Consider the following 138,750-nt stretch of genomic DNA (forward strand, 5'->3'; position numbering starts at 1 on the left):
TCTGTGTCTACCACCTGACTAGAGCTACAGTAGCCTATTCTGTGTCTACCACCTGACTAGAGCTACAGTAGCCTATTCTGTGTCTACCACCTGACTAGAGCTACAGTAGCCTATTCTGTGTCTACCACCTGACTAGAGCTACAGTAGCCTATTCTGTGTCTACCACCTGACTAGAGCTACAGTAGCCTATTCTGTGTCTACCACCTGACTAGCTACTGTAGCCTATTCTGTGTCTACCACCTGACTAGAGCTACAGTAGCCTATTCTGTGTCTACCACCTGACTAGAGCTACAGTAGCCTATTCTGAGTCTACCATCTGACTAGAGCTGCAGTAGCCTATTCTGTGTCTACCACCTGACTAGAGCTGCAGTAGCCTATTCTGTGTCTACCACCTGACTAGAGCTGCAGTAGCCTATTCTGTGTCTACCACCTGACTAGAGCTGCAGTAGCCTATTCTGTGTCTACCACCTGACTAGAGCTACAGTAGCCTATTCTGTGTCTACCACCTGACTAGAGCTACAGTAGCCTATTCTGTGTCTACCACCTGACTAGAGCTACAGTAGCCTATTCTGTGTCTACCACCTGACTAGAGCTACAGTAGCCTATTCTGTGTCTACCACCTGACTAGAGCTACAGTAGCCTATTCTGTGTCTACCACCTGACTAGAGCTACAGTAGCCTATTCTGTGTCTACCACCTGACTAGAGCTACAGTAGCCTATTCTGTGTCTACCACCTGACTAGCTACTGTAGCCTATTCTGTGTCTACCACCTGACTAGAGCTACAGTAGCCTATTCTGTGTCTACCACCTGACTAGAGCTACAGTAGCCTATTCTGAGTCTACCATCTGACTAGAGCTGCAGTAGCCTATTCTGTGTCTACCACCTGACTAGAGCTGCAGTAGCCTATTCTGTGTCTACCACCTGACTAGAGCTGCAGTAGCCTATTCTGTGTCTACCACCTGACTAGAGCTACAGTAGCCTATTCTGTGTCTACCACCTGACTAGAGCTACAGTAGCCTATTCTGTGTCTACCACCTGACTAGAGCTACAGTAGCCTATTCTGTGTCTACCACCTGACTAGAGCTACAGTAGCCTATTCTGTGTCTACCACCTGACTAGAGCTACAGTAGCCTATTCTGTGTCTACCACCTGACTAGAGCTACAGTAGCCTATTCTGTGTCTACCACCTGACTAGAGCTACAGTAGCCTATTCTGTGTCTACCACCTGACTAGAGCTACAGTAGCCTATTCTGTGTCTACCACCTGACTAGAGCTACAGTAGCCTATTCTGTGTCTACCACCTGACTAGAGCTACAGTAGCCTATTCTGCGTCTACCACCTGACTAGAGCTACAGTAGCCTATTCTGCGTCTACCACCTGACTAGAGCTACAGTAGCCTATTCTGCGTCTACCACCTGACTAGCTACAGTAGCCTATTCTGCGTCTACCACCTGACTAGCTACAGTAGCCTATTCTGTGTCTACCACCTGACTAGAGCTACAGTAGCCTATTCTGTGTCTACCACCTGACTAGCTACAGTAGCATATTCTGTGTCTACCACCTGACTAGCTACAGTAGCCTATTTCTATTAACATTTTGTTTGTTCTGACAGAAAACGCTCTAAAAGCAACACGCCAAGTGACGTCAAGAACCAGGAGTACTGGCACAAAAGGCGCAAGAACAACGACTCTGCCAGGAAGTCGAGAGAGTCCAAAAAAGAGAAAGAGAAAAATTTCTACAAACGAGCTCTAGAACTGGAGTATGAAAACGTCTATCTGTTGGAGTGTCTGAACTTGGCGGAGGCTGAGCTGGCCTCCTTAGGACGTCAGTTTATGCCCCCTGCATTTGACCAGGACAGTTATTATTGAAATTAGGGACTCCACTCAACTCGGAATGACATGCTTCTACATGCTTCTAATTAAAATGAATAGCTTCTTGGCATGGTTTGAAACCCAAATGTTAGGCCTTGAAACAAATGAGGGATGGCAGGAAGAGAACAGCAGACGACACTTGTCATAGTGTCCATTGTGTGAACTACTTGAGAGAGGACGCCGTGTCTCTCTGACCTAACATGCAAGTGATTTAACGATTGTAACACTAATAAGCGAAACTATACAAAAACACTATTAACTCAATGAAATGTGTGTCTCTATTTAGACACTGTGAGATGTGTCACTAAGCACCTAGAAACAGTGAAATGTGTGTCTCTATTTAGACACTGTGAGATGTGTCACTAAGCACCTAGAAACAGTGAAATGTGTGTCTCTATTTAGACACAGTGAGATGTGTCACTAAGCACCTAGAAACTGTGAAATGTGTGTCTCTATTTAGACACTGTGAGATGTGTCATTAAGCACCTAGAAACAATGAAATGTGTGTCTCTATTTAGACACTGTGAGATGTGTCACTAAGCATCTAGAAACAATGAAATGTGTGTCTCTATTTAGACACTGTGAGATGTGTCACTAAGCATCTAGAAACAATGAAATGTGTGTCTCTATTTAGACACTGTGAGATGTGTCACTAAGCACCTAGAAACTGTGAAATGTGTGTCTCTATTTAGACACTGTGAGATGTGTCACTAAGCACCTAGAAACTGTGAAATGTGTGTCTCTATTTAGACACTGTGAGATGTGTCACTAAGCATCTAGAAACAATGAAATGTGTGTCTCTATTTAGACACTGTGAGATGTGTCACTAAGCACCTAGAAACAATGGAGTTTGCAAATATGGGCACTATATCCCGAGTCTTGTTTTTGAAAAACGTTTTAACAAGTTTCGGATGCGCTAGCCAGACGATATGTTAGGATAAATATATACTATCTAGGTTCTATGTATCTTGATATATCAGGAGAACACACATAGTGTGTATTAAGGCGCTTGCATCAAGGATACGTTTCTGAGCTTGCTGATTAGGGGATGGGTGTGAGAGGGCAGTCTTATTTATAAAGGACACAACTTCCCTAGTCAGTGGGATACTTTAGTACGTCAGAAAGTCGAATTTCTCTCGAAAGTCCTCCAATATTCTGTAGCAAGAAAAAAGAAAAGGCCCTCTTCAGAAATATCTTACTGAACACGAGATTAATTCAATTGTAAATACGTGCCCGCGAATGTCTCCAAGTATTGCCGTGAAGCCGTGAATGTCTCCAAGTATTGCCGTGAAGCCGTGAATGTCTCCAAGTATTGCCGTGAAGCCGTGAATGTCTCCAAGTATTGCCGTGAAGCCGTGAATGTCTCCAAGTATTGCCGTGAAGCCGTGAATGTCTCCAAGTATTGCCGTGAAGCCGTGAATGTCTCCAAGTATTGCCGTGAAGCCGTGATTGTCTCCAAGTATTGCCGTGAAGCCGTGAATGTCTCCAAGTATTGCCGTGAAGCCGTGAATGTCTCCAAGTATTGCCGTGAAGCCGTGAATGTCTCCAAGTATTGCCGTGAAGCCGTGATTGTCTCCAAGTATTGCCGTGAAGCCGTGAATGTCTCCAAGTATTGCCGTGAAGCCGTGAATGTCTCCAAGTATTGCCGTGAAGCCGTGATTGTCTCCAAGTATTGCCGTGAATGTCTCCAAGTATTGCCGTGAAGCCGTGAATGTCTCCAAGTATTGCCGTGAAGCCGTGAATGTCTCCAAGTATTCCTGTGAAGCCGTGAATGTCTCCAAGTATTGCCGTGAAGCCGTGAATGTCTCCAAGTATTCCCGTGAAGCCGTGAATGTCTCCAAGTATTCCCGTGAAGCCGTGAATGTCTCAGATGTAAGTCATGAGGCAAGGATATCAGCAAAGAACGCAGATTTCAAAACGCAGATTTCAAAAAGATGAGAAAAGAAGAAGGTATATCTGCAGCAGACCAAACTTTACCATACCGTGTGGATTGGACTCTATAGCCATCTTTGAGTTCATGGTAAATGAGAAATGTGCTCATCTTTGAATTTATAGGAAATGAGAAATGTGCTCATCTTTGAGTTTATAGGAAATGAGAAATGTGCTCATCTATGAGTATATATGAAATGAGAAGTGTGCTCATCTTTGAGTTTATAGGAAATGAGAAATGTGCTCATCTTTGAGTTTATAGGAAATGAGAAGTGTGCTCATCTTTTAGTTTATAGGAAATGAGAAATGTGCTCATCTTTTAGTTTATAGGAAATGAGAAATGTGCTCATCTTTGAGTTTATAGGGCATGAGAAAAGTGATCATCTTTCAGTTTATAGAAAATGAGAAATGTGTTCATCTTTGAGTTTATAGGACATGAGAAAAGTGATCATCTTCGTCAAGAAAGGAGGAGCTCTAGGCCTAAATTTAAATATCTGGTAAAGTAAGAACATCGGCCATCCATCAAAATCCTGAAGATTTAAAGCGAATTGTGATGTCTTCATTTAGTACTTGGCCTAGGCATTGAATAGAATTCTAGACAATGACTATAACTGCTTCAGGCAAGGTTTGAAATGTCGAATTAAAATATTTTAATAACTATATAAGTTTCTAGGAATAATATTTCAATTAGTCAGTAATCTAAATCATTTAGTCCTGTTCTTAAAGTGTAGAGTTTGTTTTATTAGTTGATTGTTCGTTCTAAGGAAACTGTTGATAGAAACGATATTTCATAGTGTGTTGTATAAAAGGAGAACGAACTGAAGGATCTATGATCAAGGTCAGTGAGACCCTACCAAGAAGGAGCCATTTGGCTTGAACTTCGTTTAGAAGCTGACCAACACGATGTTGCTGTGGTCAGCGTGGAAAACACAAGAAGTTAATTGATTCTGTTAATAGAGGCTTTAGGGCAATTCAGTTTTGTCTGAAATATTTTCACAGATTTTCCCTTTGAAAAAAAAAAACGTGTGCCCGTATAGAACAACTTGATGCGTCTTGGAAGTGAACTGTATAACTCCGTGAACTATGTTGGAAAGTAGCAAACATGTTTTAAATAATTAGAATAATATGTTATCTCATTCAGGTCTGAGCCAGATCAAAGAAAAGACAACTCCTCAGTGAAAAGTACTAGTGGAGGAAACTGTCGGGTTCCATTCGCTCTTTTTACTTTGAGGCGTGGGAGAGTTACAGCGCTTAGCCATTTTTTTTTTCGCTAAGGGGAGGAGCTTGACAAGTCAAAGTACACGTGACTAGGATCAGGCTAGAATGGATGTGTACGTCTGCAAGCTCATTGTCTACATTCATTTCCATTTTTATGAAATACATTATTCATTTATTGTCTCACTTCATTGTATATTGAAGAAGTACAGATAGCAATCTAGCCCTCTCAGACAATCCTAATAATGTAATCCAGACCATCCTAATAATGTAATCCAGACCATCCTACAGTTTAATCTAGAATCTAAACTAGCACTGAAATGAGTCGTTCAGTTGTTTCTCGGTCACAAGAAGAAATAAATCAGTGGTCTTCAACCTTTTTTGGCCTACCGCCCCCTTTTCGAATTTTTTCATTTAAAAAATCCGCTAGCGCCCCCCTCTAAGAAAAACAGTTATATAGAAGCATGAGCATTTGAACAAAATATCATCTATCCTATTAATTTTTATGCTGTCAATAACACTTATCCCGCATGGGAGACGACCGCTTGCCAAAGGCGACTGTTGTGAACTCCTTGGCCTATGACTGACTAGCTTTGAGGAGGACTGAGTCACAGAGGTGCCCCCCTCCCCCGTGAGCGCTATAAAGATTTATTCAGGCGCCATTTCGCTCTCATTGGCATAGAGGAAAGTACCTGGCAGAAGATAGCTTCTGAGAGAAACAGTTCGAGAGCTCTTACAAAAACTGCGGGACAAACATTTGATACTCAAAGAAAAGCCAGCATACAACGGCTTTGTCTGCATAAAATTCGGTAAAATATGTAGGTCGCAGTTGGGTTTGCGTAGTTATGTGAAACACTGGACTCAGCCGTAATCTTCGGAATTAAAGGCAAAAACAACCAATATTATCATTATGCAAAAATTATGTCAAATAATTTTGCAGTGATTACACACAAAAATTAATTGTAAAGACTTTCTTTCAAATCCTAAGAATAGTCTCCGTTTGAATTTTTGAATATTAAGGCCTACTGTTTTTAGGTTTAATTGTAAATTTAGTTTTATGTTTTAATATAAATATTATTATTGCTGAATTCACTCACTACAAAATGAAATTAAGCTAATGGTAACCTTGTGCCTCCTGCAGTCTGACCATATTAGAAATTTCAAGCTTTAAATTTGCCAAGGCAAGGCGAAGGTCTCCACTACTGTCTACACCCAGACTATTTCTTGGCTTATTCATTAAGTTTGTTACGGACTAAATCTAGGTTAGCCATGTATGTTTACTGAAAAGCTAAAACATAATTCCAATTTCAACCACAGTTTTGGAATTTTACTGAAACATTAAAATGCAGCCCCATCTCTGTTGTGCCTCCAGGGACGTAGCTAGGAATTTCCATCGTTTGGGGGCCAGGGGGCTTGACATCTTTGGGGGCCGCTGCATTTTGCGTAATAGTTAATTTAATTAATTAAAAAAACACTAATTTGGGTCCCCCCCTTAAATGGGGGCTAGGGGGACTTTCATATTTCCCCCCTCCCCCACCCTAGCTACGCCACTGTGTGCCTCCTATGTTTACATTCTTTTTACTGAAGACATAGTTTTGTAAATCTATTTTTTCATGCAACTCAATTGGAACGTCAGTAACAGATGTTTAATAATTGTCATTTATATTTATATATATATTTTTAAATTTTAGAAACGAATCATAATTTCTTCATAGAGCATTGTTACGTGAATTGCATACATATCGGTGTTCTTGGGCAATAATTCATTTGTCAACAAACAAGTTATGTGAGATTGTAAAACTCTTTAAAATAGATGCCTACCATGTAAAACATTTTTTAGCCTGCTTTAAGTCATCGCCAACCGTTGAATCTTCCCGTTTCTCAAAAAAAATTATTGTTTAAGAACTTAAAAAAACTAGCCAATTAACAAAACCCTTTTTAAATCCATCTAACTTTAATTTACTACAAGAGTCTAACACCTTTTTCATCATTTGTTTCACAAAACTGTTGAAAGATGCGCTTATTTTCGGCATGGGTGTGTACTTTATTTACAATTTTATAATTAGATTCAAATAGAAATGAAATTGCGGGCTAAACTTTTCTTGTGTATCAGAACTCACAAGGTGAATAGTGAATAGATCTGTTCTTTATTCTATATTACTTATGAAGTCATTGTAGCGTCCAACCACTGATGGTTTCCTATATGTCCTCATAAGCTACATAGCTAGACAATATTGAAATAATATTTCATCTCTAACAGAAAAAAAGTCTTTTTGTGTTACATATGTTTTAAAATAAATTTAGTTTTAATCAATTTTTCAAAAATATCATAAGAATTTGTAAAAAGCTATAATTTTTTCTGAGAAGCCATTAAAACATATCCTGCTTTGCCTTTTTTTGTTTTTAATATTGTTTTAATTGTAGATTTTAATAATTGTTCATGAATATTCTTAAATTATTTTTGGATATCGCTATATGTTCGTGAAGCCGACTTGGTTTCATAACCTCATCTGAAAATGCCATCAAAGTAGAACTTACTTTTTTTCTAGTGGCAATTCACTAAATCTCAAGGAAATATTACAAGACATACCAGTGAGTTTTCGTAACAACATTTTATCAATGTTTGTTGTTTTTAAAAAGTTACATTATTATATTAAATGTTACCTTTAATGTTTTTTGCAATTAACATTTACATATCAATATATGAACATCTGTAGATAAAATAAACTATAATCTAAAAGGCGTATTACCTAGTTTGTTTATCAAATCTTAAACGTTTAAACGCGCGAAATCCAAGGACAATAAATACTCTTCGATTATAGCAAAAGAGTAAGAATTTAAAAATAGAAAATGGGATTACCGAACTCAATTTCTAACGTTGTTTCGGTTCTTAAATTAGAAGCAAGTTAACTATAATTTGTCTCTACTTAGTTTCCCAGCTTTAATGTTGAAGAATTTTTAAATTTGTTTTGTTTCAGAGCACCTTTAGTTTCTTCTTTCCGCCTTTATGCCCAGCGCCCCCTTACCGCCCCATTTTGTGCCCAGCGCCCCCCTACCGCCCCTTTGGCTCTCAGCGCCCCCCAAAATCTCGAAATCGCCCCCTAGGGGGCGATATCGCCCCCGTTGAAGACCACTGAAATAAATAAATCCGATCTCTTGGGTTTAGTTGAGCGTGAGAACATCATTGGATAGTAAATCTATGAGTAAATAAGTTCCCCTCTAAGTATCTATGAGTAAATAAGTTCCCCTCTAAGTATCTATGAGTAAATAAGTTCCCCTCTAAGTATCTATGAGTAAATAAGTTCCCCTCTAAGTATCTATGAGTAAATAAGTTCCCCTCTAAGGCCATGCTGTCTATGGGGCAGATGATGTAAAGGTCATTTGTATATGTTGCCCACGGTTAACGAGGGTGCTATGTGGCCAGCACAACGACCAACCGCCTTTACTTTTCCCCAACTAATTTAAGGTACCCATTAGAGCTTGGTGGACTCCGAGGCCCATTCCGAAATTAGAAAGTCCCAGTCTTCACCAAGATTCGAAACCGAGAAGTCCTCCTCCTCCTACCCAGGGCCCCCCTACTCTTGAATCCGGCCCTGGGTAAAAACACACATACAATAAAGCAAAAAAAAAAAAAAAACATTAAAAAAAAAAAGTAATCTTTCACTTCATGCGTAAAATAAAAAGGAGCGTCCCACGACTGCCCCAGGGTAACTGACCCTGACCTTCGTCGAATGACGAGCTCTATGATCAGGAAATGACACAAGCAGTCACTCAGCAGACGGCAGGTGTCATGGGGGAGTACCCTCAGGTAAAACTTCATTAGCTGAATGTGATTAACTGAACAAGACGCAGAACTCAATTACTGAGTGTTTGGTTTTAATAAAAGGAAGCAGTTGGACTGCAGTCCACTTCACACGCTCAACTCATCGGACTAGTTCTTCCAAGAAAATGTATACTCGCACGCAGTGTGTGTGTTTACTATTTAGTTGTGTCTATATGTATGTGTTTCATGTAGGCTATTGGTGTATGTGTGTGTTACAGCCCAATGCTAAGTATACTTGTGTCTATATGTATGTGTGTGTTACAGCCCAATGCTAAGTATACTTGTGTCTATATGTATGTGTGTGTTACAGCCCAATGCTAAGTATACTTGTGTCTATATGTATGTGTGTGTTACAGCCCAATGCTAAGTATACTTGTGTCTATATGTATGTGTGTGTTACAGCCCAATGCTAAGTATACTTGTGTCTATATGTATGTGTGTGTTACAGCCCAATGCTAAGTATACTTGTGTCTATATGTATGTGTGTGTTACAGCCCAATGCTAAGTATACTTGTGTCTATATGTATGTGTGTGTTACAGCCCAATGCTAAGTATACTTGTGTCTATATGTATGTGTGTGTTACAGCCCAATGCTAAGTATACTTGTGTCTATATGTATGTGTGTGTTACAGCCCAATGCTAAGTATACTTGTGTCTATATGTATGTGTGTGTTACAGCCCAATGCTAAGTATACTTGTGTCTATATGTATGTGTGTGTTACAGCCCAATGCTAAGTATACTTGTGTCTATATGTATGTGTGTGTTACAGCCCAATGCTAAGTATACTTGTGTCTATATGTATGTGTGTGTTACAGCCCAATGCTAAGTATACTTGTGTCTATATGTATGTGTGTGTTACAGCCCAATGCTAAGTATACTTGTGTCTATATGTATGTGTGTGTTACAGCCCAATGCTAAGTATACTTGTGTCTATATGTATGTGTGTGTTACAGCCCAATGCTAAGTATACTTGTGTCTATATGTATGTGTGTGTTACAGCCCAATGCTAAGTATACTTGTGTCTATATGTATGTGTGTGTTACAGCCCAATGCTAAGTATACTTGTGTCTATATGTATGTGTGTGTTACAGCCCAATGCTAAGTATACGTGTGTCTATATGTATGTGTGTGTTACAGCCCAATGCTAAGTATACTTGTGTCTATATGTATGTGTGTGTTACAGCCCAATGCTAAGTATACTTGTGTCTATATGTATGTGTGTGTTACAGCCCAATGCTAAGTATACTTGTGTCTATATGTATGTGTGTGTTACAGCCCAATGCTAAGTATACTTGTGTCTATATGTATGTGTGTGTTACAGCCCAATGCTAAGTATACTTGTGTCTATATGTATGTGTGTGTTACAGCCCAATGCTAAGTATACTTGTGTCTATATGTATGTGTGTGTTACAGCCCAATGCTAAGTATACTTGTGTCTATATGTATGTGTGTGTTACAGCCCAATGCTAAGTATACTTGTGTCTATATGTATGTGTGTGTTACAGCCCAATGCTAAGTATACTTGTGTCTATATGTATGTGTGTGTTACAGCCCAATGCTAAGTATACTTGTGTCTATATGTATGTTTGCGTGTATCCCATCATGACGTCATCAATATAAAATCGTTTCGCACTGAGTCCTTTGGCCAATACTACATCTTGAACTGTTATTAAAATAATAATAATAAAACACTTTTGGAAAAAGATCAAGAACCAATGTACAAAGTTTATTGCAATTATAGACACTTCACATACTTTCTAAAACAAAACAAAAAAACATGGTTGTAAATGAAAGACCATAGACATAAATAAATATAGACTGGCCGAAGGAAGTAACTTCATGTAACTTGAAAACATGTATATCTATTGTATTCGGATTTCCGAATTATGAAAAATTGCAATGATCTTCATTCTTAGAGATTAAACAAAACACTAGTGAAAATATTGTAAAACTTATATAGCTTATGGCTGAAATAGATATGAATACTTTTATACTGCTCATACATGCTGTATAATAAAGTACACAAAATTGTAAGTCACAAATGTTCGTTTCATAAAACTCTTTAATCGGCCAGTCTATATTTATGTATGTCTATGTGAAAGACATTCTTTGAAGACAGCTACCAATACAACGAAAGACATTTTACAAAAGCTCAAAAACTGGCAAATACATTTGTTGAACACGTGCAGGATAAAGTTTCAAATACAACAATTTTATTTTCTTTAGTCTCGACATTTCCTTGGACTCAGTGGGCCTATAAATGGAAGACAAATTGTTGACTTGAGTGTAGACAACTTACAAAATGGAAGACAAATTGTTGACTTGAGTGTAGACAACTTACAAAATGGAAGACAAATTGTTGACTTGAGTGTAGACAACTTCACCTCTTACAAAATGGAGGACTAATTGTTGACTTGAGTAGACAATTTTAAGTTAGCGTGTAAAATCATTGGATATTAATCTATAGATATCCATTGTTTTATTGGCCAATAATATAAAATATATGATAGTATATATGAAACTGAAAGTTGATTTTGAGTACACAAAACTGGAAGAGAATTGAAGAAATGTTGGCATCTGAAATATGAGTTTTAGAGAACAGCTTCATGTGAACTTTGACAAGAAAAGAGCTACTCCAATGAGCTTCGACACTCGGCTTTGAGAATGAGAGTCAACTTTGATAAAGCACACACTAGGAGAAATACGTAATAACTTTCACAAAAATAGTGATGTGCAGTTATGTAGATCTAATGAATGGTATACATAAAATAGTAACTACTTAATGTTAATCTGACACATGTTCACAAATGAATGTATCCCTGAATAACAAAACATTTGGTTCAATATCACAGTAAGCTTGGGAAAGGGGGGGGGGGGATATGATGATAATAATGACATGTAGATCTACTGGTATTAGGTTCCACTGAAATGAATTACTGAACTCACAACCATATCAAATCATGACTATTTCTTAGTTAAATTTTTGAGTCTCTTTTCTTCAACTTAGCAATCCAGCACCCACTCCCATTATCATTTCTTGTTGCCTACTTGATTCTCTTTGGAGTAGAAGACTTAACATCACTAGTGTCTGCCCTTTCCGAGAAGAGTTACCACGTGACTTTATGGTTGAACCATATCAGCGACAGTTGGAATGGGAATTCCCCAAATGAAAGCATCAATATTTTTCTGACTAGGCCGAAGCAGTTGAGGGTCCCAACGCTTGAACTCTTTGTTTAACATCATTCGTTTGAACTTTTTGTTTCTGTGGTGTCTATAAAGGATACACGTGGAGATGGTCAGAATGGTCAATACTACAACAGCAACACTAACCGATAGTATTATGGTCAGTTGATCGTCAAAGTTACTTAAGAGTTTCGCAATGATTGGGGTATCACCTGGTTTACCGGTTACTTTTGGTAGAGTGACGTTTGGCTTTTCTGTTGACGATGTCTCCTGGGGGGTGGGCAAACGACTAGTCGCCTTCTCGTCACTTGTTGTGTCTTGGGAGTATTCATTGTTTAACTTCCTCAGTTTATCTTGAAAAGCTACCAACTCGGCTACATTTTCAGAGTTATCTTTCGTTTGTTTCGCTGAAGTCAAATGTTTTGATACTGGCATTGTAGATGCTGGCACTTCAGTTAACACATCACTGAGAGTTTTCTTGCTTTTTGGGATAGATGAGCTGGCAATAAGCATGTTCAACTTGGCAATAAACTTAGATACTTCAGCATCTTCAAGTGAGCCGTTGTGACTAGTGGACGTTGTGTCGGGATGACTTTGAGCTGTGGTAATCTCTCGACTGTCTTTTAAATCTACGGATAATTCCGAAGTGCTATTTAGTAACTGCAGTCTATGCAAGAAAGCAGCTATCATCTGCTCGTCTAACGTGTCGTTAGGGTTGTCCGCCCTTGGTGAAACAGAAGCAAATGTCGAATGGTCACTGTCTGGCCCAAGTAAAGAGGTCAAATGGTCACTGTCTGGCCCAAGTAAAGAGGTCGAATGGACACTGTCTGGCCCAAGTAAAGAGGATGAGGTTTCAATGCAGAGGACAACGAACACAACTTTCTGAAAAGAGAAGAAACAAACAAAATGGACATCAACTAAAAGCATCCAAATAAAAACAAGCAAATGACGAGGAAACAAAAAAAAAAAAAAAAACAAAGCAGGAAGTTCTGAACAGGATAATTAGGGGAAATACCAGCCACAATAATTGTGTGAAGCTAACTAGTACACTAATGTTTGTACCAAATCCAGTATTACAATTATAATAAAGTTCTACAATCTACAGAGTGGTTCCCCTTGAAGTAAATGTTCACACAAAAAAGTCAACACAAGAGATGTTCTACCCCTTTTAAAAATGTGAAAATGAAATTTACAGACATGGGAAATGCTAGTTCTTGGTCGCCTCTTGTGGCCCGTAGCTGTGAATGTCGGAATTACAAGCTACAAAGCAAAGAGGACAGTCATCAGCAAAGAGGACAGTCATCAGCAAAGAGGACAGTCTTCAGCAAAGAGGACAGTCATCAGCAAAGAGGACAGCCATCAGCAAAGAGGACAGTCATCAGCAAAGAGGACAGCCATCAGCAAAAAGAGGACAACCATCAGCAAAGAGGACAGCCATCAGCAAAGAGGACAGCCATCAGCAAAGAGGACAGCCATCAGCAAAGAGGACAGCCATCGGCAAAGAGGACAGCCATCAGCAAAGAGGACAGTCATCAGCAAAGAGGACAGTCTTCAGCAAAAAGAGGACAGCCATCAGCAAAGAGGACAGTCATCAGCAAAGAGGACAGCCATCAGCAAAAAGAGGACAGCCATCAGCAAAGAGGACAGCCATCAGCAAAGAGGACAGCCATCAGCAAAGAGGACAGTCATCAGCAAAGAGGACAGTCTTCAGCAAAGAAGACAGTCATCAGCAAAGAGGACAGCCATCAGCAAAAAGAGGACAGCCATCAGCAAAGAGGACGTCAACGGCAAAGAGGACAGCCATCAGCAAAAAGAGGACAGCCATCAGCAAAGAGGACGTCATCGGCAAAGAGGACAGCCATCAGCAAAAAGAGGACAGCCATCAGCAAAGAGGACAGTCATCAACAAAGAGGACAGCCATCAGCAAAAAGAGGACAGCCATCAGCAAAGAGGACGTCATCGGCAAAGAGGACAGCCATCAGCAAAAAGAGGACAGCCATCAGCAAAGAGGACAGTCATCAACAAAGAGGACAGCCATCAGCAAAGAGGACAGTCATCAGCAAAGAGGACAGCCATCAGCAAAGAGGACAGTCATCAGCAAAGAGGACAGCCATCAGCAAAGAGGACAGTCATCAGCAAAGAGGACAGCCATCAGCAAAGAGGACAGTCATCAGCAAAGAACGCAGATAAAAAAAAGGTGAGAAAAAAAAAAGCGGACAATCTTTTGCACCAGAGCCAACCATCCCATGCCTTGTGTGCGGCCGACTTTTCGAAGCGAAGATTAGAATTGACATCCATCTTTCAGTTCATATGAAATGAAATTATGATCATCTTCAATCCAATATATACGAGTCAAGTCCAATTGAAAGGAACTAAAACATGCAGAGTGTCAGACAGGACATTTCTTTAATAGTGACACTAACCTATGACCCTGATCCCAAGGTCAGTATCCCTTTTGTTTGTAAACTTACGTCCGATGAAAGACAATGGTCCATCTCAATGTACAACATTTACAGGTCAATCATTTAGACTTTGTAGTAGGTAATATTGTAACATAGAGCTGGATAGCATGTTAGACTAAGTCTTTGAGTTGGATAACTTTTTAGACTAAGCCTATAATTGGATTGAAAAAGATTCTATCCAAGGCAAAGGACAGAGAAGAAAGGAGAAAGACGGTAAACAGATCTTGTGTGGTGACCCAACGGTCCATCAAACTGAAAGTGGTGAAGGTTAATTTAAACAAATGAAATGGTTGTAATCTAAACAAGTTTGTACCAACGTCAGAAACACAAGTTTGAAACAAACACAAGTTTGATACACTTAAAACACGTTTGAAACACTTAAACACACATTTAAACACTTACACTTATTTGAGTGAACGCCATGGTGATGTTTAAAATACTGTTTCAATAGCAACTGTTTTCACTGAGAATCTTCAACACAAAATGTTTTAGTCTTTAACCAGTTACGCAAGTAAACATGTTTTTATCCTGTTTTATCCAGAGCCTGATTGGTCGAAGTATCGTGACGTAGAGAAAGCGCAAGAGAAATCCCCCAGCTGAGCAGGCTGGGAACAGTGAGCTAAAAATAAACGGACTCTTTCCAATGACACTCCAGTAGACCAGATAAAACTGTTAAAGGATACACTAGATCTAGGTCTCGGGAATAGCCTCTTCACTGTACATAGAAATGCAAACATTACATTTAGACCACATTATATATAGGTCTGTGATAAAGATAGATGGTATTGGTATGACATTGATAAAAAGTAAAATAAAAACGAAACCATGATAATTCCTTTCGGTTTAGCGTAGGCCTACCGTCAGTCCAACAACCAACCACTACAAATAGAGTGTATAAAGTTAAGCGGTTGTAGTCCCCAAAGCTGGCGTCTTCCAAAAAGGAAAAAGCTGCAATAGTTTCTATTTTAGTGGACCAAGTCATCAACATTGTAGTCCAAGTTGGTGAATTCACAGGACTGATGGCTTTTACTCTTATGCCACTCTTTAGGCTGTAATAAAGCAAATCTGTAAATTCACTTTCCGCTGTGTACACTTGTCCTGTGTGAGTTTCTTTGTGTCTCAAAAGTAGGCCCCACAGATTCGTTAGTACTCCCCAGTTCTCTTTCGGAAGCCAGTTGCCTCCCTGTATTGTATCAGAGGGCGAATTGAAGTCTGAGCTGAACGTCTTCGGGAATGCACCGTCCGAAAATGGCGCCCCACCCATCGCAGATGTCTGTTGGTCCATGTAGCTCCAAATTGCTAGTAGGCATATTATATTTTAGAACTTGAAATAGCTTTTATTACAATATACACACATTTAACTTGAGATGAGATAGAGATCTAATAGTCTTGAAAGAAATTGAAGATAGAGATCTAATAGTCATGGAAGAAACTGAAGATAGAGATCATGTTTACATGAAACAAGACCGGACCGACAGGATCTAGATCTAACGTTAAGAACTTCACTTTGCAAAGATAGTTTTTTTTTTTTACATAAATTCGTTTTTTTTATCTACGAATTTAGACACCCTGAGTAATCCTGACGTACTTTATTGCCCATTAATAGCGCGCTTCTTTCATTTTAATAGCTTAATTCATCTCTGTTAAAGAAACTTTTAAAAAATCGGGTAAACCCGGTTCCATAGTATTTTATATTTGATATGAATGTATCGTCTCAACGGGTAAACCATTTTCGCAAAACTACTTTTAGTTTCGTGACGAAAGAGAAACACTTGGAAAAAACATTAGCTAAGTTTGTCATAGATCTAAATCCAATGACTAGATTAGAAATATACAAACTAAGGCCGGCAGGTAATATCCGGCTAGTTATTATTGTAAGTCCCTAGTGACACCATAAACCAAAGCCAAGTCTTCCTAACATGTTTTCTGAATATTTTGTTATAACCCTAGTGGCGGACTGAAAGGGTTAATGTGTGTGCGGCCTACTGACACACGATTCAGGCCAATCACACAGGTCAAGGACTGTTGAACAAGGGGCATTACTACTTATGCACACAATATGACCAATGTTATGGTAATGTGACCAAAAAGCCTTTACAGACGAGAGACAGTTGAGTCCAGGACGCAAGGCAGTAAGGACAGTGTGCTACAAAGTGAGTCCATATAGCTGTACGAGTCTAGAAGTAGACTGAGAAAGACTTGTAGTGTTTAGTAGGCAGTTCTATTGTGTTAAAGCAGTGATTCCCAAAGTGGTATATATAGACCCCCCAGGGGTCTACAAAGACTTCCAAGGGAATTGGGGGTCTACGATAAAGAATTCAGCATGTTGTGACTTCAATTTTGACAATGGACCTCATTCACCAATCGTAAACAAACAACATTTAGCCACGTGATTCTATATATCTTCTATACAAATTATGTAATCCTTAGTGGTTGTCACTTAGTGGTTGTACCTTAGAAAATCATTAAAATGTTTATCCTGCTGATTGAATGAAAAATAGTTTCTATTTAATTTAATAACAATATTTAAGTAGTGTAGTTTTGTCTAGTTATAACTTGATGATAATAGTAAAAACTCTTACACAAACTTATAGCGGTATCATTAAAAAAATTTCATGTTTGGGTTTTGTGGCCGGTGTCTTGTTTTGGGTCTCTTGATGAAGAATGCAATTTTGGAGACATGGTTGGCATTCTCTGGTGACACTCCAACATTCAACTCACTGTCAAAACAAGAAACAAAAAATAAACAACACAGAACCCAATGGCTATATAAGACCAAAGTTTTCATTGTTTCTATCACACTTGGAACAAACCATGTAGAGCATTGACACTGGCTTCAGATTCACTTTCTCTCTGACCATACATTGGAATTAGAAAACATGACAAGATTTAGAAATAAATAAACACTGCTCATCAAGGTTTCATTGACAATATCACTTTTGCTTTTCTGTGGTCACAGCCACTCAGGAGTTTGTGCGGCCAGCCCACTGCCCAGCTGTTGGAGTTTACAGCCAAGGATATATGTTGTTCAGACTAATCTTGAATAGATCTAGAGTGTCTTTCTAAACTGACTAGTCTTATTCAGTATAGGTCAGTTGAAACAATAGTACTACTACTTGTACTGCTAATAAGGAATTGCCAACTTCACATCTCAGCAAGCTGAACCAGTGTTACAAGTGCTGGGAGCAGCTCTATTGTCCACTAGTAGCTAGACTACATTCAATGCAGCCTATACAGCAGAGTAATGGCCCTTGTTAGTACATAAACTCAAGAAAAAACTAGGAAATGTTAACATTATCAACACTTTGTGCTTGTCTCAGTTGCTATATTTAGATCTACAGATGGCGCTTATTTTTGTTGAGCAAACCAGAACCCTAGAAACTCTCCCAGCTGTTCTTAGAGAAAGTGATGTGCAGCTGTTCAGTTACAAACATTATAAATACACATTTGTTTCAAGAATTAAAACAACAATCAGGAAGTACTTTGAAGTCCATGAACTAGTCCATGTCCAACTACATCTAGACCAGTGAGACTAATAGACCAGCTCCACATGAAGAGGGGACTACATACACATATATCATGTACACATTGCTTTGATTAGACTACAGCTGACATGAATTACAAGGCATAAACTTTGTACACACTTGAGTACATAAATAGCTATCTGTACATACAATTCTATCCATAATAAATCACTTCATAAGTAACACAATGTGTTCTGGCAAAAAAACCCACAGTTTTAGTTTAAAATGACATTTGTACAATTTCATACACAGCACTCAGTGTCTGAGCACACAGTAATCCAACAAGCAAAGAAGTCATCCATCCAGTATGTTCCTGTCACATAAGTAGGTTGTGCTTCTGTGTGATCACAGTGCTGGGACACACTTTCATCATTGCACATGTTTAGAATGAAACAGAATTGATATGTTTCCATGGTGATGATGAGTGAGTGAAAGCTCAGGAGTTGACTGTACACTAAACTAGATACTATGTAGATGTTTCTTTCTCACTTGCAGACATCTGGGAGCCTGAAAGAAAAAAAACAACAAATGTTGTCTATCAATAAGTCAATCTACTGCAACAAACTGGTCACTACACAGAAAGAACAGTGGGTACATGATATATATGGGTGACTCACATAGGTTGTTTATCAATTCAACAGTTTCTTTGAATTCAAAGAATTGAGAAACATTTAAAGTTTAAATGGGAGTCAAGGAAATAGTTTTGTATGTCTGATATGAAAATATTGAATATTTAAGGTTAAAGAACTTCACATCGGTAAACATCAAAATGTGACATTAAGAGCAGAGATGCCTACATGCCAAAATGGAAATGTGTATTTCTTGGACTGGTCCATAAATTCAAATATCACTCACCCCCCCCCCCCCAACTCTCCGCCTTAACAAAGTCTTCTATACACTCTCTGACTTAACAAATAGTCTTCTATACACTCTCTGACTTAACAAATAGTCTTCTATACACTCTCTGCCTTAACAAATAGTCTTCTATACACTCTCTGACTTAACAAATAGTCTTCTATACACTCTCTGACTTAACAAATAGTCTTCTATACACTCTCTGACTTAACAAATAGTCTTCTATACACTCTCTGCCTTAACAAATAGTCTTCTATACACTCTCTGACTTAACAAATAGTCTTCTATACACTCTCTGACTTAACAAATAGTCTTCTATACACTCTCTGACTTAACAAATAGTCTTCTATACACTCTCTGCCTTAACAAATAGTCTTCTATACACTCTCTGCCTTAACAAATAGTCTTCTATACACTCTCTGACTTAACAAATAGTCTTCTATACACTCTCTGACTTAACAAATAGTCTTCTATACACTCTCTGACTTAACAAATAGTCTTCTATACATTCTCTGACTTAACAAATAGTCTTCTATACACTCTCTGACTTAACAAATAGTCTTCTATACACTCTCTGCCTTAACAAATAGTCTTCTATACACTCACTGCCTTAACAAATAGTCTTCTATACACTCTCTGACTTAACAAATAGTCTTCTATACACTCTCTGACTTAACAAATAGTCTTCTATACACTCTCTGACTTAACAAATAGTCTTCTATACACTCTCTGACTATACTTCTGCTTTTGAGTTATTTCATTTGTCAAATATTTGATTGGCTCTGTGATATCATTGAGCTGGCCCTTTCTTACTTTTTACATCTGTCTCTGCCCCCCCCCTCCCCCCCCCCCCCTCCCCAAAAAAAAAACAACTTTGATTTTATAATCTGTTATATCTTATAGGCACAGCCTGCTTTACAACCCTACCCCTCCCAACCATAGACCATCAATTCGATTACTGATTACTCACCCCCTTCCAACCTTAGGAATTATTCCTACACACTATCTTTGAGTATTAATAGACTTTTCAGCTCTTTATCGAAGAGAGCTCTCAGATGCTTTTGGCCTTTTTTAAATATTGCATTCTGAGCATTGAACACCCATCTAATATTTTGGCCAGAACCCCCACCCTCCCAATTTGACTCTCCTGTGACATAGTTCTGGCCTGTGATGTCTAGTTGGGTGATTACAAGGGCCTGCTTATATCCACCTCCTACAGACACAGGTTTCTGGAGAGAAGTAGAGGTTCACTTTGCTAGCTTTCCCAGTTATCACCCCTAAAAAATGGATTTTCCATACAATAGCTAACTTTTATTTGACTTTGTAATTCATATCTACATTTTGTTTTGATACATTCTTACACACACAATAATGAAATTATATCTACATTTTGTTTTGATACTGTAATGAAATGATAACGACTAGAATACCAATAACATGGCTTTATTCGACAAAATTAGACTACAGTAAACAGTGAATGAAACCAGCACGTCTAGCATACCACTGATGCAGTCTATACACACACACACACTGGACATGAAACACACACAATGGCCATGACCTTCAGACACGCTGGACGCACGCAGAAAATCAACTCAGTTACACTACAATCACCCCGCCTAAAAGTTATAGGAACATAAACATGTAAATAATAGTGAAGGACAGCGATATAAGAGGCCTTAGTATCCCTACAGAATACTTACAGAGTTACTCTATTGAAAAGCATTGTATAACTATAAACAAACACGCTATACACTATACATTATCAGTCCCTAAGTGTCATATTATGCATACAAATATTAAGAGCAGTTGTCTTGAATAATAATGTAATAAGTAATACAATACAAAAGTCTAACTAGAAAAGCTTTACACTATAAATGATAAGTTCTAAGTGTGTCATATTAAGCCTACAGAGACTGAGTTAGAATTTGTGATATGGAAAAATAATTAAATAAATGTTAGACCTTATAATTAGGTCTGCTCGTTCTTGGTCTTAGTTTATATCTACCAGGACCAATACTGCCGTCGCTTGGAGTTGGTGACATCGGCGGATCTCTAACTGAAGACTCAGCCCCTGTATTTACTTCTTCTTGATGTCCATTTTCCCCTTGTTGTACATGTGTGTTAGGAGCAGCCATTGGTCCTATAGTCACATGGTCAGTAGGCACCTGCATCTGTGTTATAGGGTTTGTCTCCGGCTCAAAGTCTTCATGTTCCATATTTTGATACACCTCTGATTGTCCCTCTCTTGGAGCTGGGGCCAAATGTCGCAATGACACTGTTTCTTCTCTTCCATCAGGAAGTCTTACAATGGCATACTGTGGGTTGCATGTAATTAAGTCCACAGCTATTGTACCATCGTCATATTTTGATGCACGGACTCCCTTTTTTAACAACACTTTTCCTGGTTGAGCTAACCATGTCGGGAGTGATTTGCCGAAGGTGGACCTGCGATAGAACTTGAATATTCTCTCGTGAGGTGTCTCGTTTGTAGCGGTACACAGCAGAGAACGAAGAGAGTGCAGGGCTTGGTTTAACGCCTGCTCCCATTTGGAAACCGGGAGTCCTTGAGTTTTTAAGGCCAGAGTTATAGCTTTCCATAATGACCCGTTTAGCCTTTCTACTTGAGAGTTCCCTCTGGGATTATAAGGGGTCGTCCTGCTTGTGGCCACCCCTCTCTCGTGTAAAAATTCCTGCACCTCTCTTGACATGAATGAGGTACCTCTATCAGAGTGTACATAGTCAGGCATTCCGAATAGTCCAAATAAATTCTCTAGACATCTGATTACTGTTGAAGCTGACATATCAGAACAGGCGTATGCAAACGGGAATCTTGAAAATTCGTCAACTATGGTTAGCAGGTATGTGTTCCGAGATGTAGAAGAGAGCGGTCCTTTGAAGTCCATACTTAGTCTCTGGAAAGGCTGCATCGCCTTAATTAGAGTTCCATTAGAATTACTGAAATATCTGGGTTTCACTTCGGCACAGATTCTGCACTGGTTGACAACCAGCCTAACATCTTCACAAGAGAAAGGTAAGTTTTTCGCTCGCACTAAATGCCATAGTCTTGTTACTCCCGGATGACACAGAGAGTCATGGAGCAGTTTCAATTCATTTCGACTCATAGCTGACACACACCCTTTTCTAGAAAACGTATCAGCCGCTACATTGTGTTTGCCTGGTCTATACAAGACATCGTAGTGGAAACAGCTCAGTTCCAGTCTCCATCTTTGAATTTTCTCATTCTTTATTTTCCCTTTGCTCTGTTTGTCATACATGAAGGCCACAGAGCGTTGATCCGTGACAAGGGTAAAGCGATTTCCTACTAAGTAGTGGTGCCATTTCCTTAAAGATTCTACAATGGCATAAGCTTCTTTTTCTATAGCTGAGTGCCGCCTTTCACTTTTAGAGAGTGTTCTTGAAAAGAACGCCACGGGGCGGCCATCCTGGTTGAGGGTGGCAGCTATTGCAACATCCGAAGCATCTGTTTCAACCGTTAGAGGTCGAGTATAGTCGATGGTGAAGATGGCAGCTTTCTCCAGCTCCTGCTTTAATTCGTTAAGGGCTGTCTTTACTGTTTCTGAAAGAGGGAACGACGTGTTATTTGCCAAAACATTTATTTTGTTAGAAAAATTTGGGATCCACTGTGAGTAGTACGCCAACATGCCCACGATCCGTTTTTGTGAGCGCATATCATGAGGGGGAGGAAGGTTTCTTAAAGCCTGGAATCTTTCAGGGTCTGGCTTGAGAAGGCCTTTAGAAATTTCGTATCCCAATAGACAAACTTTGTCAGTGGCTATCGTACTTTTGTCTTCATTAAATGTGATCCCATACTTTCTAGAAGCATCTAGAAATCTTTGCATATTCTCATCATGCGACTCTTGATCATGACCACAAACCGTTACATTGTCCACGTATGCAAAGATGTCCTGCAACTTTTCATTCTCAATAATTTGATTTATTGTTCTCTGAAAGCATGCAACTCCGTTGGTAACACCGAAAGGGATGCGACAGAACTGGTAGAGTTTGCCACATGCCTCAAATGCAGTAAACGGCCTTTCCTCAGTCTTGATTGGTATTTGATGGTAGGCACTTTTGAGGTCTAGAGTACTAAAAACGGAATAGTTGGATATCTGTTCTACCAGGTCATCGACTCGGGGCATTGGGTATGCATCCAGTAAGGTGAAGCGATTTATTGTTTGACTGTAATCAATGACCATCCTTCTTTTATGTCTCTCGTTTGTTGTCACAAGCACCTGTGCTCTCCAGGGAGACTTTGAAGGTTCAATGATTTTGTCCAAGAGGAGTTTTCTAACTTCGGACTCAATAAATTTGTTATCACCTATTGAGTGCTTTCGGGACTTAGTAGCTACCGGTCTGCAGTCAGAAGTTAGATTACTGAATAGGCTCGGTGTTTCGACTTGTGCTGCTTTAAGACCACAGATGTGTAGAGGATTGCGTTTTCCTCCGTACGGTATGGTCAATTCCTTATGAAGACTTATAAAGTCTACACCAAGGATTACATCCGAGCACAATCCAGCAAGTAGAGAAAGTTTGACCTTTTTGGTGTGTTCTCCCTTGTACTGGACATCGGCAAATGTATGTCCTAATGTCTTTTCAGAAAGATGTGTAGTGGCCATGAATATTCTGTTTGTAGACGGACGTACTGGCCATTTATTTCTCTTGACGATGGCTTCTGATATGTAACTTTCACAGCTGCCAGTGTCTATGAGAGCTTGCAACAGCAACCCGTTGACGTTCACTTGAGCCGTAGACTGTGTAAGCCCAGAGAAATGCGTTGATGACAAGGTACATGGAGTTATCACACTGGTCAGTGATATTTTGCTGTCAGCTTTGTTGGCTGTTGTTTTACTTGATTTACAAACAGTTTGGAAGTGTCCCTTTTTACCGCACTGATGACATAATGCATTTCGAGCAGGGCATTCAGTCCTAGAGTGTCTCCTCCTACCACAAAAGTAGCATAACGACTTAATGGCATTTAATTTCTGGTCTTCGTTAGAAATGTATGTTTCTAGATGGGAGCTAGTTGGTGTTTTCATTGCCCCACAGGAGATTTCGTTCGTTGAATTGTAAGCCTGAGCATGCATTGTGGCTGTTTCTAACACTCTAGCTTCATCAAAAGCGCTTTGTAGAGTAAGAGATGTCTTTTCCAGTAACCGCTGTCTAATAGTGTTGGATGCCAGACCAGTTATGAAGGCGTCTCTAATGCAAATGTCTCTGTGCTGTTCAGCAGTTACTTCTTTAAAGTCACAGTCCCGGGCCAGGCTTCGCAACTTTAGCATAAAGGACTCTACCGTTTGGCCCGGCTGCTGTTTACATGTAGCAACCAAATGTCTAGCAAAAATGTCATTCTTTACCTTAATATAAGTAGTCTTGAGTGTGTCTATGGCGATCGAATAGGACGATACATCACTGATGAGCATATAAACCGTTGCAGATACGTGATTCTTCAACAACTTTAGTTTAAAGTCTTCGTTTATATCCTTGATGGATGAAAGAAAATTCTGAAATGTGTCATACCAGTGAGTCCATTTTTCTGAGGCCAGAGGAGCATTAGGATCAATGTCCAACTCTTTCGGTCTGAGTAATTTATCCATTGTAAATTAATGAATCCAACACTAATCCAGATACATAATTTTGTCGAATAAATTGTAATGAAATGATAACGACTAGAATACCAATAACATGGCTTTATTCGACAAAATTAGACTACAGTAAACAGTGAATGAAACCAGCACGTCTACCATACCACTGATGCAGTCTATACACACACACACACTGGACATGAAACACACACAATGGCCATGACCTTCAGACACGCTGGACGCACGCAGAAAATCAACTCAGTTACACTACAGATACATTCTTACACACTTCTTCTTCTTCTAGCCAGCTTTATTGCTGCTGAGCTGTGAGCTCTTTTGCAGACTGTGCCAAGGAAAAAAAGTGTGCTGTTTTCTTCAGTTGTTCAGCACTGCCGTACAGGGTGTTGGTTATGTTGGGCTGTAGTGGAAGAAGGGTCTGCCTAAGGTGGATTAGGGAGGGGCATTCAAAGAGGATATGGTTTACGGTTTCAAAGGGGTGGGCGCAATGTCTGCAAAGGGGTAGTTGTGTGGAGTTTATTTTGTTCAGGTGGTAATTTAATAGTGGTGTGTGTCCTGTTCTTAGTTGGAAGATTGTAGATTGTTCTTTGCGGGGGAGGAAGTTAATACTGTCCAGTTTGTTAGGCGTAGTCATTTCTCTGTACATGGCTCTGCCTGTGTTTCCTGATGCCCATTGGTTGAGCCACTCCTCTTTGTGATTGTTGACTAACATTAACCTTAGGGTGAGGTAGTTAACAGGTCTATCTGGTTGTTCCATAGATGTACCTGCCTTTGAAAGCTTATCTGCCTTTTCATTTCCCATGATGCCAATGTGTTCAGGGATCCACTGTAGTGTAATATTGATATTTAATTTTGATATCATCTGGTGGATTATCACAATGAGTGTTGTCAACTCTCTTGGGCTGTTTGAGGTGCTGCTGTTAAGTGCTTGCAGAGTAGATTGGGAGTCTGTAAAGACAACAATATCTGATGGTGGTTGCACTCCTTCATATAATTTGTTTTCCACTGTCTGTAGTGCTATGGTAATTGCCTCAATTTCGGCTTGGAAGTTTGAGCAGTAATCACCACAGGGTGCGCTTATCTCAAAGTGTTTATTTTTAGGAAGGCACCAGGACCAGCACTGATGGTAGCTTTGAAAGCTGATCCGTCTGTATAAATATGGATAGCTGTTTTTTGATAGCTTTCGATTTTTTCAAGCGTGCCTACTTTGAGCTCCAGTGGATTTGATTCTTTTGTTAAGGTGTTATTTAGTAAATGTGTTTTGATGGTTGGTTGTTTGTAGTTTAGTCCGGGTGTAATGTTCGAAAACCTGGTAATTTTTTCTCTGTTGTTGGGTAGGTGGTGTTTTAGGGCTAGTTCGTTAGTAAGTTGGATCAGAGTCCTTTGCTTTTTTTGGTTGTTTTTCCTATTTCTCTGTGTTAGTAATTTATTTGGATGATCGTCCTCCAACCTTCTGTATCTCTCAATAGCTTCTAATGCTGCTCTGTTGCGCCTTAACTTAAGAGGTTCAATATTGGAGTCTATTTCACAGGCTGCTGTGGGAGTAGTTCTCATACCTCCACTAATTAACCGCAAGGCTTGGTTTTGGATTGTATCTAATGATGATTGATATGTTTTGTTGGCAGCTACTTGTATGGAGAGACAGTTATCCATTACAGATCTGACATATCCAGTGTATAACTGTCTTAAGGTTTTCTTTTCAGCTCCCCAGGATGTTCCTGCTAGGTGTTTTATTATGTTTAATCTTTGTGATGCCTTTTCTTTTAAATCTGCCATAAAGTGTTTTAGAGACAGTCTTTGGTCTAGTTTTACACCAAGATATGTTGGATTTTCTTCTTTATTTATTGGCTGAGAGTCTATTTTTAGGATGAAGTTTCTTTTTGCTGTTTTGTTGCTGTGGCTAAAGATTGAATAAACTGACTTTTCTTTGTTTATTTCCATTTTCCATAATTTTGAATATGTGGAGATAGTTGTGAGATAGTTGTTCTTACACACACAATAATGAAGTTATATCTACATTTTGTTTTGATACATTCTTACACACACAATAATGAAGTTATATCTACATTTTGTTTTGATACATTCTTACACACACAATAATGAAGTTTTATCTACATTTTGTTTTGATACATTCTTACACACACAATAATGAAGTTATATCTACATTTTGTTTTGATACATTCTTACACACACAATAATGAAGTTATATCTACATTTTGTTTTGAGCCCTTTTTTCAAAAAATATTTTGGATTCCATAAAGGCTAAGAAATAGAGATCAATAAATCTCTTTATAAGATAGCAGAAATTGCTGCTTTTGAGTAGTTACAGATCGAGCTACTTGACTTAGTCTAAATCTAGAATTAGATCTAATTTTATCTAGATCTAAGTCTAGTACACACCTGGTCACACTACTTTCATCAGGAATCTAGATCTATATAGACTATATCTAAATTCTAAATACATAAATTCAGGTGCCTGAAATAGTAAAGGGCAATGACATCATGAACTGAAATAAACTGACACATTTATTTAGATTAGCCAGATCTAGATTTAGAAAATATTTGAAATTTTTGAGCCTCTGCACACCATAAAAACAATTTTATCTCAAGGTGAATCTATTAAGTAAAGTCCATTTCCACACCTTGCCGCAGCACTGATCTATATTAGTGATTAGCAACAACATTTATAAATTTATTTTTTTTTTTTTTTTTCTCTGGGAAATGCATATTTTTTAGATGAAAAACCGTATTCGCGTATTTTCATGCCCATTTGCGTACAAAATACAAAAGATGTGTACTTGAGGGCATCTCTGAATTATAGAAACCAAAACATTTTTTGAGAAGTGATATTCTATGAGCTGAAAACAAAGTCATTTGGATTCTGTTGTTACACATCTTTGTTATTCTAAATGTTTTCAACTGATCAAATCATTCCTAAAGTCTCAATAAGGGAGAAATAAATATAAAGATATATACACAAAAGTACAAAGTAATCCATTTGGTAGAAAGAGATGTGAGAGTTAATACCTACATTCTCTTTCTTTTCTTTTGGCTCGTTTCCTCCTCCTGTCAATACTTGCTACTTCTGACTTCAGATTCATGTAGATAGCTTTGATTTCTCTCATCTTACTGATAAGGAAATTACATCTTGCCTCCCCTTCCAAATATTCTCCTAAATCTAAAGCACAAAAATAATGTAAAATAATTTATCAATGGGATGAGGATGTACAGACGAGACTAGGGCATGTCTTACTATGGCCTATTTAAACCCTAGAGTTGAACTATTTAAATGTAAACATTAGCCTTATCCTCCAATGCAGACTAACCACTTACCAGCACTGAAGTTAAATTTGGAAGGTCTTGGAGACTTTGTGATGTCTGGGAACTTGTTGGAGGGAGATTCTGGGCAATGAATTGGTGTGTTGGAAGCTGAGCCTTGAGAATCAGAGTTACCTACATCTGCAGAAGTCAATGTTGGATTCAAAGAAAATATTTGTTAATGCAAACAATCACATTGACATTTGTACTAGACTTTGTACTGAACTGGTGTTGAAAGGAAGTAAAACACAGTCCTCTGTATCCAAATCAGTCTATTTACTGTAATGCATTTATTTATTCAATCATTTAGTTACAAAAGAAAATTAAAGTGTTCTACTTCAATATTTTGAATTTCTTTGTGTGTGTTTCTTTCATTTGGGTCAACTACCTAATTTCCAGTCTCATAAGCAACATTTTCTGTAACACTTTGATTTCACTAGTTCAGCAATTACTTAACAGTGAAAATATTTTTTTTTTTAGATCTAGTAACATATTTGCTTTTCATAATTAGTAAGATAATCCAAAAGACAAAGGGAATATTTGAAACTCTTTAGAATTGCAAACTGATATGTTCTGGAAAGGTTGATGTTACTTTGTTTTTGTGCCCAAATGGAATGCAAGGGCTGAAAGGGGAGACAAAAATGTCCTACTTACATTTCGGAGACTTCTGAGCTGTCCTACTCCGTGTCCCATGAATTCTTTTTTTCTTCTTTGAATGGCACAGTGTCTCCTCTGCAACTTTTCTTCTCTTCACAGACATCTCTTGATCTGTTCCACTGCCCTCTGACTGTGGAGGTGGCAGTGGAAGGGTGTCAGTAGAGGCAGTACTAGTCACATCATTGTCTGAAGGAGATTCACTGGAGGTGGGAAGTAGTATGCAAGTGGGAGGGGAGGAAGAGGAGACATCCACCTTGGCAGCCAGCTCACGGGAACTGTAAGCATTGGCTTGGCCACAGCTTTCTTCATCATGTTCTGGTGTAGTGGGTGGAGTGTTCTCAAAGTGGGCACTTGCTTCTTGTTCAGACTGGGGTTCAAACCCCTGGCTTTCAGGAAAATTAGTGTCTTTTCTTTTATTTTTAAAATTGTCTGTGTCTGTCCCAGGTAATGATAATGAAGAAGATGGCCCAGCAGTCTCGGTCAATTGTAATGTTTTTAAGGTTTCACTATTACAATGAGTTAAAGATTTGCTTTCTTGGCTCTCTAAACTGAAAGATGTTTCTAAACTATCTCGACTGGATACTTTACGGCCCATTCTATTCACACGCACCACATTGTCCTTTTTATCACTTTCAGACGCACGTTTCACTCTACGTCTTTTAACACTAGGTTCGGGATCAGATTCAGTCTCTAGCAGCGAATGTTTGACAGCCTCCACAACACTATTCACGGTGCTCTCATACTGATCCACAATGTCTTTCTTCACTTCAGGCACTGATTCTTTTTTCTTTCTTCCTTTCTTTTTGACTATTGGCTTCTCAGTAGAGTTGTCAGCACCAGATGTCTGACTGTCTTCCTTGAGAGAGCTGCTACTCAAGCCTTCCTCCACAGACTTAATGTTGCTCTCTGCTTCAGGAACAATTTTTCTTTTGACTTTCTTTTTGACTTTCTTCTTGTCTTTGTCCACTCCATCATCTGAGGGAATATCTTTAATCTGAACTTTGCTACTGGGTTCCCATTTCTTGGTGATTTCAGGTTGCCATGGAGGCACATCAGCATCCCCATCAAAGTCATAGGGTGAAGGCTCTACTTTAGATGTAACAGTGTCTACTACAGGAACTGGTTGCTCTGTAGGCAGGGTAACATCAGACTGTACACTTGGACTAGAAATGTCACTTTTGAAAGATTTCTTCAAGTCTTTAGATAAAGTCTCTTTCTTTCTGCCTCGTTTTGGTTTATCACTTTCTTTACTCTCTGCTTCCTCTGAAATGTCTAATTTTGGGCTGACCAGCTCCTCATGTGAATTAGGCTTAACTTGATCAGACACAGATAAATCTTCTTTGAGGGTCTTTTCATCAAAACACTCTGTCTTTTCTTCTTTCAGGACAGGTAGGACTTCCTGTGCCTCTAGTGGCTCAGTGTCCACTACTTTTGTTTCAGTATTGTCTTCAGGCTGATGAGTTTGATCCAAGTTTTCTTCATAAACTGCCGACCTGATCTCATCCACAGCCTGAGTGATTTCAGAGACATGAACAGATGGTCTTTCATGCTTGCTCTCAGATGGGACTTTCTTGGCTGTTTCCTGAGATTTCTTATCATTGTCTCCCTTGTCTGGGCTTTCATTCTTTACTTCAGGAACAGCAATCAGAGATTCTGTTGACATTTCTTCCACTGACTCTTCCTCTAAAGACTCTTTCAACTCTGGCTCACACTGTGCATCTTCAACTCTCTCTGAGGCAGTAGTGTGTGGTGAAGCAGAGATGTGTGGTGAGGCAGTCATGTCTGGCGAGGCATCAGTGTGAGGTGAGGTTTCATCAAGGCTTGTGTCAGGATCAGAAAATTTCTCTCTGTCTTCATCAAACTCTTCATCAACGTTCAGGATTTCATCATCCTCATCTTCTTCTTTCTCAGACTTTGTGTCTCCATCCTCTGGTTCAGATCCTGTGTTTTCTTCTGTATCACTACTTAGCTGGCTCTCTAGAAAGTAAACACAAAAATTAATTTTTAAAAAAAATAATTTTAAACATGGTTTTCTAATTAAGCTTCAAAGTTACACATGCCTGGTGATATAGAGCCAGTAGAGTCTGCAAGAACAGAGCCAGTAGAGTCTGCAAGAACAGAGCCACGTCTTGTGACCATTTTATCTGAAATAAATAAAACAGGATTAAAAAAGAATTAAAAGTGGAACATATATATCTTCAGAGACTCCTGAGTGTTTACTTAGTGAATTAAAAGTGGAACATATCTTCAGAGACTCCTGAGTGTTTACTTAGTGAATTAAAAGTGGAACATATCTTCAGAGACTCCTGAGTGTTTACTTAGTGAATTACAATGAACCATTGAAGGGCTATGATCTTTCTTGTTGAGATAGCTTCATAATAAGCTGAGTTCCACTTTGTCTTCACCAATGTAATACATGGTTGTGGATTAGCTCTCAAGTCTCTTTTGTATGTGTGATATATCTACTCAAAGAATATTTCTCAACTTAATTCTCACATTTAAAAAAAAATTAAACGAAACTTTACAGATACCAATACTTTGTCTGTCTGAAGTCCATGAAAGATAAGAGTGAGAACGTTGGGACTCACCAGAATGTTTGCTGACCACACATGTATCTGAACTGGATGAACGTGTTGCTCTGGTTTGGGCACCAGCAATTTTAGGTGCACGAAATACTTGACTGGCACTTTTACAACTGGAGGACATCTTGGGACCACCTGTCAATCTCTACAACAAAAGTGTACATCATTAGTTTATAGCCTTCTTGAACTGACTTAGACATACAGTTGACTCTTGCAAGTCTAACACTCCCAAACAGACTCAGTAATCTCAAGTTAATTCATGTAATTAATGTAGACTGAAGTAAGTCTATTTTTAGAATGCACATCAGGCTTGCATTGTAATTAAGAATAGTAAATGAAAGCTGAAATTAAATGTTGTGTATTTTTAGATCAATAACTTTCTTTCTAGTCTATTTTTTATTTCATAGCCTTGAATGTCTTAGAGAATGATGGCACTTTAGGATTGATAATGTGAACTATATTTCCTTTAAGTTGTATTTTGTTACCCTTGAATTGTGAAAAATACAATTAAGATATCAGTAAAAAATGTTATGCAGCTTTTATGCAAGTTTTTGCAGAAGTTTCTTTGACAACTTAATTAATACTTAATTATAGTTCCTAATGAAATAACTGCTTAAAAAAATGATAATGAAACATTTCGTTTCAAAAACACAAATGACATGCACCAAACTATTGAATTCATTCATTCAGATAAAAGCTCAGAACATTTTTCTGTAGTGAATGTTCCTGTTGTAAAATGTATATGTCCCTCCTAATCCAACATAGCAAGTAGACAGTAAAACATTGACTCACAGCTTGTTTTAAAAGGGAACTTTTGCTTTTACTCTCTCCTCCATCTGAAGGTTTATCTAATACAGAAACTACTCGATCTGGACGAATCCATTCATCATATCTAGAGAGAGAACACAAATATTGTTGAATAGAACATACTCAGATATGCATAAAATATTTTTTAAAAGGCACTCTCTATATACAGCAATTCCACTAGACAAAATGAACTTACCTTGTATTCCAACCTGCATAATGCACTAGATATGTTTTGTGTACCCCATCTTTGCCAAAGTCTACAACCTGTATAAATAAATACATTTTAGGTAAGCAAGAACACTACAGCTATTCTAATAACTCAAGACTATACTATTATTCTGAATAAATTAAAGTACAATTGAAACAAACCTTGGCTATATAAATTTTCTGATTCTTTCCCCTTCCATACTTTACTCTCAATTTAGATCCGATGGGAAAGTCAAGTTTAGGGTCAGTAACCACTTTCTCTGCGTCTGCTTCATCCTCACTTTGTCCAGAGCTTGGAATACTTGGACTGAAAAGAAGTGGAATTCATTGGTAGTTTGTAGAAATAAATCTGTTTGGTTGCCATTAATTGCTTAAGCTAAAAATACTTTGAAAGTCATTCTTCTTCTAGTCAACTGAATATGTTCATAGAAATTAGGTTCAATTCCAAATGAAAACAAAACATGAGCCCCAGGCAAACAAAAGTACTATCAACCAAAACTTACTTTAAATCTGGAGGTCCATCACCATTGTCATCTTTGATTTTTTTCTCTTTTTTAATCTTTTTCTCTTCCGACATTTTTGGTTTCTTATCAGCAGATTTCAGTTCTTTCTTAACCATTGTTTCTTTTTTTTCTGCAGACTTCTCTCTTCGTTCTAAAGTCTTGGGTATTTCTTTCTTTTCTTTCCCAGCTGTTTTCTTCAATATCTCCTTCTTATCCTCTTCTTCTTTGGCTTCAACGTCAGATTTAGAGTCACTAGTTAATAGCTTACGCCGGGTCACCTAAGAAAGATAACATCAGATTTAAAGTCAATAGTTCTATAAGTTTAGAAAAGAAAAATTGACAAAGAAATCTACAGAAGTGTGTATATTCAAATAAACTATTGGAAATAAATATTAATAATACTAATTAATGACAAATACTTACACGCTTTTTAGGTGAGTCTTTTTCTGCAACTGTAGTTGGTGTCATTTCAAGTTTGAGATCAACTTTTTTATCATCTTCTTTCTTGACTGTTTTGTCTGGCTTTTTGTCTTCCTCTTTCTTGACTGTTTTGTCTGGCTTTTTATCTTCTTTGTCATTTTCCTCCTCTATCTTAGGTTTCTTTGCTGATTTTTTATCCTCTTTTTTTATTTCTTCCTTTTTCCCATCCTCCTTTCCTTTCTCTTCTTTGTTTTGACCAGCCTGCACTGGTGTCTCTTTTTTACCAGCCTGCACTGGTATCTCTTTTTTACCAGCCTGCACTGGTGTCTCTTTTTTACCCTTTTCTTCTTTTTTGTCCTCTTTTTTTGTTTTCATGTCTTCCTTTTTATCTTCTTTCTTTGTTTTGGTTGTATCTTCCTTCTTTTCTTCTTTGATTGGCTGAGTTTTAGGTTCTCTACGTGGTGTCCGTCTAGTCACAACATCACTTTCATCTGCAGTACTAACAGTGGTGACAGCTTCCACTTCCTCCTCCACTTTTTCAGGCGAAGCTTCCACTTTACGTTTTGATGTTTCTGACTCCTCTTTTTCTTTACTCTGAAAAATTTAACCAGAAAAAAACATTTTAGTCTGCAGTAATTCTTCTAATGTCCAAGGATTTCAAACTAACAAAATGCCATCCCCACCAGCATGCTTCTATTTTTAAGTTTGAAATAATAAGTGGGTAGCTGGACAAAGCTTAACGAGAAAACTACGAAACAAAGCTACATTACCTTCTCTGGTGGCTTGGGTGACCTTGGACTTCTTTCTCTGCCTCGAAAATTTAAAATACTCCGGCTTGAATTTTGTCTACCACGTCCTGGGCGACTCAGTGTTCCCATGGTGCTGCCAAGTTTACGGTAGAATGTTTCATATGCATCAAGATATCTGATAGGATTAAAGAAAACACAGATAAATATCTATGTCCAGTATGAAGTAATTCAGACTTGCCTACCCCCAAGACCCAGAATCAGGAACAATTAAGCATTTAAGTTTGGCAATCATACTGCATAAAAAAATTAAAAAAACAACCTCAATATTTACTTTTATAACATTGCTAACCTGCTTCTAGATCTATATAGTATAATTTAAGTCTGTAATTTAAGTATCATAATAATGTCATATTCTTGACATCAATAGACTATTCTAAATCTATTAAGAGTTTTCAGTATTTAAGTATCATAATAATGCCATATTCTTGAGATCAATAGACTACTCTAAATCTATTAGAGTTTTCAGTTAGACTGCCTTAACTAATGGTTAAAAAACAACAACAACATGCATATTGAATCTAATAGTCATTATAGATTTAGATCTATATTAATGAGATAGATATAATTCATCCTAGACCAAGTTAATCTAGAATGTTAGAATCTATTACAGATGTAATCTTTAGGCAGTTTAGGTATTCTAGTTCTACTAGTTTGACTTAAGACTTCACTTAATCTACAATATTTAAAATCTAGATCTACTACTTTAAGAACTATGTAGTCTATATCAACTAAACTAGTTAATTCCATAGATCAAGATTTAACCTAGAAGACATTTAAATTTAGATATCTAGCTAGAGTCTTATCTAAAACTAGAAATTTCTAGTAGATCTACTTTTCAAATAAATCCGTAGATCTAGATTTACAAGTCTCTTTAGTCTAGTTTTCAAGTAAGTCATAATCTAGATCAACTATAGTCTATAAGATCTTAATCTACTATAATTTCAAAATAATCCTTGTCCTAACTAACTTGGCATAGCAACCACTGGAAAAGAGTGTTTTGGCATGATTATCAATGAAAATTGAATGAATGAAGCATTAGTGCTAACTAGATCTATTAGCTAAACCAAATCTAGACCAAACCAGCAGAAAATGCAAACAAAATAAATGAATTTTTGCATTAAGTATTTTCATTTCACATATTCAAAAAATGATGAAAATAGTGGATATTTTTTTAATTGGAATATGGACTTTGCCATCACAAACAAAGTGCCAATGTTGAGTGGTGGAACATTTGAACTTTTTAGTGATTTTAAGGACATTTCTGCATTAATGAATTGTAGGCATGTCTAGTCATTCCATAACAAGTATTAAAAGAGCTTTACTTTTTGTATGCTGTTCTAATCTGATGAGCAGGATTTTGGTGAAGAGATGGAAGGCCCATCTTGCTGTAAACAACTGCCCATTTCATTTCCTTAGTTACCTAAAAGACAAGAAATCATATTTTTAATAATCAAATGTTTATCTTCCCCCCCCCCCCCCAATACTAATGTGGACATTTTTTTTGGTCATACCCCTCCCCCAAACAAATAAATAATTATGAAAAAATGAACAAAAATTTCAAATCAATGTCTTACTTTATTATATCCACCCAAGTTTTGGACAATTTTAAATAGCTTGTACAGGTTCAGATCTTTATTGCCAATACAAGGTCCTTTGTTAATAGGTGTGCCTCTATCGTCCATGAATTTGTATAACTGTGCAACAAACCTATCTTTTTCCTCAAATGGTTCATCTTCAGAAGCCTTGAAATATAAATTGATGAACTTATCAGAATAAACAATAGCACTAAAGCTAAGTTAAACCATCTGTGCAATCAAAATTACTACCAATGAGAATAACAAGCTCTAACACTAGTATTGTGTGGTTCTCACATTGTTCCAAAGAATAGAGAGAAGAACAATTCAAACTGAATCTTGAATAGTTTAAATACAAAAACTTGATTTGTAGAATAAACAGGCACAATTAATTCTCTTCACATAAAAACATAATAAATCAATCCTTGATTAAACCAATGTTTCTCAAACTCTTACTGGTGACGCCCTCTCCCAGGGAGACCAAGTAAACCCTGAAAGCCGAATTTCCAAATTTTACAAACCCTGAAATCATAAACCCCAAACTTTACCAACCCTGAAACATTCATTGGCCTCCTTCAGTCATAGAACGACTATGTGGCTGTGGAGCCCTATTTTGGAGAGACACTCCCGTCCACAGATAGCGCAGATTAAGGTGGCTTTTGCTTCGGAGGTAGAGGAGCTGGCCGTTTTTCGGATTGTACGTTTTTCTTCCTGCGCTGAGACCCATGTACTTTCACTGTCCATAGCTTTCTTGGTCACTGTCTCTCTCCATCTGTTGCGGTCTAAAACTATGTCTTCCCAATGGTCAGTATTGATGTTCACTGATTTGAGGTCACGTTTTATTACGTCTATGTAACGGCGGTGGGGGCGACCAGTTTTTCTTGTGCCAGTCGCAAGTTGTCCATAAAGGATGACTTTCGGGATGCGCTTGTCCTCCATCCGGCGAACATGTCCAAGCCAGCGCAAACGGCATTGTCTGAGGGCTGTAGAGATGCTGGGAATACCTGATCGCGCAAGGATCTCAGTATTGCACACTTTTTCTTTCCATGTGACATTCAAGATCCTACGGAGACATCTCAAATGGAATGAGTTCAGTTTTCTCTCTTGCTTTGCGTAGGTGGTCCATGATTCACTGCCATACAGCAGTGTACTCATAACGCATGCCTCGTAGACTTCCATTTTGGTCACCGTAGTTAGCTTATGGTTTTCCCAAACTCTTGGCCTGAGTCTAGCGAAGGTCGAGGCAGCCTTCCCTATGCATTTTTTTATCTCCTCTTCTAGAGACAGGTCATCTTTAATTGTGGATCCCAGATAGCAGAATTCGTTTACGGCGTCCAGCTTGTTATCGTCTATGAGGATGGAGGGTGATGCTGTAGCAGGTGGTCCCATAACATTTGTTTTCTTCGTGCTAATTGTCAAGCCATATTCTTTACAGGCCAGAGATGCGGGACATTAGTGACTGGAGTTCCTCTTGCGTGTGTGCCACTACCGCTGTGTCATCAGCGAATAGCATATCTCTTAGGAGGGTGGCTCTGATTTTAGTTTTGGCCCTCAGTCTGGCAATATTTAGGAGTTTGCCATCAAATCTGGAATGGAGATAGATGCCTTCGGTGGATTTGTAAAATGCGTTGTGGATTAGTAGTGAAAATAGTATTCCAAAGAGGGTTGGGGCCAGGACACATCCTTGTTTAACTCCGCTGTTTATAAATCAATCCTTGATTAAACCAATGTTTCTCAAACTCTTACTGGTGACGCCCCCTCCCAGGGGTGCCACCCACGAGACCAAGTAAACCATGAAAGCCGAATTTCCAAATTTTACAAACCCTGAAATCATAAACCCCAAACTTTACCAACCCTGAAACATACCGCATATACAATTTAAGCACCACCTAGATCTATACCACAATATGCCCCCCATGTTTTAAATATGTAATTAGTAAGCCTATCTTTTTAATAAATAGAGTTTGTGTATATTTATTGATAAAGCTTGTAATACAATTTTAAGAGGATTTAGTACAATTTTATATTAACAATGTTTGTACCCCCCCCCCCCCCAAAACACAGTTATTTTAAATGATGTTTCTCTCTTAACATTTTTCCCCTCATTATTCCTTTGAAGCAGCCTACTTTAATCAACATTGATAAAACTGATTCCATCAATGTACATGCATGGACCAGTAAATCTATTGCAACAAGATAAAATTAATTTGAGATTTAGTCCAGACCTACTCTAAAATGAAAATTTAGATTTTTTTTCTAATATTTAAATGTAGACCTAGATGGCTAGAATGTGCTAGACTGCTTGTACATAATTATAATTTGTATATATCTATTTCTATCTACCTCTATAATACTCTAGACCAATATAGTTCTAGACATAGGCTAAGGCTCTATATGGAACCTATACAAATATTAAAATATAAAACACGGAAAGAAAAAAAAATCTAATTTCGCACTAGTTAATTTTTTTCTCACTATTTCTAGATCGAGGACTAGGTACGCGAGTAAATCTAGACTAGACTTGACTTCGCCTTAATCTAGACTATATCTATACTAAATACAAGACTTTACAGTCTAGATCAGATCTAGATTGATCAAAGAAATAGATCTAGACTCTAAATCGAGCCGATTCGAGGCGCGTTCCGTAGATCTAGAAAAAAAAAAGAATGTTTACACTTTAAAAAAAAATACTGTACCGGTAAATAAAGCTTAGTGCGCATGCAAAGTGAAAGTCTCGCGATTCGTGAGATATGAGACTGGTAGATTTTGTTTAAAAATACTGTACCGGTAAATAAAGCTTAGTGCGCATGCAAAGTGAAAGTCTCGCGATTCGTGAGATATGAGACTGGTAGATTTTGTTTAAAAATGGCGGCTCACGCGATCGGAACTAGCAAACTAAAATTAACGGGGAAAATTATAAGAAATTTCGAAAAAATCTAAAACTACTAAAAACCCGGATTTTAACAAAATTGTAGAAGACAAACCCGGAGGGGGAGAAAATCGGACCCCTCAAAACCCGGATTTCCAGGTTATTCCGGAAAAGTGGCACCCCTGCCCCCTCCTCATGCACATCTGCACAATAGCTTTCATATTGTTGTTCTGCTTTGTTTTGCAATTCATTCTTCCTTCTACCTTTGTAGCTGGAATTTGATGTTTGTTGTTGCCTTGTGAGCCTCTTGTTTCCTGTTTTTGGGTAAGTTTATATTTTTGTATGGGAGGCGCGATGGCTGAGTGGTAGAGCGCCTGGCTTCCGAACCGGGGACCGAATCCTGGTGAAGACTGGGATTTTTAATTTCAGGAAATTCGAGCGCCTCTGAGTCCACCCAGCTCTAATGGGCACCTGACATTAGTTAGGGAAAAGTAAAGGTGGTTGGTTGTTGTGCTGGCCACATGACATCCTTGTTTACCGTAGGCCACAGAAACAGATGACCTTTACATCATCTGCCCTATAGACCACAAGGTCTGAAAGAAGAACTTTTAAAATATTTTTGTATGCCTATACGAGAGTTGTTTATGTGGATGCGTGGTTCAATTCACTTTTTTCTTTGAACAGTTTTTTAGAAAGGTGACTTGAGGGAGATTTTGCCATTAGATGATGTGCCTGGTGCTCATTAACATGTTATTTTAGGTGAGGCCATACATTGTAATTAATAATGTAATTATTATTATTGCTACTATTGCCTAGAACAACTACATGAGCATTGAGAGATTATATATATGTCAAATTATTGATTTAATGATTGATATTGAATTATTGATTTATTGTGTAACCTATATCATTTCAATGTGATTATTCATTACTTTTTTAATTTTTAATAAGTTGACACTTGTTGTGCAGTGATATGAGATAATTAGTTAAATATTATCTTAACTGTTTATCCTAGTTAATAACTGTCAGGAATGCTATGGCAGACAAGCCAACACCCTTGACACCAACAGTTTGGTGTGGGAGGGTTTTAAAATGTAATGAAAAGAATGGAAACTTAAAGACATATTTTGTTTCCTTGTATTGATATTTACATAAAATATTTGTAATATTTGCTTATTCGAAGCAGGACGTTTTGGCGCGAAGGTTGTTTTGGCGCGAAATACATTATGTACGTTTATTGTATTATTTCTTTTAAAAGAATTATTCATATCTATGTTTGTGTTAAGACATATTTTTCACGTACTAAATGTAAATGTGTGTTTGTTTTTCACATCATTTTCCTTAATAAACATTTTGGCTTGTGTATGTGTGTTTATTAAGAGGCACACTTTTATTTTCAAAAACGTTTTTTAAGATATTACTTTAAAATTAAAAACTAAAATAAAAAACAAAATGAAACGATGATAGACTAAAAATTGATGCAATTATTTGTTTACATTAACATTGGTTTATTTAATGACTGTATGGTATTTCCAGCTATACATACCAAACACTTGCTAATAATAAGTAAAAATATAATACATTTATCATGTTTCTCAAAATACTTTAAGTATACATAGACACCATGGTTATTTGCCTAAGTCGTTGGAATTCAAGGGCTCATTAAAAAGTTGTGTGCAAGTCCCTTGAGATATCGTCGAATGATATCTCGCGCCAAAACGTCCTGTCGCCAAAACGTCGCGCACCGTTGCTTATTGAAGCTAGTCTATTTATTTTTTCAAAACTAGTACTTCATAGATAAGTATTGAGTGTCTTGTATACTAGAAACAATTCTTTCTTGAGATAGCATTGGAAATGCATCAGGCTTTCCCTTCAGCATGAGGGTCTGGGTTGTGTGTAGTAAACTACCATGGCCAGGTAAACTTATGAATATATAGTGCTTGTACGTCTGTAAAGGGAGTGATCAACATAATGTCATCTTTGTGCTAAGCAAGTTGTCATGCCATACATCTTTTTATTTTTAAGTTTTATAATTAAATCTTCAACATAATGATGTACAACTGTCGGGAAAATTTCAATTAATCTGTCACAAGAAAGTGGATAAGAGTCACGTTATCTGAGACGTTTTGAAATATATTCTCAAAATTGTTTGTATTAGTCAAGATTATTGCAGATGGCTCTTGCAAAAGGGTATACTTTTCAAAAGGTCCTTTAATTTTGACATTTTGTACATGTTATTTTATTTGGAGCATGGACTACAATTTGTCAGGATGTCTCCATTCAAAGTTTGAGAAACATTGAATTCAACCAACACTGAGCATACTAGAAAACAAATACAATGATACAATGACTTTTCAAATATTTAGAAATCTGCTCTTGAAATCTATTCTATTCAGTCTTCAACTTTTCAAATATTTAGCAAAGATTGAAAGTTTGAAAGAAAATGTTCTTTCAGTGCCAAAACATTTTGATTATCAATTTTTAGGTATTCTGGAACAATCTATTGCATTCTCTGATGGGAATATGTCTAATAAGTTCTTGCTCTACTAGGTGTCCAGTCACTTACATATTCATTGTCTCCTTCCCCCTCCTCCTCCTCCTCCAAATCTGAGCCAAGCATTTCATCTTTGTTCCAGCCAACAGGAAGCTCTTTGGTATCAAAATACAGCAGAGCTTTTTCAATAGCTAAGATTAGAAAACAAAGTACAAACATAAGATAAAATAGTGACTTAACAGCTGTATAATAAACCTTCAAATAGGCACAACGTATTAAACAAAAAAAAATAAAAAAAATAAATAAATCAAGGATGGTTAATTATAAAATATTTATCCAATATTATCTTATAATAATTGGTACTGGTGTCATCTATTGAATCTATTTCAGAAGTTTAAGTAAAGTGCCCATTACATGTAATAGGATTATTTTTTTCCATGGATATAAGACCAGGATTCCCAAATACCCAGCACCAGGAGGAATGATGACCTTGCAAGCAGGATGCAATCATGACTTAGCTTCTTTTCTTTAATAAAAATGTATCTTATTAAAGTTCACAGAACTAAAGCATTTAAATTCAATGAAAATTGACTTATATAAAAAAAAAATCTTCGACAGGGTAAATTGAAATGTTAAAAGTTTGATGACCAACAATCAATAACAAAGCATCGGCTACTTTGCACTTAATAAAAACATTTTTAAAAGTAAGAAGGGAAAAAAAAAAGAACCTGTTCTCATTGTTTTGTCTTCATTTTTAATAACAGCTGCTCTGGAGAAGTCTTTTAATTCTTTGCGAGTCACAACCATGCTAAACAGAAAGAACACAAAGTTATTCTAGAATAGTTGATGTTAATACTTTTCATAAAATAAATAGAATAGTTGATGTCAATACTTTTCATAAAATAAATAGAATAGTTGATGTTAATACTTTTCATAAAATAAATAGAATAGTTGATGTTAATACTTTTCATAAAATAAATAGAATAGTTGATGTCAATACTTTTCATAAAATAAAATATCTAGAATTGTAGAAACAAACTTAATTGCTACTTACAATTTAGAGTCTTTGAATGAACGAACAAGAATTTGGTCTCTGTTCTTAACTTCATTGAGACTATTAGCATCAGGTAGTACAACTAATGCTGGTATGACGGAGCCTTTACGATGCGGAAGCTCAACTAACATCAATTTTCCAACAAGTTCTTGATGTCGACCACGATATGTTGCTCGACGAGGTGATTCCTCTTCAGATGTTTCTTCTTCTTCACCACTTTCATCGCTGCAATGAAATATATTTTTTTTTCTATCAGTAAGGTTTATTTTTGTGTCTGCTGCAACAAATAGTGATTCACTGTTTTTTGACCTTCCATATAAATGGAATATAAATTACAGAATGCTTTCTGTTTATTAATTATTGATACATTCACATTAAAAAGTTGCACCCAGTTACCCATTGCCGCATTGAAAACATAAATATATCTAGATCCCAGTGTTGTTAGCTTGAGACTGTATTCAGCTTGTTAGTATGAGACTATTCAACTTATCTTAAAATTAGTATGAGACTATTCAACTTATCTTAAAAGTAGTATGAGACTATTCAACTTATCTTAAAAGTAGTATGAGACTATTCAACTTATCTTAAAATTAGTATGAGACTATTCAACTTATCTTAAAATTAGTATGAGACTATTCAACTTATCTTAAAAGTAGTATGAGACTATTCAACTTATCTTAAAATTAGTATGAGACTATTCAACTTATCTTAAAAGTAGTATGAGACTATTCAACTTATCTTAAAAGTAGTATGAGACTATTCAACTTATCTTAAAAGTAGTGACACTATCTGTTGTCTTTTAAGTGAATTCTTTCATATAGATTCACAATAAGTTTCTTGTTAAGCAATTTAGATTATACACTCATTCACCAAAAAAAAATAAAAAAATAATTTAACTTTTGTCATTTCTAAAAACTGACCAAATACATGTATTTAGAAATTATTAACTCTTTGGCTCCGCACCAACGCACAGGGCGTTGATTTTAAAAAAGGGGAAAAAAGTCGGACCAACGCTGGGGGCATCGGCTATTTCAAATTTATTTTTTTCGTTTCCATTTCTCCGATTCTTGTTTTTTATTGCTTAATTGTTTATCTAGAATAGTTTCCCTTTGCTAAACATCCGGAATTTCCTTCATTTAACGTGTTTTTATTTTGTACGAAGTTTGTAAAGAGATGACATTTATTTTTTCTGTGTGCGTGTTTTTTTAACATGGAGCTTCAACCAAGGCCATATAAACTTTGTAGATCTAAATATTTCTTTGATAAAGAAGTATAAGAATTCAGATGACAGTGGTTTTGTTTCATCTGATGGTGATATTGATAAATCTAATTATATAGATCTAGATCTAGTAAATTAATTTATAGGTCTAGACCTAGGCCTAAGCCTAGGTCTAGTAATGATGAAGTTTATCAGCTGATGAAGCAGCTCCACCCCCAGCTAATGTTCAATGTAGATCTAGAACTAGTTTAGCTGTCTCTACATTATCTAGATCTAAATCTAATCAGATAGATGTAGATCTCTAGATCTATCATCTAGGCACTGAAACAGAACAATTTCAGATTTATTGCACCAAGAAATTGGGTTGTCAACCTAGACTTAGTCAGCACTGCATCTATTGAGATGGAATGTTTTTTTTTCATTGACAATCACATTGTTGATAGTCTTGTTAGCAAAATAAATAGCTCTGCTGACCATAGGATTAAATGGAACACCCCTGCTAGAATAAGATCCATTTTCATAGAATGGAGACCTATAACTATAAAGAAAGACAGAGTATGTAAACACTTTGGGTCAGGGAGAACGGTTTATGTTTGCGCTGGATGGGAGTCGAACCCACACATTCATATTGACTGCTTCCATGAATATCACAACTAGAAGGAATATTTATATACAAAGTACATGAAGAACTTTAGAAGAAAATACTATAAATATATATATGCTGTACAGTTGGACTAGTTTTAGGGTAAAAGTGTTTTGTTCCAAGCGTGTTGCTTTTTTTATGGGCTTTTTCGTTAAAGTAGTGACATTGGATTATTAGTTCCAGTTTATTATTTTTTGCATCTATTGCTGTTTCTTCTGTGGTGTTCTGTAAACAAATGGATAAAAATGAGAAAAAAAGCTATTTCAATTCAATTTGAACAATAAATTTCTTTAAACATGCACTTGGATGGATATTTTCAATGTCAGTTGGTGAGTTTTTCATTTTTAATTTTTATATTCAAAACCCAAAATTACAAAAACAACATAATTTGCAAACTAGAAAACATAAGAAATGGAAAGAGCATTCATTTCTCTTTAATTCTATATCAAGTTTATTATTTTCCAATAATAAATAAAAAAGTTATACAAGTTATATCGAAGCAAAGTAGCGCACTCTGAAATGGCGGAAAAATTAATTCCGTCCAAAAGTGGCTAATAATTCCGAATTAATTCCGGAGCCAAAGAGTTAAATTACTCCTAGTACTATAAAACAGCAAGTTACTTACTCTTGCCTTCTTTTTGCTTTTTTGTTTTGCAAAACTGGAGTTCCAAAGTGCTCTGGGTGGGACAAGGGTAAGTTGTCTAATGTCTAGAAATAAAAGGAACCAAAACTGTAGCATTAAATAAATAACATATAAGTCATTACACTGTGTGTTTAATCACAATTCATTCATCTAATTCAAAGCTTCCCCAGTGAACTTTTGTAATTACATTTTAATTTCTACCTGTAATATTGCTCTATGTCTATAGCTTACTCTTAAAAGGTCTCTTAGGATGTTAGTAATCATTGAAAGTGTGCACCTTTTCAAACAATGTTTTGTCAGTTTATAGATGAACCTGCAAGTTCTTTTCTATGCAATTTTATAAAATAATGGTACATATGTCAAATCAGAAATACATCAACATCTCAGACTTGTACATTGGTGAACTTGATAAAATCTCTCAAAGCTGAATTCAGTACATTTATGAAAGTATAACACATGCAGTAATCAAAGATTTCCTTGGTACTAGTGCTTAGAGAAGGGAAACAAACCAAACCTGAACATCAAACTTCACTTATGACTGAACTGAGCCCAACTTAAACTAATCAGTACGAAATTGACTATATCTATAATCTATTACAGTGATGCCCAAACTACAGCCCGCGAGCCAGATATGGTTCCATCAGGCCAGTTTAAACATTGGCACAAAGTGAAGACAATTTTTAAAAAGGTTGAAAAATGTATTTTCCCTACGTTAGGACTCTCACTTTTTCTTTTCATTCTAATCTATTTGGTATTCTAATAGTCATATTATTATTTTTTTAAAATGAACATGACATTTAATTTTTTCGGTGACAAGTGTTGACTGTTATTTTAGGTTCTTGGATTAATTTCGCTGCTGTCTTGAGCTTGCTGTGTTCTTAACATGTTGAGTCTAACACAGAGCATCAGTTTTGTATCATTTTCTTTTAATATCAAAGAGAATGGTAGTACCATTTAATATTTTTTCATTAATGAAATGGTAGAGCCTTAGGAACGAAAACTAGATTCTCAATGTAAAAACATCTTAGAAAAGTGGACACATCTTTGCTTTAGTGGAACATGATAATAAACCAACATGATTTGTACAGAAATGTGCCTGTTTCTTTTTTTAAATAAAACAAAAAGTCATTTGTAAAACAAACAAAATTGGCAGCATAGTTGGTTTGAGCCGCAAAGAAAAAGATTGCTAAGTTACGTCTAGTTGAGTTATTGACGAGAAAAAGAGACAAGAAATGTGTCCACGGTAAGGGCAAGCTACAGAGTTGCTCAAATTATGAGAAATGAAGCGTAAAAAAATGTTTTGTGCTGAAAAAATTTGTCCTGGGGAAAAAGCAGTAAAAACATTTCAAACGAGTGGACGATATGGGTAAACATTTACATTCAAAACTAAATGACAGAGCAGCAGATTTTGATTTTCTATTGCCACTGAGGACTGCTCCGATAGATCTGCAAATGGAACTAATTGACTTACAAAGCCAGACATCCCTGATTGAGAAATTTAGAGCTATACAGACAATGGATTTTTCTTTGCCGTTGCATTAAGAAACTTTTCAATTTTCTGAAATTAAGTTTAAAAGCACTTGTGCTGGTCACATGACACCCTTGTGAATCATGGGCCAGAGAGAAAGATGGCCTTTATAACATCTGCTCTATAGCTTGAAAGGTCTGAAAGGGGAACTTACTTAATTGAGTAGGCAAACTTTTTCAGCAATAAAACAGATGAGACCAATCTAACGCATGGAACTAGGCCTAGTAGTGCTACGGGTTTCTAATAAAACTATTTAAAAAGGTTTGTTCTCTATTTCACTTTTGTTATCTATTCGATGATGTGGCCCGCTACACGAGTGTCAGAAATTAAAATGGCCCACCTGACGAAAAAAGGTTGGGCATCACTGATCTATTAGATCTAGATCTAAGTCTAGACTAAGTGTACATTGATCCTAAAGCTAAATGGCTAGATCTAGAATCAAAGACAAGAATCTAGTCTTATAGAATATCGTATGCAGGCAATCAAACTGTAACTAAAGTTTTGTTTTTCGACAAAAAAGTGAAAGCACAGGTAATTGCACACGTGCCATAATTTTTTAAATGTAGCTTCCTGTCATTGTCTAAATTTGACTTATTATTAAATTTTATTTGCTCAAAAGCTGACAAAGTCTAGTCGACCAAAATTTTATTGCAAGTAAAGTCTGATAACAGCAATCACTCGGAATGGCGTTTGCTGGCAACTTATTTTTTAATATGTAATTTTGCTGTCATGCCAGCATTCTCGCATCCTTGCATTTTCTGCTTTGATTTTTTTTTTTACTTTGACAGCAACAATTTGTATTTTGAACGCTTGAAGTTTGAATAGCTAGTATGTTGCAAATTATTGTCTTTTACCTTTATTTAGGTGAAGTTTCATGTTCAAGTGTTTTAACTACTAAATTGAATTGAACCTTATACATGTAGGCTACTTAGTTTAGCTATTACCTAATTTCATACCATGAAACCAAAAGTGAACTTTAGATCTAACCAAAAGAACCTGACCCCATACTCGTTATTGAAATTTTAATCTAACAGAATCAAATCAAACTTTTATGAGATGGGTTCAATTCTGATCTCTTAAGTGCAATCCAATATTCTTTGGTAGTAGTACAATCTTATTTCCTAAGTTTTGGTGCAATTCAATATTTCCTTGGTAGTAGTGCAATATTTCCTTGGTAAAATTGTTGACTAGTTTGACTGTTAGCTTGTTACGTACCTCACTTTCAATGAAATGTTTATCTCCTTTCAAACAAAGTTGTGTACGTCGTAATGTACGCTCATCACCATCATCAAAAACTGTAAATTGAAAAGAAACAATGTTCAAGTAATAATACACAAAACTGCACCTAGAAGTGTTTACAGAGCCACTATAGAATACATCTAGAAGTGTTTACAGAGCCACTATAGAATACATCTAGAAGTTTTTACAGAGCCACTATAGAATACATCTAGAAATGTTAACAGAGCAAATCTCTACAGAATACATCTAGAGGTATTTACAGAGCTAAGCTCTATAGAAAACATCTAGAAGTGTTAACAAAGCTACTCTATAGATATAGAATACAACTAAAGGCGTTAACAGACTCACTACAACTAGAATACAAATTCTGAGAGATTGAGAAAGTTTCTCTAATGAATACATACCTACAGTGTAACTGCTATGGTCTATAAGTTTATTAATTGTTGCTTCAACATACTGACTTGTTTCTGGATGTTTCACCTCAACAACTGAGCCAAGCTAATTAAAAGTAAAATAAAAATATTTAAAACAATGTACACATAGACTATAAAATACTTATTTCTTACTGTTTGTCCAAAAAACAATTTATACTAGACTTAGCCTACAAGAACTGTTTTCACACCAAGTATCTATATGTACTACAAGTGCAGATATCAGCTAACATATGAGCTTACTTTAATTGTGCCTTTAATGTCTTCATCATTAACAAATACACTTGACTGTCCATCTTTTAAAGCCACCTGATAAATAAAAACGTTATGATGAAAAAAAAACTACTGGCCAGATTAAATCAAAGCATTTAATAACTTGTATTAAATATCTCCAGAGACATGCCTTGAGGCATAAATTGTTACAAACAAGCATCAAGGAAATCTAACTGGAACAAAAAAAAAAAGGACTACAAGGCATTCATCATCAGTTACTAAGGAAAACTTACTTATCACATACAAATAAAAACGTATCTGAAGTCGGCTATTAAGGCAGAAAAGAAATGACCAAATACAAGTTTAAATGTAAGGGAAGTAAGGTAGAAGAGAAATGACTTATAGCTAGTATATATATATATATATATCTATATAAGCTGTATTTTTCAGTTGTTGAGCACTGCCATATACAGAGTGCTAGAAATGGTAGAAGAGAAATGACTTATAGCTAGTATATATATATATATATCTATATAAGCTGTATTTTTCAGTTGTTGAGCACTGCCATATACAGAGTGCTAGAAATGTTGGGCTGTAGCAGTAGTATGGTCTGCCTAGGATGGATTAAAATGGGGCATTCAAAGAGGATATGAATCAGTTTCATAAGATTGAGTGACTCTTATAATTTTAAAACCTACTTCAGTAAATCCAGTATTTCATATAATTTTAGTGGTACATATTAAGAAGAAAAACATGCACGCTGGCGGCTTTAACACAGTACCAGATTTTTTGGAAATATACTCAAGAAATGCTTGAATACAAGAAAGCTTGAAAGAGAAAATGAAAATTGCCAGAAAGAGGCATGACAACATAGAAGCTTTGGGACTAAAACAAAAAGGCACTGAAAAGAGCAATCAACTTGATAACAATTCTATATAAAACTGGATCAATGCTTGGTTAGGAAATTGTTTAGGAGCACCACAAGGCAGCATACAAACTTTCTACCAGATACATACTATAAGACTCTATAGACACAACAAGATATATATATTCAACTTGAGTCATCTAGTAGACTATAGAAGAAATTAAAAAAACAACAACTAGAGATATAAATAGATAGTAAGTATAATAAAAAAAATCAAAAGAAAAAAAAAATAAAAAAATATATATATACAGATATGTAAAGATCGTACCTTGCATTTAACAACCCGAACAACATTTTTTACTTTGGCTTCACAAAAGGCACCTCTGTATTTGGCACTAACTTCTGTTCCTACTGGTAATGAAGGAGGACCAAAACCTTGCTGAGCCTAATAAATAGAAATGTTTCCTATAAATATACATATATATTAAAAACTTTAAACATAATGTTTTCTACATTGTAGATCTAAATTATTAAGAGACATACTAACAATAGTATATATATAATATATATATAGTATAGATCTATAGTATTAAACTACTCTGTCTTTGTCATTAAATTAATGACTTACTCACTTAGCCTAGACAAATTAAATTAAAATTACGGACTTTTTTAGATCTATCTAATCTAGGTCTTGACTACACTGTAATTAGTCTTATAAGACTTTTGGAGTCTAGAAATAGATTTAAGACCTAGATTCTAGATAATACTTTTCTAATTCAACTACTAATGTATAGATTTAGATCTATTATAATAAATATATATAATAAAAATAATATTTATAATATATTTTATAAATCTAGATTCTAATACTAGACTCTAGAATACTAGATAGCAATATCAATCATATCAATGTATCATGTAGAACTATTATATTCTAGAACTAGGTTTAGATCTAGCTAGAGTAGACAGTAGTTTAGTAGTACCACTACTAGTCTAGACTCAGGGTCATAGAGTGTCTACTATTACTAAGAGTTACTTTAAATTTAAATAAAACTTATCTGTATATTATATATAATAATAATAATTATCATATATTCTGACTATAACTATACATACTTATAGGTTCTACCTTCAACTAATATTCTATATAATTCTATACTAAGATTAGTAAGATAGTTAAGGCTTTTATATTAGTATTATAGGAATTAGCAGAGATCTAGATCTAGGTCTAAAGTCTAAACTGTCTAGAGTCTCGACTATTCTAGAGATCTCAAGAATCAAGATCTAGATTCTACTTTCTAGATCAACTCATCTAGCACTAGCAAGATATTTATATATTAGTATATATCATATGATATTCTAGACCTTTTACATTATACAGGCATATGCAAACCCGACATGAAGCTCTTCAAAATCGACACTGGCAACTGGGAAGAGGTGGCACTGGACAGATCCACATGGAGAGAGAGCATAAAGAAAGGGTCACAGATTGCAGATGTCATACACAACAGAAGCAGAAAGAAGGGTGAAAATGCAACGGCGCCTGGTGATTATATAAGCTCAACCTGCGATCGCAGCTGTGTATCAAGGATTGGCCTCTTTAGTCACACAAGAAGTTGCAAAGAGAAAAGATGGTCTCTCGAGACGTAAAATGCCACAGAGTCTAGAGATTTCAAATCTCAAGTACTGCTCAGCAAGCTGAAGATCTATATCTAGAGCTAGATGTGAAGATCTAGACCCTATGGCTACATCTTGATCTCTAATTCTAAGTCTAAGTCTAATAAGGTCTAAGATTATTTTTTTGACTTGATTAATCATTACTCTAGATATTATACTTATAGACTATCTAGTCAAGTCAGTCTAGACTCTACTCAGTTTCTAGCGTCTAGACTAGTACTACTACTACTAGATCTAGAGTCTAGATCTATATAGTAGACTAGTGACGTGGTGTTGTGTAGAGTGTAGAGCTAGATTACACAGACAATGAGTTGAATTGAATGAGTGAGAATGAGAAAAATAGCTCTATATTAATATTTCTAGATCTAGATCTATATAGACATAGAGATCTAGTCGACTACGAGTATGATTATTAATATGATTGAATGGCTCAGATGGTTAAATGACTTCGATCTACTTTGAATTACTTTCAAACTTTGTCTTTGGTGTCTAGAATCTAGTTAAGTCTGACTCAGTGACTAGTAAATCTTAGTATCTAATCTACCGTCTACGGTCTAGATACACACCACCAACTCATCTGTAGATCTAGACTCCAAAAGATTAATAAGAAAATAGCTAATACAGTAAAACTAAATGCAAGTACATACCATGATATAACACAGCCTTTGTCTTATTATTCCCCAATATCAATGAAAATTATTAAACAGATAACGGGCTTAAATTAGATTCTAAGATAAACTGGTAGACTAATAGGAGATGTTGAGATACAATAACCATGAAGGGAACAACAACTCTACCTCCTACATATCTCATTGCTGATTGGTTCATTGCCGATGACCTATAAATATGTCGCTGCTTTGCGCCTCTATGTTGCGCTGACGAACTTATGGATTTGTGACCTTGATTAGTTGAAATTTTGCTTCAGCAGCGTAAGTAGATCTATGGTCAATTTAAGGCTTTTGCATAGATCTACTATTCTAACTTATTTGATCTCTTTGGTGAAATCCCATATTATTAATTATATCTAGAATCTAATTTACAACCTGTTTAGTTTCCATTGAAAGTTAAAAAAAAAAAAAAGAAAAATAAATTCCCTCATCCGGGAACTTGGACTAGAATCTTGATCTACAGCTGTAGACTCAATTTTTTTTCCCCCGTTCGCTCCAACAGATGGCGTTTTCCATACATTTACAGTAGTCTCAGACTATTCCATTTAAAAAGATCTAGAGTCTAGATCTACTCTAAATTCTAGATCTAGAGATTTAGAATATCTAGATGATAGATCAACACGCCACTAGATTTTTTTGAATTCGAATTTTCTTATCGAGTCGGCAAAAGTCCCTAAGTTTTTTTTTTGTTTTTTTTTTTAGTTTATTTTTGTTTTTTTAGACAAATGGTTCCAAAACTTTTTTTTTGCCTTGATTTGATGGCTTGAACTCCCTTGTCATCATTGTCATGTTTTCGGTATAGATCTACTTTATTTCCAGATTAGATTGATTCGTCAATCAATACTAATTTGTACTGTAAAATTGATTTTAAGGAAATCGGATACACATGTTTTATAAGGCCTTTAATAAAACAACAAACTTCTTTAACTAAATGGAAACAGCATTTTTTAAAAATCTAAATTTAAAGTAAAGTGAGAATTTCCAGATGAGAGATATTCATATTGTCTTTGTACTCTTCAAAAATTGTAGGTCAAATATCAAATTTGCTATTCACTGCAATTTAAAATTGGAGCCCAGACATGTGCGTAGCTAGGGAATGGGGGGTTGGGGGTTCCCCCCCTCCCATCACTGAAATGAAATCCTTCCCCCACGGAGAGGGGGGGGGATTTTGTGACTTATTTTTTGCTTTAATTTTGTTTATTATAGATGAGATTTTAATGTTAAACCATCACTTGCCCCAGTGCAGCCAAGAGAGGTTTTGAGTTTCAAATCTCCCTCCAGGGGTTTTGAGGTTAAAACCTTGATCCCCTCTTCTATAAAACAAAAAATAATGCAAACAACATTTACCAAATTTCATGAGCGTAGCCAAGGGGAATTTTGTGTTTAAAACACCAGATTCTTTAAATCCCCTCCAGAGGGTTTTGAGTTTAAAACCTGTTCAATATAAAATTAAAGCAAGCTAGTCAAAAATTCTATGAGCATAGCCGTGTATGTGTGTGTTGAGTTAACACCACCCCACCAGAGGACTTTTAGTTTAAAACCCCCTCCATATGGTTTTGAGTTTAAAACCTCCCCCTACAGATAATTTTGAGGCTAAAAAAACCCTCTTCAATATTATTTTGAAGCAAACTACAGTCACCTAATTCTATGAGCATAGCTAAGGGGGTTTTGAGTTTGTTTAAAAAAAAACCTCCAGAGATTTTTTTTTAGCTCAAAACAGATGGTTCCCTTTTCAATATAAAATCTAAAGCAAACTACAGTCACCAAATTCCATGAGCGTAGTCAACAGGGGTTACACATGGAATCCATTATTAAAGTGCAGTGAATAGCAGATTTGGTTTTTGAACTAAAATTTTGAAATAGCAGGATAATGCACTGTAGGTACCTTGAAACATGCATTTTTTTTTAAATACAAGAAATATTGCTTTGCGCTGGGGCTCCGCCCTAGACCCTTGTTGTTGGAACTTGCAGCGCTTCCTCAGACGCAGATTTGGTTTTTGAACTAGAATTTTGAAATAGCAGGATAATGCACTGTAGGTACCTTGAAACATGCATTTTTTTTTTTAATACAGGAAATATTGCTTTGCGCTGGGGCTCCGCCCTAGACCCTTGTTGTTGGAACTTGCAGCACTTCCTCAGACCCCCTGGCTGGTTAGGGTAGGGTGCCCACAGTCTTTACACAAACTCCTTCAATAAAGTCCAGTTGGGAATCGGGGTAAAAGGTGCCATTATCCCATTGATCGTTAGAAAGGCTTTTATCAAATGAACAGGCATGGACTGGGAGCTCTTCACCCCAAGTCCTGTCTGTGGGTTCCCAGCAGTTACAGCCATGGACTGAGTAAGGGGACCATACCGCTTACACAGCGCACAATAAAGAATCTATCTATTCTAGGGTATAATAAATGTCTTCCGAAAGGATGAAGGGTCGGAATGTAATAATGATTAATTACGTACAGACACACACACACACTCATAGCGAAGGTGGGGGGTATCCCCCCACACATACACCGAAGAAAAAAAAAACACAAAGTATTAGGGTTTATTAAAGGAAATTTCTACAAATCAAATAAGAGCATAAAACTAAAGTGTTATTTAACCTTGGTTAGGCCAATAATTGAGTATGCATCCTCTGTTTGGGACCCGTCAAATCAAGAAAACATTGAGAAACTGAAACAGACACAAAATAGAGCAGTGAGATTCATAACATACGAATATTCACATTTGACTAGAGTAACATCTTTAGTAAAATCACTAAATTTAGAAAGCCTTCAGGATAGAAGAATAAAAGTAAAGTAGCAATCTATATATATAATTCTCTTCTTCCCTCAAGAGTTTAGTCGGGTAGTAAGGAGTAAAGGAAAGATCACTCCGCTGATAATCCACGAGAAAACAAGAGAAGAATTCACACTATGGATGACTGGCTGTGTGCTTGACTGTCATTCAAATTTATCAAATTCTGCCCGCTCCCATCTCCTTTGTCCAGTGGGAGGTTTGGACTAGGAACTAATCTAAGTAATCTACTATATATATAAATAGCAGTGCCGGACTTAACCATTGTAGTGCCCTATCCGTAACGGATTTCGCAGGGCTAAGTTTGGGTAGGTAAGCGGATAATAAGTGAAATTTAAGAGTTTGTATTAGAAAATAAATTCGTCTATGCATTTTATTCATTCTTTACTATGTACAGAATTACTTTACGAGCCATGCATGTAGCAAAGTCATACAGTATATCATAATAACTCTGTTCCCTACAAAGATCATGCTCAATAGCAAGAATTACCAAATGTTTCAATATATCTTTGAGAATTGTTGACCTCAAGTAATTCTTCATTAGTTTGAGGCGCGAGAAGCTTCTTTCATCAGATTACACAATTACGGGTATTGCAAAATGCCGTTTTATTATCGCGCGTAGGATTGGCGTTTTCCATATTGAATGACACCCCAAAATGACAATTTTCGTTTGTATATTGTAGGAGATTTGTATGAGTTTTCAAAAGATTTTAATAATTTCCGGATATTTCCAGGACTTTTTCGAATATTTTGCAATTTCAGGAGATTTCTAGGACCTCCTGTTAAATCGACAGGAGGCCGCTGGAAATATGTTATAAATTATAAAATGGTTTAATTTAATAATTTATACACCTAAAATTAGTGCGGGTCCTTTGAAAGTGTGGGGCCCACTGCGATCGCATAGGTTGCAGAGGCCTAAGGTCGCCCTGCAAAATAGCGGCGTATGCTATGCGGCTGGCCGACTAGTTATACATAAAACACTGAACAATAACCTTCAAATACAAAAACAAAACCTAATAAAATACTCAGAATGACACAAAGATAAAGGCACATTCCTCATTCCATATGCTAGGACAAATTTGTACAAATGCTCATTCTTCCCTAGTGCTATTAGAGCATGGAATTATTGCATGACGTGTAGAACATAATCATCATCTTTTATGAAGTAACGTCTGTATTTTATAAGATAAAGACTTTTTTTTTTGCTTTGATTTTATTTATTTTATGTGAGATTTTAATACTAAACCATCACTTGACCCAGCGCATCCAAGTGGGTTTTCACTTTGAAACCCCCTACCAGGGGGTTTTGTGGTTAAATCCCCCTCTTCTATAAAACATAAACAAAAAAAATAAAATAATTCAAATGAAAATCCCCAAATTCCAAGTCAATAGCTAAGGAAGATTTTGATATTTAAACCCCCATCCGAAATTTACGCTAAAACCCCGTCTTCAATATAAGACTATCCATACATCAGTCAACAGATTCAATGAGCATAGCCAAGGGAGGTTTTGTGTTTACCCTGCTGCTAAAAACTACCTCTTCAATATAAAAAAAGCAAATTACCCACTCAAAATTTTATGAGCGTAGCCAAAGGGGGTTTTGATTTTAAAGCCACCTCCAGTGGGGTTTGAAACTAAAAAATACCTCTTCAATATAAAAAAAAAGCAAATTACACACTCAAAATTCTAATAGCGTAGCCAAAGGGGTTTTGAGTTTAAACCCCTCTTCACTGGGGTTTGAAATAAAAAATACCTCTTCAATATAAAAAAAAGCAAAGTACACGCTCAAAATTCTATGAGCGTAGCCAAAGGGCAGGGCCGGCCCTAGTAATTGCAGGGCCCTATAGATGCGAAATGGATTGCGCGGGACCAAGTCTGGGTAGGGATACGCATAATGTAAAAATTAAGATTATTTTAGTTAGAAAATACTTTCATCTTTGCAATAAATTTTTATTAAATGAATGCTCACAAAGCTGTTTTTATTTATTGGCACCCCAAAAATGACAATATTGTCAATTTTTCATGAGATTTTAATAATTTCAGGATATTTTTAGGACTTTTTCGTACATTTTGCATTTTTAGGAGATTTCCTGAAAATCAGGAGACAGGGCCGGTCTTAGGCACTTTCATAGGCCCTGCGCGATGCGAATTCTAGTTGTAAATTATTAAATTAAACATTTTAAATTATTATTAAAGGGTTCCTGGAATTCTCCTGAAATGATAAAATATAAGAAAAAGTCATGAAGTTGTCCTGAGATTATTAAAATCTTCTGAAAACTGATGCAAATCTTAAAACAGACGAAATTGTCATTTCGATGTGTCATTCAATATTACTCGCGATTAAAAAAAAAGGCATTGTCAGCTTTCATTTAATAAAAAATATAATAATAAGCTGAATTTTAACCAAAACAAGAACTTCAAATACTTAATTTACTTCAATAGTCACTAGCATACAAGTATAGATCTAAATCTATCTCGACCTCTTATATAAAAAAAACAAAACAAAATTGATATTTAGACAGTAAATCTAAAAGGCAGATCTGAATGTTTATCGGCTTTTTGTTGGAAAACTACTATCTACTGTAGATGGCTTGTAAAGTTAATTTGACATTGATTTTGTACTTCGTAAATTATGAATAAAATGCAAAGACAAATTTATTTTCTAATACAAAATATTAATTTTCACTTATTATCCTTATCACAACCCAAATTAGGCCCCGTGCAATCCGTTTAGCATTGGACCCCGCAACCTGTTGGACCGGCCCTGTCAGGAGTCTGTGGAAACCCTGTTATTATATATGTTATAATGGTTTAATTTAATAATTTACACAAGTTACAATTAGTGCGGGGCCTATGAAGGTGCGGGGCCCAATGCGACCGCATAGGCAGCAGTGGGCCAAGACCGGCCCTGCCAAAGTGGGTTTTGAGTTTAAATCCCCCTTCGGCGCGGTTTAAAATAAAAAGTACCTCTTCAATATAAAAAAAAAGCAAATTACACACTCAAAATTCTATGAGCGTTGCCAAGCCAAGAGTTGCCTTCTCCAGAGGGCTTTTTTTTTAAAGTTTAAAACCCCTCCAGATGGTTTTGAGTTTAAAATCCCCTTACAGAGAGTTTTGAGGTTGAAAACCTCTTTTTTCAATATTATTCTCAAACAGACTACTGTCACCAAATTCTATGAGCATAGCTAAGGGGGTTTTGAATTCTCCTGAAATGATAAAATATAAGAAAAAGTCATGAAGTTGTCCTGAGATTATTAAAATCTTCTGAAAACTGATGCAAATCTTAAAACAGACGAAATTGTCATTTCGATGTGTCATTCAATATTACTCGCGATTAAAAAAAAAGGCATTGTCAGCTTTCATTTAATAAAAAATATAATAATAAGCTGAATTTTAACCAAAACAAGAACTTCAAATACTTAATTTACTTCAATAGTCACTAGCATACAAGTATAGATCTAAATCTATCTCGACCTCTTATATAAAAAAAACAAAACAAAATTGATATTTAGACAGTAAATCTAAAAGGCAGATCTGAATGTTTATCGGCTTTTTGTTGGAAAACTACTATCTACTGTAGATGGCTTGTAAAGTTAATTTGACATTGATTTTGTACTTCGTAAATTATGAATAAAATGCAAAGACAAATTTATTTTCTAATACAAAATATTAATTTTCACTTATTATCCTTATCACAACCCAAATTAGGCCCCGTGCAATCCGTTTAGCATTGGACCCCGCAACCTGTTGGACCGGCCCTGTCAGGAGTCTGTGGAAACCCTGTTATTATATATGTTATAATGGTTTAATTTAATAATTTACACAAGTTACAATTAGTGCGGGGCCTATGAAGGTGCGGGGCCCAATGCGACCGCATAGGCAGCAGTGGGCCAAGACCGGCCCTGCCAAAGTGGGTTTTGAGTTTAAATCCCCCTTCGGCGCGGTTTAAAATAAAAAGTACCTCTTCAATATAAAAAAAAAGCAAATTACACACTCAAAATTCTATGAGCGTTGCCAAGCCAAGAGTTGCCTTCTCCAGAGGGCTTTTTTTTTAAAGTTTAAAACCCCTCCAGATGGTTTTGAGTTTAAAATCCCCTTACAGAGAGTTTTGAGGTTGAAAACCTCTTTTTTCAATATTATTCTCAAACAGACTACTGTCACCAAATTCTATGAGCATAGCTAAGGGGGTTTTGAATTTGTTAAAAGCTTGCTTTAGTTTTTAAAATAAAGGGGGAGGCATTTAACTTCAACATATATTCCTCCTGTGGTGGTTTTAAAGTCAAAATCCCACTAGGCTATGCTCATGAAATTTGGAGACTGTAGTTTTCTTTAGTTTTTTATTGACGCTAGGGTTTTTAACCACAAAACCCCCATTGACAACGCTGTGGGGCTAATGATGGTTTAACATTAAAAACTCCCATCAAATAAAAATAATTTGCAAGCAAAACAAGTCACAAACTTCTAACGTCCGCCCCTCCAATAGAATCCAATGAAATGTAATAAATTAATCAATAAAGCACCTAAAAATATTCCAATTTAAAATCTAAACACTAATTTCTTAAACATAGAATATTATTGACCTCAATCTCTTTTAATTTAATGAACACATGATAAATGCATGGCCTATCTAACTTGGTTTTTCCTTTTTTCCATATGACCCTAATGGAATAAGGTCACACAAAATACTAACCTATCTGCTATAGAATGCCCATAAACACAAATCATTAAGTGACAGCAGTCCTCTCATGTGTGGCTCAAGGAGTTAAGATCTCAAAAAGATAGATGTGATTCAATGAGTGGTGGTCCTTCAGAAGGAGGTTCATTGAAGAGTCTTGGTCTTATTTGAAATGCTTTCCTTTGATCAGGTTCACAATGGCTTAGAAATAGAGGGATGCCTTAAGTAGCAACTATTGGAGTGGGATTTCTCTAGAACAGGGGTGGGCTAATTACACCCCCCGGGCCACATGCGGCCCGCAGACACCTACAGAAATCAGGTGTGCCCAAAAATTATACATATAAAAATGCAAATATATTTAAAATAAATTATTTTAAATATTGATATAAATTATTGAATTTTCTGATTCTTATCACTTATGATGAAGATGCTAAAGAAACATTGTCTCTACATGTCATTCTAAAAAGCTTAAAGTTAACTTAGATTATTCCTTTTTGCAATATATCGTAACATTCAGTTCAATATTCAAACTCAGGCCACTTTGCTTTGAAGAATTGTGTTGAAAGTCTTGGATTAGTTTGGAACCAATTGGAAAGGTTAACAACTGATGAAGCCGTGTTTTGGCTGAGTAAAACAGTTTAAAAAAAAAAATAAATTAAAGAACAATAAGAGAAAGCTGCAGTGAATATCAAACAAATTAACTTAGTTATCTCATTGATCAAACTTAACAGTGCTAGAGGTCTTTAAGCATTTAGAAGTATTGAAGATTTGGAAACAAAACATTCCGATGTTCGGTACCACAGTAGTATCCTCTGGCTTAGCATAGGCAAGGTATTGAGAAGAATATAGGATCTCAAAGAAAAAAATTTTTAATGGTCCTTGATGGACATTGTCTGTGATGTTGTTGCTAACATTTCTAAGGAAGAGTGGAAGACAGACTTCATGTTTTTCATCGAAAGTATTGCACATGAAATGTATGTGCATGCTAAATCTTTTCAAACAAAGCTTTCCCATTTCTCCAGGCAAGCAAGTGAAAACAGGATTTGTTATTTTCCTTTGCTGAAAGGTGAATATACTTCTAATGAAATGGTTGAAAAGTACAAGGCTTATTTCAATTGTTTGGTTGTGGAATTTGAAAGCAAATTTTAAGACGTCAAGAACTGAGAATTAGTTTTCAATATCCTCTGCTCACCATTTAGTGCAGAAATACCTCCAAGCAAATTATGACCTGAAAAAGAAGTTCCATTCAGTTATTCCGCAGGAGTTTTATGGGTGCCAGAAGCTGTATTTCCACACTTTAAAAACCTTTGCTGCAAGACTTTCACAAAATTTGGGTCCACATGCATCTGTGAACAAACGTTTTCTTGTTTGAAAATAAACAAGTGTAAGAACAGGTCAATGCTGACTGATTGTAATTTGAAAGCAGCCAGAAGGAAAACATCTAGTAAGCTAGTTACACAGTTATGGAACATTATGCACGAGTGCAAACAGTTATTTAAATTAAGTATTCTACAACTGTACTTTTGTGGTAATCAGACGATAATGAAATTTTTGAAAATTCGTAAAATTAGTTTCAGAAATTGCTAACTCTTGTTGTAATTCCTCAATTGGGAGTGTAAAAAAATGGTCTCAATGTATAATACGGTATAAGTGTGAATAAAAAAGACAGTATACACAGTTAGCTAGTGCATTTTTCTATGTTTTAAGTATATATATTTATATATGCTGCCCCCCATTCCCAAAATTTTTGTAATGCGGCCCTCGATAGGAAAAGGTTGCCCACCCCTGCTCTAGAAGTTTCTGATATTACCTTTTAAGCTTGTCTTTCTTTTGCTTGATATTATATTTAATTTGATTTATGTTGAAGTCTGAACTGTTGATTTTTTTTTTGTATGGGGCATGTTGCTTGAGGGATAGCACAACCTAAGTTTAGACCAAATCATTAAAAAACCAACTAGATTAAACAACACATCATCTTCTTTTTTGAAGTAGGGTCTGTATCATATAAGATAAGATAGCATAATTGCCAAACTGAGGATGAATTTAAATACACGATATGTTTGTGTGATGTGTGTCACAGTCCAGTTTTAGAACCTCTGTGACATGAAGTGACACTCAGTCACCTATTGTAACATTCCGTGCGGGCAAGCACGAAGTTATGTGAATAAGTTAAAGGACTCTGAAATAAGGGTAAAAGTTAGTTAGTGAAGAACTCCAGCAGAGAGTGGATGTACGATTTTCTCTGTCTGTAATATGAATGAATATTAATGAATTTGATTTAATGTTAACTTGAGAGTTTTCTTTGGACTTGTATTTTGAACATTTCATAGATGTGACTACTTATTCCACATGGCATGAACAGCCAGTATTCATTGGTGTATATTTTGTGACGGCTGAAGTCGCCAGTATTTTCTGTAATTTATCTATATACATAATAAATTCCACGTCTGCTACCACTGTGTTCACCAGTAATTCTATATGTGTCATTGGAGACTTTAGTATATTAGTAATGTTGCGCACTTGCAAATCTAGTGCGTCTAATAAAGTACATCGCTAAGAGGTGTGTTACAGCCGTACCAGAAGAGGTACCTACATCACACGGACGTACCCACGCCGCTACACCTACACGAAAAACCAGGTAGCGACATTTGGTGGCCAGTATGGCTGTCAACTGACAGTATGGACCTACAACACAGGTGACATTTGGCCTTTGGTGACCAGTAGAGGAGTCTTAAAAGGATCTCAATCGCCTCTATAGTAAACAGCGCAAGACTACACGTTAGACCGGTACTTTTTTCTCAAGATGGCGGCTAACTAAACAAGTACGAAATCCAGCCTGCCCACAAGATCCATTCAAGTAACACCTGCATCCTGAGATCCATTCAACGCCAACCCTGTTCCTACATCTACCTCTGACATCTGTCCGGTGTGAAACAGAAGACGACTCGATTCCTATCTAGAGCTACAGATGTCGTCTGAAAGAAAGAGCCATACCAGTCAAGACATCGCTTGATGACACTAATCACAGATACACCGCTTCATCACTAGTGCTCGCCACTATTCATCATTGGCACACTCGCACCTTGATATGGTCGTACCTACTTGTGATCTTCCCAATCATCGTGGATTATTATTTTGGATTACTTGACAGAGCATTTGAGCATTTGAGCCATCTTATGGCATTGAACTGGATTATTTTTCTTCTACCACTTTAGTGCTCATAGTAACGTGTATTCTAAAATTGGATTACTTATACATGGATTATTATTCTTAATTTGGATTACTTATAGTATACATGGACATGGATTATCATTCTTAAATTGGATTACCTATACATGGATTATTAGCGAACCACCCAAGCTATAAGAGGATTAAACTACACTAGTCGACAAGAAAAGAGTCTGTAAGTCACTATTAACAAATTAAATACATGCATATGATTATAAAGTACATGGATTTTGCCTTGATGTAGCAGTAATTAAACTTGATTGTTAGTAGAGTTAGTAATTGATAACTCTTGGCATTTTGGAGCCATATTTTGATTTCATTTTTCTAAGTGTTCTTTTAAGGGTGGCTGGAGAGGGACTATTGTATGAACTATCATAACAATAGGATCTATTAGGGTCTATCCTATTTGTTCTCTAACCTCTATAAGGCCCAATGCGTTTGAGGCTCTCCTTGTTGGTACGGAGGTCATAGAATATAGTGGGAAATTATTTATCTAGCTGTTGAGTCTTGTTTGTATTTCTGTCAGTGTACTTAATCTGTATCTATATTGTTGTTTGTTTAAAAGTCCTGTATCCACATATCTGTATCTCTCTTGTCACATTTCTACTTTTTATTAATTTCTTTAAAAGCAGACTGTGTTGTTCTCTATATTGTTTCTGTGTTTGTCTTTTTACTTATACTGTACATATATTTTCTTTCTTTTACTAATTTACATTTTTTTTACTATTTTACTTTGGCACAACAGCACACATGTATAAGGCGGAAAACAGATTTTCTATTGAAAATGCATTTTTGAAGTTCATTATTCATTTTCTCCATATATACAACACCTGTGGTATATTTCCTTTTACTGATGGGTAGACCTATGTTTGTGGAAGCTTCATTAGCAATATTTTTTTGAAATTCGTTTTTATAAGAAATTTGTGCATTTGTGAATGTCATGAAGTATGCAAAAAAAGACACACAGGATTTACTTTTGGATTTATGTGCTCCCCTTTGAAAAGGTAAGAAACATATAAACCTATATCATTACTATGAAATAATGCATGCTTACTGTTTAGAAATGATTGTTCTAAATGATAGAGAAAAAAGAAAAGAAATTAAGTTGTTAGTTAATCTTAAAAATAAAAAAAAAATAGCCTCGATGCCATTTCATAATTTGTGCGTCGTGAAACTATGCATACAATTTTATAAAAATATCATTTAAATGGTACCAATTTTAATTTCAAAACACGTTTATTTTTATTTCAGCAATCATAGTGTTTTATTTTTTATTTTTTTGGTGTATAAAAAAAATAAAGTTTTAAAAAAAAACATGTTTTTTTAAAAGCCCATCGGAAGTGTGTCGGGACAGTTTGACCTCATCAATTTTTTTCATCGTGCTTAATTTTTTATTCATTCTCGCGGAATAAGTGGAACCGACAACATCTATTAAGCCTTATCATAGACTGAAACTATAACAGACCATTTTTTTAAATAATATCAACTGCTTAGGTAAATATTTTACATTTCACTACGAGTGTCGTTTGTTTTCATTTCAAATAACATCATGACTCGGGAAATGCGTCCTTTTTTTTGCGCTGCCAGCGTGCGCGGATCTAGACTAGATCTAGACTAAGATAAAGATTTTAGATCTGGATCTTTGTTTAAATATAATTCATAGTAATTTGTTATAGACTTAGATCTACATCTTAACGTGAAAAGGTCTAGAGATCTAAATATAGTCACTTCTAGTTCTAGTAGTAGTACTAGTCGTAGCTAAGACTAAGTAGTAGATAGTGAAGTAGCGATGTACACACGCGTGGATCAGACTAGATCTAGATCCAGTCTAGTCTCTAGACTAAATTCACTAAATGTAGATCTAAAATTGTATATATCTGTGTCTAAATATTCTAATATAATTCATAATAACTTATAGATTTAGGAAATCTGAGATGATTTAGAGCTAAATCTAGTCATTTCTAGTAGATAGTCAAGTAGCGATGCACACACGCGTGGATCAGACTAGATCTAGTCTAGTCTCTAGATTAAATGTAGATCTAAAATTGTATATATCTGTGTCTAAATATAATAATATAATTCATAATAACTTATAGATTTAGGAAATCTGAGATGATTTAGAGCTAAATCTAGTCATTTCTAGTAGATAGTCAAGTAGCGATGCACACACGCGTGGATCAGACTAGATCTAGTCTAGTCTCTAGATTAAATGTAGATCTAAAATTGTATATCTGTGTCTAAATATAATAATATAATTCATAATAACTTATAGACTTAGGAAATCTGAGATGATTTAGAGCTAAATCTAGTCATTTCTAGTAGATAGTCAAGTGGCGAAGTGGCGATGTACACGCATGGATCTAGAATCTAGACTTGCTAGATCTAAGTCTAAGTCTAAATGTAGATTAGATCTAAGATTTTATAATAGATTCTATGTCTAAATATAATTCATAGTAACTTATATATAATTAGGACTAGAGTCTATATCAGTAGATTTTAACGTGGAAAAATTCTTTTAGATGATTTAGATCTAAATCAAGTCATTTCTAGTAGATTTAAGTAGATAGTCAAGTAGCGATGTACACGGGCCACACGCTTGGATCAAGACCCTAGCCTAAGTCTAAATATATCTCTACATCTAAATATTATTCATAGACTTAAAACTAGATTTTAACATTGAAAAAATATGAGATCTAATTTATTCTAAATCTAGTCATTTCTAGATCCAGCAACTGCGATGTACACGTGTAGATCTAGAATCTTGTCTAAGTCTAAATGTAGATTAAATCTAAGATTTTATATCTAAATATAATTCATAGGAGCTTATAAATTTAGGGCTTAATTAGATCTCTAAATCTAGAATTCTAGATCTACATCTTAAACTACTTAAAGTGGAAAAAATCTAGATCTAGTCGATTATACTATAGAGAAGAGATTCAAGTAGGTAGGATACTTGGTAGTTCTAGATTAATAGATCTAGATGATAGAGCTAGAATGTAGATATATCGGCAAAAACACTTTTTTTTTTTTCCTTTTAAAGATCTAAATCTAGGCATAAATCTAATACATTACTAGATCTAGAAAGATTAAATAATTTTTTAAAAACTATTAGCTGTGTAGGATAGAGACTAAATATAGATCTACTTATGGTTTATGGACATAGTTAAAAATAACAACAAACACATAGAATCTATAAACCAAATAAAAGTTGTTTTTATTTCTTTTCTCAGCAACAATTACAACAAATACAAAAATTGAGATCATATGAGATAGTAAACAGAATACATCATGTACTATGCAAAACCTATTATTAGGACTAAACTAATATCTATAAGCCTAGACTAGAGTCAGAGTATAGTAGTCTAGACCTAGATCTAAAAATTGATCAAGAACTAGAAGAGATCTAAATCTTGATAATATTTCATTTAATATAAGATCTTTTCTAGTCTAAAATTATACATCTATAAACTTTATCTAAAATTGATATTAGTTTGTTAAAACATGAAGATATAAGAAAAAAAAAAAAGACTTTTTATGGTAGGGTGGGGCGAGGGGGGAGGGCTAATTTATTAGTTATAAATATTTTTAAAAATTGTTTGTTTGTTTTTTCAAATGGTCTATAAATATACTTTACTTTGTGACATAGTTTTCTGCAAATAATATTGTGAATTTGTAAAATTCATGGAATATTGGACATACCCTCTGTGAATGATGGATTTTTCATTATTAGGGGTTAGTGTGTTTGATCTCATTTTTTATGGTCTAATACTTGTCTGATGATAATGAATGAACCATATTTGGATTCCTCTGTTCTTGGGCATTAAAACTGATATATAATATGTCAAAACTGATACTGGTTTTGTTTTTCAGGATGATTATAAAGTATCATTTGCAACCATTTTTTTTTACGGAGGGGGTGGGGTCTGGGGAGGCTAATTAATAGGCATAAATGTTTTAAGAAACTAGTTTTTATTGTTTTTTTCAAATGTTCTATAAAAATATTTTACTTTGTGACACATTTTTCTGTTAATAATACTGTGAATTTGTGAAATTCATGGATTTTTAGACATATCTTCTGTGAGTGATGAATTTTTCATTATTAGGGGTAAGTGTGTTTGACCTCATTTTTTCAAGTTAAATAATTGTCTGTTGCTTCTGATTTTATTTTTTTTGAATTCCTCTATTCTTGGGCAATAAAATTGATATATAATATGTCAATAATAGCTAATTTGAAATTAGTCAAAAAAATGGTCCTAAAAGTAGAATGTTGAAAGCTCAATCTGTTTTCCGCCATAACATATATTGATATTTGTGAATATTGAATTTGAATAGTTTATAATTGAGTAACTGAGTAAATTTTGATCTAGATCTATACATTGGACAATTTTCATTACATTCTTTCATTACATTGTAACCATTGATTGAATTTTTTATATTATTGTAATATACACATATTAAATAATTGACACACACTGTATTGACAAGTATAACACAGTACATTCCTTTCTCACTTAATTAACTACACAAAGCATTAAACATGTCTTCCTATGACAAAATTCTAGAGCTAGTGAAAGTCATGGAACTAGAGGGGGATAAAAAGAGGGAATTCATAGAAAGAGAGCTAGCAAAAATAGAAAAGAAAGAAAGGGAAGAAAGAGATAGGGAGGAAAAAGAAAAAGATAGAATAGAAAAGGATAAAGATAGGGAAGAAAGAGCTGCTGAAAGAGCTCATCAGAAAACATTAAAAGAACTAGAAACTAAACAAAGAGAAAGCCAAGACAAAGTAGAGTTAGCTAAACTAGAAGCTGCCAAAACAAATTCCAACATTAATACCCAACAGTCTACAACAAAGCCACTCATCTCCAAATTCCACAAATATAATGCAAAAGATGAAACACTTGAAAACTATTTAGTCCAATTTGAGCATATAGCCTCAACCTATAGTCTTAACAATGAGGACATGGCCAAACACCTACTAGCAAATTTGTCGGGAGAACCCCTCAACATCATTTCCACTCTAACAATAGACCAAAAGAAAGACTATGCAGCAGTAAAGACTAGATTATTAGAACACTTTGGAAAAAATTCAGACTTTTATCGTAAGCTGTTTAGGGACACTAAATTGAAAAAAGATGGGGACTTCAACAGAATAATATTCGACATGAGGACTAACATGATAAAATGGTTAGAGCTAGCAAAATGTGACATCAAAGACCCGACACAAATCCTAGACATGCTACTTATTGACAATGTCCTCAACAACGTGACAGACTTAGTATTTACGTTCCTCAAAGAAAAGAAGATCAAGACAGAGACTGAACTGATAACGAATCTAAATCTATTTAAAGACAGTCACCCTGGACACACGATTGACAAAAGAGACCTACACCAACTAGTAGCCACAGCAACAACATTCAACAACAACAACAATGACAAATTCAAATGGTCCAACACCAAGACTTGTTTCAATTGTGGGAGAAAAGGTCATGTAAAAAACCAATGCAAAGCTCCTATAAACTACAATAACAATTACAGATACAGAAGCTACACTAGTTTCTACAACCCAAACAGCTACAAACAAAACAACAATAATTACAATAATAGACCACATAGACTACACCAGAGTGCAAGTCCCAATGAAAGAAGAAGTTTTGCAAACAGTTACCAACACAATAGCTATAACAGAAACAGGCAATCTAGAAGGGACCAATATAACTACCACACAAGCAACCACCCAAACAACTACAATAGAGGAAACAATAGAAACAACAGTGGCAATAACACCAACACCCATAGAGAGGAAAATGTAGCCTACATGCAAGCAAATAAGTCCAAAATAAAAGTCTTTCCATCCTATGTTAATTCTAAAGAAGTAGGATCAATTCGGGACAGTGGAGCCACGGCAATAATAGTTAAAGCCTCTTTAGTCGAACCAGGACAGTATCTAGAAGATACAGTAAAAGTGACCTATGCAAATATACAAAAATTCGATATTTGCAAGACCGCTAAAGTCCTAATAGAATCACCCTGGATTACAGGAGAACTAGAAGCCATAGTCATGGACACCCCAGCACAAGATCTAATAATAGGCAATGTAGATGGTGTAAAAGATCCAACACTAGAAGAAGTTATGCAATGGGCGGAAGATAGACAAAAATATTCCCTATTTAAACATGAGGCACTATTAGCTCAAACCAGATCACATAAAAAAATAACACCAGAAATAGAATGCCCCACTGTATTACTCAATGAAATAGGCATAACTAGGGAGGAACTAATAGATATGCAGAAAAATGACACCACAATACAAGACCTCTTAAGCAAAGATTATAACAAGATAAATTTAAATAACCACCATATAGAAATAAACAACTTAGCCATTAGATATAACAGGAAAGAAAACTGTACTAGACTTCAAATCCTGATCCCTAAAACTTTAAGAGCTAAAATATTAAATATGGCACATGATGACCCCACAGCAGGACACTTAGGAAAAAAGAAAGTATATGCTAAGATAGCCAACAAATTCTTCTGGCCAAAGATGGGAAAGGACATTAAGAACTATGTAAACAGTTGCACAGAATGTGCCAAACAAAAAACAGTGACTAGAGCCCCATTAGAAAAATCAGATAAATCTCACCATTTTTGGGACAAAATTGCTATGGACATAATGGGACCCCTAACAACCAGCAGTAAAGGGAATAAATATATTCTGGGTATCATTGACATGTCCACTAGATGGGCAGAGGCATTTCCTCTAAAAGATATAAAGGCTATTGACATATGTAATTGCTTAAAAACACTTTTTCTTAAATTTGGATTCCCTAATAAGTTACTGTCAGACAATGCATCAAACTTTAAGTCCCACCTTAACCAAGCATTTGCAGAAATGACTAACATCCGCCTAGTCCATAGCACTATCTACTCACCACAGGGAAATGGAGTAATAGAAAAATGGAACAGAACTGTAAAACAGATGATATATAAGCTAGAAAGAGACTCAATGAGCACCTGGGACCAGACTCTTAGTTATGCCATATTTGCCTACAACACTAGCATCCATGAAACCACCAAATTCAGCCCCTATGAGCTTGTATTTAACAGAAAACCTAAAGGACCGTTAGAATTATGGGCTGACAACATGTTAGACTTAGAAAACATAGAACAGTACCATCCTTGGATAATTCAGACCAAACAACAGCTTAGACAAGGAATAAAACTAGCAGAGATAAACATGGACAAAAATTTAGAAAGGCATAGGAAAATAAAAAACAGAAATAGAAAACTAAGAACACTAAATGTAGGTGACCAAGTTTTTGTTAAGATAGAAAACAAACACTGTAAAGATAAGAATGAGGGACCATTTAAAGTTATAGAGAGAATTAATAACAAAGTGTACATCATTGATAAAGATGGTAGAGAATGCAAACTCAATATTGACAAACTTGTAAAATTGCATAAGAGACAAATAACTGACACAGACATAATTGAACCTGATCTAGAAACCAAACACAACATACAAGAACATATAGTAAGCACCATAAACACCACACACAACAGTAGTCCAAACATTGAAAATGATATGTTACAGAACTTGACAGTTAAATATAGTGATGTAATTACACAAAAGCTAGGATGTACCAATCTGATAGAACACACAATAAAACTCAACAAAGCACTACCAACTAAGACAAAAGCCTATAGTATCCCCAAAGCATATGAGGACTTAGTTAGAACAGAAATGACCAACTTAATTAAAGATGGGAAGATAGAGAGATCAGAAACATGTAAATATGCATCACCCATGGTCATTGTAAAAAAGAAAGACAGTGGAGTAAGAATCTGCTGTGACTTTAGAGAAATAAATAAATGCACAGTCATAGACCCAGAACCCCTACCAGACACTGACAGCATAATTACAACTTTAAGTAAATCATCCCTATTCACAACAATGGACTTAAACAGAGGCTTCTGGCAGATTAAAATGGACCCTGACTCTAAGGAATATACAGCATTCAAGTGCACTATGCCAGGCCTAGAAGGTATCTATGTCTGGAATGTCATGCCATTCGGCTTAATAAATAGTACAGCAACATTTCAGAAATGCATGTCAAAACTATTAGAAGGCATAAATAATGTATTGTCTTATGTAGATGACATTTGTGTTTTCACCAACCCACAACAGGAACACATTCATGTACTAGAGCAAATATTTTCAAGACTAAGAACACACAACATGACATTAGCCCCCAAGAAATTAAACCTAGCTAAGCCTGAAATCCAATTCTTAGGATATTGCATTACCAATGACAAAATTACACCCACTGAAACAAACCTAACAAAGATTAAAAACATAAAAGAACCTAGGACTAAGAAAGACATGAGATCATTATTAGGACTTTGCAACTTTTATAGAAAGTTTATTCCAAATTATGCACAGATAATTGAGCCCCTTGTTGAATTTACTAAAAAGAAGCATGGAAACACAATTTGTATAGATGAAAAAAGTAGACTAGCATTAAAAAACTTAAAAGATAAATTTAATGAGAAACTAGAATTAGCCAGTATTGACCCAACATCAACACTATCACTATACACTGATGCCTCCAACACTGGTATTGGGGCATGCTTACTACAGCAAAGAGAGTCATTTTTTAAGCCAATAGTACACATCAGTAGAACACTGTCTGAAACAGAAAAAAAATACTCAGTGATTGAGAAAGAATTATTAGCCATTGTATGGTCAGTTGTAAAACTAAAGAATTACTTGTTAGGTAGATTTTTTAGCATTAAGTGTGATCACAAACCATTACTGGCACTAAAAAGAAAAGATCTAAAAAATGACAGGATAAACAGATGGACACTCATTCTCTCAGATTACAAATTTGATTTAGAAAGCATTCCAGGACATGAAAATGTAATAGCTGACTTTTTATCCAGATACATAATACATGAAAATGAAACAAGTGAAAATAATGACATTAAACACATTAGCCAGGACATTCTGATAGAGTAAATAAGCAGTACAAAACACTTAGAAACAAGCAGTAGTAGTCAACTTAGTCAAATTAACATTCTACACATTTTGCAAATAGGTCATGACACTTTATTGTTACACTTTTCTTTTGGGTCATGATGACATTTATGCTTATGATCAATAACAGATCATCTATTTTCTACTCATTGCATTTTATTGTCAACTTGTAATATGACAAATACCAGATGTGTTTATTCTGTGTGTATATATTGTATTTCATTACTGATTGTGCACAGCAATGTAAACAATGAGATGTAAACAACAGTGAACTACTTGAACTGGTGACCTGAATCTTTTTTTTCATAACAACTCACAGATGTAAATATTGTCTAAAATTTTTTACACACCTGAATACTACAATGAATGTTTGTAAACATGGAAATTTGTTTACTATTGTACTTCAATACTACACTCAGACTATTTATAGTAGTCTTATGCAAGGTCAACCTTGAACTGGATTGACATGTATCTGAAAACTTTTTTTTTATTTTTCTTGATGATGACAAAACTTAGGATAATATTTTGACACAGCACATCACAGTTGTAAATAAATATGAAATTTTTTTCTGTAATCATTTTGAGTAAATTTACTCAGTGTGTCAAATGATACACATTGATAATGTTGTGCATCTACAATTATAGTAAAACATTGGATGTGGAATAACTTGTATATTTTTCTCTTTTTTATATTCATTAGCATGTGATTGCATGTACAAATATTTTTTTAAGTACAAATGTATGCATAAAGTTTGTTAACACTTGATGGAGGTACTTTTCATTACAATTAATGTTACATTTCAGTGATTTTGCTCTCAGTGAATTAAGTATATAAATGATTTTTTGGACTCAGTAATTTATATGATGTTATACATAATTACTAAGATTATATAAGATGATATGAGCAATTGGGGTGAACTTACAGCACTTGATAGAATATTGGACTAAGCTCATATATATTTGTACAGTGGTATTAATGTAAAATATATTTGTCAAAGATTTTTGGTCAAAAATCTTTTTGGAGTGTGGGGCGTATGTCACAGTCCAGTTTTAGAACCTCTGTGACATGAAGTGACACTCAGTCACCTATTGTAACATTCCGTGCGGGCAAGCACGAAGTTATGTGAATAAGTTAAAGGACTCTGAAATAAGGGTAAAAGTTAGTTAGTGAAGAACTCCAGCAGAGAGTGGATGTACGATTTTCTCTGTCTGTAATATGAATGAATATTAATGAATTTGATTTAATGTTAACTTGAGAGTTTTCTTTGGACTTGTATTTTGAACATTTCATAGATGTGACTACTTATTCCACATGGCATGAACAGCCAGTATTCATTGGTGTATATTTTGTGACGGCTGAAGTCGCCAGTATTTTCTGTAATTTATCTATATACATAATAAATTCCACGTCTGCTACCACTGTGTTCACCAGTAATTCTATATGTGTCATTGGAGACTTTAGTATATTAGTAATGTTGCGCACTTGCAAATCTAGTGCGTCTAATAAAGTACATCGCTAAGAGGTGTGTTACAGCCGTACCAGAAGAGGTACCTACATCACACGGACGTACCCACGCCGCTACACCTACACGAAAAACCAGGTAGCGACAATGTGACTAATAGAATATTTTCAAAGTTCCAGTTCACATACTTTTTTTTTTTTTGTCTTTCAGAATTGTGTTTATGAATTGTGCAGAAGTAAACTCTTGTCTGAAGTGAGAGATTAGGCTTGTAAAGAATGAAGCATGAAATCTTGTAAGATACCTCAAGTAGACCATACATTTAGCTCAGCACACTGTACATGTAAACAATAAAAAAGTTTTCAACGGTGACTGTAGAAGAAATAAAAGCTGATTACCAGATAGGATGATGCTGAGAATGTAGCTCAATGGAAATAATTTCTTACCCAATGCACTGAACCGCATGAGAGGATCTAAGCCTCAGTAAATCAACTAGGACATTGATAACATGAAGAAATCTTAAAAGGATTGTCAGTGTAAACTGCCAGTAGCTAAGATACACATCTAGAGTATTGTAAGAACAAAGTGTGGCTGATCATCTGAGAGTAGAAGAAAACTTTGATCAACAAAAACCTTGGCCACTAAATGCAACTCTTAGCACACAGTAGTAGGAAAAAACTTGGTGAAAAAAGTCAGTGATGACTTGCAATGTTTCAATGAAATGACAGAGCAGCTGGAGACTGGAAACAGAAACTTGGGCTAGTACAAAACTCTGTGAGGGATATAAGCAAGGAAAAAACAGAGAGATGTTGAACCTAAAGAATAAATTAGTCCAACATTTTTTTTAAGATGTAATGCTAATAGATCTTCCTATCCCAGACATAACTTTAGCATAAGATGTGCTTATGTGAACACTCCTTTTGCAAGAGCAGGAAGTATTAAAACTACACGACTTTAAAGGGTGTAAAATTGAGAGTGTCTCCAATGAGGTGCAAGCTGAAATGCAAATTATACTAGAGCTGTCTTTTTATAATCTAAAGATTTTGTGTATAGCTATGTAATTTTGTGAATTGAATTCTAACAAGTAATTCTAGAGAAACTGTGGTGATTTATAAACAGTAAGCAAGTTTACAAGCTTTATTTCCACTGTTGTCATTAATCGTCTTCAACTAGTCAATTGAACCAGTGGACCCTCACTCAGCTAGTAGAAATTTCATCTCTCTTCCTGAAACATGCCTCATCCAAATTGAACAGATTGTCTGACCCTAAGAAAAGGTTCATAAGACAGGAAAGATTATTCAAAGAAGGCACAAACTGATAAGGATGAAAATAAACTGGAAATCTTAAGATATATATATGTATACATAGAGCTCCTCCTTTGTGATTGAAATGAGCACATTTCTCAAATCCTATGGACTCGAAGATGACTGCAAGATCCAAACCTAGCTTTAAAAAGCCGGCCGCATACGTGGCATGGGTAAGTTAGGTCAGTTGCAGATAGGCCTGCTTCTTCTCTCAGCTCTCTGTTGGTTCGGCGCTCTTTCACCCTGGCCACTCTTCTTGCTTCAAATCTCAAGACTCACAGCTTCACGCCATGAGGAGCGATCGAGAGCTAGTGCTTCCCAGCCATGAATGTCAATATCGATATCGCACTCCTTGAAGAAGCTTTTGAGAATGTCTTTGTAGCGATTGTATTGACCTCCCTGGGAGCGCTTTAATCAAGATATATATATAATATACAAAGAGAACACATGTACCCTTGACATGCATGTTTTACTAAGTGATTAGTTAGGATCTATAAGGAATATTTAAGGATATATTTTAATCAAGTCATGTTCCCTAGTTCCTTTTGCAGTGATGCATTAAAGCATTGTTACATTTTCACCAGGATTCAGTTGTCTTGTATGGCTTAGAGAGTAGGAAAACAACAAGCTCAGATTCCCTAAATATTCCCGAACATTAATTTATTGAACTCTTGAATAATATAATGTAAACGTAGAAATACCCAAAGACATAGTCATATCAAGATACATATTTTCTTGTTGTCTAGCCAAATTAATTTTTTCTTTCTTTTTTTTATACTTTGAAAAAAATATATTTTCAAACGGTCAAACCAGAGTTTTCTCAGTGTGGCCAATAAGTAGTCATTCTTTTCCAGGACGATATACATCAACTGTCAAATTTCTGTTTTTTTGAGCCCATGTTTTAGGTTTTAGTTTCCACGAGTTGACTAGAGGTATTGTAATTGGATCTCTCAAGAGGATATGACCAAATTCCAATGAAAGAAGAATAAACCATATTCATTGAAATACAAGCCATTTGGATGAGTCCATGCTAGTAGCACTTTCAACAGAAAGGACATTCAAGTTGGCTGTACTAGATCATATCATTTTAGCTTGCACAGACTGTTCTAAATTACAATTTAAGCCTGCCTACATTCTACAAATATACTGAGCTTGGGCAAAGCCAGGGGGGGGGTCGGGGTTCAAACCCCAAACCCCCCCCCCCCCCGGAGGGCTGGGATCAGAATTTAGTAACTGATGTTTTGCTTTGATTTTGTTTATTTTAGGTGAGATTTTAATATTAAACCCTCACTTGCCACAGCACAGCCAAGGGGGTTTTGAATTTAAAACCCCTACCAGGGGGTTTTGAGTTTAAAAAACCCTACTAGGGGGTTTTGAATTTAAAACCCCCTACCGGGGGTTTTAGCAGTTAAATCTCCCTCTTCTATAAAACAAAACAAAAAAAATGCAAACGACAATCTCCAATTTCCAAGAGCACAGTTAAGGAAGATTTTTATTTTAAAACCCCCTCCAAAATTTATGATAACCCCCTCTTCAATATAAAAAAGCAAATTACACACTCAAAATTCTATGAGTGTAGCCAAATGGGTTTTGAGTTTTCCCCCCCCCCCTTTTTTTTTTCCCTTTTTTTTTTTTCAAGTAGGGTTTGAAGCTAAAAATACCTCTACAATATGAAAAAAAAAAAAAAAGAAAATTACGAACTCAAATGTTATGAGCTTATCTAAATTGGTTTTGACTCAGTTTTAAGTTTAAACACCACTTCAGCGATGTTTGAAGGTAAAAAATACCTCTTTAATATTGTTATAAACCTGGTGGTGGCACAGATGGGGGTAGTGGTGTGAGTGCAGTCAGCCGACGCAATTCGCCCCAGGCCAGCGCTAGACGAGCGGTCAAGCGTGACGAGTTACGACTGTCAGCCGAGTCGAGCGTCAACAGGACAGTTCGGGAAGGATCGCCGACGTGAACAGAGCTCAGGAGCGTCACGAGAGTTATAGTCATCTGACCACCTAGAAACGTCGAGGGGCGTTCTGTCCGGTTCGAGAAGGCCAGTTGGGACCCTATATAAAGAGCGGAGTGTCGCAGTCAAGACGGTCGAGAAAAGGGGCTCAATACAGCAAGGTTGAGAAAGCGGGTTCACGACGGGAGTTCAGAACACGGTCGACTACAGCACAGTTCAGCGGTGTGGTTCTGTACGGAGCATTACGACGGTTCAGTGCGGAGTACTATCAAGTACAGTTGAGACGAACGGCGTCTTGATCTTGGTCTGTGATCGAGTCCGACACAACGAGCCTAGTGTGTGAAGTCAGTCCTGAACTGTTGAACCCAGTGCAAGCCCGGAACGAGACGGAGAGGCCAGTGCAAGAGTTGATACGGCGGAACGGTGTTATCGGAGAGATATTTGTTATCGCAGAGCTATTTGTACTGTTCTACGTGCTGCCAATTGTACAGTATTGGCTGTTATTTATGGACATTAAACCTTTACGTTATTTTGGAGCCCTGAGTTGTCAAGTTCTTTAAGTTGGTGGTGTATGGTGCAGTTTGCAGAGAGCCTGGATAGTGAGATTCGTAACAATATTAAAAACAAAGCAAATTATACACTCAAAATTCTATGAGTGTAGTCAAAGGTGTTTTAAACTCCCCTCCAATGGAGTTTGAAGCTAAAAAAAATATCTCTTCAATATAAAAAAAGCAAATTACACACTCTAAAATCTATGAGCGTAGCCAAAGGGGTTTTGAGTTTAAATCCCCCTTCAGAGGTGTTTGATGCTAAAAAGTACCTCTTCAATATAAAAAAAGCAAATTACACACTAAAAATTTTTGAGCGTAGCCAAGCCAATTGGGGGTTTTGAGTTTAAACCCCTCTCCTACAGATGGCTTTTTAAAACCTATCCAGATGGTTTTGAGTTTAAAATCCCCGTACAGAGCGTTTTGAGGTGGAAAACTTCAATCTTCAATATTATTCTAAAGCAAACTACAGTTACCAAATTCTACGACCGTAGCTAAATGGGGTTTTGAATTTAAAAAAAAAAATAACTCGAGATTTTTTAGTTTAAAACCCCTCAACAGATGATTTTGACGATGAAACTTCCCTTTTTGATATAAAATTAAATTAAAGCAAACTACAGTCACCTGATTTCAAGAGCGTATTCAAGAGAGGTTACACATTTCTACCAGTGGCGGGTCTCCATTAATAAAGTGCAGTGAATAGTCATCTGCCGAAATTGAAAAACACTAAATGTGGCTAAGACAGATTTTAGGAGTCAGTTATAGAGATCGGGTCTAAATCAAGGAAATCCTATGCCGAACTGAGAGGCGACCCCTTAGTAAGATTGTGACAGAGCGTTTTCGGGACATGTTCTCCGACAAAATGATTTATGCATAATACGAGTTGCATTGACATCTTAGTACAACTTGGCGCCACACATTCATGGAGGTCCTCAGAGCATGTGGGAAAAGGCTTCAGACATTACCAGTTACAGATTTTTGTGGAAACAGCTTGACGGCAAATGCGCGGGAGGGTTTAAGTAAGTAAGAATAGCACATTAGATTTTTGAAATAAAACTTTTTAATAGCAGGAAAATGCATTTTTTTGGCTTTCAATACCAGAAATAGTTTTTGGCGAAGGGGCTCCTAGCGCTCCCCCAGACCACCTTGCTATCTATGTCTACAATTTTTCCACTAACTCCTGGAAGAACCTATTCTAGGGCAGAAAAAATGTCTTCAAAAAAATTAGGTTCAGAATGTAATAAAGATTATGTACACACATACATACATATTTTTTTTCCTCGGAGGAGGGAAAGCCCCCCCCCCCCCCCAATTCTGGCTAAGCTCATGATACTGAGTATGCATGTCATTACACAAATTTAACTCTTTATTAAGAGTCTGATATAAAACTATTCAGATCATTAAATTGTTTTCTGTAAATAATAATAATGGCAATGTCTTCAATTTCAAAGATTAAGAATGAGGGGCAGTAACTTCTCATGTTTACATACACCCAGTTGCAAAGTTACTATTAACGTATATATACCACAGAGGAATTTGTTAAAACTGAAGAACTTGCAGCATTTTTGTATGGAAGATTACAAGAAAAAATCATTTAAAATTCTTTGACAACTTTTAAGGGGAATTTCTCTATGAAAGGAAATCTATAAATAAGGAAATTCATCTCCCAAGTAAGTAAACTGGTTACCAGTCCAGATTTATGGTATCTTCAAGTAAACAAACTCAATTTTGTCATAAGGCATGACCTCGAGACAGTGTCAACATGTTTACATTATGTCCATCCCTTCAGACTTAATGTGGTCACCTAATTATGAACTCAATGTTATTGTGATTGACTTAACAAATAAAAGGGGGATATACCTGCACAGCTTATCAACAGAGGTAGTTAATGAATACCGGTATAACATGTTAACTAATCCACTCAAAGACAAAGTAAAAAAAAATCTGCTACCATTGCTGCTATGTATTTAATATGCATTTATAATGGAAAGTTTCATTTCTATTAACAAGTCTTTGTAAAAAAAAATGCTTGGTGCATGTATTCATACATTTTTAAGCACATTATTAAAAAAAAATATATATATAAATGCTAAACATTCCATAACATATTGTTACGAATCTCACTATCCAGGCTCTCTGCAAACTGCACCATACACCACAAACTTTAAGAACTTGACAACTCAGGGCTCCAAAGTAACGTAACACTTTAATAGTTGAATAAATAACAGCCAATACTGTACAATTGGCAACACGTACACTGTACCGCCGTTTCAACTCTTGCACTGGCCTCTCCGTCTCGTTCCGGGCTTGCACTGGGTTCAACAGTTCAGGACTGACTTCACACACTAGGCTCGTTGTGTCGGACTCGATCACAGACCAAGATCAAGACGCCGTTCGTCTCAACTGTACTTGATAGTACTCCGACCTGAACCGTCGTAATGCTCCGTACAGAACCACACCGCTGAACTGTGCTGTATTCGACCGTGTTCTGAACTCTTGTCGTGAACCTCCTTTCTGAACCGTCTTGACTGCGACACCTCCGCTCTTATATAGGGTCCATACTGGCCTTCTCGAACCGGACAGAACGCCCCTCGACGTTTCTAGGTGGTCAGATGACTACAACTCTCGTGACGCTCCTGAGCTCTGTTCACGACGTCGATCCTTCCTGAAACTTCGTGTTGACACTCGTCTCGGCTGACCGTCGTAACTCGTCACGGTTGACCGCTCGTCTAGCGCTGGCCTGGGGCGATTTACGTCGACTGACTACACTCACACCACTACCCCCATCTGTGCCACCACCAGGTTTATAACAATATATATTAAACAGGGACACATGATTTTATAGATTAATTGATTGTATCATGGTCTTTTTTGTCTTCAGAATTCATTTAAAACTCCACTAGCAGCAAGCTACTACTGAGGACATTCAACAAGGTAGTAGGTAGGTAAGCTACAGCTGGGATGCCATGAAGGAGAGACAATGTTCAAGTGTGAAATTATTAGTAATGGTAATGAAACAAAAATAAATCTTTAATCAAAATATGTCATTCTTTTTTTTAACAATTATATCTCTATAGGAGTTTGTGATAATTCTACCATAGTTGTATTTATTTTGATTTGTAAGACTTTACTTAAAAAAAACAACGTCTGAGCAGTAGGAGAGACATAGGAACAGAAAGTCTTTTAAAAGGAACTTAAAAATGTGACCAGGGAAAGATATTGTTACGGATCTCACTATCCAGGCTCTCTGCAAACTGCACCTTACACCACCAACTTAAAGAACTTGACAACTCAGTGCTCCAAAGTAACGCAACACTTTAATAGTTGAATAAATAACAGCCAATACTGTACAATTGGCAACACGTACACTGTACAAATATCTCTCCGATAACACCGTTCCGCCATATCAACTCTTGCACTGGCCTCTCCGTCTCGTTCCGGGCTTGCACTGGGTTCAACAGTTCAGGACTGACTTCACACACTAGGCTCGTTGTGTCGGACTCGATCGCAGACCAAGATCAAGACGCCAGTCGTCTCAACTGTACTTGACAGTACTCCGCACTGAACCGTCGTAATGCTCCGTACAGAACCACACCGCTGAACTGTGCTGTAGTCGACCGGACTGTAGTGAACCGGGCTCTGAACCCCTGCCGTGAACCCGCTTTCTGAACCGTCCTGACTGCGACACCTCCGCTCTTTATATAGGGTCCCTACTGGCCTTCTAGAACCGGACAGAACGCCGCTCGACGTTTCTAGGTGGTCAGATGACTACAACTCTCGTGACGCTAATGAGCTCTGTTCACAACGGCGATTCTTCCCGAACCCTCTTGTTGACACTCGTCTCGGCCGATCGTCGTAACTCGTCACGGTTGACCGCTCGTCTAGCGCTGGCCTGGGGCGATTTGCGTCGGCTGACTACACTCACACTACTACCCCCTTCTGTGCCACCACCAGGTTTATAACAATATGAAAAAAATGTTAAGGATTAAAGATTACTGTCCCCAACTAAATAATCAAAATACTATTAATGCTTTAGTATACAAAAGTTACCTATTTAGAGATTTGCTTTCATAGAAATTCACCTTGAAAAAGAATTTTAAATAATGATTTTTTCTTGTAATCTTCCATACTACAATGCAAGTTTTAACAATGTCTTCTGTGGTATATAGCATTAATTCTATAGTTTTGTGAACATCCTTCCAATGACTACTAGACTCCTAATTGAACACTAGAAGCTTAGGCTGATTTCACTGGCACAGAAAGTGACGAGGAAAACCATTTGTTGATTGAACCATTTATTTGTTACGTAGCTCATTATCATTCATTAGAATAAACAGAAAATGTTAGCAATTGCCTGAAAAGTATTACTGTATTAAATAGTGTCATAGCGCAATGTAGTAAAAAAACAAAACAAATATAAGCAACAGAAAACAAGCAAAAAAAAAAGTATGTATAAAATACAACACTCATAGAATAGTCATCACAAGAATCTGCACAGGTGTAAGTACACTATTTACATTCACTACAAGTTCCATTCTTTTCTTTGAGTTTCAACAAATGTCAAACTTGAAACCACATACTGTATACAGTACAAATGTCAAACTTGAAACCACATACTGTATACAGTACAAATGTCAAACTTGAAACCACATACTGTATACAGTACAAATGTCAAACTTGAAACCACATACCGTATACAGTACAAATATCAAACTTGAAACCACATACTGTATACAGTACAAATGTCAAAACCAACATGTCATGTACATATTCCAATTAAGACTACACTAGAAAACCACAGATGTACTCAATTGAAAAAATCTCCATCCATAGTATTGCTTGTTAAAAACTATTGTTTATATATTGTATCTTACCAATGAAACAGATCTTTTCATTATTGAACTGTTCCTAAAAGCATACAGCTGTGTTATTCCAGTGTAGTCTACTCTTTCAAACCATAATACCTCAGCTCTTGATTTTCAATATAAGTATGGCTTTTTGCCACAATTTAGATTGGTGCAGTATATACCCTATGTTAAACAGTTTACAATCATCTTGTATTATTTTGTTTTTGATCAAATTGAGGGTTAATGGAAAAAAGAAAAAAGATTCAAATTAGAAAATATTTAATGGAGCTATTTTAAAAATGATTCACCATTTAGGGATTTTGTACAGACTGACTTTACAATAAGATCTTTGGGAATCTGTCCTTAGACTATTTCAATTATAACCTCAACAAGACAAATAATGAAAACTAAGACAGCTCAAGACATTTGACAAAGTAAATTTAAAATGTACTAAGACCTTAATTATTTCAGTGCTGTACATAGTGCACTTGGTGGATAGATTCATTTAAACAAAAACAAATGTCTCATTGTACATGAAACAATTTGGACCCAGAAACTAAAAATCAAACTGATAGGTTGAAATAAAACCCAGAATGATGAGAAATTAAATTTAAAGGATGCCAAGAGCCTTATTTTAATTTTTTTAAAAATCTCAGTGGCTGTATTGTTTTTCAGATACGGTACCTTGAATTAATCATTAAAAATTTTTAGTTTATAATTAGCATATTGATCATTTAGAACAAAATATCATGTTAGAAGTCCAAACTTTCAAGATGTGAGAGCCACTTCACTTAACTGAATTTAAGTCTCAAAAGGGAAAAACTTAAAAACTGAAATCTTTATCTAGTGATAACCAGGAAACAAAGAGAAGAAATGAATAGATTCATTTATGAAAGGGACACTTTAAAAAAAAAAGTCTTCATAATGCCTTTTTGATTCAGAATAAACAAACCACAAAAATTATAATCATTCTTACATGTATACCAGTACAGCAAAGATTCAATTCAATCTAGACCATTTAGCAACAGGAGTTGGTTTCATCTGTGCAATTCAAGTCATTGAACAGCATTTGTTCACTTACTTTCACACAAAAAATCTCAGAAACAAAAAAAAAAAAAAGAAATAAATTGTAACATTACATAGTAAGATATTTTATAACCCAAATACTTAGCATGGTAGTCAAAGTCCTTGATCAATACTTGTTTCCTTTTGAAGTCAGGAAGTTGAGCAAAATCTATATGATGTGAGGACTCTAATGAATCACCACAAGCTGTGCATTCGGGTCAGGCAAAGTGAATGAAAAGGTTTGAAATACTGTTTTGGAAGTTTTCAGAAAGATTTCATTCATGATTAAAACCAAGGAAGATTATAGGTAGGTCATTGTTACACAAGTATGTGAGAACTGCATGTTTAACACATAGCATTTCAAACTTCACTGGGTAATACCAGAGTTTGCACTGTAAGGGATGTTTAGGATTAAATTTATTATTATGCAAAGAATTGATGATTAGTCAAAAACAATGATGGCTTTATCTAATTATTCCATTCTTCTATGTTAGAGATTCAAAACAATAGAAATTTCCATTTGGCAAGGGAAATATGTAAAATGCACTGACCTATGTGTCCAATGATTGATTTTGATTGAATGTACCATAACATCAACAAGAAATATACAGAAATGTTTAAATTTAAAAAATGTACTCTAAAATTATAAAATGACTTCTGGAGTTTTTGTAGAATGAAAATATAAAGAGAGATACAATCTCTAAAAAAAATGTTTTACAAAAAAAAAAAAAAAAAAAAAAAAAAAAAAAAAAAAAAACTTGTACAAAAAAAATGTTGACAATTTGTAAAACTTGATCAAACATCATCATATAAAGATTTCATGTTAACAATTCTACATTTTTCCCAGTATTCAAGTTGGCAATATATTGTTAAAACAAAATGTTATTAATTCCTCCTAAGAATTTTATCCATAATTAAAAAAGTATGTTGGGTGGGGAGTGGATGTTAACTTAATATTTCAATGACAGATGGCAAGCTTTGATTGGCTATGTAAAAATATCCTATTAAAAGCAGATGATGTCAAAAATTTCATGAAAATAAAAGTTGAATCTATTGTGGAAGGTAACGTAAGAATTGGTTGGTTGGCTGATGGTGCAAGTCTCAATACAAAAACATTGTTACAAGCCAAAGAATCATTTTTCTTCTGGTTTCTCTTTATACATGGTCTTTGCTTGGTATAACAAGAAAACATGTGGACAAACAAAAAATCATAATCTATTGTTACCTCTACATCTCTATTGAGTTTTGAGCGTAAAATAATTTATTTCTAGCCTAAATCTAAACCAATAAAGTATTAAATAATATTAAGTTGACCATTAATATGAATGTAATCTAAATAGCATAGAGTTACTTGAGAAGGGCTATAGCCAACATGAACCAATGATATTCTGTTTCTTCCCATCTGACCTCATTGAACAAAAAGTTCAAGTGTCAACTAGTTCAGCACATTATCACTAAAGCTTCACTAAGTTCAAGTTGTCCAATAAGTCGACCTTTTAGTTTTTCATTGAATTTTCTAAAGTGACAATAAAAAATTAAAAAAAAACAGGCAAAACCCCAGTCCCAATGAATTGCCATGTTACAACATTGAATAGGTGTGCAAACAAGGCTGTTTGATTATCTCTGTTGATGCAGAGTTGGCAACAAAAAGAAACTCGTTGTTAGCAGATCATGCTTCCATGTTATCTCTGTCCTAGTTCAAGTCGTATAGCTGTTGATGAAGAACATTATGTCAATCAATGTAATATCATTAAATCAGAAAGAGACATCAATATTTGTCAAAATTTGAGAAGCATGCAAGTTAATTTCTACACTAATAGAATTTGTGTACCATAATTAAAATCCTAATCATATTTTGCCTGGTAAGTTCATTAAATTCATTATTTCTACATCCGCAGAGTTATAAACACTATACAAATTACACCTACAGAATTACCTTCTATTATGTCATTTTTCATTTTATTTATTTCTTTTCTCATTTCTGCCAACAACTCCTGTTTCAGTGTTTCCATTTCTCCACTCAATGGGGTAGCACTATCATTGGCTAGACTTGGGGTGTCCTGGCCACTTGGAGAAGGAATTCTCCTGAAATGCATGCATGTAATGAGTTTATCTAGGGGTATTCTGTAGTAACAAAAAGATATCACTCATGCATTCTCCTGCAAATCTTAGCTGGTTTCAGTTTCTATCAGAGTTATTAAATTGGCCTATTTGCAGTGACCTGCCTCGTTAAGATTAAAATTCAACAACCTTTTTGTCTATTATTTGGAAAATGTTTATTACAAATCCTTAATTCAGCTTGCAAATTCATAAACTGATCTATTCAGAGTGGAAAAAAAGGAATTCAAAAGAAAGAATTTATTGTTTATTTTTTAGCAAAGTTGTGGAGTAATGTCTAGCTGTATTTCTGAAGCTATCAAGGGCACACATTTCACAAAACTGCTTAAGACAAGTTTGGTGGGAACTTCAAATGCAAATATTTGTGAAGGCTTCCAACTCATATGAACATTTATTTAAGATATAGCTGAACATAAGAGCCCAAATAGGTTTGTTCTATTCAATGTATTTAATTCTCTTCCAACTGCCACTAAACGTTCTAGACAAAATAAAGTTTTAGGCTGCAGAATAATGTAATAGTTAAGAGATCCAAGATGGTCAAATCTAGTGCAACCCACACAAAACTACATAATCTAACACTAAACAGACATAAAATACATTCCCACACATCTAGAAATGAGACTGACAAAGAGATATCCCAAATACAGAAGATAGAACTAACAGTGCCTACTGACCTTTTGTGGAACAGTCTTAGCAATAAATAAGTTGACACAAGTTATGTCTACACAGTTACACAATACTTAGTCACTGATTGGTTCCCTCACACAGTTACACAATACTTAGTCACTGATTGGTTCACTCACACAGTTACACAATACTTAGTCACTGATTGGTGCACTCACACAGTTACACAATACTTAGTCACTGACTGGTGCACTCACACAATAATTAGTCACTGACTGGTGCACTCACACAGTTACACAATACTTAGTCACTGACTGGTGCACTCACACAGTTATACAATACTTAGTCAATGACTGGTGCACTCACACAGTTACACAATACTTAGTCACTGACTGGTGCCTTCACAGTTACACAATACTTAGTCACTGACTGGTGCCTTCACAGTTACACAATACTTAGTCACTGACTGGTGCACTCACACAGTTATACAATACTTAGTCACTGATTGGTGCACTCACACAGTTACACAATACTTAGTCACTGACTGGTGCCTTCACAGTTACACAATACTTAGTCACTGACTGGTGCACTCACATAGTTACACTATACTTAGTCACTGATTGGTGCACTCACACAGTTACACTATACTTAGTCAATGACTGGTGCACTGAAACAATACTTAGTCACTGATTGGTGCACTCACACAGTACTTAGTTACAGACTGGTGCACTCACACAGTTACACAATACTTAGTCACTGATTGGTGCATTCACAGTTACACAATACTTTGTCACTGACTGGTGTAATCACACAGTTACACAATACTTAGTCACTGATTGGTGCACTCACACAGTTACACAATACTAAGTCACTGACTGGTGCACTCACAGTTACACAATGCTTAGTCACTGATTGGTGCACTCACAAAGTTACACAATACTTAGTCACTGACTGGTGCACTCACACAGTTACATAATACTTAGTCACTGACTGGTGCACTCACACAGTTACACAATATTTAGTCACTGACTGGTGCACTCACACAGTTACATAATACTTAGTCACTGACTGGTGCACTCACATAGTTACACAAATACTTAGTCACTGACTGGTGCACTCACACAGTTACACAATACTTAGTCACTGACTGGTGCACTCACACAGTTACATAATACTTAGTCACTGACTGGTGCACTCACACAGTTACACAATATTGTACTAGTTTTTTAAATAAGATCCAGACAGTTGCATGCTTGAACCTGAACACAAGAATTAAAGTAAGAAACCTTGAAACGTAGAAGATTGACTCTTGGATTTCATCAAATAATGTATAAAATAGGTCAAAACTTAAAACGTCTGTTTGCAGTCTTGAACTATTTCACCTTTATTTCATGGTGGTCACGGCCACATTCTTATATGCTTGCATATCTATGACACTAACTGCAGATCTTGAGAGGAGGATCCTAGCAATGGAATTGAGATGCTAAAAAAAAATCCTTAGGTATGACTTACAAAGACTGCATCACAAATGAAGAGATTAGAAACAGGATTAATACAGCAGTGGACCTCATGATGACCTGCAAACTACTGTAAAAAAATGCAGGGCTTGCAAAGACCTTACTTAAGGGAACTACCCAGGAAAAAGAAGAAGAGGCAGACAGAGAAAGTGATGGGAAGACAACATAAAAAAATGTACAGGCCTGTCATTGAAAGAAATTCTATCCAAGGCAAAGGACAGAGCGGAATGGAGGATTTTGTGTGGTGCACCAGCATTTCAAAAATGAAGGTGAAGTATTTCACCAATCCCTGGCACTATCTCTTTCATGTTTTAGAATATTTCTGAACTAGTTAATGACAAAGGTTTTTAGTTCTTTCTTTTACTATTTGATTTACAGTTGCCCACATATTTAATACTGTTTGAAACAAAACAACAATGTAATTCAAGCTTCTAGATTTGCCTTTTTAATTTACTTTAATTCGAATTCAGGTCCCTGTAAATCAAGTTTAAGGTCCTAATAGAAAGATAGAGAAAAAAAAACAATACTCACTTTCTAACAGGCTTTGGTGATTCTGAACCATTGGTTTGACCTTGTCGTGGGCCAGTTCCATTTCGATTATTGCTCTCCCAAGGACGACGTACTTCTGGAGAGGAGCTAGGAATGGGAAAGGCAGGAGGAGGAGTGTCTGCATCACCCTACAAGGAATATCATTAGTAAGAAGTTGATAGAGGGACATTTACACACTCAAAGTAGGAGATTTCTTAGTGCTATCAATATTAACAATGAACATTTACAGAAAAAACTACTTAAAAATAAAATTCTGAAGCTTTTTAAAACTTTGATATTTCAAAGTTATTTTCTTAAAACACTTGCTGTTTTATTTATTTCTATTTTCACCACTATAGCTCCAAGATTAATCTACTTTCTATAGTTGGGGAAAAAAAAGACCAGAATTTAATAAACTTTGACAAATGTAAGAACATTTAGCTGTATTTGGGTTGCTTTAGATGTTCTTTTAAATGTACTATCTAAGCAACTCCTCAGAGATATCACAAATAATCAAAGTTATTAGACTGATTTTGACCATCAATCTGTCGTACTGTTTTGCCTCCAATTAAAAGTTGAATTAAAAACAAAAATGCTCTAATAAAAGAGATTGAAAACTAGAAATCATTCTGTTCAATCAATCCTGGTGTTTCAATCATTCTGTTCAATTTATCTGTTTCATTCCTTCTGTTCAATCTATCTTAATGTTTCATTCCTTCTGTTCAATCTATCTTGATGTTTCAAACTATCCCTAATCTCTATACTGATCTATATGCCAGTTGAATAAAGAAACCATTGCCTCTACTTTGCCTTAGACTTTGGCTAAGTTGAACAAAACAATTGCCTCTACCTGGTCAGACTTTGCCTTTCTGGCTTTGAGCTTCAGTTGCATTTCAGACATCATGTCAATGTGTCCACCCCCACTACTCCCACCTCCACTGGTGGCAGCTGTTACTCCTGTACTGCTTCCACTTCGACCTGTTGTGTTGGTGCCACTAACTCTGTCTGCTACAGCAGGAACAGGTTCTTTCTCTTCAGGCTGAAATTAAAAATATACTTTAAATGATAAGCACACCATCACATTATGTCATACACACCATCACATTATGTCATAACACACTATCACACTGTCATAACACACTATCACACTATGTCATAACACACTATCACACTATGTCATAACACCACCACACTATGTCATAACACACCATCACACACTGTCTTAACAAAACATCACCTTATGTCTTAGCACACCATCACATTATGTCATAACACACCATAACATTATTTCATAAGACACAATTCCACTGTCTTAACAAAACATCACATTATGTCTTAGCACACCATCACCTTATGTCAAGGTATACACAAGCTATTTACTGAGGCAAATTTTTATCAATTTTTACTAGTACTATTAATGTTACCCCCTTTTTTGTGTAATAACTGAGATTAGATGAGTCTAAAAAGAATGAGGTACCCAGCCATAAGCAAAATTTATGGCTAGAAATTACAAATCAAATTTTTATTAGGAAAGATTCTAAACAATTTCAACAAAGACTTAACAATTTTAAGAAAGACTAATAAAGAGAAAAAAGACAACCACTTGGTATTTACTATCATGTTTTAATTTATCTGCAAAAAGTAGTAGCCACTTCTCGATAATGTTATGAGTTATATCAATGTAAAGTTAGTACCTTCTGTGTTTTTCTTAATTTGGCTCCTTGTAAGGCAGCTGCAAAACCTCCCTGATTCACACCTGCTCCACCCCCTCCACTTATTTGTTGAAGACCACCTGAGGGCATAGGTGGAGGTGGGGGAGGCCCACCAGCAGGTGGAGGTGGAGGCCCACCAGCGGGTGGAGGTGGTACCCCAGAGGGTGCAGGTGGTGCAGGGGGTGCTGGAGGAGCTGGGGGAGCTGAAGGTGGTGCAGGAGGAGCTGGAGGTGCTGATGTTGGTGGTGGCTGTGGCGGGGCTTGTGGCACTGGTTCCTGAGTGATTGGGTATGAATCTCTCATACCTACATTGGAAACAAAAATTTGTATATGCATCAAAAGCCTAAGCTTTAAAAACTAAATATTTTCAAATATGTTAACTACTAAGACTGTTTTGCATTGATGTTGGATGTTTAAAGGGAAACTCCGATGGTTTTGACAATTTTTGATATAATATGTGTTTTGATTTATAGATAATGAATATATTATTCTTTTTTTTTTATTTGCAAGAATAACTTAGTAATTGATGTTTTTGTGACATAATTTTTCTGCGCATCCAAAACAGTCAGATTTTCACTGAATTTCTGTGTGACGTCACGAGTGTGCACTCAAATCCTATAGATAGGGAGGCGAAAAAAAATTTATCTTTGATAAAAAAAAATTTCGTTAGTACATCATTAAAATACTTTAAAAGAAATTTCTAATGGTGTATAAATTATGACTGTATGTTTGACGGTAAGAAAATTATGATTTTTCTGTGCCGTTTTGACCTAACATTGGTTGACATGGAAAAAGTGATGAGAGAGCTTGACGCTGGCTCAGCCGGCGAGACACACCCCCAAGGTCAAAAGTTAAAAAGTTGGAATTGGGTTTCGTAGACGATAGATCTACTTATTAAATAAGAAATTTAATAGTAGATCTAGTATTATCGTAGTATCGTAGTAAATTTCTAGCTCACAAATCTGATTCATTTATATTTATGAACTTCAGTTGTTTAAAATGTCTCAGTAGTATCATTAATTGAATTCTTTGGCCTGGAAATCCAATGTATTGTTGGTACTGCACCTGGTATTAACTTCAATTTTTTTCAAATCCCATTTCCACAGCAATGAAGTTGCTGAAACAGCTTCTCTCAAAATGGTTTGAGCATAAACAGGAATTAGCTAATGCCTTTGTAAAATATTTGCTCTTCAGGCGAATAAATTTTCCCTTTAAAACTTCATCTCTTGGAAACAAATGAAAAGAGACACTAATTTCTGTATCAGCATACTTGCTGATTTTATCTTTGTGATTGGAACTACTGCAACAAGCTGAAGAACAATATTTAATTTTCTTCAAGTAGAAATAGAGGTTTATATCTAGAATATTATTTGTAAACACTGACCGATTATAAATCAACGTGGAGACTAGATCTAGCTGTGAAGCGTAACAATAAATGCGATCCGATAGGTCTAGATCTAGACTAGAGAGTTTATCTGTTATATAGGTCTAGATCTATATTTAGCCAGCACCCTTGTGACGTCACGTTTTTAAAAACTAAAAACATCTTGCAGAACCCCGTATTTTTTGGGGGCGCGGAGAATTTTCTGTCTAATTTATTAAACATAAAATTTTCCGAGCATTTAAATAAAAAATGATATAATGTTTACTATTACAACTTTTTACGCAGAATTTAAATATGTCAATAACTAAAATTTGAAAAGGGTTGACTGCTTGACTTGGCATTGGAAAAAAAATAAATAACTGCTTTAAGAGCACTAGAACACTAGAAGAGCTCAGAAAGCAGACCTACCTCCACCACCAGACATCTGACGTTTGTGTGTTGTGACTTCCTCTCTGTGAGCTCTACAAGAAGAAAGAAACAAATGGCAAGAATTCATTTCTCCATTCAATTAGTTGGTGAGGGAAACAAACAGAAACAACAAGAAAAAAAAAAAGAGAAAGGAAAATACAAACTATGAAACACTAATGACATTGACATAGGGTGAGTTGTTAGGAGTTATCAGTTGTCCTTCTTATGTTTACATGTGCTTGTAACTCATCTGTAAGAATGTGTTCAAGAAAAGTTAGAGATGTGTGTTGTGTAGTCATTCAGTGTATTAAAGCCATACTAGATGGACATTGTCTTCAAATCTGTTATTATACTCATAACATGAGTTGACCTCTATACCATTCTTTGTTGTTTCCTCCTTCCTTTTCCTCAAGGAATGCTTCAAAGTCCAGCTCAGGTGTAAAGAACACAAGTCCAATTCAGAAGTAAAGGAGAAGACAAGTCCAGCTCAGATGTAAAGAACACAAGACCAGCTCAGATATAAAGAATACAAGACCAGCTCAGATGTAAAGGAGAACACAAGACCAGCTCAGATGTAAAGGAGAACACAAGACCAGCTCAGATGTAAAGGAGAACACAAGACCAGCTCAGATGTAAAGAACACAAGACCAGCTCAGATGTAAAGAACACAAGACCAGCTCAGATGTAAAGGAGAACACAAGACCAGCTCAGATGTAAAGGAGAACACAAGACCAGCTCAGATGTAAAGAACACAAGACCAGCTCAGATGTAAAGGAGAACACAAGACCAGCTCAGATGTAAAGAACACAAGACCAGCTCAGATGTAAAGGAGAACACATAACAACTGACTTAAAAAAGAGACAAAGTTTGTCAGACATTTGAGACACAAACAAAAGTTATAGCTGAAAGGATTAAAGAATCTTAATAAGGCTCAAGGCTTGCATCTACTGTGTTTGAGTATGATGAAAATATGTAGGTGCACTGCATAGCTACGTAACACTTTTCCTAATCTTCAAACTTAAATAAAATCTCTTTCTTCTTATTTAATGCTAAATCTGTTCTTACAAACTTTCATTTCTTTTTCATTTCTATGCATATTATAATGCTATATGAGAGTTTAAGTACAGTGCTATATAAGAGTTAAAGTACAATGCTATAGAAGAGCTTAACTTAAATACAATCTTACAATAGAGCACAATATTTGAAATTTTTTAGTCACTCCAACTGATGCCCTGATGGTGACTAAACCAAAGTGTTCCTTTTTTTTTTTTTTTGTAACCAATATTCTAACCAATGCCAACCTAATCCTCAACAAACAATAAATGTGTCAGTCTAACAAGGTGTAAGCCAACATACAAAAAGTACAAACCATCTTGTACAATAATGAGAGATGTTTGTGTAGGTCAGTGCTTTATTTACCTGCTGTGAAACCTACCGATGAAACTATTTCAAATGAGGAAATGACTTAAGAACTGGTGAGTTGTCACTGCTTACATTAAGACTTACATTTAGTTCATCTGCCCACTAAACCAAAGAAAAGCAACTTACCTGTCATCTTGTTCAATGGGGCCATTCACTGAATTAATGGCCTGGGCATAAATGTTTCCTGGGGGCTGGGGAGGCTGGTGGGGTGGTCCTGGACGAAACTGAGCTAAAAGAGTGATGAAAAACTTTTTATAAAATGTTCAAGATGCTGTTGGGGACAAACATCTTTTAAAAAATAATCCTAATAATTAGATGTCATTTATTTTTTAAAGCCATAAATATAACTTCAAAATTGAGATTTCAGCTATCTAATACAAGATTTCAAACTTAGGGGCCTCTATGTCTTGAACATATTGGCGTTACATGTCACCAGGATGCTATTTTTATAATTACACCATGAATCAAACAAATTTAGAACCTCTGATCAAGACATACTACTAAATGTTAAATTGTTAAAATTACAGTTTAAAGTCTCTAGTGCAGTCAACATAGCTTGAGAAAAATTCTCTGCATCTTCACGTGAGGCAAAGTTGAGTCCATAGACCTGCCGACTGTCTCTCCATTGGTGGAATGTAGGAGTGGCCTGGTTGTATTTGAGTCCTTTGATTATAGCACAATTGATCACCACCTTAAACACACCAGCAAAATAATTCTTTAAATGTATAGTAAAAAGTATTCATAAGGTATATAAGGTGAAAGTATTCACTTCTTTGTATGGAGTAGATACATTTTGACATATGGATCATCAAATACAAGAGTTCAATAAATTAAAAATAAATAATATATGTCATCAATGCTATTAGAATTGGTTTTCTTTTTTTTATTTAGAACACTTCTAAAAGAAAGTGGAAATGAAGTAAGGCATATTAAAAATAAGTAGACTTAGGGAAAAAGATTTATTTATATGTAGACTGCGGCCTTTTGGAGAAATACTGAAAATAAAATACAAAGGTTGATAGAGATTGTGGTTTTTCATGAATGGTGGTCATCAGGTTGCGAATCTGTCAAAAAAGTGTTCTAAGTAAGCATCTAGGAGGTAAAAGGAACCTGTGTACAAAATTTGAATTAGATATGTATGACAGTTTAAGAAATCTTGTGATCAATGAGACAGTTAGTGGTATTTTACAAATATGTAGCATACTATGCTATGGTTTAAATAGTTGGTATATATATATTTATTTACATGACCTCCAGAATGTGGTAAATGAATTTGCATATGTTGCCGCCTCTTTTGGTCTATCTATAAACCTCGGGAAAACAGAAGTCATGTTCCAGAAGTCGCCCAATAAGACATACTCAGCCCCAAGGATCACCGTAAATGGACAGCCCCTTAATGTGGTAGACCACTTCACATATCTAGGTAGTATAGTGTCAAATGATGCCTCACTTTCAAGGGAAGTTGATAACCGTCTGGCCAGGGCCAGTAGCGCTTTTGGACGCCATCAGGTGAGAGTTTGGCAGAACAGAACGCTCCGCCTGCCTTAAAAAATCAGTGTCTACAAGGCGGTGGTTCTCTCAACCCTTCTGTATGGCTCTGAGACATGGACACTATACAGGAAACATCTAAGACTTCTTGAGCGCTTCCACCAAAGATGCTTGCTCTCCATCATGGACATAAGGTGGCAAGACCGCACTACAAACAGCGATGTCCTTGCGAACAGTATAGAGGGACTTCTTTTGGTCCGACAGTTGCGCTGGGCAGGGCACGTATCCCATATGGCAGTCTTTTTTGGTGAGCTAAAGGTGGTCGACGTAACAGAGGCGCCCCACAGAAACGCTTCAAAGACCAGCTTAGGCGTCAACTTTCCTTGGCTGACATATAAGAGAGCACCTGGTTGTATGCGCCCTCAGAACGAGACAGCTGGAGGTCACTCACGAAAGCAGCAAGATATACATTTGAGACCAAAAGAAAATCTGCTGGCGAGGACAAACGCAGATGGTGAAAAGAAAATCTAAATCGACCGCCTGCGGACAATGGCAAAATATGTAGGTCACAGCTGGGACTGTGCAGCCACGGGAAATACTGCATTCCTCACTATCTCCGAACTCGAAGACTAGCCTTATTATTATTATTATATATATATTTATTTTGCCTAGAACAATCTCAAACCCCTAAAAAAAAAAAAAAAAAAACGGCATGCATTATCCCCCACCCCTCCCACATCACCACAATTTTCTAGAACTCAAATTCTGTCTTTTTTGTCTCTTTAATTCTACAAACAAAGGACCTGCAATCTCTTATTGTAAAGTAAGCAAAAACAGTTCTTAGACCCAGCAGTTTAGCCTCTGTATATTCTAATGACTGTCACCTGATGCACATACCTTGCCGTGGTGTGACAGCTTGAGTGCCTCAATGACCCTCAGAGCTATACCGGCGGGAGCTCATCACTCCTGGCAGGTACTACCAAGCCGGACAGGTCTGTTAGGAAAGAGGCCAGACAAAAGGTGCATCCCCGGGACACAGGGGTTGTGCGATAGGCTAACAACCTGTCCATGGAAAAAAAATAGTGTTATAGAAACCAGAACAAAAGCACAAACACTAAACATTGTCAGAGGCGAAAGTAGAGCTCCACAAAGGAGACTTATGAAGCTATGCACGGAAAGTCGAACGAATCCTGTGAGGCCGACCACTCTACTTAAACCAATGAAAAAGAAACACTTCCTTATTCAGAAGGCAGCATTTAACTTGGGAACATGGAATGTCCGCACTTTACTAGAACCAGGTAGATGTGCACAAACTGCCAAGGAAATGGCCAACTACAAACTACAGATCCTGGGAATGAGTGAAGTTCGATGGAACACATTCGGTGAAACAAGACTGCAATCAGGAGAAACCCTTCTCTTCTCTTGAAAGGAAAAAGAAGATGACTTACATGAAAATGGTGTAGCACTACTACTAAACAAGGAAGCTTTCAAAAGTCTTTTAGAATGGGAACCATTTTCAGAACGAATAATTAGAGCCAAATTTTTGTCTAAGTTCAAAAATGTTCACATCATTATGTGCTATGCTCCCACCAACCTTGCAAGTGATACTGACAAAAATACATTCTATGACCAACTGCAAAGTATAGTTGACAAAATACCTACAAGAGATGTTTTGATCGTCATGGGAGACTTGAATGCCAAAATGGGAAGTGACAACAGAGAGAGAGAGAAAAGTATGGGCACCCATGGACTTGGCACCATAAACGAAAATGGAGAAATGTTTGCAGACTTCTGCACATTTAATGAATTAGTGATAGGAGGCAGCATTTTCCCCCACAAAAAATGCCACAAAGTGACATGGGTTTCACCAGACAATAAAACAGAGAATCAAATCGACCACATTACCATACGGCGGAACTGGAGAAGCACATTACTAGATGTACGAAACAGAAGAGGAGCAGATATTGGCTCAGACCACCACCTAGTTGTTGCCAAACTAAAAATGAAGCTGGCCAGCAATAAAACAGAAAGAAACAAAAGGAAAAGATTTGACCTAGATAAGCTCAACAACACACAGATTAAAAAGGAATTCCAACTATCCCTTCAAAATAGATTTGCTGTGCTACAACTAGATGAGGCCAAACAAAGCGTCGATAAATCTTGGCAAAATTTCAAAGAAATTATTACTGAAACAAGCAATGAAGTACTAAGCCTTAACCCTAAGAAGAAAAAACAGTGGATTAGTGACGAGACATGGAAATTAATCGAAGAAAGGAAATGCGCTAAACAGGCAGTTAACCTAGCAAAAACAAGAAACCACAAGCAACAATCAAAACAAGACTACCAAGCAGTTTCACAGAAAGTCACCAAAATGCTTAGACAAGACAAACGATCATTTTACAATAATCTGGCAGAACAGGCAGAAGAAGCAGCAGGTAAAGGAGATATAAAACAACTATACAAAATCACCAAACTTCTCAGTACCAAAAAGGCTAATTGCAATGTTCCAGTCCGAAACAAATACGGAAAACTACTTTCTTCAATAAATGAACAACTTGAAAGATGGAAAGAATATTTTCAAGAAGTGCTCAATAAACCTAAACCACGAAATCCACCAGATCTAAATGCAGGACCAACACTAGACATAAACATGGAAGAAATAACAAAAGAAGAAATAAGGAATGCACTCAAACAAATGAAGACAGGTAAAGCAGCTGGAATTGACAACATACCACCCGAAGTCCTAAAAGAAGGAGGAAGTGAAATAAATGACCAAATGCACAAACTATTCAACAAAATTTGGTTAACAGAAACACCTCCGGGTGAGTGGAAAAAGGGCTTGCTAATTAAAATACCAAAGAGTGGAGATCTATCACAATGTGAGAAATGGCGAGGCATCACTTTGCTGTCAGTACCAAGCAAGATTTTTAGCAGAATCCTACTAAACAGAATAAAGGGAACATGTGATGAACACCTAAGGGAAGAACAGGCCGGATTCAGAAAAGGGAGATCTTGTGCTGACCAAATAGCTACACTCAGGATAATTGTAGAACAATGTGTCGAATGGCAATCTCCTCTCTATGCAACTTTTGTTGACTTTGAAAAAGCTTTTGATAGTGTCGACAGAGAATCTATCTGGACTGTAATGAGACATTATGGGATCCCCAATAAAATAATAACCATAATCAAGAACCTTTATGATGGTTTCACCTGCCAAGTAACCCACTGTGGCAAGCTGTCAGAGGAATTTCCAGTCACAACAGGAGTCAAACAGGGATGTCTTCTTTCACCACTCCTGTTCCTTCTAGTACTGGATTGGGTCACAAAAGAAGCCTACTCTAACGCAGGGAAAGGAATCCAATGGACTCTCACACAAAAGCTGGAAGATCTGGAATTCGCTGATGACATAGCCCTATTATCACACAGACTACAGGATATGCAAGAAAAGGTCACAGCTTTAAGCGAAGTAGGAAAAAGAGTAGGCCTCAAAATAAACCACCAAAAAACTAAAGTACTTAAAGTAAACAATAAACAAAGTGGAGACATAGTATTGGATTCTCAGACAATAGACCAAGTAGAAAATTTTATATACCTTGGGAGTGTAGTCAGTATATCAGGTGGAACAGATGAAGACATTAAACGCCGTATAAATCTAGCACGTCAGACATTTACACAGCTAAAACCAACCTGGAAATCTCCTTACATCTCAAACAAGACTAAACTAAGAATCTTTAATTCTAATGTCAAGGCTGTCCTACTGTATGGTTCTGAAACATGGAGAACAACTGAAGCCACAACAAAAAAAATACAGACCTTCATCAACAGATGCCTGAGAAATATCCTAAAAATACACTGGTATGACAAAGTAGAAAACACCAAACTGTGGGAGATGAGTGGACAGAAAAATATAGAAGTGCAGATCTTAGAGAGGAAGTGGAGATGGATTGGTCACACCCTTAGAAAAGATACCAGCAACAGAGCTAGGCAGGCCATAGAGTGGAACCCCCAGGGAACAAGACGCAGAGGAAGACCAAAAAGAACATGGCGTCGCAGTGTACTTGAAGAAGCAGAGAAGACCGGGAAGAGCTGGGACACCATCAAAAAGCTAGCAAGAGACCGTGGAGAGTGGCGTGTTTATGTCGAGGCCCTATGTTCCATGAGGAACTCAAAGGAATGATGATGATGATGATGATATTCTAATGAAACGGCTGTCCTTAAATTCTATAACAGCATAGCCAGGGCCGCCGCGAGGGTTGTGGCCGCCTGTGTGCGAAATAAAAAATGCTGCCCCCCCTTTTTTTCCCTGTAGAAAAAAAAATTCCATTAAGACTGAGCTGGACACTGTTCTAAAAGTGCCCTTTGATTTAAATCCATTTTTTTGTAGACCATTCCATTTTTTCCATTCATATTCGCACCGTTGTCTTATCCCTCAAGTACAACTATGAATCATGCACTAGGAACAATTTCGGATATACATATCTACAGAAATCTGACATCTTGGTTATTTGTGATAAACATGAAAAACTGATCTCGTTCTGACAACTGCTTATGCTCCTGTATTTGCAACGATTATAATTGATCATGATCTATATACAATTTCTCGATAACTTTGATCAACAGTGTTATATGGTCTGAATGTGGATATGTTAACTTGTTTGTTATTGTACCTTAAAGCACAATCCACAAAAAAATCTCGAAATACAAAAACCATTGACAGTGGAACTATTTCAACGTTCCGTAAACTTTCATAGTAATTATCATGATTGTATTTTAGAGAGATGTGCATTGAATCCACAATCACCTGACATACACAGATTCAGATATGCCTAAAAATTTATTCAACAAATGAAGCAACTCAGTGCTGAATATTTTTCTTGAGTTTAAAATAAAGTAAATAATCCAAATTACAAGTCAACAATGACTTGAAATAAAACATAGTAAGACAGTAATTCTCACATTCCCGGGGTGGTGACTCCATACATAACAACATTTTTGTTCGAGCCCCTTTAGAAGCTGGAGCCCAGAGGAGCAATGTAGGCTTACACAGTGAGGTCCATGAGTGTTTTTTTTTTTTAATGTAATAAAAAAGAAAAGAAACTTAGTCATAATTTTTAGGTTTTATTTTTAGCCTATATTAATTGAACACTGTGTATAGAATCCAAATTAAAGTCATGAAAGTTCACTGTAACTTTTAAGCGTTATGAAAAAAAAGTTCTTCCTGGAGGCAGAGTTGAAGTTACGGCAGGTTTCCGGTCAAGTCTGGGGTCTGAACATTTTTTAGTGCCCCCCTTCCTATGTTGTTGGTTGGTTGTTGGCTTGTCGCTCAAGACAGCTAGTACAACTGAACCGATGTAAGCGTTTAATATTTTTTAATAACTAAACTTTAAATAACTTGAACAAATTATTTGTGAACAAAATTGTTATTATTTACGATTTCACTTGAGATAAAATATAGATCTAATAGTAATGAGACATTGAGACATTTTACGGCGCGACTGTACAAAATCTGCTAACATATGGAATAAGTTGTTGGCAAGGCAACGCCTCATCTAAACTGTTGCAACGTCTAGAAAACATCATTAAAAAAGCATCAAAAATTACACTCACAACATTACCACATTTAAAGGAACTTTTTGAACAAACGTGCCTAAGAAAAATCGAAAAAAACTTGGAAGACAACAGCATTCGCTCTATCAGAACTACGCCAGGTCGTCGCGAAGTGGGCGACTGCTGTCAATCAAAACAAGAACGGAGCGGTACAAAAAACTAGTTCGTACCTCACTCGGTCAGACTCTATCACCGCCACTCATTGATCAGGAACATGAAATGCACCAAGATACATGTGTGTAGTCGCTGAATGAACTCTTTATGTTGTCTGTTGTATTTATGTGAATTTTTCTGTTGTGTTGTCTTTATATGAGAAACGAGTCCTTTTAATCACAACTAATTTCCTTAAGGATCAATAAAGCAGTCTTAGTCGTAAATAAACTGATATTTAAACAAAATCTAGCTCACAGCAAAAATAAAGTCTTTACTCTTTCATAACCACCAATCAATCGCTTAAACTCTTCTTACCGCCGCCTAGGAAACACACCCACTCCATAACATCCCTTTTTGTCAGGACGTTGTGCCCTCCCTCCCCCCCCCACCAGTGAATATATTTTTCAAATTGACTTTTTAATTATCAGCAATAGATCTACTTACAGTGCGGGCTATTAGACTTAAAACAAATATTACAAACAACCCACGAAAATTCAAGGCCAGAAATGAGTAGGCGCCTATGGAAAAACCCGTGAGAATCCCTCGTACGCTGCTCTATTTTTTTGTTTCTAGTTTCCAAAATAATTTCTCATGTATGTCGCCTTGAACACTTTTAGATCCATCAGTAAAACACCCAACATTACAATGCTACCTTATGGCTAACATAATTTTTTAGCCCTCCAATTCTATAAGTTCCCTTTACTTTTGTCTCTTTCATTCTTCAATTGAATGACCTGCAAACCCCTATTTAAAGTATGCACAAACACTTCTTAGGCCCATCAGTAGTTCTTTTATCTATCTGAATTTTAATGCCCCCAAAACTATATTTTTTAATGAAACGCTTTTTGGTCCTTGTATATTCAGTAGAGCAGCCAGCATTACAATAATATCTCTATTTGCAACTAGGTACACTCTTTATATATTTATATTTTGTCTGTCATAGATCTATATCTAGAGTTCCCATTTCAGATCTTGTGGTCTATAGGGCAGATTAAAGATCTAGATCTTTGAAGAAATAAACAGAAATAACAAATGGGAATGAAAGAAAGTTATGCATCAAAAAAATTTTCATAACTACTTAAGCGTAAGGAATTAGTTTTGTTCTTTAGACATTTGAATGTTGTTTTTAGAATACATGGTAGAAATTGTGAATAAAAAAATAATTTTTGGTAAATTTAACAGCTGCAGTTTCAATATTGAAAATGGCTGAGCTGTCCTAGGTTTCAGTTAAGAAAGAATTTTATTGTCCACGACAACTGGGAAAAATAATGATTATAATTAGAAGTGATTAGTCAGGACCAAGAATTTTATATTGTAGATATTATATATATATATATATAATGATTCTAAAAATCCCTGCACCAATCGTCCTAGATTTAGGACTAGTTTTCTTGTATTTCCTCAAATGTTTGGGTTATGAACAGAGAAAATACAAGTTTGATCTTGGGACAAGACACAGTAATACAGCTATAACTATGGCTACTGACCTCATGATCAGTAATTTTTCTTCCTACAACCCTGAAAGTGTTGTTGCCTGTGTGTTGGTAGATCTGAACCTTGGACAGACCTTGGGATGTTCCACTTGGAATCCATTTTTTATTAGAGTCATCATATATCATTACAGACGCCCGCGCTGAAATGATAGGTACTTCGCTAAAAAGAAAAAAAAAACAACAAAAAAAACAAACAATAGTAAAATGGAAATAATACACAGTAAATACTACAGAGAGAAAAATAAAAGAAACAATATTGAATATTTCACTAAATAAAATGCACATTTATAAGATCAACAATACATTTTAAAAAGTCCTATTGTATCATTATTGAATCAGATAATGATATAAAATTTGTCAATAATTACAATAAAAATGAGAAAAATATCAAGCTTATGAGTTAAAACAACAACAACAAAGACCAAAACAAAAGACTTGAGAGATATAGATTCAATTCCCATTGGCTTTGAATTCTTCAAACCTATTCATTATAAGACTGTTTAACTTCACAAACTGGTGTATGAGGATGTTGAATTGTATGCTGTCAGAACCAAATGAAAACAAGGATGTGATAATTAAAAAACAACAATTAAGTACTAGCATCAACAGCCTAGTTGATTACACTACGGTCATGGAATGGAGATATTTTTTGTGTGTTCATATACAGCTCTGGACTTAGTAGAAGCAAATCCCCAAAGAGTTACCGATTGGGATGCTACAGACCTGCTCAGAAAGAGTTCTTTAGTAGTTACTGAATTATATGGACAAACAGGGAGGAGTTTGGGTCAAGCACAAGATGGAGTAAAAAAAAAAATCTAAGTATGAGTGGCAGCTAGTCATTTAGGAAGAGATTGGTCACTGAAATCCTATTTTTTAATTTTTGTTTGTAAGATACTGTATATGATTAATTAAATTAGATTTTTTAATAAGTTTTTTCTAATAGTTTTTGTAATCCTTGACCCTTCCCCCCAATGTGCAGATGCCTTAAATTTTATTTGTATACATGACGGAAGGTTACAGGTCCCTCTCATGTTTGCAAAAACCTTATTCCAATTCATCAATGTGCATATTTTTTTTATTAAATTACTTGCATTTTATACATTTCCAAAAACTTAAAATTGAATTATTTAAAGTGCATTACAGTGTTTCACAATAGTAAAGATAAATATATAGCATAAAGCATGTAGGCCACAAGATATGTGATCTATAGACTAAGATTTTCATGGACACATAAATATTAATAATTCTTTTCTTTAATATAGTCACTAAAGGTAGAAACACTTCAGGACAGAATAAATATAATATCTAAAAAAATACAACAATATATATTGTTAAACTCTAAGGTTACCACATATTGGTAAACAAGAAAAACCAATGATTTCGCAAGGCTCAGCAATTCAACACAAGTAGACCTCTCTTCCTTGAGTGTGGTCTTACTGTTAAGTTGTAGTTTCCTATTGAACTTCAGTAATCAGAAGTGCTAAGTTGTGTTTTTTTTTTGTTTTTTTTTAAGTTTGACTACTGATAGAATTTACTTGTTGATTTATCCAACATTACCATACAATATTATAACAAACAAGACATGAGAACATGTCATCTAATAGATTTTATGCTTTCTTATCATAGTGAAAATTGAACATTCTGAATGTAAGCAATATCTATTTTTGAGCACATTTTATTTGTTTGTACTGTACTATCTCAACATGAACAAATCAAAGAAAGCATTACACACATCTGTTAACTAAATGGTTCATGTTCTCAATACACCATTTCTGCATACATTAGAAACCCAACTTCTAGTCTGTATGGTATGATATCAATAATAAATCAAGCAATTGAAGAAATTAATAGATCTGGGATGTTTAGTCTTTTCTGTAATTTTTTTTTTAATCAATATCAGAGAATATAAACAATGGCTGATAAAGCCACAGTACTATTATGATTACAGGAGGAGAAATCAATAAGTTATTAATCACCTGGTATTGTTAGTCAACACTCACAAATCAAATAAAACTGGACTCAAGATTTCTTCTCTCCAGAATATTATTGATTCTGTACAAAAGGATGCTTCACATTGGTGATACATCATGTATTATAATGTCAGTATGGTGCTTAGCTAACATGAAATGGCTTTTGGGAATAACAAACAGATATACTGGCACCTGGAAAGCATGGTGCATGCTTGATATTTAGAGATTCTCAAGATTTGTGTGTGTGTACCTTTGTTGAATAAAGCTGCCCATGATGACTATTGTGTGGTTCTTAAAGTATACTGGAATCTCATTTAAAATACAACATAATCCTCTGCACTAAACAGATTTAGCCTTCTTAGTACCTAATTATACTACAATCTATATTTCAAAACAACTCAAAAGGATATTAGTAAAGTATCTCTAACTAAATGTGTAATGAAAGTATTCTAAAATGAGTTGACTGTTGACTACACATAAAACAATAAAAGTACTCTTTAAATTGTGTACTAAGAGAGGAGTGAGCTACATGTTGATGAGAGTGGGCATTGGGGGCATAGAAAAGAGAAAAAAAAAAGGGGGAGGCTAAAAAGGAATCTTTCTAAACAAGGAAGACAGTCAAATAACAGACCTGTTCACAACATTGATATTGACAGTTGTTAGAGACAGGGACTTGGTAGTATCAGATTCTTGTTCACAACATTGATATTGACAGTTGTTAGAGATAGGGACTTGATAGTATTAGATTCTTGTTCACAACATTGATATTGACAGTTGTTAGAGATAGGGACTTGGTAGTATCACAGTCTTGTTCACAACATTGTTGATGACATTTTTCTTAGATGTAGGGCTTGGCAGTTTCGCATTCAAGCACCATGGTGTAACTTTAGATGGCAAACTAAAAATGTTGAGCACATTCAGGAAGATGCAAGAAACGCCTCAGGGAAACTTTGCATTGTGCGGAGCCCGAGTAGACATGCTTCGATCACTGTATATAGGAGCAGTCCAATCAGAGATTGACTATGGTTCTAGGACAGCTTAATAAGATACAGTCCCAAGCACTAAGATTTGTCTGTGGAACCTATCAGGTCATGTAAATGCAGATAAAATAATGGCTAATGGAGGTCCACTAAATCTTAGGAGGGAATAATCAATATACTATACTAACTTGCTTTTAGCGGTACAAAAGGCTGGAAGAACACCTCCCAGCTAGAAAACTAGTGGATGGTTGGAGATGCAGAAGAGGTATCCAGATGCAGTCTTTTAAGCATCATGCCACTAGACTATCTGATAAAGCTGGCCTCTCCACCAACAGACAAAACATACAACGTTTTCAATGCCTTCCCCCTTAGTGTCGCCCAACAGCCCCAGACATATGCTTGAAACTAGTGGACCCTAACGCCACTAAGCTAAGGCATTCATCTAACAACCTTCAAAAACTTGAACTGGAGTTCAATTCCTTCAAGCCCAGTGCCATTTTTGCATATATATATATATATATATATATATACTGATGGGTGCATTAATAGACTCTGGAAGAGCAGGCTATGGAGCCACATGTATTGAGTTTCTTGGCCCTGACTTAGGACCAAGTGGTAGTATATTTGTAGTTTTGATGCAGAGGCCATCGCAATCTATGAAGTCTTAAAAGGTCATTGACTCTCAACGTAGTGAGGGACATTTGAGGGCAATACAGATTGTTGTGGTCACTGACTCAAAAATACCTGTAGATATATATAGCTCCTCCTTTGTGATCGAAGATAAGCAAATTTCTCAAATCCTATGGACTTGAAGATGACTGCAAAGTCCAATCCTCGCTTAAAAAATCCGGCCGCATACATGGCATGGGTAAGTTTGGTCAGTTGCAGATAGGCCTGCTTCTTCTCTCAGCTTTCTGTTGGTTCAGCCCTCTTTCACCCTGCCCACTCATCTTGCTTCAAATCTCGAGACTCACAGCTCCACCACATGAGGAGCGATTGAGAGCTAGTGCTTCCCAGTCATGAATGTTGATATCACACTCCTTGAATGAGCTCTTGAATCTTTGTAGTGCTTGTATTGACCTCCCTGGAAGCGCTTTCCTGCACACAACTCCCTTTAACTACAGGCTTTGCAAAGCCCTGGACCATGGCCCCCAATATCAACACTGTCATCATGGTGTAACTGGCAACACCATTGCAGACTCCCTGGCAAACCAGGGAGGGATAACACCACCATCAGAGCAAGCTGTGAGTTTTCATCCATGCTCTGGCAACAATCCAAAAAATAGAAATGGAAAAGTGGTTTGAATGCTGGGTCAAGTCCCAAAAAGCCAGCAGAGTCTAAGAGTGAATGAGGCACCTTGTAGTGGAGGCTGCCCAGGGCTGAGCAAGCTATTATAGCACAGTGCAGGACAGACGGCTCATATTTCTCTGCTGTGGAGAAGAAGAGGAAACTGTGTCTCATATTCTTTTTGACTGCCTCAGATCTGCTGATCTCCGTCTTGACAGGTCTAGGAAACCATAAATTCTCAACCTGTATGGTGAAATGTATGCACTGCTATCCAAAACAGCAGAGTTTCTGTCCAGGGCTTTTGCAATAGAGGATTTGAACCTCTCAAGCTCTCACTCAAATGGAGTTTGATGATGATGACGATAATTTATACATAGTCATCTTTTTGATTTGAGGCACATCGGCACAATTTAGGCCATGTCGTGCCTGCAGTCCCTTAAGGATCCCTCTCTCTCTCTCTCTAAACAATAAGGGCCAGATTCTATACAGTCATATCATTAAAATCAAGGTCTATTCACAGTTAATCGATGGATAATGAGAGTGTCATGTGGCCAGCACAACGACCAACCGCTTCATTTAATTAATGTCATGTACTTATTAGGTGGACTCAAGGGCATCAGAAATAAAAAATCTCAGTCTTCACCAAGATTCAAACCCAGGACTCCTCAGTTCAGAAACCAAGTGCTTTACCCATCTGTCACCACACCCCTCTCACCCAACCATTAATAGCTCTATAGACAAATGTCAGAAGGTTAATATTTTAAACTAATTTTTTTTTTCACTTAAAAACAAGAGATACTGTAGAATACATCCATAAATATACATAAATACAATATCAAGAATATTAGCTGAAGTCACTGTAAAACTGACTTAAAAAATCAATTCTAGCATTTTACATATATAATACTATATATTATAATATATTTATATATAACTGTATGTTCTGTACTCACCTTGACATTTTGAGCACTTTATCTTTCACTAAGAATAAAACTGAAACCAATCCTAACCCTATGTTCCTCTTAGTGTGTTAAGTCCATGTAGAATGGTAGTCCTATGCATATGTAGCAATGGTTCATGAAACACTCACTTAATGCATCACTGAACTGGATGGGTCTCAAATACTTTTTAATGTATCATTCTTAAGATAGATTTATGAATAAAAATTATGTAATCATTAATCTTAGTTCATTGACTGGAGTAACACTCTAAATGCACGACTATGCAATCAGGTCTGGTATATAATAATAATAATAATAATAATAATAATAATCTTTATTATCCGTAAGGAAATTTGTCTTACAATTTGTGCATTACACCAAACAAAAACATTATAACTATAAGAAACCAAAGTGTACATTCACACCAGACGCACTCATAATTTACATGTGACAAAGTTTATACCAGATTGTTCTTATTTAATGATTTGATTGCCAGGGGAACAAAAGAGTGTTTGTGTCTGTTTGTCTTTGCTATCGGTGTCTTGTATCTCTTTTGTGATGGTAAAATCACAAAATCCTGACACAAAGGGTGATTCTTTATTTCGAGGATCTTGTTAGCTTTTTTATAGATGTTTGTCTCAAACAACTGACCAAATGGGGTTTGTTTTTTGCCAATGATTTTGCCAGCAGCATTTAGGATTCTATTAAGTTTATTTTTATTTTTAATGCTCAGATTGCCATACCAGGCAGTGATATTGAAACTTAAAATATTGCAGATGTAAGCGTGATAAAACATAGCCAAGGCCTTTTCGCTAACATTAAACGAGGACAGTTTTCTTAGTAGTCGTAATCTTTGCTGCCCTTTTTTGCTGATATAATCAGTATTTGCAGTAAAATTTAGTTTATTGTCTAGGATAGTACCAAGGTATTTAAAGGTTTGCACAATTTCAATAGTCTCTCCAGCTACAGAAACAATATCATTTCCCTTCTTGTCCCTACGAAAATCGATTATCATTTCTTTGGTTTTTTTTACATTTAATAATAAAAAATTATCTTTACAGTATTCCTCAATGTGTTCTAGTTCTTTGAAATACTCATTTACGTCTGAGCTCTCTGAGAGCAGGGCAAGAAGAGCCGCATCATCAGCGAATTTTGTGAAGGAGCAACAAGAACTATCGGATTGAAAATCATTGGTGTACAAAATGTGTATAAACAAAATTATTTGAATGACAACAGGTCAACAATTTCTTTTATTAAATTTGATACAAACACGTATGAATTACTCATTGCAGCTAGGTGCTAGGTTTAAACAAAATTAATGTTGGCCTACCCAAAATATTGGCAATTATGCTTTATTTTTTTTTTAGTTATTTATTCACTACAATGAACTTTTCTTTTAATAATAGATATTTATCAAACACTGAGCTTGTTACTCAAGTTAAGGTTTACAGAACAAACAGTGGGCTTTTTTTTTTCTACTAAATTATCATAATTGTATTGTTTTTGAAATATTTATAGCAAAGATACAACACAAAATCACCATACATAAATGTCGTTAAGTAGACATATATCTAGATCTCCATTCTTAACATAGATTTATATAGATTTTTTTTTATGCGTATACTATTTATTTTAGTAAAACTGTAGATACAGCATCTATTGCAATCTATAGTAGAACTAATAAAATATATAGATCTAGGTCCTTGTCTAGTATAAGATAAGATATTTATATAAAATATAATTTAATATATATAATTATTTATAATTTTATATTATATAAATACTATTTAACAAAGATAAATATTGTCTACACTCTAGACCTTGTCCTTGACTCTCTTTTTCTAGGTTTATAACCCTTGACCTAAGATGACCTAAGTCAAAGTAGCTTTAGAATTTAGTGTCCAATACGTAGATCTAGCTAGTTTGAAATACACTAATTTAGAGTAGTGTACAAACCCAAGACTAAAGTCAGTAGAGTATAATTTATTACATCTTTACATTTAGACTCAATAATAAATGAATAATTAACTGAAGAAAGGCTTTTTATTGTAGAGTATAGTGGGAAGTGTGGTCGAGAGGCCAAGTACGCTTGAACTTGGCTTGGCTACCTAGAAGGGGGCTCAAGGTTCGACACCCGACTTGAGCAGAGTTGTGTTTACTGAGCACCTACAGGCAGCACGCAAAACCAACTCCTAGATACCCCCCCCCCCCCACTGATCCACAAAAGTGATTGGACCAAAAGCGCTGTGAGCATGCTATAAGCATGAAAGTAGCGCTATAAAAAAGCTATAATAATAATAATAATAGATAAACCACTAGAGTTTTATATCTATGTATTGAACTAAATTGTGAATGTTTTCACTCTCTCAACTCGAGCTCTGCCTCTTCTTTATCTTGGCTTGGCTCTACTCTGGACTCAGGGAGTGGGAGCTTGTGTCTCATCAATTGACACAAGTCTAGACAGTCTAGTGACAGTCTAGTCTATTAAAGTACTCTTTTAAGTTATTAGTTAGCTCTGACTAGATTCTATATAATTTAGATTATAAAATCATTAAATGATTATTAATATTATATATATATATATAAATCTATTATACTATACATTGTGATTGTCTGTCTCTAGTCTAACTAGAATGTTTAGAGTAGAGATAGATTATGCTGGTAGTGCTACTGTGAGTAACTGTGCTAAGACAGGGCAGGCTAAGGCTAAGTTAAGTGCTAGACTCCAAGGTCCTAGTCCTACTCACAACTACTTACTGATACTGAGCCTACTACTCTAGTTCTAGATTAGTACTAGTCTAGATTAGATTACCAGCACCACTCAGACCACTGGCACTGCCGTAGACTAATAAGTTAGTAATAAATAAGGAGTAAAGACAAAAAAAATCTTTTTAGAATTATTAAGAATAGATTATTATCATTATTTACTATTACTTAGTCTTAGTATTACTATTTTATTATTACTAATCTATTATAGATCTAATAAACAATTCAATAAACTATTTTAAAAAGTCTTTAGACTTTAGACAGTTTTACTGAGTTTTGAGTTTAGATTAGAATAGTAATTTACTAGAGAGTAGATCTAGTAGTGTAGATAGATTTTAGATCTATATCTATTCTTTTTCTATTCGACTAAAGACTAGAATTTAAATCTAGTCTAGATCAATGGCATACATGAAGCAGATCTAGAATCTAGATCTAGATCTAGTTAGTAACTTAGTACGAAGCAAAATATGATTCAGTCGAAGCTCACTTCCTATATTGACGCCATCTTAAACGTAGATCTAGATTTAGATCTTTATCTAATTATTCACCGCATTAATATAAATAGGCATAATTTTTTTCCAAAAAATAAAACAAACCATGTGCTAAAGAATAAGAAAATAATAATATTTAATTCTTGGTTAATCAATATCAATAAATGAAATTCTTCCCAATATACATCTAATTATATCAATTTTTTATTCTCTCCGTAGGCATTGTCACCGGAAATGAAAGTATGTAAACATATGGATTACTAAACTATAAGTGCTAATAGTGAAATACTCCTTTAATCACTGAGTAATCACTCTCTAACCAATCACGTTTTTGTCTAGATCAAATCTTGATCTAGAGTAGATTTATAGAACCCTATATCAAAATAGATCAGGACCTAGAGTCTAGTAAATTCTTTTAGTTCCTAGAAAGATGACTTATTTCTCTTCATGGGAGGAATTTGAGAAAGCCGCTGAGCGATTGTATTTGTCTGATTCATTAAAAGTAACAACACTCAACAGCCTTGATTTTATTTAGGATGTCTAGAATCTGAATAGTCATAGTAGAATAGTAGTAAATATATCTATCTAGATACTAAGATAGTAGAATAATCTAGATATAGTCTAATTATTAACTAGATTCTAGTAAATCTAGACCTAGAATTTTAGAATGCCTAGCCTAGGTCGCCTAGGATCTACTGGACTTTATATGGCCTAGGTACTTCAACATCGCTTTTTTTGTACGCCGTGTGTTTAAAAGCTGGTCCTCATGGTTTCGGTCGCGTCCCCGGGTACCGTCGGAAAAGTGCGTAAAACGTCATTATTTTTGAACCGATCTTCTAGATTAGAGTATCTTTTTGTCGGGGAGAAAATGGCGATTCTTTTGATACCAAATTTGATGGGATTGGTTTTCTAGATCGTTTTTTTTTTTAAGTTTCCAAAATTAGGGTGTGTTCCAGATATAATTACTTTTTTATTTTTGTTTTGTAATTATTTATATTGGTTAGTAATTTGTAGTATCCATATCTACATAAGAATCACGTGTGATTATAAAGCTATTTTGGATGGCACTCTTGGTATATGAATGCCAAAATGACCACCAAATCGAAAGTAGCCATTTTGCTATCAATTCTACCGGAAGTAGTAATAAAATACTTATAAAATATAATAAAAACGAAGTTGCCTTGTTTATTAATATAGATAATGAAGCAAAAAAACTCGTATTAATGTAGATCTAGATTTATTTAGTATTAGATCTAGAGAAGCAACAGATAATGTAGAAAAATCAAATTATTGTTTTAATCAAACACTAGAGTGTAGATCTAGGTCTAATACTTAGATTTAGGCTTAGACTTAGGACTTAGATCTATTTTCTAGAATAGGAACAGAGATGCTTAGAATGAAATCTAGAATAAGAATTAGATAAGATAGATATAGATCTTTAATTGATTTGATATATATACTAGTCTAGTCTATACTTAATTGTCTTAAATACTCCAGCTGTTAAAAGTCTCCTTTTAATTTTATGATTAAATATTAAGAAATAAAAACAAGTTCTCGTCAGTATTTGAAAAAAATCTAGCTGTTCCCGTAGTACAATTTTAAAAAATAAATGTCACAATTTTGAATTGCTTTTTTTCTTTAAAATTATTATTTATTTTTGTAGCAAATAACATGTTTAAAGTTTCTTGAAAATTTGAAATGGTAATATTAATAAATAAAAAAGTTGTGCTTGAATAAGTCAAATTCCGACCAAATTCGTCGGTTCTATTTTTAGCTTCGTCTGGCTGTAAAAGTATAAAAAATAGATTTAGATGAAAGATTTGGGGGTTAAAAAATGATATAAAGAACATGTAAAGTCTCCTGAAAATTTGAAATGGAAATATTGACAAATAAAAAAGTTGTGCATGAAATAAGTCGAATTTTGACCAAATTTGTCGTCTCTGTTTTCAGCTTCGCCTGGCTGTAAAAGTATAAAAAATAGATTTAGATGAAAGATTTGGGGGTTATAAAATGATATAAAGAACATGTAAAGTCTCCTGAAAATTTGAAAAGGAAATATTGACAAATAAAAAAGTTGTGCATTAATTAAGTCAAATTTCGACCAAATTTGTCGTCTCTATTTTCAGCTTCGCCTGGCTGGAAAAGTATGAAAATTCGGTTTAGATGAAAGATTGGGGTAGTATTACATTTTAAATAACATGCATAAAGTCTTCTGAAAATTTGAACCAAAAATATTGAATAATAAGAAAGATATGCATGCTTTAATAACAAAAAGTCAAAATTCGGGTACCAAAATTTTTTATTGAATACAAAGCCAAAGAAGGAAAAAAAAATAAATACAAAAAAAATCATAACTTTGCTTCTACTTATCATAGAAACATAAATTTGATATTTTTGTAAATGGGACACCAAGCTCTATTTAATGATATCAATTAAAAAACAATATGATCAAAACACATTTTTTTGTTGAAGTGCCTGCCTTATCCTTATTTCTTTGTTCTCATTGTTATGTTGGAGCGTTCAGCTGACTAGACCAATACATGAGATGAACTGCACAGTGGTTTCCAAATCAGAGAACTCTCCATCCATATAGTATAGTTTCTTTCTATTGGGGTGTTTTGGGGCTAGTCACCAGCTAGTGTCTTATACAGGCCTCTTGGCCTTGGTAAAGAGACCTTCTATATTCTTATAATATAATGCCTCATTATTAGTAATATTAGTGGCCTTGAGCCTTAGAAATTTATTAGTATTTAATATATTTTTATATATTCAACAATATTCTAGATCTATATTCAGGGTTCGTAGCCACCTTGAAAACCTGGAAAACACCTTGAATTTCATATTAAATTCAAGGCCTTGAAAATGCCTTGAATTTCGTAAAAAACGGTGAAAAAACCTTGAATTTTAAAACTGGACCTTGAGTTCTTTCCCTCCCGATACCTGGTGTTTATTTTCGTTTTTTTTCCCGGTTACATTGAGCTGACCAGTCTACACCGCCTTTCACCCACTTGTGAAGCGCGACCTCGTGATTGAAAACGACCTTGGCTCAAGCAAGCATTTCACTTAGCACTATTTTCCTTTCACTGTTACGACTGAAGACGCGCTAGATCTAGTCTGTAGTGACTATTGTCTATAACTAGAGCGATTAGCAGCCTAATGTGAAGGCCACACCCCTCTGGGCCCTCCTTCGCCGAAAATCTTCTTCTTGTAACAGTAAGAGTGACTTCGCGTGGAAAGTCCGTATATCATGTTATCTTCGTGTCTTTCTGAGTATTTTATTAGATTTTGTATTTGGAGATATTCAGTGTTTAAGTATAATTGCTACCGCTACTTTACTTTTTGAGTCTTCTCACGATCCATCCTTCTCATCTAGCTAGAAATAGTATCTAGATTTAGATCTAGTGAAGATAATTCGCGCTTAACCTGAAAACTCCGTGAATTTAAGGTTTATTTAAGGATCTAGATACAGGTACATCTAATGTCTAGATTGCTCTACAAATACACTAGAATCTAGTGAAGATAATTCTCTCACAGCCGTTAAAAGTCCGCGAAGTTTAGTGACATTGAGTTAGAATCTATAGAGTCTAGATCTACGATAGATTCAGTGAAGATAATTCGCACACAGCCGTGAAAAGTCCGCGAATTTAGTGACTTAATTAGATCTAGACTGTAGAAGCAATGACAGCTGTGAAAAGTCCGCCAAATTAGTGACTTAGATCTAGACTCTAGATTTACGGTAGCTTCAGTGAAAATAATTCGCACACAGCCGTGAAAAGTCCGTGAATTTTAGGGATAATTCGAACAAAGTCCGCGAATTTAATGACTTAGACTTAGATCTAGACTTAATTTACGCTAATCCAATAGAATAATGTGAAGATAATTCTCTCACAGCCGTGAAAAGTCCGCGAATTTAGTGACTTAAATTAGAGTCTAGATCTACTGTAGATTTAACTAAAATATTTCGCACACAGCTGTAGAAAAGCCCGCAGAGTTATTTTGGTTGTAATTTGCTTAAAACTGATGGAAAGCAAGTCAACTGCTATAGTAAGAATGAAATAGGCCTATTTTTTTTTACAAATCTATGTCAATTTTAGAAAATTTCCAACTTAGATTGCGACAGTTTTAGCTGAAAATTACATCTCATATTTTTAAAAAGTTATTCTTCTGTAGTGCAAGCTTGTGTGTGTTTTCTAATGTATTAAAAAAGTTGCATTTAAATGCTTAGGAAACACTAGAGATGAATTATTATTTTTTTTTTGAAGTATGATTTCAACTTATCAGCATACATTTTAATGAGGGTTTTTAAATTTAATATATATATATATATATATATATATATATTGTTCTTTTTACATATTTATGTCATATGTATGTAAATATATATATACATATATATTGCTAGCTATGGTGCGATGCATACCTTGAAAATCTAAAACTCTACACATTGAAAACCTGGAAAATACCTGGAAAATCATTCATGAAATTGGCTATGAACCCTGTATATTATTCTATAATTCTATATGTTATACACCTAACTAGATCTCTAGTATATATATATTATATATAATATAGAATTATATAGAGAGAGATTATGTAGATAATAGAAGAGTAATTTTATAGTCTAGACAATTTTATAATAGAGTTAAATAGAGTCTAGACTATCTATCTATAGTTGTAGATCTGTTTCTAGAGTAAGGTGCCTTATTGAACACTTCCCTTTTTCTACATTCTCACCATATTTCTCTCACTGCCTGTTTTTTTTTTATGGATATGACAGAAAATACTAGTATGGTGCACACTTGAGTTTTCGAATTTCTAAAGCTTAGTATATACCTAAGTGAGATCATAGTTCTACTGGCATCAAAGTGCACTAGTTTGTAAGTGCCCTTTTATGACCTACACATACTAAAACAATCAATCATCATTAGACACAATCCAAAACCAAGCCTTGCGTCTAATCAATGGAGGTATGAGAACTACTCCCACAGCAGCCTGTGAAATAGACTCCAATATTGAACCTCTTAAGTTAAATCGCAACAGAGCAGCATTTGAAGCTATTGAGAGATACAGAAGGTTGGAGGACAATCATCCTAATAAACTACTAACATAGAGAAACAGGAAAAATAACCAAAAAAAAGCAAAGAACTCTGACGAAATAGCCCTAAAACACCACCTACCCAATAACAGATAAAAAAATACCAGATTTTCAAACATAATGCCTGGACTCAACTTCAAAAACCAACCATTAAAACACATATTTGCTAAATAACACCTTAACAAAAGAATCAAATCCACTGGAGCTCAAAGTAGGCACACTTGAAACAATTAAAGCTATCCAAAAACAGCTATCCATATATATATATATATATTATATACCAACAGATCAGCCTTCAAAGCCACCATCAATGCTGGTCTTGGTGCCTTCCTGGTCTTCCCCAAAAATAAACACTTTGAAATAAGTGCACCCTGTGGCGATTACTGCTCAAACTTCCAAGCCGAAATTGAGGCAATTACCATAGCATTACAGACAGTGGAAAACAAATTATATGAAGGAGTGCAATCAACATCAGTTATTGTTGTCTTTACAGACTCCCAATCCACTCTGCAAGCACTTAACAGCAGCACCTCAAACAGCCCAAGAGAGGTGACAACACTAATTGTGATAATCCATCAGATGATATCAAAGTAAAAATCAATATCACACTACAGTGGATCCCTGGACACATTGGCATCATGGGAAATGAAAAGGCATATAAACTATCAAAGGCAGGATCATCTATGGAACAACCAGATATACCTGTTAACTACCTCACCCTAAGGTTAATGTTAGTCAACAATCACAAAGAGGAGTGGCTCAACCAATGGACATCAGGAAACACAGGCAGAGCCATATATTAAGAAATGACCATGCCTAACAAACTGGACAGTATTAACTTCCTCCCCAGTAAAGAAAATCTACAATTTTCCAACTAAGAACAGGACACACACCTCTGTTAAATTACCATCTGAACAAAATAAATTCCACACAACTTCCCCTTTGTAGATACTGCACCCACCCTTTAAAAAAAAAGGTAACCAGGAAGTTTTGAGATTGGCCAATATGAACATCATGTATGCTCTCCTGACAAAAAGAAGATTACGCTGTCTGACATTTCTCCCGTATGCCAGATGGTAGAATCCCGAAAGATATCTTATATGCTGAGCTTGTGGAAGGAGTCAGACCCAAGGGCCGCCCAAGACTAATATATATAGATGTCTGTAAGCGAGACATGAGAGCCACAGGCATCAACGAAAGTATGTGGGAAAACATAGCCAAAGATCGGAGTGCATGAAGACAGACTGTGCGTGCTGGGACACTGAGAACAAAAGAATTGAAGCGGCCTTAATCAAGAGGAAAAAAAGAAAGCTGCCCTAACCGCTAGCCCTGAATTAGAGGCATACACAGGTATGAATTGTGTCAAAGTCTGCCGCTGTAGAATTGGCTTGATTAGCCACACCAGATTCTGCCCCGTCTCAAGATTAAACCAAAACCAGTGACTCATCTGGGTGCATCCATTGCCTTTCGAGACAAAAGGAGCCATATATATACCCACTCTTATGAAACCGTAAACCATATCCTCTTTGAATGCTCCTTCCTAATCCACCTTAGGCAGACCCTACTTCCACTACAGCCCAACATAACCAACACCCTGTACGGCAGTGCTGAACAACTGAAGAAAACAGCACACTATTTTTCCTTGGCACAGTCTGCAAAAGAGCTCACAGCTCAGCAGCAAAAGTTGGCTAGAAGAAGAAGAAGAAGTCCTCCTACACACAAATGAGGGTGCTTCCAATGCTAAGCCACATCTAGAGGCTAAGGATTAACAGTTCGAAAATTAGATCTAGATCTATGTTCACTTCAAGCCCATGACTGGAGATTTGGATAACTCCTGGGACCCTGCATAAATTATTAGTTTGCTTTAAAATGTGCAACATCCATATTCTTACACAAAAAAAAACATCATGGAATGCTAATACTCAGACAATTTTACTCCCTAAAATATGAATGAATAAAAAAAAAGCATCTCTATAGATGTGGTTCAAATAAATAATCCAATCCAATAATAGATGATTATGATTTCTAAAATGAACAAGATTTACTTACTCTTGAAACCAATCTGAAATTTAATTAGCATTGCCTCTCAAAAAAAAAAAAACTTTTACTAATTTAGAAACCGATCTGCAATCAATCTTCTTTATCTAAATATTTTTTTTAAAAATTATGTTTTCACGCCACAGTGTCATCTGTGACCCAAATGTAGCCAGTATCAGTCTGAAAAATACTTTAATGTTATGCTGTACTTGTTGTGTTAGTCTATTAACATATTTCTTTTCATTTTAGTGCAGATTTGTGACCAAATATAGACACTGTGATGGCAAACTAAGTCTGAAAATAACAGATGATAAAGTTGTAAGTGTGGAAATCATACTTGATGTTTAGTAAATTTATGTAAACTTCCTAGTCACCTCTAGAATTTAGAGATAAATCTCAAGGCCAAAAAACATATTTCTTTCTGAGGCTAATTTTCAAATTTCTTTTTCAGTGTTTACAGTATCGTACAGAGCATGCTCAAGATATTAAAAAGTTGGAAAAACTGACAGGTCATCTAATGCGGCACATGGCATCAAAGGAGAAATAAATTAGCTTCAGCGTATATGTTTATAAATGAGCTATTCCATAAAGTGAAATTAGTTGCACATATGTTTACTAGTTTAGGTACTTGGATATATATTTTATTGCATTCAATGGTATTGCTATATTTTGTGTCATTGTTTATTTTACAATTTGTAGCATTGAAAATTAAAAAACTTCATTAGTTAAAAAAAAATTGTTGGTTTATTGTATATTTTTTTGTGGGACAATTTGAATGGGCATTGATGCAGTAGGTGGGTTTTGAACACACAACCAGAATACATAAAATTGTAGATTTGTAATATTAAAAAAGTTGTTTTTTTAAAAGACAATTCTTCTTTTATACATCTGACCAACCTAATGAATAATAGATTTAGAACAAGCAAAATAAAAAAAAAAACTTTTCTTAAAACAAAGGTTATACCGGTATTAAGTGTAGTTGTATCAATTAGTTTCGATCAGTCATGGAACTAAATTTGTAATAGCTTTACACTAACAATATTAAATCTGTGATTAGAAATATTTTTACCAATTGTTTTTTTTTTTATTTCATGCTTTTAGCTTCTTCAATACGCTTTGATCCTATCAATTATCTGGACCAGTATCTGGGCTTTTTGAATATACCATATTTAAAAATAAGGTGAATTAAATCTCTTCTCAGGTTTCTCAAGCCAACATGGAAACAACTCAGCTAGTGAAGAGCTTATGAACTTGGAAGATTGCATAATTATCTATTGTTTCTATAGTCTCTTCCTATTTCATGTTTGTATTCACTAAGACTCTTATGACGCTATAGAGGACTGATTCGGCTTATACCACCACTTCAGTCAAGTACAATTTATTTCCCTTGTTCAGAATACCAAACAAAATAAATAACTAATAGTTTAATTAATTGGTTAAATTTTGTATTGATTCTTGTGTTGTCAGGTAAAAGAAATAATTGTGCAAAATTTCAGCTTGATCGGAGATTGGGTGTGAGAGAAATATGTGCAAACATTTTGCCAGACAGATTGAGTTGATATAATAAGCTTTGTAGAAAAATGAAACATTTTCACCCCTGGTTTAATGCAAGCATAAAAAATTTTAGAGTAAATAAAATTGTAATGATAGATCTTTAGACTAAGAAGAGGGTGAGCAAAATGTATTTAATAAATACATGTGGGAATACCTGCTGACGTGTTCAAGATAAAATATTGTCTTGACCTCTAGACCAAATTTAATTTTAGAAGATAAAATTTCAAAAAATCATAACGGTTAAACAAGAGTTTTACCCATGTGGCTAATTAGCTAGTAATTCTTTTCCCAAAAATATACATAAACTATCACATTTCTAGGAAATTCCTTAGAGCCATTAACTGTAGAAAATATTGCTTCAAGGACTTCCCAATTCTTTGATTGACCTCTATCTTGGCAAGGCTCTTCGCTCAGTAACTGTAATGTACAATCAAGTATGACAATAGCATCGTTATAATAAAAGAAACTGTGTATATAAAATTGTAATAGCTATTTATTTCTTCTACATGTAAAACTGTTAAGCTGAATCATTCCTAGGACATAAAAAGACTTCTCAGTTATGCTAAGATAGCTTTTAGAAACATTGTATTTGTCTGACTGAAGGAAGAAACAAAAAAATACTTTTTAAAATAACAAAGCTTATAGGAAATGATGTATCAATTAGTTTGAATCAGTCAAATAATTAAATTTGTAATAGATCTAGGGATTCTAGACCAACAATAAATCTGTGTGAGTAGAAATATTTTTACCAGTTGTTTTTGTTTAAAGCTATTTCATGCTTTAAGCTCAATGCATAGTCATGACCCTATCACTTGTCTGGACCAGTTGGGTTAATGAAAAGGGGAGGGGGGGGGGGGGAGAAAGGGATATCTGGATGAATTTTTACTGTACCGGTATTTGCTTTTTAAAACTTGAATTTGAACTTATGGCTCAAGCTTCCATCCTAAGAGCTCTGCTAGTGGGGTGCCTATGAAAATAGATTTTATAGTTACCCGTATCTAGTGTTAGTATAAAGTTACTTTGAAGTGGTGACCTATAGAGGGGACTAATTCAGCTTACATCACCACTTCAGTCAAGTACAATTTCTTTCCCTTGTTTGAGATACTGAGCCCCCCAAAAATTATCAATTTATAATTAACTGATTAATTTTTTAAATGAAGTGACAATAGGCTGGTTATAAATGAATAATATTTAGGTTATGTACAATTTACTAGTTATCTTTCATTGTTATATTTTTGTTCATGATATCTTTGAAAGAAACTTCACCAGGTTTACAAATGAAAATATGAACATTTTGTGACTAAGTTTCTATGAAATTCATCACTAAATGAACAACTAAGAAATGCCTCAAGTTGATAGTGTGGGAAAACAGGGAAGTTAGAGATAAAAATACATCAAGAAATAAAAATACATCAAGAAATAAAAAAAACCAGTAATCCTGCACTGTGTAATCAGCACCTTTATCATCACAGCTTTAGATGCTTTTCATATAATGGAAACAGAGAAATTATTATAAGAAAATTATAAGTCAGGAATTTCTTACATGGTAAGCAGTACATGAAATTGAAAATGACTCATGTATTCTCAAAAGTGACAATTTTATTAATTTTATTTAAGAGAGGGACAATATATTTGGCTTTTGTTTCAAAAGACAATGAATTATCAGTGTTATTACTTGTCCTGTAACTAAACAGTCTGATTCTGGAAGCTGCAGACTTTGCTACAGCTTGTGCATGAGAATGCATCTTGTCTTAGGGCTATCATAATTGAAAGCCTCTACAAGGGTGTTAACCTCTACCCCCACTGTCTCCCCGAGATTTTAGTCTACTTCCTCCTATATACTTTATTAGATAGCTGTAGTCCTGAGTATTATATGAAATCTCTGTAAATTAATTTTGGACATCCCTTGGGTCTGGTTTCCTCAGCATAACAGATTTCATTGAGACACTTTTTTTCTTATCCTTGCTGTCCTAACCAACATTATGTATGTCACTAAATACTGGAGGGTAGTGCCCATGTCCATTATGAGTAGTCTAGGCTCTTGGTACATGTATGTTGACCAGCTATATAGCAAAGTGCTCAGTACACAGTAGAATTGGGAATGCAGAATAAATGAGACATTTTCCCAGACAAGCTTCATAGAATTCACCATAGCTTCAGAGGCCTCTCCAATTCTTCATGTCACCTCAATGCATAGCTTTAGGTTGCTGGTGACATCTGTTTGACTATTTCAAAAGACTACTGGATGCTATACTCATATCCATATAATTTTGTATTTAAAAAATGTAAGCTTTCAGTGCCTAATCATTAGCTTGGAAACCTTAGGCAATCCAAAATGACTAAATATTTAGTTCTATATATAGAACCAGATTTTTACCAAAGAAATGGCTACAGATTTAAAAATAAACTCAATATGACTTACATTCACTTTTTTACATTTTAATCAACGAAACAAAACAAACAAAATATTAAGAGAACAAATGTATTATCTGATATGAATGATTGGCCCTTTTTTTTCTTGCAAGCATAACCAATTCAATATTGGACCAATTTATTTCTTAAAATTGAAGGATAAAGCAATAGATTTTCATAACCTGATAGTTTAAAAATAAAAATACATTTAATATTAGTAAAACATGCATTCACTTGTCTAAAAAATGTTATTTAAATACAACAGACATCAGTAAACATACATGTACCAGGTGGACATGAGAAATACAAAAGTATAATTTATCTCAACAGAATCAATGTGTATGCAAAGGCAAGACATGAGAAATACAAAATGGATAATTTATCCTAGTCAACAATTTGTAGAGCAGGAAGAAGAGAGCATATGTATCTTGTACAAAACAAAACTGCTGGTACTGATAATAGACAAAAAAATGACTTTTACATCAAGTGAGAAGATTAAGTGTTGTCTACACACAATTAATGCATACCCGGTACCATATTAAACAAATCTGAAAGGTGGTATCACTTAAATAATTTGTCTTGTTGGCTGGATGAATGTTGGTCACATGGGCCACAGAAAACAAAAACACTCCATAAGTCTCTAAAGGGAGCAAATTGAATAGTGTATTTTAGTGCTATCGCTATGTGACAAATTTTAAGCTATGTTTTTTTTTGCACTTCAAATTGTAGTGTTGTCAGTTGTATGTTAGCCATTCAATCTATACATTTTCAACTTTCTCATTATCTACAAAATGTTAAAATAATTTCTTCAATTTAACTAGAAGCATAAGCATTTCATTAGGATTCATCAACTTCTTGATCAATTGAACAAGTGGCATGATTAGAACTATTTGTATAATCTCCTTATTTGTACAGTCAGAGTTGTTGTTCTTAGACAGCTGATTTAAAACTCATCACATAGCTAGTGAGCCACCACATCAAGAGAGGCTGACTTAAAGACACTAACAGTATCAGGTAAAGACTTCTCTTTGCACCTTTGGTGAAACCATCATGATCTTGTTGAGGCATGACTTGAACCTTCAGTGTACGTAGCTGCGAAAATATTTTTATTAGAGATAATTGTTCTCAATGTTAACTTTCTTTTAATAAGATTATTATAATGTATCACTTTTAGCTGGCATTGATGAATAAAACTAATTGGTAACAGTAATATTCGGCCATGGGTGTAGCCAGTGAGGGTTTAGGGGGTTCTTCCACTCTTGTAGTTTTGCATTATTATTTAAAAAAAAAAAAAAAGCCTTATCTAAGGGAAAGAACTGCTAATTGCTGCCATTTATCAGAAAAAGGCAAGGTTTAGCTCCCTTTCTGCAATATGAAACAAATTAATTAATTTGTACTAATTGATTAGTTAATTGGTTAATTTTTGGACTGACTCGTTTATTGTCATCGACTATGAAAAGTATGCAGAATTTCAACTTAATCCCCAAATGGGAGACAAATTGTACCAAGGGAACATCCACATCTCTCAATAAGCAGCATTCATTTGATATCAAACAAAATAATTAATTCACTAATTGATTATTTTTTATTTTTTTTGTATTGATTCATCTCTTGTCAGGTACAATGAATAATTGTGTAAAGTTTCAATTTGATCCAAGTATAAAAACTATATTTTAGCTTTCTTTTTTAGGGTTTCGAGGAACCCCCCCTCCCCTCCGCATAGCAAAGGTAGGTTTTTAGCTTAAAACCCCCCAAATTATAAAATACCAGGTAATTAAGCAGAACTATGGCGCCAGATTCTATTAGCATATCCTGGAAAAACTACAGTCACCAAGTTCCATTGGTGTAGCCAAGGATTTATTTGAGGTTAACCTCCTTCCCACTAAGTAAAAGAAATCTAAAAAAAAAACCAAAAAACTACAGTAACCGAATTCCACTAGACAAGCCTAGATGAATTTTAAGGTTTAAACCCCCTCCAACAAAAACTAGAGCAAAACTTACTTAACAAATTCTATTAACATAGTAAAAGGAACCTGTGGACAGAATTTGATGCGAATCTGTATGACAGTTTAAGAGAACTCATGATCAATAAGTGGTATTTTCATGTATTTGTATTTTCATATAGATATAATACTTTAATGGATTCCAACAACTAGTTGCAATACATATTGTTTTTGGTTGGGAGGGAAAGCAAGGAAAGTTGTTTCACATCTATCAAGTCTACTGAGTGCTTATTATGTTAGTCAAAGTAAAGTTGTTTCACATCTATCAAGTCTACTGAGTGCTTATTATGTTAGTCAAAGTAAAGTTGTTTCACATCTATCAAGTCTACTGAGTGCTTATGTTAGTCAAAGTAAAGTTGTTTCACATCTATCAAGTCTACTGAGTGCTTATTATGTTAGTCAAAGTAAAGTTGTTTCACATCTATCAAGTCTACTGAGTGCTTATGTTAGTCAAAATAAAGTTGTTTCACATCTATCAAGTCTACTGAGTGCTTATTATGTTAGTCAAAGTAAAGTTGTTTCACATCTATCAAGTCTACTGAGTGCTTATTATGTTAGTCAAAGTAAAGATGTTTCACATCTATCAAGTCTACTGAGTGCTTATGTTAGTCAAAGTAAAGTTGTTTCACATCTATCAAGACTACTGAGTGCTTATGTTAGTCAAAGTAAAGTTGTTTCACATCTATCAAGTCTACTGAGTGCTTATGTTAGACAATGTAAAGTTGTTTCACATCTATCAAGATTACTGAGTGCTTATGTTAGTCAAAGTAATGTTGTTTCACATCTATCAAGTCTACTGAGTGCTTATGTTAGACAAAGTAAAGTTGTTTCACATCTATCAAGATTACTGAGTGCTTATGTTAGTCAAAGTAATGTTGTTTCACATCTATCAAGTCTACTGAGTGCTTATGTTAGACAAAGTAAAGTTGTTTCACATCTATCAAGATTACTGAGTGCTTATGTTAGTCAAAGTAATGTTGTTTCACATCTATCAAGTCTACTGAGTGCTTATGTTAGACAAAGTAAAGTTGTTTCACATCTATCAAGATTACTGAGTGCTTATGTTAGTCAAAGTAATGTTGTTTCACATCTATCACGACTACTGAGTGCTTATGTTAGTCAAAGTAAAGTTGTTTTACATCTATCCAGCTACTGAGTGCTTATGTTAGTCAAAGTAAAGTTGTTTCACATCTATCAAGTCTACTGAGAGCTTATTATGTTAGTCAAAGTAAAGTTGTTTCACATCTATCAAGTCTACTGAGTGCTTATGTTAGTCAAAGTAAAGTTGTTTCACATCTATCAAGTCTACTGAGTGCTTATGTTAGTCAAAGTAAAGTTGTTTCACATCTATCAAGTCTACTGAGTGCTTATGTTAGTCAAAGTAAAGTTGTTTCACATCTATCAAGTCTACTGAGTGCTTATGTTAGTCAAAGTAAAGTTGTTTCACATCTATCAAGTCTACTGAGTGCTTATGTTAGTCAAAGTAATGTTTTTTCACATCTATCAAGTCTACTGAGTGCTTATTATGTTAGTCAAAGTAATGTTGTTTCACATCTATCAAGTCTACTGAGTGCTTATTATGTTAGTCAAAGTAATGTTGTTTCACATCTATCAAGTCTACTGAGTGCTTATTATGTTAGTCAAAGTAATGTTGTTTCACATCTATCAAGTCTACTGAGTGCTTATTATGTTAGTCAAAGTAATGTTGTTTCACTAGTCAAAGTAAAGTTTCACATTGCATCCTGTTAAGTAGGTCGACTGAAGTTACTGAGACATTTCTTTCAATTGTGTTGCTCATTACTTTTTTTAAAGAGTTACACAACTGCCTAGCAGGTACAGAATATCTCCCAAAAAGTTATTTAATAATTAATGATATCAAAGTAATTTTGAGTCCAATAATTTTCTCAGGTTTTCTTATCATTAATTGGACATGGGAGCATTTTTTGGAATGGAAGATTCAGTCATTCTTATAGGAGGATGTCTTCAGCGTTTGTGCCCTGGTGTAATGTCCCAAATGAAAGTAAAATAGTTGGTTACCACATTGCTCTGCTGGGAGGAAGTAGCAACCTAAAATGGAGGTGGAATTTACTGATGTGTAAGTCTGTTCTGGTAAGCTAATTTGTTGAAGGACAAGGCCTTGATAACATAACAAAGTCTGGACCAGGACCTATAGACACAGGTAGTGGTGAGGGGTCCATCTGGGAGAAATCCTTTCCAAAGAGCCCAATGTTTCATAGAGGTACTAGTGATAGCTCCAACCTGGACTTGCTCCAAAGAGAGACATTAATAGAACCATAGATATGACTGCATTTAAGGAACGTCTAAAGCTGGCTAGTTCAACTCATGCAAGCACTTGCATTAATAACAATGGCATCATAGGATTAATTATGAGAGTTATTCAAGGACATGATATCACAAATAATGAACTTGATCCAAACATTAAATAAAACAATTCAAAAAATAAAATAACTACTGAAATACTTTAACTTACCAGAAAAAAGACTAATGCCAAACTGAACCAGATCAAGCAGCCATAATATACAGTTGTGTTTCCTGCCATGACACCAGCTAGAAGGCTGACATTCATCCTGAACAAAGATAAAACATAACTTGCTGCACATTATTCAAAATACATAAGAAAAAGAACATATAAACATAACATTTTGTTTATACAGTCAATTAAAACTAAGAACTTACCCAACAAATTTATATCCACAGTAGGCTACAATATCTAAATACTTGAGAGCTGTACTCAAATTTAAAATATAAAGACTTAGAGTAAATGCTACCATTTCTATAATCAGCCAAACTAATGCTGAACTTGCTTGCGTGCCCAACTGTTCAGGAGTAAATCTAAAAAAAAAAAAAGGGGGGGGGGGGGGGGGAGAACAAAAGAATAGCATATTGATACTACAATATAAATTATGTTGTATCATTAAATAGCACTATATCACTAAATGATCAATCAGTGATTATGAAACAAATGACATAAGTGTCAATTTATTTTCATTTTTTTTTAGAATCACAATTTAAATAAAAAAACATTTTATTACTTGAATTTGTCATCAAAAACATTAAAAGCTTTGATTTGTAGTGCTTTGTTTTAAATACGTGCAGAATACTGAATAGGGGAAAGAGGAAACTCCTTTAAAAAATATAGGTCCAGACAGGATAAAAATAAATGAAAATTACCATAACAAAGAATTATTAGTATAGTTTTAACAATGAATCAAGGAAGACTGGTGGTTGGGGGACCTGGAAAGAATGACAAGTAAGATGAAGGTGATCAAAGGCTTATTGTTTAACTGAAGATGTTGACAAAAAATCTAACCAGAAAGAAGACAACAGCTCTTAAAGAAAAATGGTGATGAAGAAGGCTGAGACAGGGATGAATGTCTTGAAATCAAAGTCAAGATGTTGCCTATAGGTTGATATTGGAATACAAATGTCAAACTTGGTGCTGAAACAATGCCTATAGACTCAGAAGCAAGTAGAAGTGACTGCTCTCTTTCAAGCAATAAACTCAAATGGAGATTAATTAGGCCAAGGAAGATCTGATCCATCTTATAATAAGTCTACCATATAAAGATTAATAAATTCAATTTAAAAAACAACAACATTCTGAATGTAATGGCAATAAAATGAAAAAAAAAAAAGACTTCAGCACAGACATGTCAAAGTGAGATCAGTCCAACATTAAAAATATTCTAGCTAGTGTCTGATTTGATGCAGTTTTCACAAGAGTCTAGAAAAAAACAAAAACATAAAAACACTGATAGCTTTTGAGATAAAAAAAAAATCAACTATAACTTCTAACTACATAATCAAGTATGGATCAAAGAACAATGGCTGTACCTTCCTTGAGTCCCCAGGACCATACCAGCTACCAAGATGTAGGTCACAAATGCCATAACTGTAACAATGATATATCAGGATTATGCACATGATTCACAGTGACATAAATTGTGATGAATAAAATAATATAAGGGAGGCAAATCATTGTGTGATTTGTAGCTAGTAGTAGAATATCTGTAAACAAAAGCTATGGTCAGACATGCCTACCCCCAAGACCCAGAATGTGGAACACTCAGGTTGAAAATGTGGAATTTTGGGCCCCAATGTGGAACATAAACGCGTTTATGTTAGTCAGTATACTGTACACAATATAAATAAAACTTCAATGATATTACTTTAATAACAATACTATTTTGCTTCTTATAAATTAGATGTAAATAGTATAATTAAAAGTAAGAAAACTTTTAATTCATAATTATGTCCTTTGTTTGAAATCAATAGTTCCTATACGATGAATTTAAAAAAAAAATGTAACTCTAGTTCTAGTCACTCTAGATGTTGTCTCTAGTTCTAGATCTAAAATAATTTAAGAGTCTACTAGTCTAGACCTACATCTAATAAGTCCTCTAAGTCTAAAAACACAGAGATTATAATAATTATATTATAGATCTAAATATTTAAGTCTAGATCTAGAGACTTATTGAGAACTAAATTTATTACATAATGATACATAGAAATCTAGAATCTAGAGATCTATCACCTTCTAGATCTAAGTCTATTTCTAGATCTAGATTTAGAATCAAAGACATCATCTAGAATCTAGTAACAGTTGTGCTAGTCCTAGATCTTACTAATAAGTAGAGTAGATATATAATATATAGCCTTATTTAGGCCTTAGCCTTACTGTGTCTAAGTTAATTAATTACATTTAGGTCTACATCTAGATCTTTAAATTTAATAACCTATTTTTTTTAAATCTTAGATCTAAGTGTCCTAAAAAACTTTAGAAACCAGTTCAAGGCAGTTGAGTTAGTCAAGAGCAAGTTGAAGTTAGTGTTACTAGAATAGATCTAGTCTAGACTAGTAGAGCTATTGTCGGGAAAAGAAAGGGATTTGAATGGAACATCTGGCTTATTAGCACTTTCTAGATTCTAAGAATAGATATAGATCTAGATCTAGTATCTAGACCTATAGTACTAGATCTATGTCTAGATCTAGCTCAACCATATCTTCGTAAATTTAGGACACACCGGGTCCGGGAAGAGATGAAATGTAAACAATAAACACAGACCTATATATATTTTATTTTGTATTCAGTATTTTCATTTCGCACTATTAATAAATAATGAAAAATCGGCAATTTTTTTATTATTTTTTTTTTGTGACTGTAGGCATGTCTGTATGGTGCATTAGAAAGCCAAATCTGTGTCTGAATCTCAACAACGTCCAAGTGAGCTCCAATTATATGCAAGTTTTTCTTGCATATTGCACTCCAGAAGTTTAATTGAGTTTAATGTACAATTCCTGAACCTTTTTAAACTCTTTTCTAAAAATGGTGTCTATTAAATTATTTGAGAGCACACATGCAACACAGAGATAATGCAATAAATAAAATGGTTTACACAAATGCTTATTTGGCAGAAGTTTAAATTTACAATCTTTATACATTAATATTAATGGAAATCATATAATCTGGACTTTAATCAGTATCAGGCATGTTGATATTTGTGTAACTCAGGAAATTTACAACAAATATGTTTTGTTTTTACACTGAATAGGTTAATGAGAACAAAAAGGAACTCTGGTGATAACAAATTATTATTCCATCTTTTTGAGGTGTGTTCACATTGTGGGCATGTCATTGAAATCATATTTTATTTTTCAGATATTGTGTAAAATATATTTCCAAAAGAAATCCAGAAAAAAGAAATAAGACTTACCTGGTATGTAGAGATCAGGTGCATTGATCTCATATCTAGGTGGTACTGGTTCATCTTGGTTATAATGTATAGACCAGTCCTAGAACAGACAGGAGATAATAAGAATCTACATTTTTTTTCCTAGACAGATGAACAGGAATATCAATACTGAAAAAAAAGATTTACCGAATGTGTGAAAGGAAAAAACAAGAGAGCCAGTTTTTTCCCAACATAAGCTGTATCCACAGCAAAGTAATATTTTAATCTGGAAGAGGCAACATAATTCTCAATCTGGAATGAAATAAAAATGATAGATGGAACCATTAATACCCATTTGTTAGCATGTTATGGTTAGAATTGTACATAAGAAAGAAAGGAAAACAACTAGATGTTAGAAGAGGATTGATTGTTGTTTTTGAATTACAAAGGAGCTACCAATAACTTTCACAAACTGTGAAAATAAATGTCAAAGTAACTAGAAATCAATAAAAAAATTAATTAAGTTGCATTAAAATGAAAAAGAAAGAAATATTACATTTTTCTGAACCAAAACTTTTCCTTGCCCTGCAAGTGTATGTCCATACTGCATGGCCATACTGGCAACAGGGTCATTCAATAGCTGTTGTCCAGGAAATTGACCAGCTGGATCCCCATAAGAACTTGAATTAAAGGCTGAAACATTTTTAATGTTAAGAAATATTAAGACATTTTAAAAACTTTAAACACTAATTCCCTAAAGTTACTTACACAAGATTAATGAAACAATTATTAACACTATATGAAAAACATTAATATATAAATCATAATACAAACTATAAATTTAATCAGATTAATCAGTAAGTCTACCAGCTACAAGGTCAATTTACCTGAACCACCATAAAACATATCTGGTTGACCTAAATTGGGCATAAAAGGTTGTTGGCTCTGGATGTTGAAGTCATTGATATAATTAGTGGGTGGAGCTTGAGCTGGTGGATTAGCACTTTTTGGGGCTTTGGTTCGTCTCTTTTGACTGGCTGTTGAAAATGAACAAGGAAACATAATTTGAATGTAGTAGTCAGCAAAAAATTAAACATGGTCATGAATGTTGCATGAGCATTTACAAAGCATTCTGTCAACTGTCAAGAATTTTATATTTTCATTAGAGTTTTGTTTCTAAAGGTCAAGAATATTGTATTCATAAAACAAATGTACTACAGATAAAGGTTTGAAATGTAACTGATGTCGCAAGAGGCTGTTGTGTGATGTTAGTGTGGGAAGAGGCTGATGTGGGATATAGTTGGTGTGGGAAGAGGCTGATGTGAGGTAGAGGAATGAGCAAGTTTGGATGAGGAGTGAAGAAAAGGGAATAGATGTGCACAGGAAAGGGAGTAAGATTTTGCCAAAGAGAAGAAGAAAGGGGTAATATTTGACCAAAGAGAAGAAGAATGGGGTAATATTTGGATAAAGAGAAGAAGAAATGGGTACAATTTGGCAAAGCCAAGATGAAATAGGTAAGATCTGGCCAATGAGAAGAAGAAAGGGGTAAGATTTGGCCAAAGATAAAAAGAAATTGGCCAAAGAGATGAAGAAAGGGGTAAGATTGGGACAAAGAAAGCAGGAAAATGTTAAGATTTGGTCAAAGAGAGAAGAAAGAGGTACGATTTGGCCAAACAGAAGGAGAAAGGGGTAAGATTTGGACAAAGAGAGGAGGAACGGTTAAGATTGAAACAAAGAGAGCAGGAAAGGGGTAAGATTGGGACAAAGAGAGCAGGAAAGGGGTAAGATTGGGACAAAGAGAGGAGGAAAGGGGTAAGATTGGGACAAAGAGAGCAGGAAAGGGGTAAGATTGGGACAAAGAGAGGAGGAAAGGGGTAAGATTGAGACAAAGAGAGCAGGAAAGGGGTAAGATTGGGACAAAGAGAGCAGGAAAGGGGTAAGATTGGGACAAAGGAGGTGGAGGAGAGTGATGTTAGTAGGTGAAAGGGGAGAAAAGGATGCATGAATTGGGGGAGCAAATATATATTTATTAGAAGATATTTACTTATTAGGGTTAATGTGATTTAGGTTCTAGTTAAAGCAGGAAAGTAGGTAAGACATAGATTAAAGACTTTTAGAATTCCTCTATATTTGAATTGCAACAGGGGTTTTTAATATGCCAGCCAGTATTATTTAAATTGTCAAGCCAGTTCTCATAATTATTTGTATTATAAATTAATTTAAATTAGATGCAAATAAAACAATATTAGCTAGATAAGATCTAATAGAACTAGAGTAAATACATGATAAATAACATTAATTTTAGCAATAAATCTGGACTAACAACATTATTTCAACATACATTTTTCAGCTCTGAAGTCTGAAGGAACATCCATTTTCAATAAAGATTATAATAGAGATCTAATCTAGTTCTATCTCTGCTTTTTCAGAGGAGATACAGTAGGTAGATACAATCTTACAAGTTTGGTTGTTCTGGTATTAGAACTATATTAATTCTCTAGATTATTATCATGTTGATCTAGATCTAGAATCTACTAATACAGTAAGTAATACACTAATCACTAATATATAGTACTACTACTAGTGACTAGTTTAGATAGAATCTATTTTTATAAATCAAATTGATGAAATTGTGTACATTGGAAATGTCAGTACAGATCAAAATATATTCAAAATAATTGCACTTATTAGATCTTCAGTCTACACTCTGCTGTGAGTCTCTCTATTTTTGTCCTAAACTTTAAATAAACTTTTAGAAAAGCCTCAAAAGTGACAAAAGTTCAAAAGGCTGAAAATGAAAAGGCTTGCCGCTTTCTACTTGAATTTCTAGAACTGAGTTTCTCGAAGTATGGAAAGTTAATTCAACCATAGATCTAGTCATTCTAAAAATAAGAGACCTATATTTAGATATTCGACCAAAAACTGTTATTTGAGTGTTATTTAAATCATATTTTAAAATTCCATCTATTAAATCTAGATCTAGATCTATATAAATCGTGTCTAGTCTAGATCAGGTCTATAACTCTGCGGTGTTGGCACCTATGAAACGGAAGTTCAATGAACTTTTTCATTCCTTGGATATTTTCTTTCTTACAGTGATCTCCCTTTACCAATCTCAAGTCTTCATTAGTAATGACTAAATTTCGCACACTTTACTGTGTATAGATCTATTTCTATTTAAAAAACAAAAAACATTGAAGTTCAAGATTCACATTATTTTTCCTTCTTATTATAAAAATTGTAAATTTTAAAAGACATTTATTGAACTAGAGTCATAGACTTGGCTTATGTTCCACATTGTGACATTTCCATGTAACCTCTTTCATCGACTAAATAGTTCTAATATATGATACTATAATATAAAAATAAATCTATGTTTATAGAATTAAGTAATTGAAGATTTGCTATTCTTTTTTTTTTTTTGTTGTTGGAAGGTTGTCGTTTTTTAACCTCATTTTAACCCACTTCTGACACCATGTAGAATATTCGTATTACACAAATAATAAACTAGTGTTTAAGAGGGAAGACAAATTAGGAATTCAGTTATTACGTAAACACAAGCGGTGTTGCACCGACGCGCTATAGTGTGCAAATGTAAATATTATACCAATATCTTACAAAGTACCTCACCCCCATCGGCTACTCTCATGGAATTAGCAGACTAATTTTCATTTAGATTTTTTTTTTAAATAGGAGAGGTTTTAATGTAGTGGATGTACCTTTAATATTTTTATTGGAAGGGAGATATAAGATCTATATCCTACCCCTTGGTATCGATTACGGAATTAGGTGATTTAACCCAAATACCCTTTTAAACTGCTCTTATGTAATTGGCAGGGGGTTTTCATCTCAAAACCTCATTGACTAATTTATGGACTTTGTAGAATATATTTTTTTCCTCCAGGTTTTTATTGGCGGGGGTTTTAAACTCAAACTCTCCCCCATGGTTAAGCTCACGAATTCGGTGACTGTAGTTTGTGGGATTTAAACTGGCTATACGCTCATAGAATGGTATGACCGTATTTGGTTTTTGTTTTTATATTGCAGAGGTTATTTTTTTTTAACATCAAAACCATTTGAGGAGTGTTTTTAACTCAAAACCCTCAGGAGGGGGTTCTTTTTGCTACGCTCATATAATTTGGAGACTGCAGTTTGCTTTAGTTTTATATTGGTTTTGAACCTCAAGACACTCTTGATGGAGGGGTGGGGTTAAACTCGAAGCCCTCTGGAGGAGAATTTAAACACAAAACCCTGTGGAGGGGGTTTAAACTCAAAACCATCCCTTTAGCTTCGCTCATTCAATTTGGTGAATGCAGTTTGCGTTCGTTTTATACCGCAAACTGTGTCATTAACCTCAAATCCCTCTGTTATGGGGGGGGGGGGTAAACTCAAACACCCCTGGTCTAAATAATTATTTATTGTACCTAACAAACATTAATCAATAAACAAAAATACTCAATTAACTAGTTGACTGGAGGCGTAGCATACGCCGCTATTTTGCAGGGCCTGCCTTAGACCGCAGTGGGCCCCGCACTTTCATAGGAACCGCAATTTCATAGGACACGCGCTAATTCAAGGTGTATAAATTCTTAAATTAAACCATTTATAACTTAAAACAGATTTCCCGCGCCCTCCTGTCGATTTACCAGGAGCTCATGTAAATCTTCCGAAATTACAAAATATACGAAAAAATCCTTAAAATATACGGAAATATATAGACAAAAGTTGTCATTTTGGGTGTCACTCAATATAGAAAACACCAATCCAACGCGCGATAAATAAAAACGGCATCTGGTGAAAGAAGCTTCTCGCGCCTCAAACTAATGAAGAATTACTTGAGGTCAACAATTCTCAAAGATAGATTGAAACATTTGGTAATTCATGCTATTGAGCGTGATCTATGTAAAAAACAGAATTATTATGATATACTGTATGACTTTGCTACACGTAAGGCTCGTAAAGTAATTCTGTAAGTAGTAAAGAATGAATAAAATGCATAGACGAATTTATTTTCTAATATAAACTCTTAAATTTCACTTATTGTCCGCTTCTCTACCCAAACTTGGCCCCGCGAAATCCAATTCGCATAGGGCCTCACAATGCCTAAGTCCGGCCCTGCTATTTAGTGCTTGTAAAATCTTTGTTTGTAAAATGTTTAACATGTTTCGGATGTTCCTTCAGAGTTGAAGATAGTTTACTTCTTAGTCCAAACCTCCCGCAGGACGAAGGGTGATGAGAGCGGGCAGGGTTTGACAGATCCTTAGCGACGTGTGAATACCCACTCCCCCCCCCCCTTCTTGTTTTTTCGTGGGGTTACTATCCGCAGAAATAAGAGAGTGATCTTTCCTTTACTTCTTGTTCGTCCAAACTGTTGAGCGAAGAAGAGGGTTACATATATAGATTATTTTGATATCGATTAAGGGAAATAGCTTGTACATTATTGGTAGATATAGTTTTAAGGACGGAGTTCTTCCCCTTTAGATAAGCTTTTTTTTAAAAGGATTAAGTATATTTTTGTCTAAAGTTGATTGTTTCTCATCATTTGACCTTTCTCAATAGGATGAACAAGGAGGTGTAGACGTCAGGAGCATTGCTTTAGTGCACATCTAAACATGCGTCAGAGTTCCGCTTGCAGCGTTCCCCTCAATCACATTGTTTGTCTATACCGAAGGTTGAGAAATACTGCTTTAAATTTATTTTTATATATGTGTGTGTGTTTATACATGGGGTTTGAGTTTACATGGGGTTAGGGTTTGGGAAAAAAATCACATCACCCACCCCCCACTCTAAAGTTCTGAATCCGCTAGTGGCTGACGCCGACCCTACGTAACTGATGACTGGCACACACAGATTTGAATGTCCTGCAAGTCCCTGTTGACGTCATGTTTTAGGACACACACACAATTTTTGGGATTCGCTCTGTTCCAAACACTTATTGAATTGCCCCCCCCCCCCCCAAGACAACACAGATATGTTCTGCGGTTTTCAGTTGGACCTTCAATCGGGCATACTTCTTCTAAACAATACTAATACCGCTAAGGTCTATGTTTATGTAAGTTGGAAATCTATTTCACTAACTCAGGCTAAAACATTGATCTAGATTTATTTTTATACCTACTTAAATTTTAATAAACAATGACATTTTTTTCTGACAACAGGATTTATCACTTTTGTTTGTTCCAATTATTTTGAGGTTTATCTTCTAGTATGTTGTTGTATTGAAATATTGATAGGAGAACATCAAGGTCGAACCCAAGTTCTCGTGTCAACTGTTAAGTGATTCCCCATCTCTACGTCACAGAGACGTGAGGATATAAGCTAGACTACATACTGCCACCGCTTCCCTCCACACAGACTTCAACGTTTAAACTACAACATGAGATGAGTTTTGTGAAAATGTCTAAGGGGGCACAACTTGTACTAGATACACTTCTAGTGATTCCGTTCCCTTACTAATGCAGTTTCATTATTCATTACATCTCTAGATCTCAGAGTAATGTCCAACTTGAGCCAGCAATTCTATCAACAAATAAGGTGTTGGTATTGTCCAGTACACCCTTCACAGACCACAATTGAAGTAAGGGAGGTAATAACCAAGTAAAGTCTGGCATAGTAGAGCATTCGGTTTTATACTCCATAACTATACACATACACTCATGAACATTCTGTCTTGTTATATTAACATTCTGTCCTCTGTCTTGTTTATAACATTCTGTTCTCTGGTTATATTGACATTCTGTCCTCTGGTTATATTAACATTCTGTCCTCTGTCTTGTTTATAACATTATGTTCTCTAGTTATATTAACATTCTGTCCTCTGGTTATATTAACATTCTATCCTCTGGTTATATTAACATTCTGTTCTCTGGTTATATTAACATTCTGTCCTCAGGTTATATTAACATTCTGTTCTCTGTCTTGTTAACATCAACATTCTGTCTTGCCTTGTTTATAACATTAACTTACTGTCCTCTGTCTTATTTATAACAGTAACATTCTGTAATCTGTCTTATTATTATCTACAATGCAACAATGTTTTCTAGTCAGAAGGAAGCGTGTGGTAGTTTCTATACTGCGCCCCTGTGATCTACATCAGCGGTTCTCAGCCTTTTAATCTCGGCGACCCCTTTTTACAATCCCCCACTCTGCCGCGACCCCCACCCACACAGAGAAATAGAAGAATTCACAAAAACAATCCAAATGGTCTTAGGCGACCCCTGGCAAATCGTCAATCGACCCCCAAGGGGGTCGCGACCCACAGGTTGAGAACCCCTGATCTACATATATGTGTCAGTGAGTCAGTTTGTGTAATTAGTTCTATCAACACATTGTCTATTATAGGCTGACAGAGCCTTACGCTCCATAGACTCAACGTTTCGTGTTTTGTTGCGTTTTTTTCCCGGGTCAAAACTTAAGATTTGCAGATCTTCTCACTACATGGATCAAAGATTTAGATTTACATCTTGAACTCTGACCTCAAATATTTCACTAAATTAGAAAAAAACACGCAGATCCCACTGTTCAAAACGTATTTAAATTAGCGTGTGTGTGTTTTAAAATCTTGTTCTGACTGCACCTTGAGCCTACATCACATGCTTGTGTTTTAAAATCTTGTTCTGACTGCACCTTGAGCCTACATCATGCTTGTGAATCGCACTGAGTCACATTACCATCAAATTATTAAACGAGACTCTCTAGTCTCTAGCCGACTCTAGCCTGTCCTTTGGAAACAATTATTGTGTTAGCAGTTCTACATTCCGTATGAATAGCTTGCTACTCGTACATTTGTGTTGCATCACGTGACCAACAGATACTGTTTGAAATTTTCTTAACCTCAGAGCGTATAAAAGATGGAAGTACTTTATAAGAGCTCTCACCCTTTGAGATCGTCAATCATTGTCATTTGTTCCATCTGACTTGTGATGTGTACACTAATCCCATTGAAGTCTCGAGTCGTGTGGTCAGTAAAATCCTTGCCATGATTAGAAGAATGAATCTTAGCAATTTTTTGGTCTGTGCCCAAGGCGACTGGCTTTTTTGTTCTACTAATGGTCTCTCTTCTCGTCTGGCTAGCAGACATGTTTGGTCCTTATGATCTGAATAATATTGAACAAGTTTAGGATGGTCATATATTCAACTGAAAGGTTGTTGAGTTTTTTTTCTTGTAATGAAAAAAAAAAGTGTAATTGGGGACTAGTTCTAGGTCTAGCCTAGGTCTAATATAGTGAGTTCATCCAGTTCTTGTTTTCAACAAAATAGATCATCGGCTTCGAAACACTTACATAGAGCAAAGGAAAAACAGAAAATATTCATTGTTGGGATTTCCACACTAGACGTAAATCACAGTACTCTGCCCTTTGTTTACTCTCGGAGTGTAAGATCTTGTTAACGTTCTTATTTAAAATCAATGCAATTCAGTGAGAGAGAAAAAATAAAGCGGCATGAAGAAATGTGGTGTAGATATAATGCAACAAAAAGGAAACACATAAGAACACAAAAAGAAGAATATTGGGAGAGATTTGAAATGAAATAGACAAAACAATGCCAGATTTGACTGTGAGCTTAGAGATTGGATTCTACACTGCTGAAAACTGTAAAATAACAACAAAACAAAACTTTTAGATGGCTTTCTAAATTCTTCCATGCTCTCCCAATCATTTGTTACACATTGAGATTGATAGTGACATCAAACAAACAAGAACAAAAAGTCCACTTCAAATGAATCCTCTTTAAAGATGTGCCTCACTTTTACTTGGACACTGTTTTGTATTTCAAAGCTTATATCAACTCACTATATCTGCCTGTCTGTCTGTCTCTCTGCCTGTCTGTCTGTCTGGTCAAAAGTTTGTACTCGTTATTTCTCATACACCCAGTCTCGGATCAAGCTGAAATTTTGTTCAATTATTTATTTTACATGCCAAAACAAGAATTGATTTAAGAATTTAATTAGTTAATTGACAATTGTTAATTATTTTGTTTGATATCTCGTACAAGGGAAAGATATTTTATTTTATTGATAAAGTGGTATACTTTGAATTAGTCCCCTTTCTTGTTTGTAGTAAAAAAACAACTTTGCAGATAACTATAAATGACTAGAAAACCTATTTTCATAAGCTGCTCCCTGGCACAGTGGTTACTGCATTGGCTTGAGGCCTTAGCACTCCAGTTCGAATTCAGGTCGCTCACTTTATTTTCAACTTTTAAAAAATAAATACATTTAAAAAGCGATGACCCAGATACCCCGTTCTTTCTGTTCCTCTCCCTACACCTTTTCAACTGAGCCAGACAAATGTTAGCATCATAGCGTACAGACAAGTGTTAGCATCATATAGCGTACAGACAAGTGTTAGCATCATATAGCGTACAGACAAGTGTTAGCATCATATAGCGTACAGACAAGTGTTAGCATCATATAGCGTACAGACAAGTGTTAGCATCATATAGCGTACAGACAAGTGTTAGCATCATATAGCGTACAGACAAGTGTTAGCATCATATAGCGTACAGACAAGTGTTAGCATCATAGCGTACAGACAAGTGTTAGCATCATAGCGTAGTGAGAAAACTAAAAGCAAGAAATTGCGCTAAAAACAGTTTCCTTATTGTTAGTCTAGATCCATTTAATTTAATCATACAATTACACTTAATATTAACATCGTAAGATTGTTATAGCTATACCATTGATTGACGTCGTAAGATTGTTATAACTTTATCATTGATTGACATTGTAACATTATTATAACTTTACTATTGATTGACTTCGTAGCATTATTATAACTTTATCAGAGATTGTCTATATCAGATTTTTAAATTTACATTGTATGGACTTCTAGGGCGGTGAGTTTGCCAAAGGTTTCTCGTTAAACTATCATGGGTACTAGAGTTTTTATCATAAAAACCAATGGACCTCATTCACCAATCGTAAATAAACAACATTTAGCCACGTGATAATATTGATAAAACAATGGGGAAAAAAACTGTCACGTGACATGCTGTGTGTATTACGTAATTTGTATAGAAGAGATAGAGAACCACGTGGCTAAATGTTGTTTGTTTACGATTGGTGGATGAGGTCCATTGGTCACAGTTTATGTTAATGTGTTTGAGACAGTATGTAACTTGCCTAGTCTCACAGATAAGTTGATACAAGAAAATCCTCTTCCGAGCGAGTCATCAACTGGATAGAGTTAGTGTAATCAGATTTAGTGGCGCCTGACTTGCTAGAACTACGTAATGATTGGGTGGGAACTAAGGACAAATCTGTTCTCTTACCCACATTTTGGACGCGACTTGTTTTGTTTGCATTTAATCTGCTACTTGGTCAGTAGGTGCTACTGAGAAAACTTGTTTCTTCTATACTTGGTCTTGCTGAGAAAAGCTGTTTCTTTTGTAATAGATCTAGGTCCTGCTAAGAATAGTTGTTTCTTTTCTACTATGTCCTACCGAGAATGGTTCTTTCTGCTGTAGGCCTACTGAGCCCTATTGAAAATCATTTGCCAAACAGTTTATTTTAATATTTGCGTTGGACAATGACTTTAATAAGTCAACAAACACAACTGCACCGGAGACCGCACAAGTGATAAACAAAGTGTGGCGATTTTATTAATTTGCCATGGCTGTTTTCCTTGTATATTATGTACATTGCGCGATCGTTCTACATTTTGGTGAGCTAAAAGTGGTCGACGTAACAGGTGCCCCACGGAAACGCTTCAGAGATCAGCTTATGCGCCAACTTGCCTTAGCTGACATAGAAGAGAGCATCTAGTTGCATTCGGCCTCAGAACGAGATAGCTGGAGGTCACTCACTAAGGCCGCGTGATACACATTTGAGACCAAAAGAAAATCCGCTGCCGTGGACAGACGCAGACGGCGAAAAGTAAATCTAAATCGACCACCTGCGGACAAAGGTGTGGCAAACTATGTAGGTCACAGTTGGGGCTGCGCTGCAAAGGTAACATTTGTATCCCTCACTAATCTAAATATAAAGCAAGATAAATAAAATATTTAGTTTTGAAAAAAGGTGGACACGTATGTACATGCATAGAATGTGCTCACTTTAAAACTAAAATGCACACGTTAGGATAACCCGCAGAGTCAATGTTACAAATGAAACTTTTCGCTTTCAAAAAAAAAAAAAAAAAAAAAAAAAAAAAGCCGTTGAATCAGAACTTTGAAAGATCTAAAATATCATGATAGCGAATTGAGATCTAAACGGGACAGACAGACAGATCACATAAAACTAATAGCGGC

The 138,750-nt window shown here is 35.4% G+C and overlaps 5 protein-coding genes and 1 long non-coding RNA gene across 11 annotated transcripts; 3 read left to right on the forward strand and 3 right to left on the reverse strand.

Annotated features, from left to right (window-relative positions):
- Window positions 1-10,551: 10,551 nt before the first annotated feature.
- Window positions 10,552-51,313, reverse strand: LOC106066126 (AT-rich interactive domain-containing protein 4B-like). 3 transcript variants are annotated; one of them, XM_056024629.1, is made up of 24 exons: window positions 51,284-51,313; window positions 48,892-49,008; window positions 47,729-47,794; window positions 47,459-47,552; window positions 47,031-47,110; window positions 44,270-44,352; window positions 41,783-42,007; window positions 41,457-41,536; window positions 40,801-40,919; window positions 35,366-35,533; window positions 35,114-35,211; window positions 33,753-33,906; window positions 32,986-33,576; window positions 32,563-32,840; window positions 32,222-32,366; window positions 32,049-32,116; window positions 31,838-31,937; window positions 31,052-31,190; window positions 30,524-30,607; window positions 28,461-30,440; window positions 27,822-27,947; window positions 27,520-27,666; window positions 14,888-18,516; window positions 10,552-12,905 (listed from the first exon to the last, which is right to left on the reverse strand). In XM_056024629.1, exons 1-23 carry the CDS (start codon window positions 51,296-51,298, stop codon window positions 18,476-18,478), a joined length of 4,998 nt encoding a protein of 1,665 aa, XP_055880604.1. In that variant the 5' UTR covers window positions 51,299-51,313; the 3' UTR covers window positions 10,552-12,905; window positions 14,888-18,475. The 3 variants fall into 3 exon arrangements, with proteins under 3 accessions (XP_055880604.1, XP_055880605.1, XP_013080544.2); XM_056024630.1 differs by having other exon boundaries at window positions 27,516-27,666; XM_013225090.2 differs by lacking the exon at window positions 51,284-51,313 and adding an exon at window positions 50,888-51,028.
- LOC129925070 (filaggrin-2-like) lies at window positions 13,268-14,224 on the forward strand. Its single transcript, XM_056023416.1, has one exon. The coding sequence runs from the start codon at window positions 13,268-13,270 to the stop codon at window positions 14,222-14,224; it is 957 nt and encodes a 318-aa protein (XP_055879391.1).
- Window positions 51,031-81,878, forward strand: LOC129925250 (uncharacterized). Of its 2 annotated transcripts, XR_008777078.1 has the most exons (3): window positions 51,048-51,169; window positions 72,309-73,572; window positions 78,786-81,878. It is a non-coding gene; the product is annotated as an uncharacterized LOC129925250 (long non-coding RNA). The 2 variants fall into 2 exon arrangements; XR_008777077.1 differs by lacking the exon at window positions 78,786-81,878 and having other exon boundaries at window positions 51,031-51,169; window positions 72,309-73,979.
- LOC106065290 (vasodilator-stimulated phosphoprotein-like) lies at window positions 80,183-108,747 on the reverse strand. Of its 3 annotated transcripts, none has more exons than XM_056024633.1 (11): window positions 108,703-108,747; window positions 105,462-105,649; window positions 100,265-100,430; window positions 92,055-92,220; window positions 91,656-91,758; window positions 90,108-90,160; window positions 88,298-88,620; window positions 87,454-87,642; window positions 86,607-86,752; window positions 83,753-83,901; window positions 80,183-83,527 (listed from the first exon to the last, which is right to left on the reverse strand). In XM_056024633.1, exons 2-11 carry the CDS (start codon window positions 105,467-105,469, stop codon window positions 83,499-83,501), a joined length of 1,332 nt encoding a protein of 443 aa, XP_055880608.1. In that variant the 5' UTR covers window positions 105,470-105,649; window positions 108,703-108,747; the 3' UTR covers window positions 80,183-83,498. The 3 variants fall into 3 exon arrangements, with proteins under 3 accessions (XP_055880608.1, XP_055880607.1, XP_055880606.1); XM_056024632.1 differs by having other exon boundaries at window positions 108,624-108,742; XM_056024631.1 differs by having other exon boundaries at window positions 105,462-105,742; window positions 108,624-108,732.
- A 195-nt stretch (window positions 108,748-108,942) lies between these two features.
- On the forward strand, window positions 108,943-116,902 carry LOC106065292 (signal recognition particle 9 kDa protein-like). The gene is made up of 3 exons (XM_013224074.2): window positions 108,943-109,208; window positions 116,088-116,156; window positions 116,290-116,902. Exons 1-3 carry the CDS (start codon window positions 109,137-109,139, stop codon window positions 116,383-116,385), a joined length of 237 nt encoding a protein of 78 aa, XP_013079528.1. The 5' UTR covers window positions 108,943-109,136; the 3' UTR covers window positions 116,386-116,902.
- A 2,913-nt stretch (window positions 116,903-119,815) lies between these two features.
- On the reverse strand, window positions 119,816-130,555 carry LOC106065289 (protein YIF1B-B-like). The gene is made up of 9 exons (XM_013224072.2): window positions 129,842-130,555; window positions 128,388-128,537; window positions 128,057-128,193; window positions 127,708-127,812; window positions 127,543-127,621; window positions 125,663-125,720; window positions 124,505-124,660; window positions 124,299-124,395; window positions 119,816-120,896 (listed from the first exon to the last, which is right to left on the reverse strand). The coding sequence occupies exons 1-9, from the start codon at window positions 129,873-129,875 to the stop codon at window positions 120,735-120,737; spliced, it is 978 nt and encodes a 325-aa protein (XP_013079526.2). The 5' UTR covers window positions 129,876-130,555; the 3' UTR covers window positions 119,816-120,734.
- Between the last annotated feature and the right edge of the window lie 8,195 nt (window positions 130,556-138,750).

This window comes from Biomphalaria glabrata, chromosome 3 (assembly GCF_947242115.1).
Source record: "Biomphalaria glabrata chromosome 3, xgBioGlab47.1, whole genome shotgun sequence".
In the NCBI taxonomy this organism is placed as follows: Eukaryota; Metazoa; Mollusca; class Gastropoda; family Planorbidae; genus Biomphalaria; species Biomphalaria glabrata.

Excerpts from the sequence above, each read along its gene's own strand:
- LOC129925070 (XM_056023416.1), top strand. The coding sequence starts at position 13,268 with ATGTCGGAATTACAAGCTACAAAGCAAAGAGGACAGTCATCAGCAAAG.
- LOC106066126 (XM_056024629.1), bottom strand. Across the intron at positions 44,353-47,030 it reads AACATTTCATTGAAAGTGAG|ACATTAGACAACTTACCCTT; the intron begins GTACGTAACAAG and ends TTTTATTTCTAG. Across the intron at positions 30,441-30,523 it reads TACTGGCTCTATATCACCAG|AGAGCCAGCTAAGTAGTGAT; the intron begins GCATGTGTAACT and ends TTTACTTTCTAG.
- LOC106065290 (XM_056024633.1), bottom strand. Across the intron at positions 92,221-100,264 it reads GAAAAATTACTGATCATGAG|GTGGTGATCAATTGTGCTAT; the intron begins GTCAGTAGCCAT and ends GGTGTGTTTAAG. Across the intron at positions 83,902-86,606 it reads TCACCAAAGCCTGTTAGAAA|GAGAATTCCTTCTCCAAGTG; the intron begins GTGAGTATTGTT and ends CATGCATTTCAG.
- LOC106065292 (XM_013224074.2), top strand. The coding sequence starts at position 109,137 with ATGACTTATTTCTCTTCATGGGAGGAATTTGAGAAAGCCGCTGAGCGA. Across the intron at positions 109,209-116,087 it reads ATTTGTCTGATTCATTAAAA|TGCAGATTTGTGACCAAATA; the intron begins GTAACAACACTC and ends TTTTCATTTTAG. Across the intron at positions 116,157-116,289 it reads AAATAACAGATGATAAAGTT|TGTTTACAGTATCGTACAGA; the intron begins GTAAGTGTGGAA and ends TTTCTTTTTCAG.
- LOC106065289 (XM_013224072.2), bottom strand. The coding sequence starts at position 129,875 with ATGGATGTTCCTTCAGACTTCAGAGCTGAAAAAT. Across the intron at positions 128,194-128,387 it reads TATGTTTTATGGTGGTTCAG|CCTTTAATTCAAGTTCTTAT; the intron begins GTAAATTGACCT and ends AAAATGTTTCAG. Across the intron at positions 124,396-124,504 it reads TGTGGATATAAATTTGTTGG|GATGAATGTCAGCCTTCTAG; the intron begins GTAAGTTCTTAG and ends ATCTTTGTTCAG.